This window comes from Phaenicophaeus curvirostris, chromosome 9, assembly GCF_032191515.1.
Source record: "Phaenicophaeus curvirostris isolate KB17595 chromosome 9, BPBGC_Pcur_1.0, whole genome shotgun sequence".
In the NCBI taxonomy this organism is placed as follows: Eukaryota; Metazoa; Chordata; class Aves; order Cuculiformes; family Cuculidae; genus Phaenicophaeus; species Phaenicophaeus curvirostris.
The window spans coordinates 17,097,591-17,241,769 of NC_091400.1; the positions used below are offsets into that span (position 1 = coordinate 17,097,591).

General features: G+C 41.2%; 3 protein-coding genes across 5 annotated transcripts in view; all 3 read left to right on the forward strand.

Annotated features, from left to right (window-relative positions):
- Window positions 1-53,894: 53,894 nt before the first annotated feature.
- On the forward strand, window positions 53,895-104,448 carry ERCC6 (ERCC excision repair 6, chromatin remodeling factor). 3 transcript variants are annotated; one of them, XM_069864320.1, is made up of 21 exons: window positions 53,895-54,167; window positions 54,764-55,197; window positions 57,652-57,772; window positions 60,148-60,256; window positions 61,838-62,561; window positions 71,828-71,953; window positions 75,781-75,939; window positions 80,562-80,697; window positions 87,386-87,556; window positions 88,015-88,191; window positions 89,541-89,657; window positions 91,094-91,189; window positions 93,002-93,220; window positions 93,965-94,075; window positions 94,502-94,621; window positions 95,709-95,803; window positions 97,669-97,814; window positions 97,900-98,622; window positions 100,853-101,054; window positions 101,366-101,444; window positions 101,878-104,448. In XM_069864320.1, the coding sequence occupies exons 2-21, from the start codon at window positions 54,767-54,769 to the stop codon at window positions 102,304-102,306; spliced, it is 4,491 nt and encodes a 1,496-aa protein (XP_069720421.1). In that variant the 5' UTR covers window positions 53,895-54,167; window positions 54,764-54,766; the 3' UTR covers window positions 102,307-104,448. The 3 variants fall into 3 exon arrangements, with proteins under 3 accessions (XP_069720421.1, XP_069720422.1, XP_069720420.1); XM_069864321.1 differs by lacking the exon at window positions 53,895-54,167 and adding an exon at window positions 54,301-54,382; XM_069864319.1 differs by lacking the exon at window positions 53,895-54,167 and having other exon boundaries at window positions 54,701-55,197.
- A 5,418-nt stretch (window positions 104,449-109,866) lies between these two features.
- LOC138724259 (bone morphogenetic protein 2-like) lies at window positions 109,867-115,066 on the forward strand. The gene is made up of 5 exons (XM_069864142.1): window positions 109,867-110,146; window positions 110,666-110,805; window positions 111,388-111,504; window positions 112,322-112,523; window positions 114,211-115,066. The coding sequence occupies exons 1-5, from the start codon at window positions 109,867-109,869 to the stop codon at window positions 114,657-114,659; spliced, it is 1,188 nt and encodes a 395-aa protein (XP_069720243.1). The 3' UTR covers window positions 114,660-115,066.
- A 16,591-nt stretch (window positions 115,067-131,657) lies between these two features.
- The window catches only part of DRGX (dorsal root ganglia homeobox), a 15,250-nt gene continuing 2,728 nt past the window's right edge, over window positions 131,658-144,179 (forward strand). Inside the window, exons 1-5 of the mRNA XM_069863876.1 lie at window positions 131,658-131,752; window positions 133,981-134,078; window positions 134,193-134,294; window positions 136,878-137,050; window positions 137,390-137,502. Of these exons, the coding sequence (XP_069719977.1) occupies window positions 131,719-131,752; window positions 133,981-134,078; window positions 134,193-134,294; window positions 136,878-137,050; window positions 137,390-137,502 (520 nt within the window). The 5' untranslated portion in view covers window positions 131,658-131,718. The remainder of the gene's footprint in view (window positions 131,753-133,980; window positions 134,079-134,192; window positions 134,295-136,877; window positions 137,051-137,389; window positions 137,503-144,179) is intronic.

A 144,179-nucleotide genomic window follows, 5' to 3' on the forward strand; every position in this document is an offset into this window, starting at 1 on the left:
CTTCATCAGTGACACAGACTGTAGGATCAAATGTACGCTTAGCAAGTTTGCAGACAACACCATCCTAAGTGGTGCAGTCCTGAGGGACAGGATGCCATCCAGAGGGACCTGGTCAAGTTTGAAAAGTGGACCCATGTGAACCTCATGAAGTTAAAGAAGGCCCAGGGCAAGGTCCTGCATATGAGACAGAGCAGCCCCTTGTACCAATACAGGATGAAGGATGAAGGGATTGAAAGCAGGTCTGCAGAGAAGGATTTGGAGGAGCTGGTGGATGAAAAGCCAGGCATGAGCTGGCAATGTGCATTTGCAGCCCAGAATGCCACCAGTATCCTGGGATGGATCAAAAAGAAGCTTGGCCAGCTGGTCAAGGGAGGTGATTCTGTCCCTTTATTTTGCTCTGGTGCAACCCCACCTTGAGTACTGCATCCAGCTCTGGAGCAGGAAAGATATGGAGCTTTCCAGCACAGGAAAGATACGGAGCTGTTGGAGCAGGTCCAGAGGAGGGCCACAGGAATGATTGGAGGGGTGGAACACCTCTCCTGTGAAGAGATGCTGAAAGCTGGGGCTGTTCAGCCTGGAGAAAAGAAGGCTCTGGGTAGACCTCATTGCAATCCCCTTTCAGCACTTTAAGGGGACTTAAGAAAGATGGGGACAAATTTTTTGCAGGGCCTGTTGTGACAGGACAAGGGGTAATGGTTTTAAACTAACAAAGGGGAGATATAGACTAGATATAAGGAAGAATTTGTTTATAATGAAGGTGCTGAAACACTGGAACATGTTGTCCAGAATGCTGGTAAAAGCCCCATCACTGGAAACATTCAAGATCGGGTTGGAGGGGACTCTGAGCAACATGATCTAATTGCAGGGATGGTTGAAATAGACATCTTTAAAAGTCCAATCCAAACCATTCTATGATTCTCTGGTTCTAAGCTAATTTAGGAGAACCTTTGTTGCAGTTAGATCTGAATTTTGTGGCTTCCATTTTTCTCCACCATATCTGTTTACGACACTCAGAACAATTGCTTATCTCAGTCTCTGCATCAAAAGATCTACCTGCTGCTCTGGTCCTAAGTGACATTCATCCTTCAGATACCAGTGAGATTGGTTCTTTAATGAAGTCACATGAACGCTTCACAGAGTGAGGTCACATCAGCCCTTCGTAAAAAAATGTGACAGCCAGTGCTCTCGTGATATAACATACCCATCCAGTGTCCTTTCCACTCCTCCCTCCTCTGAGGGTAGCATAGCTGTTCTTGGGAAATACACTGAATGCCTTGGATTTGCAGAATATTAGGAGGACCCTAATGGAATACACGAATAGCCCCCAGTCATAATAAAGGTTCATTTCCATTGCTACCATTATAGCTTGTCAATGACTAAGGCTCAGAAAAAGCAGGAGCTGGACATTCTCCAAATCTGCTGAACAGAGCACCAAGATACTGATTACAAGAGAGAAATCTTCTGATGGCCTCTGCTTCAGCAGGGCAGAGGCATATGTGTGAAGGATCACACAGAAGGGTTTTACAGTCCCAGAACTGGAGGAGTTTGCATTCTGAGGTCCTTTTTCAGGCCCATCAATTACCTTTCATTAGAAGGGTGATGATTCTCTGCAAAATCTGATCTGCCCCTTGGGAAAATCAGAGCTGCAGCAGTTCGCTCCAGAATGCATTCCCACTTTACTGCTACACTTAGCCCTGCAGCACCAAACACATAAAAAAATTGTGTTAGTGAGTTAGCTGGCCCAAGAGCAGGCGACTTGGAGTTTATTCCTGTTCGTGCACCAGTATGAGATTTGTCTATTAAGTTGCAATCAGGAATGAGGAAAACCCACCACAGAAAACTAGGACAAGTGAATATAATCTGTCTATGCTCCTTTTTGCTGGTAAACAATTTGTGCAAGATGTCGGCCAGTTTGACTCTCAGATTCCATCTGGATTGGCAGGATAGGCGGCTGGAAAGGAACCTATTTCCTTCCCAGTAAAGGGAGTGCATAGGACTTTGGCTTTCTGTGCAGCAGTAACCAAGGCATGTTTTCGCTGCCTGCCTTTTGAAAGCAAAACAGCACTAAACCAGCAGATATTCAAGCTAGGGAGCCAGGAACTGAAAGCAGCTCCGCTATCCTACTTATAGCCTGCTGCCTCTCCCAGCTGGAATGGCCATGGAAGACCCTGCAGGAACACCGGCCACCCCACACACAGGGAGCTTGTCACTAAGGGCCAGCCAGTCCCAGGGCCTGCCACTTCTCATGTCATTCCCCAGCTGCATTGAAGAAGGCAGCCTCTGTCTGCTCCTCTGTGCACACTCTATGCTGGGCTGCTGGCAAGTTACCAGTTGAAGTCATGGTGGGAAAGCCTGAAATTCTTCCTTTCCAACCACATTTCACCTTTAGTTTCTCATGCTTTCCAGACAGTCACTCCTACAGCTTTCCTCCCCTCTCACCCTGACCTGCTCAGCACCTCAGCAAGGTGGTGGTGATGGTGCTCTGCCAGACACACTGAACCCGAAAGTATCCCCATCTTGCCCAGCAATCACCCAGGGAGGGAGGCAGCATTTATCACAACTCCATTGGCTGCTGCCAGACACTCTTGCCATTAAGATGTCAAAACAAGTTTCTCTCTGGAAATCCAACAGCCCTGCAGACTTACCCTTGCCGGCAGCAGCCCCAGTTGGACATCTGTTCCCTTTCAACATCACATGTGCACTTAAAATGCCGGTACTGTCCATTTCTTCGGGGGATTAGGCTCCTATTAAAGTTGCCTTCCACATGATTCATTGTTATCTCCTGGTGTTGATCTGATTTATGGATTAGTTTGTGTTAATTAAGGTCATAAAATCGGGAGCGGGAAAAGGCTTCCAGCACTGTGATGCCATTTAACATTGGATTATTTTCCAGCCCCTACATTATTTTGCAGGGGATGGTACATGGTGCAGCTGACAGTCTGTAGTCAGAAATGAGGCTTCACTGAGATGAGCTCTTGCTGCCCTCTCAGCCTCAGGAGAGCAGGCAAATCACCAGGAAGAAACCATCTCTGCTTAGCACTGATTCACAGACATCAACGAATTCATAGTCCAAGCTGTTATTATTCAGATTAGTCTTGTGTCTACAGGCCCAGTTGAGACTGGAGCTCCATTGTGACAGACACTGCAGAAGCATCTTGTAAAGATTATCTCTACCCCATGAAATTTTGCTGTCCAAGCACTCAGAGGAGCAAAATGAGCTCATGGCAGCCGCCTCTGCAACTGCAGCTTATCAGAGACAAGCTTGAGCCCACTTTGGTCAGCTCAGGAACAACCAGCAGTGTAACCCTGGCTGAACCCCACGCCCTGTGGTTTTCTGCTGTCCTCCCAGGGCACACTGAGCTCTAGCTGCTGTGGCAGGTCTGCTACTCCTTCCTGAGCCAAGCTGCTTCAAGCTAGCTCGAGCACCTAAACCAGAACTTAGTGTGTGATGTGATGTCACCAAAGCAGCACCCAGACATGGAGTGACTGGCCAACTTGCCAAAGGTCACACTAGGAGTCCACAGGAAAGCCAGGACCCAAGTGGGTGCAGCCACCATGGTGCTTCAGCCGTTTGAACACTTCACACAAAATCCAGATGTCAGCTGAGTCGCAGTGGTGCTAGCCTGTCATTTCAACATACAATGCTTTTTCACACCTAGCTTTGTTTTTTCAGTTTGAGATTGAGGTTTTGGGTTTGGGGGGTTTTGATGAAAAAAAAGTCTTCAAAGTCGAGAGGCTGCTGTCAAGATGAAAATTACTGATGAGATTCACCTCTGATACAGTAACACAGACTGGTCAATGACCTCTTGTGCTAGCTATGAAATAGGCAGATAAACACACACAAAACCAGTGATACATACTTCTGTTTGTAATATGCTACACCTTCTCTCACTAATTTGTTACAATTTGTGATTTCTTACACTTTCCCAACAGTCTCTTCACTTATTTTGCAACACACTTACATCCATCAGTTTGTGAACCTGACTTCCCCAGAACGGATGAATTTCTTTCTCTGTTCCACTTTTCTCTTCTAGCCAACTTCATGACAAGGTTCTCACTAACTGGCTTGGAAAATCACTTATTGTGGCCTTTATTAATCATGAGGGACTTCATAAGCATACTCTTATTACACTTTTATTTTAACATCAAACTTGACCACTGTAAATCTGCTGTGGCCCCACCATCAGCCACAGCAAAAAAGTTTCCTTGATGTGAGCATGGTGTAGTCATATGTATTTCCAGTGCTAGACAAAAATATTTTGTGTCCCATAACTAAAAATGAAAAAACAGTGCTAAATATTATTATTTGTAATCTGTGAATGTTCAAGTTTTTAAAAAACCAAAACCAACATATAAATAAACTTAGTTATTAAGGGTCTATAGAATTTACCAGAGGGATAGCCAAGCTGGAAAAACTGAACATGTTAAATTCTTTATCACCATATCTTTAACCAAAAAAAATGTACAATTTATAGTCTGGTTGAAGGAATTTCTGGGTGAGCTTCTGTGACCTTTGTTATGCATGAGGTCAGATCGATTATCATAATGGTCCCTTCTGGCCATGAGCTATGAATCTGTTAATTTTAGCTCAATATCCTCTTTCCCTGGGGGCTAAGCTAACTGAAATGATATCACATTTTCCACTTTAGGACTAAAGGCGCACACACAGTCCCTACAGTTGAGCTAGCGTGCACTGCTGTACTAACACACTAACTTCTGTGTATATCTGAGCCTTTATTCAGCTTGTTGATAAGTCACATTGTCCTCCTTGGATCACGAATTATTATGGATACCCCTAATGATCAAAATCAGACTGAGATACCCCTTCTGCTCCACCCTTCAAAAACTAGAACATTTTAAAACAATTAAATATTCGTTCTTTGTGACACAAAGGTTTAAGTTCCTGTTTTGAAGTTCACTTGTATTCTATTTATGTATTATTGTGTATTATTTTTATGTATTTTAAGAGAACTTGAAATTCTTTCAGTTGCCCCGTTCCCATAGGCAGAGCTTTAAAAAAGAGAAATGGTGATACAGAAATGGCGATACTTGGCAGTGCTGCAAAAAGCACTATGACTGCAGGTTATCAGAAGACAGATGGAACAGCTTCGCAATTAAGCACACCAAAATGGATGGCAGCAAGGCTTCTCTGTAGCCAAGCAAAAGCCACAAACTTCATCTCCACATCCAGTTGTTCGTATGATACAATGTTAAAAAAGGTTCTTTTTTTCCACAGAGATAATCCACTGGCACTTAACAGAAAGCATTCTGGAATCCCTAAGCTGAAATCAAAACATTTTGCCTTGGCCAGCCAAGCAGAATCATTCTACTTCAAGTCAGTTTAATGCTCCTTTGTTGTTGCACAAATTGGGCTGCAACACACCTGAATGCTTTGCAGACTGAACCCCTCATCCACTTTGAGATTTTTGATTCCACATTTTTCCTAACAGTACGTTCTGTGGGAAGCCAATGAGTTATTTGGCCTTTTTCTCCTAACTTGGAATGAAAACTAATAATGACATATGAAGATTTCCCTTGAGAGAAAACATCAAATTTTTGCAAAGTGTCTATCCAAGATGCTTGGATAGAGGAAAGCTTTGGTGAAAGTAGAGACGAGGGTTTTAGCCCAGCAAAAATTATATAATGTTTAATCCTGGTCAGTTCCCCAGTCCACTCCTCCACAGGGACGTCAAGACAGCTGTGCTGGTACAAAGAACAGGGATAAGAAAGACGTTTGGGGCAGAAAAGAGTGGCACAAAGCCAGGGCAACTTAATCCAGCTGTCATGAAACCACAGCCTTAGAAAGGGAAGGTCAAAATGGGGTTTACAACAGAAATGCAGACACAACATGATGATGGGGAGACAATCTGCTCTCCATAATATTCTTATTATCCTAAGCAAACAGAAGAAGAGAATGAAAAGTACCACAGGGCTGTTCTGCTATGTTTGTGTAAGAATGACATTTTAATTCACTTTCACCAGGGCCTTTAAGTCAATACATTTTTAAGAGTTACATTCTCATGTGAAATATATGTCCTGGCAATTTGAATCAAGATTGCCCCAGGTCAGACACCTGTAAAGCTGAATTGCAACTGGGAAGAATGGCACTTTTGTATTAATAAGCAAGAGACAATTTAGAGTCATAGTTTTCATGTTGGACCTTCTAGAGAGAGAAAGAAAGACTTGTCATGTGATTACATGGGCACAAGTAGTATTCTGCTCCATCCCAATGCTAAATAGAGAGGAGGGGGAAGCCAGGATGAAGAATTCGATTAATACCTGGCTCCGAGCCTGGTGCGAGGAGAGGGGCTTTGGCTTTTTTGATCATGGGGGGGCTCACGCACCCCCAGGCTTTCTCGCTAAGGGCGGGACACATGGGTCTCCTAGAGGGGCTAAAGCCCTTGCCAGAAACCTAGCCAAGCTCATAAATCGAGCTTTAAACTAGATGTGAAGGGGGAGGGGGTTGAGCCCAGGCTAGACAGGAATGAGCCTGGATGTGGGGAATTGGTGATTGGGAGAGGGTGCGCGGGCGAGGACCACCAGTACCTCACCGCACAAAAAGTGGGGGAGAACACACCTCGGGGTGTTAAGGGAGATGCAGGCACTCTGGTGTCAACTACTCCAGTTACCAGGCAGTTGGGAACGAGCCCTGTTCCCTCTAGGAGGGCTGAAGGCTCGGCAGCTCAGCTGAAGTGCATTTACACCAATGCACGCAGCATGGGAAATAAGAAGGAAGAGCTGGAAGCTGTCGTAGGGCAAGGGGCCTATGATGTCGTTGCCATCACGGAAACGTGGTGGGACGACTCATATAACTGGAGTACGGCTATGGTGGGGTATAAGCTTTTCAGGCGGGACAGGAAGGGTAGGAGAGGAGGTGGGGTAGCCCTCTTTGTAAGGGAGGACTTGGACATCACTGAGATGGATTGTGGAGATGAGGAGGTTGAGTGCCTGTGGGTCAAAATCAGAGGAGCCCACCAGAAGGTAGATTTTGTGATGGGAGTCTGTTACAGACCTCCCAACCAAGGAGAAGCAGCAGATGAGCTCTTCTATAAACAGCTGCGGTCAATCTCTAGATCAATGCCTCTCGTTCTGGTGGGAGACTTCAATCTGCCTGATATCTGCTGGGTGTACAACACAGCAGAAAGGAAGCAGTCTAGGAGGTTCCTGGAGTGCGTGGGAGACAACTTCCTTGCACAACTGGTGAATGAACCAACCAGGGAAGGTGCCCTCCTGGACCTCCTGTTGGCGAACAGAGAAGGCCTTGTAGGGGATGTGGCGGTAGGTGGACGCCTAGGACTAAGCGACCATGAGATTATAAAATTTTCTGTTCTAGGTGAAGTGAAGAGGGTGGTTAGCAAGACGGTTACATTAAATTTCCAGAGGGCAGACTTTGATCTCTTCAGCAGGCTGGTTGGTGAAGTCTCATGGGAGACAGTACTCAAGGGCAAGGGAGCCCAGGAGGGCTGGGAGCTCTTCAAAGGGGTGGTCCTAGCAGCTCAGGAGAAAGCCATCCCCGTGGTCCGGAAAAAAAGCCGGCAGGGGAGAAAGCCAGCTTGGTTGAATAGAGAGATCTTGAGGGATATCAAGAAGAAAAGAAATGTTTATGGCCTCTGGAAGAAGGGACAGGCCTCTTGGGTGGACTACAGGAGGGAAGTGAGATTGTGTAGGGAAAAAATCAGAAGGGCTAAGGCTCAGCTAGAAATTGGATTGGCCAAGTCAGTGAAAGATAACAAAAAATCTTTCTACAAATATATAAATAATAAAAGGCGGACTAGGGAGACCATACAGTCCCTATTGGACACAGAAGGAACAACAGTGACAGGGGATGAGGAAAAGGCTGAGGTACTTAATGCCTTCTTTGCCTCAGTCTTTAGTCGTAAGGAGGGTCGTTCCGTCTGTGTACAAACCCAGGAGCTAGAGGAGCATAATGAGGCTCCCATGATCCAAGAGGAGGTGGTCAGAGACTTGCTAGCCCGACTGGACAGCTACAAGTCTATGGGGCCGGACGGGATTCACCCTAGGGTACTGAAGGAGCTGGCGGATGTGCTGGCCAAACCCCTTTCCATCATCTTCCAACAGTCCTGGAAGACTGGGGAAGTCCCACTGGACTGGAGGCTGGCTGATGTCGTGCCCATCTACAAAAAGGGCCACAGGGAGGACCCAGGAAACTACAGGCCTGTCAGTCTGACCTCAGTGCCAGGGAAAGTCATGGAACAGGTGATCTTGAGTGCTATCATGAAGCATGCAAGAGAACCGGGTGATCAGGCCCAGTCAACATGGGTTCACAAAAGGCAGGTCTTGCCAGACTAACCTGATCGCCTTCTATGACAAAGTGACCCGGCTACTGGATGAGGGAAAGGCTGTGGATGTGGTCTTCCTGGACTTCAGCAAAGCCTTTGACACAGTTTCTCACAGCGTTCTGCTTGAGAAACTGTCAGCCTCTGGCCTGGACAGGCGCACACTCTCCTGGGTGGAAAACTGGTTGGATAGCCGGGCCCAGAGAGTGGTGGTAAATGGTGTGAAATCCAGCTGGAGGCCAGTGACAAGTGGGGTTCCCCAGGGCTCAGTGCTGGGTCCAGCCCTGTTCAATGTCTTCATCAATGATCTGGATGAAGGCATCGAGTGCACCCTTAGCAAGTTTGCAGACGACACTAAGCTGGGTGGAAGTGTCGATCTGCTGGAGGGCAGGGAGGCTCTGCAAAGGGATCTGAACAGGCTGGACTGCTGGGCTGAGTCCAATGGCATGAGGTTTAACAAGGCCAAATGCCGGGTCCTGCACTTGGGGCACAACAACCCTATGCAGTGCTACAGACTAGGAGAAGTCTGTCTAGAAAGCTGCCTGGAGGAGAGGGACCTGGGGGTGTTGGTTGACAGCCGACTGAATATGAGCCAGCAGTGTGCCCAGGTGGCCAAGAAGGCCAATGGCATCTTGGCTTGTATCAGAAACGGCGTGACCGGCAGGTCCAGGGAGGTTATCCTCCCTCTGTACTCGGCACTGGTGAGACCGCTCCTCGAATCCTGTGTTCAGTTCTGGGCCCCTCACCACAAGAAGGATGTTGAGGCTCTGGAGAGAGTCCAGAGAAGAGCAACAAAGCTGGTGAAAGGGCTGGAGAATAGGCCTTATGAGGAGCGGCTGAGAGAGCTGGGGTTGTTTAGCCTGGAGAAGAGGAGGCTGAGGGGTGACCTCATTGCTCTCTACAACTACCTGAAAGGACGTTGTAGAGAGGAGGGTGCTGGCCTCTTCTCCCAAGTGACAGGGGACAGGACAAGAGGGAATGGCCTCAAGCTCCGCCAGGGGAGGTTTAGGCTAGACGTTAGGAAAAAATTCTTTACAGAAAGGGTCATTGGGCACTGGAAGAGGCTGCCCAGGGAGGTGGTTGAGTCACCTTCCCTGGAGGTGTTTAAGGCACGGGTGGACGAGGTGCTGAGGGATATGGTTTAGTGTTTGGTAGGAACGGTTGGACTCGGTGATCCGGTGGGTCTCTTCCAACCTGGTTATTCTGTGATTCTGTGATTCTGTGATTACAAATGTCTGCATCATTATGCAACTTCTCATGAACCTTCCTCCTTCACTCATCCCCATACTCACTTGCAGAGAGGCAACTCATGCAGGAAGATTCCAGGACAATTGGGCATACAACAGATGCATGCAAAATCTGTCTACAAATACTTTTGTAGATTTAGTTCAATTTTAAAGACCCACACTCCAGGTTCTTTGCCTTTCCCAGACTTTGGTCTCCAAGATTTGTCTAGTGAGATTCCTGTGGCTTAGTCACTAAACTCTTAATCACGCAGGGGGTTGGGAGGAGGAGAGAAGAGTCCAGTTATTTGAAGTTTATGCCAATACAGAACTACTGTAGATGTCCTCAACACTAAGTAAAAACTTGGGTTTTATCTCCAACAAACACAGCCAGTGCTTTGACCTAATGGTTCACAATGCACAACATATGTTGTGGGTTCCTAACCACCTTCATCCCAACAAACCAACCAGCCCTTAGAGGACTGTGTTATACATTCTATCAGCCCCTAGATATTTTGACAGCTGAGGTTAAGCATGCAGAAAGTAATCTTAGTGAGATGTCTTTATATCCCCCACTATCCCTGATGCGTGTGGTGAGAGCTAGGAGACCTTACTCACATATAGCAGCAGACGAATCAGGGTGGCTGATTGGGTTACCCTTCCCCACCTTGCCACAACCTCATTCTCTCAGATTGCTGACACTGCAGCATGGGTGGCTTAATTGCTCGTGAAACTGTTCCTGAACTATAATAGTTTACTGCCTGATGTATTAAAGGATTTTCCAGATGTGCTGGTAACAACTTCCAAAGGAAGGATGAGACAAACAGTTGAGGATAGCAATTTCACTACCCATTCCAGCTGCACCCATGAGTCCCTGTGACTCAACACCCTAAATGTCTTCAGCTTTGCTTGGAGGCCAGGGTCTCCTAGGCAGACAGCTCCGCAGTGTTGAGTTCGAAGAACAGCAAGCACTAGCAGACCAAGCCTTGAACATACCACCAGGAAGGGCAACTGATCGCTCAGAGAAGTGCCAGGGACACCCACCTTATCCTGTATCTTCCAGCAAACAGCTAATGCCAACACATTGCAGGAGGAAGCTGCAGGGGAATGAGATATTCCTGCTCTGTACATCCCTGCTGCTGCTGCAGCCTGGAGGGTGTCTTCTCTTGCAACCCTCTGCTAGGATTCTCTAAGTAATTTGGCAATGATTTACAGTACAGCTGCTAATTGCCTGGAAATCCTAAAGAATTATAGATCCTAAGGTAAAAAACATCTATCAACCTTAACTGAAATATAATTGCTGTATATTATTACATAATTTGAAGGCCACTTATTTTCCCAATGCTAAGTGCCTCTTAATTGAAATCCCTGATTTTCTTTTCCAGGCCCCTCTCCAGCCCATCACCCAAGGATTAGGAATGCATGTAGTAGTGTGTTGTTAACATGCAATGATGTGTGGTAGGGATTGCCCACGATTATTTCACCAATTCCCTCTGTGGTCTAGTCGTCTTATTGAAGCAAAAGGGTCTGCCCCTAGACTTAATTGAAGCCAAAATATGGCTTCCCTCCATAAATTACAAATCATATATATGACAGTCAATTTTGCAGCTCATAATCACATTAGCAGTGCCACTGAAGTGAACAGAGCTTCTTGGGTGAGTAAAAGTTACTTCCACAAAACTGTATTTCAAATTTGCTTACAGTCTAGGCTGGACTCACTCCAGATGGAAAGCTTCATATGTCATAGTCTTGCTCATAATTTTGGGGCAAAGTTCATCCTTCTGAAAAGTGATGCCAACTGCACATCAAATGAGTGGGCTTTCTGTTTAAAGAATGAAATACTTCTAACAACCTAATTCTTCTGATGCTTTATGATTACAATCCCAAGCACTGTTTTTGCAGCTGGCAAATTACAAGTGAAATAATATGAAAACATCTCTGTAAGTACAAGTCTTTTAAGCTGCACTGTATGGCATGCATGCACACCTCCATGAGACACAATGAGAGATACACATGCTGAACAGAACAGGACAGAGCCAGTTCTGGCACCAAATACTATTTAATGTCATTCAAGTCCATGAAAATCATTATGTTGGGATGTTCAAGCTGGACAGAAGGATGTGAACCTTATTTCCAGTGCAACTTTCAGATAGCAGCGTATCCTAGGGCTTCAGGTGTAAAGTTGCAAGCAAAGGTTACGTGCTACAGGCAGTACAAAGCCTGTAACATGCTTTGGGTTCGTACAGAGGGGTCATTCACACCATCAGAAGATATGCCACAGCATTTCTCCTGCTAACGGACGTGCTCATCTGCAGTTTGCTGACCCACTGAGCTCCTCTCTTGGGCTTTGACAGGCAGTCCAGCAGCCCATGTTGTCTTCTTGTGCCACAATCTCTGTAAAGTCATGCAAGTAGTGGGTCCTTTGGGAGTTAGCATCTAGTTCCCTTGGGATCCTTTTGTCCATAGGCAATGTTGAAATAACGTCAGCCATTGTGGCCAGTATCAGAGACTGTATTGCTTTCCAGAAACACAATCATAAGGTTTCAGACTGACTTAAGGCACAGAGCTAGTCTACACAATGAATGTCTGCACCACACTTACACTCCATGAGTCAGAACTGAAGGGCCCCTGGAGGGTCGTGAAACACTCCCCTCCTCACACAGATGTTTGATGTTTGGTTGTTCTCTTGGGCTTGATCTGGTTGCTCTCTGAGGGTGAAATCTGGCCCTTGCTCACTGAAGCTGAAACCAGACCCCCAGAGAACGATCTCCCTTTCAGCATGAATTACACATTTTGCTAAACCTCTGGCACCCCTTGGGGCTTTGCGATGCTGACATCTTATGTAAGGTGCCCAGTCTTTCAAAAGAAAAAGTCTTTCCCCACCAAAGAGGTGGCCAGAAAGGCCAGGTGGAGCTTCCAGAAAATCAGGAATGTCCTTCCAAAGCCTGAAATGCTCTCCATAATGCGGCAAACAATAAGTAAAAGTTTGCTTCCTACGAAGGATTTTTGAAAGTCCTTTGGGACTACAGTACAGATCAGGACAATATAAGTCTTAGGGACCACAAGTGCAGGAAACAATGAAACAATGTTCAATTTTTTATTATTTTTAATGAAATGAATTCCATATTGTATTGCAATACTTCTATGGGACTGCTCCTCAGTCACTTGTGGCCCTTAGCACACCCTCTTCACCTTCCCTGGAGGCATCTGGCATTTTTAACATCAGCAAATTTGAACATGATTTACTCACTTTCTTAAATATAGCACTTACCTAGTTATAAAATAGTGCCTCAATTCTTTTATATACAATAACTATTGTGCTTACAATGACTTACGGCATGCACATTATTTTTTAAAAGAATTATATTTACATGGAATGTTTAAGAAAAGAATTTCCCAGATTCCGGAAGAAGAACCTCTTTCAGAACAGGAAGGAAATAGTTAGGTTTTACCTTAAAACACATCAGGTGTAATAGTTTATTACCCAGCAGGAAAACAGTAAGAAAGTTTCTTTTAAGCTTGATGAGGTGAATGTTTATATTAAGAAATTGTTCTGAAACTCTGGTGGCACCAGAAACTGAGTAATGACACTCAGATCATACCTCAAGCTCAAAACATTTGAGGGATTAAGTCAATAATACTTTGGGATAGGGGCCACATCAAGCACAGTGAAAGACATGCACCTGATCAAGATCACTTCAGAGCCCACTTGCAAAGCTGAACATTGAATTCAGGCCTCCAGTCCCTCACTTTTACTGGTCTGACCATGATTCTCTCCTCACTTCTAAAGCCTCAGTCATAAAGACTTTTCCTGTAGTGATTAATTCTGCCTTAACAGACTAGATTTTAGGGAAACACTCTGTCTTACTCTGAGGTTTTAGTATACCCTGCCCTTGGATTTTGAGCTTAATATTAGGAATTTTGAGGAGATTGTCAGTAACTTGTAACCTGACAGCATTTTGGAAATTTCTGTTTAGAAATTAAGAGAAGAGAACGAAAAAGATCTATTGCCCTGCTGCATCAGGACCACTGTGTGTTCACAACTATTAATGTCTCCCAAGTGACTGCATTTCTGGAAACATCCAACATGGATGTACAGGGATTTGAGGAGGGTGATTTAATAGGAAGTGTGTTTTCCCAAATAATTTCTGAATCACTGTTCTTGCAAAGCTTAACTCTCCCAACTCCAACAAAAGTAAAGAGCAAAACCCTATTCCTCATCAGACCTACAGGTTCTAGCCCAACATTACAGGCCTGTCAGTCTGACCTCAGTGCCAGGGAAAGTCATGGAGCAGGTGATCTTGAGTGCTATCATGAAGCACATGCAAGAGAACCGGGTGATCAGGCCCAGTCAACATGGATTCACAAAAGGCAGGTCTTGCCAGACTAACCTGATCGCCTTCTATGACAAAGTGACTCGGCTACTGGATGAGGGAAAGGCTGTGGATGTGGTCTTCCTGGACTTCAGCAAAGCCTTTGACACAGTTTCTCACAGCATTCTGCTTGATAAACTGTCAGCCTCTGGGCTGGACAGGCGCACACTCTCCTGGGTGGAAAACTGGTTGGATGGCCGGGCCCAGAGAGTGGTGGTAAATGGTGTGAAATCCAGCTGGAGGCCAGTGACAAGTGGGGTTCCCCAGGGCTCAGTGCTGGGTCCAGCCCTGTTCAATGTCTTCATCAATGATCTGGATGAAGGCATCGAGTGCACCCTGAGCAAGTTTGCGGGCGACACTAAGCTGGGTGGAAGTGTCGATCTGCTGGAGGGTCGGGAGGCTCTGCAAAGGGATCTGAACAGGCTGGACTGCTGGGCTGAGTCCAATGGCATGAGGTTTAACAAGGCCAAATGCCGGGTCCTGCACTTGGGGCACAACAACCCTATGCAGTGCTACAGACTAGGAGAAGTCTGTCTAGAAAGCTGCCTGGAGGAGAGGGACCTGGGGGTGTTGGTTGACAACCGACTGAATATGAGCCAGCAGTGTGCCCAGGTGGCCAAGAAGGCCAATGGCATCTTGGCTTGTATCAGAAACGGCGTGACCGGCAGGTCCAGGGAGGTTATCCTCCCTCTGTACTCGGCACTGGTGAGACCGCTCCTCGAATCCTGTGTTCAGTTCTGGGCCCCTCACCACAAGAAGGATGTTGAGGCTCTGGAGAGAGTCCAGAGAAGAGCAACAAAGCTGGTGAAGGGGCTGGAGAACAGGCCTTATGAGGAGCGGCTGAGAGAGCTGGGGTTGTTTAGCCTGGAGAAGAGGAGGCTGAGGGGAGACCTCATTGCTCTCTACAACTACCTGAAAGGACGTTGTAGAGGGGAGGGTGCTGGCCTCTTCTCCCAAGTGACAGGGGACAGGACAAGAGGGAATGGTCTCAAGCTCCGCCAGGGGAGGTTTAGGCTAGACGTTAGGAAAAAATTCTTTACAGAAAGGGTCATTAGGCACTGGAACAGGCTGCCCAGGGAGGTGGTTGAGTCACCTTCCCTGGAGGTGTTTAAGGCACGGGTGGATGAGGTGCTGAGGGATATGGTTTAGTGTTTGATAGAAACGGTTGGACTCGATGATCCGGTGGGTCTCTTCCAACCTGGTTGTTCTGTGATTCTGTGATTCTGTGATTAGGAGTCTTGCGCCACTGCAAGTACCTTCTTTTAGCCAATAAAGTCTTCTTTGTGCTATCTGTGATTCTGTGATCGGTGATCTTTTGATATATATGAGTAGCATGTACAAACTGTGATATCCTGGCCACATAATGATCAGGGAAGTGTCCTTCCACATTCCTGTTGGTGACTCAGATCCCTTCTTACCCTGCTTTGCTGCACAGCCTTGGTAATAAATAGGCTGCCATGATGTGTCCCGGAGGTGGGGCTGCATTTCAACAGTAGCAAAAGTAATTCCTGAGGATAATTGTTTTCTTTTATTTCCAAGCTTCAGAGCACTTTGAGATCCCTCAGAAGCTGGGGAGATATGACTCTTTCTATAGAATATTACTTATCCTACAGACATGCATGTATCCCTAGGACCCAAAGGCAAACACAGGAGGGAACTTGAGTCCTGGAGCTAAACTACAGCTGAATTCATCACCTCATCTGTTATTTGATGGACTTTTGCCAATGGGCATTGTCAATGGAGAAAAAAAAGTAACAACTTCCCACCTAGTATTTTAAGGCTGTTAATTTCAACCATTTCCAAGAAACAAGAAATAAAGACATTTTGAGAATTTGTTCTGTCTTCAGTTGGACATGAGGGAAGGTATGCTACTGTATGAATGATCTTCCAGTATGAGCATTGCATTAATCAGTTAGGAGAGCTGGAGCAGAGGGGAGCTGAAGCCCTTTGAACCATATCTTCTCCTTTGGCAAATCCACCCCTTCGAGAGAATACAGCAAAAAGATAACTAGAATGGAAAAAGATTTTAAGAAGTTCCATGCTGGCAGTGACCCAACCCCATGGGACATTTTATGTGCCTCCACTAACACTCATTTACCTCCAACTAGGGAAATGGGCTGCACAGTCCCTGAACCTTAATCTTTACTTTCAGATATTGCTTTTAGAGAAGCCTCCCCCTGCCTTTAAGGGCAAACCCAAACACTTTCCTGAATGCTTGTATTCCCTGAAATAACACCTTCCCAAACTTTTTGATCTCTCACTTAGTCACAGTTTGTCATTTTGTACCACTGAGTGGACTGCTTTGATTCTGGTGATGGGCATGTGTGCGTGCAGGCACAGGCAAGTGCCTGCTTCCTAAACTAGATGAGATCAGAACTGCAGGACAGCCGAATCATGTCCTGACCTTCTGTACTGCAAAAGGCAGCAAATTATTCATGTAGGCTATAAGACCCCGGGATCTGAGCTTCTGGAGCAATACTTTTTATTTTCCTGGTTCCTGTGTGTAGCTGAATCAGGTATTGGAAGCCATAGACTTGCTCCAATTGCTCCTCTGTGGGATTAGCAGTTCTCAGAGCTGGACATCAGCATGCCACAGGCCAGCGCCTGGGTGGCTTAACTAACTTGCACCCTTCATATTTCTAACATCAGTGATTCAGTGTGCATAAGCTTCACCTTCCATAAGAACAGACAGAATTTGCACATTTGCCACTGCTTACTCTTCAGCTTCAAGAAGCAAAGCATCTCCAGCATTTACTCCTCAAAGGATCGGAGTTGCAAATCCTCTTGCAGTGACTCACAGCAACCTCAACCATCTCAGTCTGAAACTCTGCAGAACATTAGGGACAGACATATCAGCGTGTGACTGGACACCAATTCAGAGTTTATGTCTGACCTTATCGTTGGGACTTGAGAAAAGAGGGAAAAGAGGGAAGGGAGAACTGGACTGAAGTCAAAAATATCCTTCTACTTGAAGAATGAGTCCAGAAAACAGAGGCAAGTAAGGTCAAATATACATTAAAGCAGTGAGATATAATAGCCACCATGCAAGCTGAAGTTACAGAGCAGCACATACCTTCATTTTCCCCTCTCCAAAATGAAGAATTCTTGTCTAAACAGAATTAATTTTCTCAGCAGAGACTAATCCATATTTATGATTCTCTGTGCTAAAGTAAAATGAAGCAAGCTGCCAGATGCCAGGTGGAGACAGCTGAAAATGAGCTGCTCCAGGCCTTAGGGGTATCACCACTACTGTGCCACAGCGGTGTTAGAACCGCAGAAACTGCTGCTGCAAGTCCAGTCATCTCTGATCTCCCTGTGATTTGCAGAGCAGCAGAGCAACCTTCTCCACTAGCAAGTGAGATGTCTGGGAGCTCTGAACCACTCTATTGTACTTCAGAGTGGTACTTCAGGAGGTAGTATACTTGTTAAACGGAGTTGGCTCAAAATGAACAATCTTTCCAAAAGCTCTTCCTCACACCTTGTTACTAAATCAAGTAGCCCCTTCTTACACCACTGTGCAGATCTGATTCATCGTGAAACCAGTGGAAAGCGTGTCTGCACTTTCACTGGCAAGTCCTTCAGAAATTACTGGGAAATATACTTTCATAAATACCTGCATTTTTCACAAATCTGGTAGGAATGTCTCCATCTAGTGGTCTGGCCAGGGAAAAGAGATTTCCAGGCTTCATGCTCGTTTGTCCTTCTAGGCTGAGCCAACCCTGCTCTGTTTCAAGTGCTTTGGCTTCTCCAGCTGCACATTGATATAGCAACATTTCCCAAACTTCCAGGGGGTCCTGTTAATGTCAGAAAAAGTCCTGGAGATTCTTGGCTGGACACTCTGCTGTGAGCTACAGCCCAGATTCCACCCACTCAGCTCAGCCAGAGCAAGAAAGGATCAAATTGTCATCTCAACATCTGTTTTGAATCCAGTAACAGAGATGCTGTAGTGCCACATACACACACTGAAATGCTTACAAATATCAGGCTGTGGTGACATCCAAGTAGTTTCAGAAGGTGAAGGTGTGAGTGAGGCAAAATTCTGGCTGTCCATGAACTCCCAACTACTATTTCCTTGGCTTTCCCTAACAGCAAGTACAGCAACTATTAGCAAGCAATATCAAGATTAATGCCTTTATCTCTTCCACATCCCTAAGAGGCAGGGCAGCATTGGCAGCCTCACTTTGCAGCTGGAAAACCAAAGGCTAAGAGTAGCCAAAGTGACATGCAGGCTAGAGGCAGAATGAGGAGGTGAGTGTAGGTCCTCCACCATTCAGCCTAGCACACTTGCTGACTCCACACTTACTGACTTGCTCTGGAGCTTCACAGGGGGTCCAGAGCAAAGCTACAGCCCCGTGTAAATATAGTAATACAGCGTAATTCCCCAGGCTTTGTACAAAGTAGTATCTCAGCCTGGGGACACACTTGGATACCACAACAGGAGAGCTTTGTGCTGTCACCAAGTATGATGATGAATTGCTTACTAGAAGGTAGATTTCATTCTGCATGGCTCATGGGGAACAAGCCATAAAGACAGCTCACAAGAGCATGGAGGGAAGCAAGGCTGAGCCCTCCTGCTGACCAGGCACAACGCATTGCCTGCCCCAGGAGCTTGGTCCCAAACTATGCATTTTTAGGGGTAGCCAAAAGGGGAGAGTGGAAATGGACAGGGCAGTGCAGAAAATGGTAGAGACTTCAGGCAACGTAAGCAGACATGTTTGGGATGGAAAAAGCAGCTATAATCAAATGGAACTCTGAATTTCCCTCTAGACACAGGGTATTAAAAATAATCCCAGCTGAACTTTATCCACCTCTCTCACAGCATCTCCCAGCTGCTTCAAAAATAAACAGCTCTGTCTGGGTGTAGCTGCAGCCATGGATGATTTTGGGCTCCCAACCTGGATGCAGAGATGGTGAACAGAGCTTCCCTAGCCCAGATGTCCGGGTGGGAGTCTGCCACATACAGTTTGTGACTGCAAAGCCAAGTGACCTGAGGACAGGACACAGTGAAATGAAGCACTAGGAAAGGGGCTCAGAGGCCTTAAGCCTGCTCCCACGCTGCAGCCACAAGCTGCTCCTCCCAGACCTGCAGTCGCCCAAGCTCAGAGACTCCCTCCCATCCTGCAGTCACTGGGTTGCCCTACCCCAGCACAGGCTTCATTCCCACCCCACTGCCAGCTGGCCTCATCCCAGCTCCTGTGAACTCTTCATCCCAGTTTGCTCCCACTCAGAAATCCACCACATGCACATGCAGCCCTTGCTCCATTCCCACGCACCAGCCCACCCCATTTTGCACAGCACTTCCAGACAGTCCCCACCCACTTGCCAGCATCCACATATCCCTGCAGTCCTCTACCTTACTCCTCTGTCCTTCCTACATGCACATGTACCCATGAGCAATCCCTGTGCCCCCAGTCTCACCCTTTATTTCCTCCAATATCCACCTCATAACGCTTTGCCCCAAAACGGCAGACCCCCAGCACACCTCTCCTATCTGAGATGTCTGTCCTTCTCTACTCTTCCCAGGCCTGGGCAGCCTGTGCAGGTAGGTTTTGAGGTAGTTCTTACAACACTTCTTACAACAGTGCTGCCAGCAACATTCCCCCACTCCATCCTGCCCTGGCACCCACATAGGGCAGCACCTTGCCAGGTGCTCTACCAAGAAAATATATTAGACCTTCCCCCAGCATGCTAGGATATAAACTCCATGTTACAAGCTGCCAGGAAGCGCACATATACCACATTTTAAGAGGCTTTAGCACAGGTTACATAAATTCCAGTTGCTATGGGATTCTTTTTCCCACAGGCTCTCCAAGCCTGGGACAAAAGTTTCACCAGGAGGGCACAGTTTCCTGGTGGAGTTAGGGCCAGGATGGGGTGCAGGCTCCTTCAAAGGCACAGAGCCTCTCAAAGACCACAGTTAACCACAAACAGTTGTCACAGACTTTGCATCTCTCCTCTGGAGCTGGGCCAGCAGCAAGTCTGGCAGCATGGAAGTTAGGGAACACAAAACTGAGGTTTTATCAGCACCAGGGAAGAAGGGACAGTTTGGGGAGTGAAACAGTTCCTGACTGACTCTTGGGTTTTAAGTGGCTCATGTTGCACTATCTGCTTCTTTAAATTATCTGAGGTTAGTTAGGTATACAAAATTTCCTGCATCAGGCTCTGATGATCTTCAGACACCATAAAGCTTTCCACTTCTGAACAAATTCTCTCCCAGGGACTGCAAGATCTAACAGTACCTGGCAGATGACAAATGAACCCATCCTGGGCTGGAATGCTGCTCTCCATCATTTGTCTTTCTGTCCCCTGCTCAGTCTAAAGACCAGAATCCCTTCCATCCTTGAATACTGCCAACTCCAGACACTGCACAGAAACACCCAGGGGAAGTGGAAACCACTGTCTTCAGCAGACTCTAAGTCTCTAGCAAGTTCCGAATTTTTGAAGGTGTTAACCTTATTTGAAAGGGGAAGCAAGAAACAGGGCTAGTCTGCAGCAGAAATAATCAGATTGTGTGGGAATTACAGCTCCTTTTGGCAGGGCCACACAATCTGCTCCACAACAAACCTTTTGTTAATCTCCCACGTATTTCCTGCTGCAGCATTAATTGCCGGGCGTTACTCAGAGGGAGGCAGAAGGCAGCAGCAGGCTTTCTCTTCCAACCCAGCAAGGGCTACCACTGCCTCATGGTGAGCACACTGTGCCACTTTGGAAAGCTCCTTTCTGAGGCACTTGGCCAAAGGAGTGTTTCCAATTCTGGCCTCTCTATTTCAGGCAAAGCACGTACACCCACCCTGGGCTCTATACGTTGTCGCATGCTTGCCTTTTTTACCTTCCTCAGATTCTGTTCAGGCAAATTTTCATTGACCTCTGTCCTCTGGTATGTCTTTTTCAGAGAGAAACTTACTGGCGCTCTCGGTTGTGCCAAGGGAGGCTACACCCTGCTCAGACGCAGATGATCTCCAAGGAAGCCTCAGTCAGAGATGTAGCCACATGCTCCCACCTGCCTCATCTGCTGTGGGTTCACAGTGGAAGGCTCTCAGCAGAGGAACTCCCAAAAAGTGGATGTAGACACTGTTCCTCCTAGGCTGACCATGGGCTGAGGGAAAAGAAACAAGTCTGGGTACCTTCCTGCTACCAGAAGGGGTTTCCCCAGCATGGACATGGTGAGAAGTCAGCCGGTGCAGCAAAAGTCACCCAGTAGGGATGTGCATAGAAGTGCCAGGCCAGACACAGTTCTCCCTTTGATATTTTTAGAAATGCCTTTCTGGCATGAGTGAGGATTTTTTCATGCAGGACAGACAGGGCATGGGAACAAAACAGGCATGCACATGAGAAAGGCCTCAGACAGCACTTGTGGAGGGATTTAGAGAATGTGACAGAGACTGAAAATCGAATGCTGGTGAGCTCAGAAGCAACAGAAATGAAGCAACAGAAAACCATCACTAACAGTCAGCTCTTTTGAGTCCAAGGCCTCACAGATCCTCCCAAGCCTGTCGCTCCTGCCAGCTGTATTCTAATGTGACAAATACAAATTTTTAAAATACCAGCGTGCTTTCCCCACCTTTCCTATATGGATTGCTCATTGTTCTCTCATTCCTCATGGCAAGTGATTGCTTCTTGCAATGCAGATATTAAAGAGCCACAGGTTTCCTGAAAACTGTAGCACAGGCTGTGAAACATAACAACACGTGCTGTACAATAAGTCATAAAGCACGTGTGAAAAATAGTTGACACAGAAGTTGTCATGGAAACCAGTGCTACCAGAGAGCACGCAGCCACAGAGCTCCCATTAAAGGCTGCAAAGTTGAACACAAACTCTAATCACTAAGGCAGAATATATTAAATTTACCTTCATGCCCCATTCAGTCTTCACAGCAAGTTAGCTGAAAACTGCAGCCATCTCTGCTAGCAGCACTGGATGGTAGTTAGTAGTAATTAAATTACCAGAAACCTTCTCATAGAATAATTCTTCTCATCTTGTGTACCCTAGAAACTGTCCTTATTGACTAGTCACCACTCCTCTCCCAGGGAATAAGTCTGTTTAAAACAGACAATGTGCATTTCCCAGGTCTGGGTTATATTCTCCTGGTTGATTGTCTCCCAGCTCCCTTCAGCAACAACACCCTGTGAGCAAGAAAAGGCCCAGGCTGGAAAAAGAAGCATGGTGAAACCAGATTAGGCTGCTCAGGCAAGATAAAGAGAGACAGACTGAAAGCTACACAATACCCTGCAAGCATTATAGTCTTATCCCATACCATGATCAGACCAGTGGTCCCTAGATATCAGCTGGAAGGAAATAAGTGACCTAAAAATATTTGCATATATAGATACCTTTTGACATCCCACAGGCAGAAAAGGGGTAGAGAAACTTCACCTTCTGTTGCAGCAAAAAAGCCCTAAAGCCTTTCCTCATTCCCCAACCAGGAACATTTCTCAGATGGTCTCGCTGGTTGGGCTTTGGACAAGGGTGTTGCATGTTTTGGTGTGATGTGAACACTTCAGATCACCAGTATCCATCCCTGACTGCAACATTTACAGCTGAGAGTAATACTGAGCTGTCTGGTGTGGTCTGGATGGAGGCACAGGATTCTACGTTTTCCTTTTGCCACTTTCTTTGAAAGATTTTGATGTATCCAAGGGCCAGAGCTGTGCATTTAGCGTATTTTTCGTTCTCTGTCTCAGGGCCTGGTTTTTATCTCGGTGACTTCAGAGAGATTCAGGATTGCACTAGTTCAGGCTATGAGGAAAGCCAGCTTTTTCTGCTGACTCTACAAACATATAACAAGGCTTTTACTGACCTATAAAGGAAGCGCCTAGGCCAGACTTGTCAAAAATAGGGCACCAACAAACTTATTTCACCTTATTTCTAATCCACCTAAATACCATAGGTTGGAAAGTTCATCTAGTTCTCAAATGTTTATAGGGATCTTATTTTGCTCAAGAGGCTATAGAAAGAGATATGGTGGAGGAGAAAATAAAATCTTGATGAAGAAAAATTAGGACTGGTTGAAAAAATTGTCGGAATTCTGGACGGAAGTCAGAACCTTGAGTAAGTGAAAATTTTAGAGTATAGGAAAAATGAGTGGTTTCTGTAGAAAACGGAGTGTTTGTCATAACCTTTTCACTGAAAAGAAAGTAATTCTGCCAGATGCTCCTGGCTGTGTCTTTTTGGTTTATAGGTGAAAAGTTGCCTTGTTTCACAGGGAGCTGCAAGAGGAAGAGGAAGGGTCAGGTAAAGAGGGGTCCAGTTACAGTCCTACAAGAAAAGGTTTTACAAGAAACCAGAGAATGCCCCATTACAAATGTGAAAAGAAGAAGGATCCTGAAAAGGGGCCGAGACAAGAAAGTATAGAATTGAAACACAGGTTCAGATTTAATGAAGTGCATAGAAATGACAAAGTCAATGTTCTTTTAATTTAGGAGTCAGAATAAGGTCTTTGGCCAAGACTAGGGCCTTTACTGCACATTCATTGCCTTCTTTAATGACAAGATCATAACCCAGTTTTTCTACAGTGCTGTTCACTGCACGTACCTTGTTATTATGCACCAGCATATCGAACTACAATACGTACAATTTTTTATGATCCATAAAATGTGCAAGCCTAACTAACACAGATGGCTACATGACAGTCACGATGGGAAAAGGGCAATATTTGCCATTAAACAAAGAGCCTTCAGTACATAAATATTGAAGTGTGACAAAAGATCAAGCTACAGCTCATCAGACTGGGTGCAGCTTTCCCTTAGACTCACTGAAATCCAAAGTTCTGCTGCTGACTCCATGTCAGCCTAGGTTTGTTTCTTCAAATGAAGGATGTGAATGCCAAAGAAGGCATTATCTCTTCACTTGCTCTTTCCCCACATGACAAAATGGGGAGTTTGCTGTATTTCTGACATTTCACATTTAAAATTAAAATATTTCTACTGATGTTGCCAGGACCTATACAGAGCAAATCACGTTAGCCCTACTGATGTCAATACAGTGGGGCAAATTTATGCCACTGGAACTTGTGACCCAAACTGACTTAGACTTCAGTATTTTTTGCTATGAGATACCCCCATGAAATGCCAGTTTTATCTCCCAAGCTTGACAAAAGCAGTTTAAAGTCTTTCCCATCACACTCAAAGTGAGAGCTGATAAGGCTGAAAATCCAGAAATTGCTTACTTTACAACTCTAAGTCCCTTTCAAACTGACCTTCTGCCCTGAAAGCCAACTCCCCCCACCCCCAACAACTATATTTAGGCAACTAAGGAATTGGAACATCTGGGAAAAATAACAGCAGTCTCACTTGGAAATGACATTTATATACCGTTGTCTAGAAAGCATCACCATGCTGCAAAAGCTTTACAAAATCCACTTTGTAGATTTCAGACTGGAAAATTACCCGCTAGACAATATGTGTGGCATCGGGGGTGATGAGTGACAATCATGTGTCAGAACAGTCCAGTTATTTTAAAAAAAAATCTTAAAAGAAGGCTCAGCGATGTTATCTGATTTTTAAAAACTCATCCTCTAAAAACTGAATAAAACTTTCTTCTATCAGAATGTTTTTCACAATCTTTTGAAGCTGTATTTCAACATTGCCCTTCCAGCATTGAAAATGCAAAGCCATCAACAATTGACCGATGCCTGAGAAAGAGGAAATCAAACTGAAGGGTATTTTCACCTCCCAAGCTGGGCAGCATGTGAAAAAACAAACAAGCCACTTTCAGAACCTCACAGCACTCTCTTTTGATTGCTCCCTTTAAAGGGGGCTGCAAAGCTAAATGGAGCTCTTGGTCAATATTACCAGCGTTAGTTGTTTGTCCAGCCTGCTCTTCATCACAGCTTGCCTAGGGCCATGTAAAAGTTTTTGGGGCCAGCTAAAAGTTTTTGTAGATATCCAGAGTTCTGTTGGACCACCCTTTGATCCCTTGAGAATCCCTAAATGCTTTGATAGTGTTGAAACATGACAACTACCAAGACTTCATATAGCCAGAGGAGCAGAAGAAAATGGGGGATCTAGCTTGACCTAACACTGGATGCTCGGGACTGTAAGCTAGATGCAGAAATTACTTATTGGACCTCCAGATGTCCCCATTAAAGACCTCTTTGCCAGACTGTCCTGTACTGGTAGTGATAATTTGCTGAAGCTACTGGCTAAGCTTGCAGTGAAGTGCAAAACCAGCCAGTTATGCTTATGAAGGGCATCGTATTAATTCACTTTCTAATGCAAGGGCATCCTTCCTCACATGAGGGCTAACATCGGTATCTGCATAGACAACTGGGATGACCCAAGCAGTTTCAGTCTGATGGACTAAGCTTAGCAAAAATCTTCATTCTGTGGCCAAGGGTTGAGATACGGCCAAGAGTTGAGATACTGTCAAGAATTCATTTGCACCCAGACACATCAGTACATTGAGTATTTAAAAGCATTTGATTTATCACACTGATACATGAAGATAACCACTACCAGAGTGTGACCTCCATTTGAGGCTAATAGCCTGCTGCCTGTGGCTGATATTCATTCAGATTTATATCTCTGGCTCTGCCTGTTTTTAGTCATAGCAGCTTTATGTGCTAATTAAATGCCTGTTACACCAGTACCAATTCCTGGACTAGTAGGAACTTCCTAAATTTTGCAGCATAGCATCAACACAGCCAACAGACAGTGTAAGACTATGGGACTTATTAGCATTTGCAAAAGTCAACACACAGGCACCTACATACCAGCCTCTACCACAGCTCTAAGTAAAGGCTGGACTCCTAAGTCCAACAGCATGTCTGCCTCCATTACTGAGGTCAATATCAAGGTCGCTGTTAAGCTATGATCTAGTGACCATCTGAGTTGCAAATCCCCTTACTCTTTGTCACCATCATCCAAAGCAGTCAAGAGAATTTTGCTGAATCTCCACATGAAAAGTCAGCACCATCCCAAGTGTTTGTCCTCTCTGCTGGGTATTTGGAATTTAGTCAGGAACGAAGGACATCAGCCCAAGAGGATCCCCTATAACTCTACCTCACTCCCACCCTCCCTGCATCCTATTTCCTGTTCCACCTCCCCATAAGAACAGGCAGCTCACATACTACTTAGGTCGTGGATCCAGATCCACCCAGCAATGCTTGCTCCATCTGTAATATCACACTTTGTCTTCAGCTCACCTCGGTGACTGTGCAGCATCTACGTGCCTGTTACACGCTTGGCAAGTACTGAGGTCAAACTGAATTCCCACTGCCTCTCTGAGTGGAGCTCTAGGCTCACTTAAAACCCCAAAGCTGTATCATATAGCATGCTTTTTTAAATTCTAAAATTAATTTCTGTGGAGACAAAAGGTGAAATAAAGTAGGGCAGTAGGACATGGAAAGGCAAAGGAAATTGCTTTACTGGAACACGTTTTATTAATTTTGGTACTGCCTCTTTTTCAGCTGGCCAAATAATTGTCAAGTCCATTTCAAATCTTGCAGAGGAGTTTGTGGAGACTTGAGTGATATGCACTTGTCACGACTCAGCCAGTCAACTTAACATTCCCAAGCATCAGTCTCTGAGCCAAAGGACATTTCTTGACTCCACTAACAAAACCAATAATTAGACTTACAGAGAGTGACAACTATGAAAAATAAACAGCAACAAAGATTAAAGACTCCAAAGTCACCCAACCAATGGGAGATAAAGTTTATGTACTAACATTTAAAAAGATCTCTTAGAGCTCCTCTGTGGCCTTCTGGCAATTTGGTTTAATTTATTCTGTCCCTCCAACAAATCATTTTTAAATTAAAAAAAAAGGGGAAAAAAAATAAAACAACCCAAACCCTGCAATGTAATTGTCCAGTGTTCAGGCTTGGTTGGTTACAGCTGTCTAGCTTCCAGGAAAACTTGGAAAGCTCTAAAAGCTGATTGACTGTTACTAGATCCATGAGTTCTTCTCTTTTGTAGATGTTCCTCCCTTTACTTACCCCCCTGTAGGGCTCACCACTTCCAGTCACAGTCATCTAGGAGTATTGGAGTCCCCTGTCTCTTTCTGTAGAAACTGACCATAACCATGCAGAAGGAGCATGATCCTGCCTCCAGCACCATTATTGCTTTTAGCATCTGTTACACACAAGTCAGTTAACACTGTTTTCTTCCAGACGTCTTCTTTGGGCACTTGGGCTTGCCTTCCTCTGACAGGAATCATCTGACAGTTTAAAGGAATTATCTTTTTCATTTTTTCCTGTCATCACACATTAAAGAACGAAATTAAGTTCTCCAGACATGTTCTCAACCTGAAGGCTTACACTAGCTTCTATCCATGCAGGCTGGACTGCATGTGAGTGCTTGGTGCCTGCCAGAGTGCTGAGCTCCTTCAGCACCATGAGATGTGCTGGTCTGCAGTTACTCACAGGCAAGATACATGAGCTCAATGCCATCTTTCATTCAATATCACAAACAGCTTTTGAGTTATGGAACTTTCCTCTCAGGTGCTTCCTTCAAGACAGGTGTTGTCAAAGACTCATGCCACACTCCCTGAAGTCAGCAGAAAGGTTAGCAAGCACAGGGACAGACCCCAGCACTGCAGCACTAGCTTTAAATTTTCATGGAGCAAGTTGCACACTCACTTTAATCTGCCTCCCAGGTGTATTTTACAGGCAAATAGTCATCAGTTAGAGCTGAACCAAAATGTTTCATCTATCTGCACTCCTCCACATTCTCCTCCTTTAGCTTTTGAAACATCTATCAGTACACCATCATCCATCAAATATCAAAAAATCCTGATCTATTTTGACAGCAATGTCAAAGAGTACTTGTTCTATTAGTTTGAGAGAAGGGACATCCAGTGCAATGTATCCAAGAAAGGAAATTTAAGACACAAAAGCTCTGAATGATTTATTATGTTCTGAATAGGAACAAATAGAACATTACTATGTTCTAAAAAGGAACAAATAGAACAACAGGGCCAACAGGTTCATATTGCCATCAAAGCAATTTCAGTAGCACAGTGACTGTAGAAGTTTTCTGGGACATTGATTCAAAAAATAAAATATCGCAGTAAACCAAGACCATTTCCTGAAACACCTGTGTTTGCCTGCTTCCTATCCAAGTTTTGGGCATGATTGACTCCTGCTTAGCATTGAGATCTGATGAGATCATAGCCCAAAGCTGTATGTTGAGAATTAAACGGAGGAGTCGACAAACATTATCAGAAGCACTAATTTCTCATTCAAGTTGACGCTGGTGGGCTGCATGCCCTTTGGAAGTAATTACTGTATAGTCATTGGCAAGGAACTTAAGAAATCACCTTTTGTCCTTCTATTAATTTTTATCAGGAAAATAACCAAATGAGGAATGATTTTTCAGTTGTTCCAAGTAACTTATCTTTTTCTTTATTAAAATGGAATGAGAAGTGAAACTTATTTTTGCAGTATTTTGAGGGCTGCTTCAGGCAGCAAAAAACAATGCCAACATTTTGAGTCAATATTACAAGAATCAAGCCCCTTGCTATACTAATGATCTTCAAGTAAGTATCACTTTACATCCTCCTTCATATATCATCTCCCTTGCACCTAATCAATCCCACTGTGATCTCAATGTAATTTGTAGAATCCCTTATTATTTGTCAGTGGGAGGGAAGGGCCATAGTCTTTGGGGACTGCTCCATAAGCCATGAGAATACACATCACTTAGTAACATGCAGGGACTTCTGCAATTATTCTTTACAAATTCCACTCTAATTGCTAGGCTGCCATTTACCATGTTGCATGACAACAGTTCCTCGTTAAGAGGCTTCTTCACATAAGGAGTGAAAGAGATCTGGCAGTAAGTGGTAGGTAGTGTCAGTGGCTTTCCTGAGTAATTTCCTGAGTTCCTACAGAAAATGAACCTGTGAGACAGCTGCCTTAAAGTTCAAGAGGCATAATCAGACACAGATGTGAAACAAGGGCAGCTCTTCAGGTTCAGTGAGAGGAATACATCATTTTGAACACACTCCTCCATTGACGGCTAATTAGTTCCAATAAAATTGGGTGTGCACTGTTTGTCAGGGCTCTGAAAAGTCATTCATTTCCAGACCATAGATAGCAAAACACTCAGCTTGACCCACCTGCGCTGTCATCGAGGTGAGACTGTTCATGTTGAGATTGTATTTTTTTAAAGGTGTCTTATGTATATTTTTAAAGGTGTCTTACATTAGGAAAAAATTCTTCACAGAAAGGGTCATTGGGAACTGGAACAGGCTGCCCAGGGAGGTGGTTGAGTCACCTTCCCTGGAGGTGTTTAAGGCTCGGGTGGACAAGGTGCTAAGGGGCATGGTTTAGTGTTTGATAGGAATGGTTGGACTCGATGATCCGGTGGGTCTCTTCCAACCTGATTATTCTATGATTCTATGATTCTATGATTATCAAAACAACTATTTCATACTCATCTGAAGTATTTCTACCAGCCTTTCTAACTATATCAGTCCCTCTCTGGCAACAAGGTACACCCCTGCTCTGCTCCTGCAACCTGTCTGGATTTGCAAAGGCCAGTTGTAGCTGAGATACGCAAGCGTGAGTCCAGGTTTTCTGAAAAGCTATCTCCATCTTTTCCAGTGATGGAAAATATCAAAGCTAAGTCAAAAAGCCTTGGAAGATGGAGCACCCACTAGTGAGCACCACTGAAAGCCAGGCAATAGTAACCTTCATGCAAGTTGGCTGTTCTCCAATGAAAGCCACCTTGAAGAGTCTCAGACAGACAGAATACACAGTATCATATTTAGAAGACTGCTGTTCTTGGGAAAACTGTTTATGACCTCAGCTGGAGCAAGCAATTTAACTGGCTAAGACAAATAAACCACAGCATTGTGGTTTTGTACCAAGATGACTGATCGTTTTCATTGGGGTGTTTCTTATTTTGCCTATTTGGGTTTTTTTGCCTACCCTCAATTAAAAGGAGCTAAGATTTTCTCTAACCCTTGTTAAATCAAGAGGGAGAATACTATTGACCACAAAGAATGATGCACCGGTCTTTTGGCAAAGACACTTTGTTGGTTTGACATAATCCAACAAAAGTGGCTCTTCTTTACTAGAATAACCATATTGTTGAATTAGTATAGTGAATTTGTATTTGGAGAAGAGGCAGATCTTACATGTGTCATTCAAGGATTACATTTTTCTGCTGCATTCCTCCTCTGTACAAGGAAGCCTGTAAGTCCAGTGGTATTTTTATGCTGGGCTCTCTATTCACCAAGCCAAGACCCTGTTCAAGCCTAGTACCTTGACAGTCTGATATTTTCAATGTAGAGATAAACAAGAACAGAAGCTGCTGGCCTTTTCTTTAATCAAAACTGCACTCCCTAAGGAAGCTAGAAGCCAGCCAGGATCAGAAGAGAGAAGCAGTGGTCACTGCAGGTCATGTCTATATTTGCTTTCTGGCTTTCTTCCACAGAAATACCTTTTCTTGGATCAGAGTTTATTTTCATTCTGAAAATATTCTCAATAACACCATTTCCTTTTTCAAGTTATTTTTTGCATAGCCCTTTGGAGAACACTGTAGCATGTTGGCCAGCTTGTGTGTGTGAGCATGTGCATTCCTGGGTCTCACACCACCACACAGGACAGCCTCAGAGTTTTCCCAACTACTTCTGACCTCTGCAACCTCTATTAAGTCTTGAGTGGTTGCTCAGTGCCAAGGCTTCTGCAAGCATAACTAGCAGCAGTAGAAACAACTACTGGTTTAGTAGACCTAGGCTTAAACTGTGCCTTGCTCCCTGACTCAAAACCATATCTTTTGTTCAAATATCATAAACAGCTCAGCCATGTCAACATCACACTGTGAACTTATACCATGCAGGATACCTATCCTGGTGATTGAAAGAGAATAACCACACCACCAACAGCCTGTTGACATTTAGGCCAGGCCTGTATGGTATTGTTCTATGGTAACAGAGACCACTGGAGGTCAAACTGTAGATACCATGAAAAAAGTTGCAGAGAAGAGCTAAATTCCCATCTAGCATCCTCTGATCTAGGATCTCCAATTCAGTTTTCACAAGTCCACTTATGCTTAAGCCAAAGAAGATCCAGTTTGCATTGCCTCCCTTTCATTTCAAGTTCAGACACTAGATACAGTAAACAATTTCAAATCTTCCATATGACAATAACGTTGGCTCACAGCTGACCCCTTCTCCATTTAGGAAATGAAAGATTAAACAACACTGTGGTTCACCCAGCAACAGAAACATGGGACATTTCCTTCAGCTTCATGCTTTAGTTTCTCAGAGGATGTTTACCCACACTGTGCCAGAGCTCATGATGTACTGCAGGCTGGGGACTTGAGAACCAATGAGGAGTAGATTGCAATTGTGTGGTATTTCTGAAGGTGAAGGATGGCTCAGTGAGTAGGAGGAAAGGGCATTGATTAATCTTACTTAAAAATTACACAGCTTACTTCTCCCTACACAGCTTTTCTTACCAGAAAACAACAGTTTAAAACATATGAGACAACACATTCTGTATTTAAAAATGTCTCTTTATTTCTCTCTCAGTCACCATAGGGCTAGATCAGGCAATGCTTTCTATGGGTGCTGGGCTGAGTGCAAAAAGTTGGGCTGGTAATTTAGCCACTGCCTCCTGAACAATGACCTGTTTCCCTTTCAGAAAAGAAAGAGAAAAGCTGAGACTGAGACAAAACTTTCACAGTGATCCAACCCTGACTCTGGCTTTTGGGTCAAGTAGCAGGGTCAGCAGGGCCACTGTAGTACCTAAACAGTATTCCACTGTCAAAAAATTAAGTTTTCTTGAACTTTAGTTTTCCTGTTGGAAAAAAATGTCAGTAGAATTGACCCTGGGGAGTGGAAGGAAGCATGGAGGGAGTCAAGATGAAACATCTAACTTCAAAAAACTCCTTGTATCAACTCAGTTCCTCATATTCCTATTTCTTCAAATGGACCATGCTAACCTCCCAGCTGTCTCTTAATTTGCTGTAATCAGAGAAGTGTGAGCTGCACCTTCCCTTATTCTTCCCTATAAGTTTGTTGACTTCTGTAATGCAAAGCTAGGAGGCATGATTGAATTTTACTTTACACTTCCTCAGTGGTTTATGTAGATAGCACTAGTCTGGGTTAATTTACAAAAGAAGTAGAGCACAGCCTCCCCCATCAGTTCAGGGCACTGTGTGGTCTCTATGTCTATGTCAGAGACGTCAGTATCAGAGACCTTTCCTTGGACATAACTCAGTCTGCTCTCAAATGCTGTTTGCTTGTGTTTTCCTTCTGTTCTTGACCTTACCTTAAACATGAACTCACATGCAAAATTATTTCTAAACAACTGTGAAGTGCGACTGCAGCAAAGGCTACCAATCGAATAAGCTTGATTTTTTATCTGCTCAGAGTGCCTGAGCCAAGCTAGACCAAAGGAAAAAAGAGCAACAATTTCATTAAATGAACCACACAGATTTATCATACCTCTTTAAGCAAGGTCTTCCTTATCAGAATAGGGAACTCCCACTAACATATTTAATTTCCTACGCCCATGGGCAGCTTCTCAACAATATTGGAAACCTTTCGGTTTTCTTCCCAAAGAGTGGGTGGCTGACGTGGGGAAAATACAATTCCAGGAAACAAAGATTCTGGACCCCTGTAGAATCTGTGATCCATTAAGCTTTCTGAAATGAACCCCTTCCACGGCATATATAATTCAATTGCCATTACACATACACTGCAAAATGTCTTCCCCACCTTGGAAACTTCCCACAGAGAAATGCTGTGTCTCCTTCACTTCCCACCATCCCTGCCTCTGCATCTGCACTGTCCTGCATGGGGAGCAGGGGAATGGCCCACTATGTGAGTGAAAACATCACTCGTGGCCTTGCCTGGAGCAGCTGGGATTTCTCAGGATCAGAGTAACAGTTAATTCCTTCTACTTGATATCAGTTTCTTGAGCCACTGCTTTACCCAAGTGTAAAGTAGAAGGTGGCCTTGCTGTTGTGCTTTGCTTAACAAAGTCCTGACTAATAAGAAGCTTACATAGAGATGTAAACAACAAACTATGTAAACAAACTTGGCAGAGATAACATTCCCTTGAAAGTGCTCTTATATAAACCCTGTTTTCATTCAATATAGCCCTCAAAAAACAGCAATCAACTTCTAGTAGCTCCTAAGAAGCAAAGGAAGGTAATAGACCTCAAAACCAAGGCAAAATTGATAAAGCAACATCAGGAAGGAAAAATGTTATTAAAATTGACTGTGATCTAGTTTTGGTGCGTTCAACAAGAAAAGAAGTTTTGCTATGTAATGCAGTACAGTAGTTTATATTAAATTTATGTAAATTATTTTGAAGGCATCCTCTATAGTGAAGGCACTTAGTTGTGTTAAACAAGCCCTCTGCCTCATTTCACAAGACAAGATAGAAAACTTCATGCAATTAAGTACAGTACACTACAGTATTATTATTACAGTATTACAGTAATGTTATTAATGTATTATTAGTGTATTTCAATAATTATTATTAATTTATGTGAAGTATGTATTATGCTAATGTTAGATTAGGTTAGCTTAGCTTAGTTTAGTTTAAGGTAGTTTACATCAGGTTAGGTGTATGCGTCAACTCACTTAATGACAAAATCAACTAACAATGCTCTGGCTGGAACCAGAGGGAGGCACCACCATACTGTAAAAGTTGCTTTGTCACAGAATTCCTAAAGCTCCTCTGCCTAGACTTATGTTCCTTCTGTTAAATAAATATAATAGCCTGCACCTCTAATGGTGACTAAGCCATCGTTGTTTTGTGGTTCAGTAAAGTTTTTAGCTTGACAAATAGAGATGGTCAGATAGCTGACGTGTACTGGAGAGTAACACAATGTTAAAGGGCTTAATGAGCTGGAAGAAAGCAATCTCTGCTTAACCACTGTTTTTGAAGGCTTGCTAATATCTAGAATTCATCCAAATAATTGGCAAATAGATGATCTATAGCAGCCAAGTAATTCTGGCCATTCCCAGCCGTATAGTAAAAAAACTTGATGATTAAACAAAATGCCTGAATCTGTTGGCGGCCATAAATCTTTCTGTGTTGACACAGGATCTGAGCTAGCAGAGTCCATGTAGACAAGGGACACTCTGTGCTGGCTATATCACACCAGGGCAAACCTTGGGGCTGGCCAGACAAATAGCTACAACATTGCCCTCAGTGAAGAGAAGGTGGCAGAAAATAAAGTGTCAGTCTTAAAACATCTGCTGTTATTGCTTATATACAGCATTCTGGAAGGTATACTAGTGTTGCCTCCTTGGCCTGACTGTGTCAGCCATCATGTGAAGTTCAGTCAAGACTGAGGTTTATGGAAAAACAGATGTGCCCTTACACCTCACAAGTGTCTTCCCATAAGATAAGCTTTTAGATATCGTTGAATAAGAAATGAGAAAGAAGTATGGCAGAGAAAAATAAAACCACGCTGATTTTAGTGAAGCCTCTTTCTTACAACTATCACCCACTCAGTTTCAAAGACATAAATGCTGCAAAGTGGTCACAAAACCTCCAGTACCCAGACACTGATGGGATGCTCTGGGATATATTAAAATTTCTGACAAAGAACAGCAGCACCAGTTAACATGTAAGGTAACAGCAAAAATACACAGGGCTAAGCACTGGTCATATGTACGGCTAAGACAACTAGGGCAGAGGTTCCCTTTCTGGCACCGATCCACCATTTAGAAAAATGCTGCTCTTAGATACAACTCCAAGTCAGCTGTCAACACCATCTAGATTCTGGGCCTACACACTGTTGCTAACATCTTTCTTTGAACGGATTATCTGACCAACCTTGTGCCTCAGATCAATCCACTGCTACAGTTAACAGAGACACAATCTGAAGATTGTGCTAAGAACAGGGTTTGCTATTAGCAAGACTCTATGCTTTAGATTCCTTCAGGACAGGTGATTGATGCTGCCTAACATGTAAATTATAACACAAGCAAGACCTGACACTGTAGAGAATTTCCTTTCTTCCCCTCAGTAAACTTGTATTCTTGGTCATTGAATCATTCCAATTACTTCTAGGATATCACCAGGCAATCAGGTGGATGTGAACCTCTGGGACATCAAAACAAGTAGACAAGCATCTTGAGAAAACAACAAGAGGAAGAATTGGTTTTCGTTGTGATCTATTAATTTTGCAGACAGATGGAAACTAAGGTATAAATCTATGTGCCTCCTCTGAATTTATCAGTAAACATAGACTGTAAGAACCAGAAACAAAGTCTTGCAAAACCCAAGTTAATTTTGATAAGAGTTTTCACAATTGACCATTGAGTTTAAAAAAAAAGCAACAATCTGTACGTATCTGGCAATCCCAAAACAGCCACTGGAGACCCTCCCAGAGTTACAATTGTAGTCCAACGATCGTCATTTGCTCCCACACATGCTGTTCAAAGAAAGGCTTTTCCCTGTTCTCAGCAGCACGTAACAGTGTTTTCACAGTGGAAGGACAAAGCACTATGGACTTGATGTGCACTCTCAACATGTTATTATTTGTTTTGAAGAAAAATGTGCACAAGAAACCTCACACACTTCCTCAATAGATTGCAACTCTGTTCTCTCTGCATCTGGTTTACACTTGCTTTCATTCCAACTTATTTCAAGTTAAGCCTCCTGGTTATTAACTGGAACAAATTGCTCTCATGTTCCCTTCAGCTCAGTAATCAGGGGAAGATTTCATACCCATAAAAACACATTAGGTTGGTGTGATAACACTTTTGGGGGAAGGGGAGTTAATAAGAAACTTCTGCCAGCTTGAACACATTGGATTCTTTCTCACGAGCTAATATAGGAGGATGTGCTCCACACCTCCAGTACAGTCACTCAAGCTAACACTGCCCACATAAACCACCAACAAAGCATAAGGAAATGTCCTGTCGTACTTCCTAGCTTTGCATTAAACAGGTCCTTCTGACAAGGAAGAGTAAAGAAAGGAAGTTGCAGCTCACGTGCTCTTGATTATAAGTAAATCAAGAGACAGCTGGGAAGTTAATCTCATATGTAGCACTTCCAGAGCACTGTCTTTGATGCAACTCATCTCTGCCTTGTGATATACTGCCTTCCTGTAAGCAGCTGTGGGTCCTTTAAAATACTGCTTTCCTAAGGGTGACATATGCAGACAACAGGTAGCTATTTGAAGAACATATTGACACATTTAACACAAAACCTATGCCTGGGCTGTCCATATAAACATGTGCAAAACGGGTGCTTAAGAAACTGCTCTGCAGAATCTGCATCAGGTGAAATTTTGCTGTCAGCTTCAGTGCAAGCAAGAACAGGTTCCTGAAGGTTCTGACTGTGGTTCCCTCAGCAAATTAAACTGATGTCTGGGCTCACCCCTGCTGAGGGTGGAAGTGTCTTGTTGACCCTCTCCATTGACAATTTCCACCTACATTAGTGAACTCAATCAGGTCACAGATGGACCCAACATACAGCAGAGCTGGCAGAAGAAAGGGTGTGAGATGAAACAGCCAGGAGCAAGACCAGGAAACACAAACACACTGCCTGTCAACAAAAGTGTGCTAGCCAAAATACCACCAGAGAGGACTTCATAAAATGAGGTAAAACTGAGGAGCAGTTGCATAGTAAGCCAGTGTAAGCCAGTGCTGATGGAAAAAATAGGAAAGCACAGTAGCGAAATACTCCTGTATTCCTCAGACCAGACAGCTGAGTAGCTGTGGGACAGACTGGACCAGCTTGCTAATCTACATAGTCTGCATTTAGCTGACCCACCTCATCCGATGGCCACAGCACTAGCAGTCCTCACACAGAGAGGATGCAAACACCCAGTCGGCAGAAGCTGGCTACACAACAGCACCCTGTTCATCCACAGCACAGCTGTCAATTAGCTTAAATCAGCTGTGAAACTCCATCTCCAATACAAGCATCCCAAGTGCCAGGAAGGAGCTATTCTGTTCTGACATACCTACCACCTGGCTGTATTAATTTGTCGCAATCTGGTTATTCAAGGCTTCAGGGAGTATAAAAGCATGCTGTGTTCCTAGTTGATGGTACTTTTGAGAACATGCTCTGTTCCTATTTGGTACTAGGGCATCATTGTGTAATTTAAGAGTCATAAATTGTCAGGCCGCCAACAGCACACTGTACATGGGGGACAACAATTTTGTTGTTTAACCATTGTTTAAATAAAATCTTAATTGCAAATGGAAAAAAGTCTGCCTAGTCAATCAGGCCAGGTCTGCTTTGAAGAGACTTTCCAAAGCCTATTCTGAGTTTCATAATTAGGTAGTTCAACCCAGTCCAGAAAAAAATTACTGGAGTTAACAACAACAGGAAAGGACTTGCTTCAAACTGGTTCCAAACACCCGCTGAAGCCAGAAAATCAGCTGGAGAGCACCATCTATTGGCCAGGAAAAAATGCTGTATTGCCATCTTTTTGCCTTCTATAGATATCAAAGCCACAAGCACCTCCATCGCTGCCAAAGGCTGTATCTCCGGCCAGCAGTTCTGCGCAGGTAAGGTATGTCCAGCTGTGATAGAGCCCTGCAGGCAGCAGAAAGGCACTCGAACATATCGCACATCTATAGATCTTGCACAGGGGCAGAGCTTTTATACTTGGAGCAGAGATTTTGGCTTGAACGTATGTGACCCAAGGGCCAGCTCCTGAGGGCAGGGTAGTCCAAGTAGTCCCAGTAGTTCATTTGAATGTAATTTTCCTTCCTGATAGTGACCTCTAGGTTTGGTGACTTCATGGCACAACCAAGCTACTGGTGTTTTCTGATTCTGGCTTTAGGCAACCACTGACCACTCACCCGGAGGTCTATCCCACAGAATGACATCATCCCACATCAGCAAAACTAACATCAAACTGATACCTGCCCATTGTCTCTGTACATACTAAGAAAATTCATCAGCCCCTCCACCTCTTTCTCCTCCCTGCATACAACAGCATTTTCCTTTGTGTCTCAGTACAGAAGGGGCAGGAGAGGACTACCCTACATCAGCATCTGTACTTTCGTGACACTCCATCAGCAGCCCCATAGATAGCTGGCTTGTCCAGAAAGTGTATTTTTGGCCACTGAATTCTGTTTCTGAGGATTCCTACTCCAAGCTGCTCTTACCTTTAGACTATCACTATTCAGATGCCTAAGTTTAGATTTCAAGGGTTGGCCTCTGAATTCTACTTTTACCTGCAAAATATGACTCCCTGGGGAACACTTTTATTATTGCTGGGCAATACTTTTGCCCAGAGAAGCAGGAAAGAAATCCTAAGTAGCTTTTCACTGCTTTTTGCCTAGCTGCAATTTGCATTTATTAGAAACAGCATGAAGGCATAAAAATGAAGTTAATGCTGTCCTTGCACCCTGGGAGGCTGGCCCAGTCTGGGTCCAGCAATGCAAGTCGCCAACATACTCTGCAGCAACAGTGCTGTCTGGAAAGAGATCCCTAGAAGTCAAATAGTTCGAAAGGTTTCATTCAGTGTCCACCTCCAGCAAGGTCAGAGGGACCTGGCTGTGCTACAAACATAAGAGAAGAGCAGAGCCCCACAGTAAAGGCACAGCTGCAAGTGACACCCCTGTTAAGTTTCTCAAAGCAACACCAGCAGTTCAGATCCTGACTGGCCTTGAGGAAGGATCTGAGCAGCCTGAGCAGTGAGCCGCGGAGGGACTATCTCCATTCACATGTACACCTCTGGAGCATTTTAATCTCCAGTAGTTTTCCAGAGATTTTTTTTGTGGAAGCTGTGCAGGGCGAAGTTGGATAAATAAAAGTTATCAGAGATGACTGTAACCTAAACTACCAGTGATATAATTGAATTAAGTACCTAGGCCAGTCTGTGTTTTGATTTGAACCAAAATAAAAGTTTCCTGAGAAACAGAAAAGTTCATCTGGTCAAATGTGAATATCTCATACATATTGTTTCTAGAAAGAAATCGGTTAATGTTTGGGGGCAAGAGGGGACAGTTCATAACTAAATTCTGACTGGATGAAAACATCAGGTTACCAGAACACCTCAGCTCAAATCAAACACTGGCTGAAAAACTAAACTTAACAATGGTATCCCACAACATCTCTGGAATGATCTGCCCACCACTGCAAATTTCCTGATCTAAAAATGCAGGATGAAGCAATATAAATATGACAGAATTTCATGGGAGGAAGAAGGTCCTCTTTTGCCACAGCTCTTCCTCTTGAATTCCATCCAGACAGGCCCAGGACACAATAATTAATGTGGCAGCACAGAAATGGAAAGGAGGGCCATGGTAAACTGCGACAAAAGCTCAAATAAATCAGCAACAAAAAGCTAAGCTCTATGCCAAATATCTGCTTCAGAGAGGAGAGAGGTAAATCAGAAGCAAAAATCATGGCTGATAAATAGATTGATACAATTAGGAGAAAGATAAATCAGCCTGTTAGTTATTCTAGAAGAGGCAGGTGAGGGAATCTCCAGCAGACAGCACCCTGCCTGAGCTGCTTAAGTGGAATTCCCCTGTAAGGCCGGCAGGTCTGAGGTCTCAGAGCCTGGAGCACAAATTGGAAAATAATGAAGCTGGTCTGCTGCGATTGCTAGAGAGGTGACAGCACTGCAAAACAAAGGGATTCTGGAGCCTGAATAAGGGCAGTGGGAGAGATCAGCTTGCACATACGGCAAGGGGTTGGGTTACAAGTAATTGCTCCTGTGAAGCGTGGGTGGTTTGCAAGTGTTATGACAGCTGCAGAACAGAGGATGTCTCTGCTATGAGACAATTCAAAGCTGGACCAGAAAACAGGGAGGCACAAGTTATCAAACTCTCTAACACAGGGCAAGTACTTTGTCCCAAGGCACTTACACTATGCTAGGACTCCAGAAACGGGTAAGTTTATCAGTGCTTAAGCTCAATGCCCTTCCTGCATCCATTCTTTCCATGCAGACAAAGAAAGAAACTGCAGGGTAGGTAACAGGCCCACTCATTGCACAACTCCATGCATATGAGTGGGATCTTATCTTCTTACAGGGCAGGGCTGGGAGACAGTGATTTTTCAGTCTAGGTCTATCATCTTTATGGGGTTTTCATCCTCATCATTTGAAGGCGAAAAAAGCCTGAATTGCATGTTCTTAACATGACATCTTTTCTTGCCAAAATAATCTGCATTCATAAGTTCCTGGAACTGCAAAGCTAACTACAGCATGAATGTAACCTTTAAATTACTGACGCACAACTTCACCTTTAACTCCATCTTCTCATCTTTTATCTAGCAATGCATTTGGCAAGCAGTCCCTCTCATCTGCACTTTCTATTTAAGATACTTAGTATGAATGAGCCAGCAGCAGGATAGATAGCACATTCCTGCACTAACAGGTCCCACGCACACAAGAGCTAGCCGTAAGATTTACTGCTTTTAAAAAGCTCTATATCTGCAGGCTGGTTTGGGTGCAGTGCTCATAATGCCTTCCCTCACATCCAAATAAATTGGGCATTGGTGCCTTGCAAATATTTGCTTGAGGAGCTGGCACACAGCCTGCAGCTGAAACATGAGCAGGTCCCCAGGCTCCAGCAGGCCAGGGCTGCTCAGCCTGCTGGCACTGCCACTACCACCTGCTTATCAATCCCACTGTGCTTTACCCCTGCTCCCTGCCTGGTAGGACCCTGTGGGTGCTGGTTTCTTCCCTACTGGCATCGGCATCCAAAACCCTTTGTAAAAGGATGAGTATGTGGTGCAAGCAGGGCATATTTTTCCCTTCTGATTTTATTCCACTGAGTCCTATTTTGCCTGTGCACTGGTTGATCTCCTAAACTCTATTAGGCTACCACTTGGCTTTCCTGTTTTAGGGAAACCAGCAAGTGAAAAATGGACTTGAAGAAAAGGGGGTGAATGTTGTCCTGAAGAGTAGAACGTTTGTTAGCCTTCCCTCTGCCAGAAAGGAGCAGGACAAGATTTCCAATGTGGAGAGCAAGATGAAACTCCAAATTAACAGCTCAGTTTTGATACTGCAGCAACATATGTTCTTCCACAGTGCTTTCCATATGAAGTCTTGCCATGAAAATGAAATAAGGACTTCTGTCCACCCATCTTGCAAAGGGAGACAAAGCAACGCACACCAAGCCATCACTGTTCAATGTGCAAGAGAAGAGGCACTTCAGCTTTAGGTCACCTCTGCACACACTATGTGGAAAGGGAGGTGCACAGGGGACCTGCAGCCTGGAGCCACAGCTGTACAGTCTTGTGGCCACTTCTGTCCCTCCAGTTCCCTCATTATTTAGTCACACTGTGGTGGCTCACAAAAGCATAGGAAAAGTCTATTTCACCTCACTGAGGAAAAATTCCCTTGCCTCTTTTTTAACAGATCTAGCATTTTCTGCAGACAGAATCAGGGTCTTTGGCCAGTTGCCACTCCCACTTAGCTCAATGACAGTAAAGGAAGAGAAATTCAGCCCTTCCACTGTAGCCCAGGATGTACAAACCATGGGCAGGACCCAGACTAAGAGCCACAAGAGCATTATTACTGATTTTGCTTGGGCCATGATTCCACACTTCATGTTTCATTGAGAGAAGAGAAAGAAGCCACCCCTCCTTCTTTCCCTTCCCCCACTCTCACTAGTGCTTGTACATTCAACAAATCTACAGCACAATTTGCACAGGAGATTTTTTCTTATTTTCCCTTTCCCATAGTAGCACAAATTTAACATGCAACAACCTTAGCTTTTTTGATATCAGATATGACTCATGAGATAGACACTGGCTTTACTGATTAATCTTACTTATGCACATGTCTTATTTCTCCCCTATGACTTGCCGAGAGTATTTATTTCTGCTACACTAGGAACAAAATCTATGTCTCCAGAGCATTACATATTGCAGACTCTGTCTCTTTGGCCCTCTGCATTAATTTTCTTCAAATGACACCAAGGGGCCAATATGTTAAATTAGCACTATTGGTTTGACAAAATTTTGGCTTCTATTTATAATCATTTGTGTAAAAAGCATCAGTCTGGGTTAGCTTACACCTATTGTGAAGGGAATTGCTCTAGCACAGATCATACCAAAATTGCTTTCACTTTCTGTACTTGCTGAGGTCTGTGGTTTTGATGCAGTGTTAATTGTATCAGGGATACTGACAACTCTCTGATGTGCGATGGGATGTGTACGCTGGAAGGCTCTTTTAATCCTAGCTTTGGTCTCCTGTCCTTTTTAAAAGGATTTCTTTATAAAATTAGATATTGACTCTACCCTAGTTATTGGAGTTGATTCACAGCTGCATGACTCCATGGCCTGCTGGCATGAACAGTATAAAATCAGATGAATACTACAAGCAACAATACAAAAATGCAACAAGGGCAACTCCAGTTCTATACTAGGGATGTAGATTTCTGACCCCTCTGTACCTCTGCCCCAGTGTATTACTTTCTTTACCTTCATCATCTAGATACAAGAATCTAAAATTACTGCTTACACAGTATTCTCCCAGTTTTGGGTATATCATAGTTGTATGTCACCCATGCTACAGGGCTTCTGATGTTTCTTTAGACTGACTTAAATGTAATAAATTTAGTTGTAATTATGTTCTTTGATATTTGGTCTAAATTTTGGGGGTTAATATTGTCATTATACTTCAATACAAATAATGTCCCCAGCTACTCTGCAGGGAGAAGGACTGTAAAACTGTATCTTCATCCAAAACGTTCAGAGAACCAAGTTTCCCTAACAGTGTGCTGTCTGGGGTGGATCCCACTTAATCAAAGGAAACAGCCCCTTGTCCCTACATGGCTGTTCATGGATGTGTTGAAAAAATCTTGCAAGGTTCCTTTTGATGCAGGAGCTATGAGCTAGACCAGCCTGCTCATCTTGTGGACTCCTCCAGGACAATTCACTAGGATCACTTCTGGGTGCAGCTTGAAAGCATTACATAGCAAGCATTAAACTTGAGAAATCTAAGTTAAGAACATGAGACTATTCAGTGAAGAATCCTGATCTGAAGTTTTGGCTGTTGATCACTGCGCAACTAACTAAGGAAATAAACTACTGAAGCAACTGATTGATCCATGTTTTGAAAAAAATATTGTGCTGACATGTACAGCAAGAGAACACAGGTAACCAGAACTACACCTTGCAAAAACAGAACAGCATGGACAGAGTCAAGCACCTCATCCCTGCCTCTTTCTAGCTACATCGCAATCATCTTTGGCAGCTTCTGGAATTTAGGAAATCTTACTTTTTATATGCGTGCCTATGAAAACCCCAACAAATTTTCGCATCCTTAACTGTATCTTGCATAATGAAAAGCCTCTTAGCAGAGGCTCTACAGAGCCTGGATCTGCTCCAGTGAAGTCTGTGGAACGTTGCTTATGGATTTCACCTTTTAGGCTCAAATCTATAAAAGATTCATTCACACAAGGAACCTCAGTGAAGCCAAACAACTAGGTTTAGACTAGGCTGCCCTGAGATAGTTTATTACAGATGAAACCAATCCCCTTTGAAGATAAGGGAATGGTTCAGTTGATGGACTCAATTTTGCTTTTGGCCAGATCTATGTAAATCTGGAGTAATGCCACTGACTACCTAAGAAACTCACCCTAGATTTACAATGATGTCACCAAGAGCAGCATACAAGCCCTGGATGATTCAAAATGAGTACCAAATTGTTTAATTGAAACTGAATGATAAAGTAACCAGTGGGAAGATATTTTCTCAATTGCTTTTTTTATTATTTTTAATTTGTAATTAATTATTAATGTAGCCATTTAACTCAAAGAATTCACATCAATCAGCATAATTTATGTGAGGAATTGACCATACCTAATTAACTCCAATTGTTGGTTATTAATTTTTTTTTTGTATGGGTAACCAAGGCCTCTCATGCAATAGGGTGAGCCAGAAAGTCTAGTCTGCTTTGACAATGTATAGATATTTTGGATTTGTAGCTCACATTTTCTTCAGTATAACTTTCCCCAACTCAAACACATCCAAAGTGATATGCAGGGAGAATTACATTTTTTCTTAGCTAGATTCTCAATGTTTTGCTTCCAAAATATTTGAATATTTTACCAAAATAAGCCAAAAATATATAAGGAAAGAGAAAACTTTAGGCACAAAAACTCTATATTCTTCTTCTGTCCTCCTGGGAGAAATGCATTTTTTAGATACCTTTTTTCCCACACTATTCATAATGCTAAAGAATTAAAACAATAGCAAATACATTAGGGTTATGCCATACTTTTAAATGTTGTTTAATGTAACATTAAGAAATCATTTGAGTTCCTGGCAAAGTCTACTCGTTCCCTTATAAATGTTTAAGGCTCAGAGGGACCATTATCTTAACCTAGTCTGATCTTCTGCTAAACAGACAGCCAAGCATTAAGAGAGAATATACTGTGGATATCATTATTAGTGAGGCTTTATACACCCAGTCTGGACATGGAAAACTCCATGGTGCCACTTGGAAGTTGCACTGTTCTAGTCTTAACATATCAGGATAAATTGGTGGAAATTTTCAAGGTAAATTCATTTTCCCAGCCATCTTTAGAAATTACATGATACAGGAGTAGGATTATGCCACAGCATAGCCACTTACCTCATAGACAATCTTCACCTTTTCACCCTACTCTAACTTGTATGCAATACTGACCACCATTAGATCATGGCCTCTAGAGGCTCTTGATGGAGGTATGGTACCTTTTAAACCTCCTAACATATGCAGTTAAACCCCTACATTGACTGAAGTCCCTCACTGACACTTACCTTGGGTCATTATGACACAGAAAACAGGCTGCAGGGGAATTACTATTTCATCAGTGATGTCAGTAGCCAGGACATTCACCCAGATCCTATTTCATCCTCCAACAGGCTCCTTGCCTTAGAAGATGACATAGGGTCAGGAGATCTGCACAAAAGTCCAGAGCTGAGAACACCAGCCTCAGAATGGGTCACAGAGAGGTGGTATCAAACACATCATAGCACAGACAATAACAGGCCGCTGTAAAGCAGCAAGATGGAATATATTTTCCTATTATTTCTACAACTGATGCTCTGTGTCTAAGGTGTAATCCCAAACTTTACAACAGTCTGATCAGCCTACTGGCCTCATCTCTCTAACCCCCAGCTTATGTCCCCTAGATCTATTTAAAACAATCCAGATAGAATTATTTGCTTGGCCTGTTTGACCATGTCACACACACCAAATCTGAGCCAAAGGCAGATCCAATTCAGGCTGCGGTTCAGTTTTGAATGCTTTTAAGAATGCTTGTGCTTTGAGTAGATAGAATATTAAGAAGTAACAACAATGTCATAGCCTGCAATAACAAGTCTACTTTACAAGAATACAGTCACAGATGAGTCAAAAGAAACTAATCCCCTGGGTGATATGGTTCTAGGATTACTAAAGTATGATAACAGTTCAGTCTTCAGAGAGGCATAAACTGATCCAAAATACAGTAGGACAAAAATCAGTTATATGTATTCTTCCATCTTTCCCCTAACTTGCATAAACTGATTTCAACCATTGAAAGAGCAAAACCCATCCAAACTATCAAAGTTTGTGGGTCTCTATTTTTGCAGCTCCAACATTTTTACTAAAACATCTCCTACTTTGTGACATTTTAATTATTCACAGCACCAGTGCTTTGCAAGCGGAACATGCTGTGTATTCTCCACTCACTCATTCATTAGTTTTAATTAAACCCTTTAATTTTATTTATGCTGTCATGGACTGATTAACAATTTACAGCATAAAACAGGAAGTCTTAAACAGCACCTTGAGAAATCTTCCTTGGTCTAAACAGAGATCTGCTATAATAACCACAGATCTGCAGGATTATGTTCTGAAAGGCAAAAAAAAGGAACTACATCAGCAACTTTCCCAACGTAATTTTCTTTTAGCTGTTTAACAAAAGATATCTCAAGGCCTTTGGTGAGAATCACAAATGGTGAGGTGTCCAAGGAATTCAACAGAATTAAACTGTGTACAGACACTGTGAAAGTACCTTTATTAGGAGCAGTGTAAGGCTGAGGTGGTGCAGCATGATGCAATAGGAACAGCGGACCAAGTCCCACTTCAGCAGAGACTCAGGACATTTGAAATGTTGCCAAAAGGATGAAAGGCACTGTCTGGAACTTGCTAAAGGATAAATTTATGGAACAGCTTAAGTGACTTTAAACAGGGTCTTGATTGTTTAACTTACACATTTCCTTATTCTTTTAAATTCCTACCATCCACTCAAATTGTCTGTAAATTGCACCTTCTGACAACAGACCTGCCTCTCAAGACTTCCATCACAGTGATGATCTCAGAGCACCCGGGCCCATCAGCATGTATCCTAACCCTCACTTAAATTCAAAGATTTAAGCCCACTCAAAACAGCCACCTATTTTCCTCTGCACTGCCCTGCTCAGCAATGAATTCTGGTCCCCAGATTTAATAACAGCCCCTTTCTCACTCTTCACATTGGTTCTTTCCTCTCTGATCCCCCTCTAAACATTTCCATATCATATCTGTTTCTCTCCCCATCTGCACATCCCAGCTCTGCTTCTCTTGCTCCTTCAGCAGTCTTTCATCCCTCCTATCTGACTGGAAAAGGCCGCCTCAGAGCACGTTTCTCCCCCTTTCCCTGCTAGGTGTAGCTGTGCCCACCAGCTGAGGCGAGGTAGAAATAAATCTTAAGAGATGAACAAATAAGCATTTCCAGTGACCAGAGCTCATTGAAAATTTGGACAGGATACTCAGAGCTCCTGGGCCTGTTTTCCTACCCCACTTCCTCCCCTTCTTCACGGACCACCTTTACTCCTGACAATAAGGAGTGGAGCAAAGAACACAAAACCATGCTCCCTGCCCCTTTGCTGGAATTAGCTTGCAAGGTTTTCACCTATCTGATCCCTACTTTAGAAATATAACTTCTAACTCTCTGCTCAGTACAACACACACTTTATACAGCTGTAGGTTACTGTCAGCTGCTGTGGAGCCCTCAAATAACTATTCACATTTTCCTATGGTCTTTTTGTTAAAGCCAGCAAAATGTAGTTTATGGACATGGAAGCAGTCCTAGCATGAATGACGGAGCTTTGCATTTTGAGCATTACATGGTACAGAATCCACACTGCAACAGGAGGAGTTAATGGGGCAAAGGGGGAGAAGGAAAGCCTCCTCAGGCACCACAACTATCCCTACATAGCCACTATCATTGAGTCAATCACTATTATTTTGCTTATAGGCTTGCAATTATGGGGGGGAATTAGCTCAAATGGTAGAGCACTCGCTTAGCATGCGAGAGGTAGCGGGATTGATGCCCGCATTCTCCAGAGATATGTTTTGAGATTGTGTAGAGAGAGAAAAAATCAGAAGGGCTAAGGCTCAACTAAAAATCACATTGGCAAAGTCTGTGAAAGATAACAAAAAATCCTTCTATAAATATATAAATAATAAAAGGAGGACTAGGGAGACCATACAGTCCCTATTGGACACAGAAGGAACAACAGTGACAGGGGATGAGGAAAAGGCTGAGGTACTTAATGCTTTCTTTGCCTCCGTCTTTAATTGTAAAGAAAGTTGTTCCCTCTGTGTACAAACCCAGGAGCTAGAGGAGCAAAATGAGGCTCCCAGGATCCAAGAGGAGGTAGTCAGAGCCTTGCTGGCCCAACTAGACTCCCACAAGTCTATGGGGCCAGATGGGATTCATCCAAGGGTATTGAAGGAGCTGGCGGATGTGCTGGCCAAACCCCTTTCCATCATCTTCCAACAGTCCTGGAAGACTAGGGAAGTCCCACTGGACTGGAGGCTGGCTGATGTTGTGCCCACCTACAAGAAGGGTCGCAGGGAGGATCCAGGGAACTACAGGCCTGTCAGTCTGACCTCAGTGCCAGGGAAAGTCATGGAGCAGGTGATCTTGAGTGCTATCATGAAGCACACGCAAGAGAACCTGGTGATCAGGCCCAGTCAACATGGGTTCACAAAAGGCAGGTCTTGCCAAACTAACCTGATCGCCTTCTATGACAAAGTGACTCGGCTGCTGGATGAGGGAAAGGCTGTGGATGTGGTCTTCCTGGACTTCAGTAAAGCCTTTGACACAGTTTCTCACAGCATTCTGCTTCGGAAACTGTCAGCCTCTGGTCTGGACAGGCGCACACTCTCCTGGGTGGAAAACTGGTTGGATGGCCGGGCCCAGAGAGTGGTGGTAAATGGTGTGAAATCCAGCTGGAGGCCAGTGACAAGTGGGGTTCCCCAGGGCTCAGTGCTGGGTCCAGCACTGTTCAATGTCTTTATCAATGACCTGGATGAAGGCATTGAGTGCACCCTTAGCAAGTTTGCGGACGACACTAAGCTGGGTGGAAGTGTTGATCTGCTGGAGGGTAGGGAGGCTCTGCAAAGGGATCTGAACAGGCTGGACCGCTGGGCTGAGTCCAACGGCATGAGGTTTAACAAGGCCAAATGCCGAGTCCTGCACTTGGGGCACAACAACCCTATGCAGTGCTACAGACTAGGAGAAGTCTGTCTAGAAAGCTGCCTGGAGGAGAGGGACCTGGGGGTGTTGGTTGACAGCCGACTGAAGATGAGCCAGCAGTGTGCCCAGGTGGCCAAGAAGGCCAATGGCATCTTGGCTTGTATCAGAAATGGCGTGACCAGCAGGTCCAGGGAGGTTATTCTCCCTCTGTACTCGGCACTGGTGAGACCGCTCCTCGAATCCTGTGTTCAGTTCTGGGCCCCTCACCACAAGAAGGATGTTGAGGCTCTGGAGCAAGTCCAGAGAAGAGCAACAAAGCTGGTGAGGGGGCTGGAGAGCAGGTCTTAAGAGGAGCGGCTGAGAGAGCTGGGGTTGTTTAGCCTGGAGAAGAGGAGGCTGAGGGGAGACCTCATTGCTCTCTACAACTACCTGAAGGGAGATTGTGGAGAGGAGGGAGCTGGCCTCTTCTCCCAAGTGACAGGGGACAGGACAAGAGGGAATGGCCTCAAGCTCCGCCAGGGGAGACTTAGGCTGGACATTAGGAAAAAATTCTTCACAGAAAGGGTCATTGGGCACTGGAACAGGCTGCCCAGGGAGGTGGTTGAATCACCTTCCCTGGAGGTGTTTAAGGCACGGGTGGACGAGGTGCTAAGGGGCATGGTTTAGTGTTTGATAGGAATGGTTGGACTCGATGATCCAGTGGGTCTCTTCCAACCTGGTTATTCTATGATTCTAATTAGGGAGAAATAAACACGGAACAGGGCATTGACATTTCATCTTCTTGGCCTCTGTCTGCTTTGTCTGCTTTTGGTCTGCTTTGGGTGCAGACTAAGGGCAGACAGGGAAATCTGTTTGAGTGTGTCAGTCTAAAGCGAACTACAACACCACCACTCTTAATTCCTTGGCACAGCCTTCAAAATCTGCTCACACAAGAACTGAGCAATGAGCTATTTATAGAGGCTGAACTACATCCAGGCCTTGTGTGCAAGGCTGTCCCAGGAGAGCCCAGCTAAGACAAAGTAGAGCAGCACAGGCTGAATCTGCCTGCCTCATCAAGAAGGTTGAATTTCACTCTGGCCAAGAGCATTCTGGGCAACAAATGAGGCCTCCCATAATGTATTCCAATAAAAACAGAGGCTTTAAAAAGAAATCAGCATTTTGCTCGCTTCCAAGACACATAAATTGTTTTAAATTGCGCTATTTTAGAAGCCTTTATGATTTCTTCTAGGTGATGCCTCCCTCTAGTGTTAAAGCAGGCAGGTGGCGGCTACTGGGTCTGTCTCTGCTTGCCCAGTTTTTGAGGAGGTAGATTTTCCTGTATTTGAATATATATATGCTTCTCTTCCTGGCACCATCTGACAGTTCAAACACTGTCTTAGCATGACTCTGCCAGCGAACTCTAGGAATCATCACACATCCTAGTCACTGCAAGGAGATCTAGCACAGGTTGTCAGCAGGTGAGAAAGCAGCAGCCTATGGCTACCTGGGTATGACAGTAGCAGAAGATCCTGGTTTTGCGATGGTTTTTTTTTGGCCAGAGCCTCATCATAAGCTTCCCACTGAACAGCTCTGAAGAACACAAAATGTGTGAGACTGGGTTGCACAGACTCAATAAACTTCCAGGTTCAACTTTCCTCTTTGCCTGCAGGAGACTGGTGCAACTGACCTCACCAAATCCTACTACATGTTAACTAAGTGCTTAAAACCAATATATATTTGTTTGCTTTTTTCCAAGGCCTTAAAAAAGGGTTGTGTACACACAGCAATAAACGACAGACAGCAAAGACACATGTGAAGCAATGATCTGGCTGCAAGTTCAGGAACCATCCTCTACAAGCTGCAGCACATAAGGCTAGAAAGTCACTTTTTAATTCCAGTGGAGAAACACACATCCCAAATAAGCATACACATGCAGCTTTCCTGAAAAAAAAATGGTATTGTCAAAAACTTCCTTGCATGTGAGCCTTAGTCTAGGAATATTTGTTGGAAACACAAAAGATGAGCAACTTAACCACAGTAAAGTAGTGGGGGAAACTTTCACTTCAGGAATTTGTTCCCATTTGCAATCATGACTTTTAAAGCCTAACTTTTCTACTGCATTAGCAGTAGATTTCTGCATTTAATTTCTTAAATGCACCACAGCAGGGAGAGAGAGGGAAAAAGAAACCCCAGATTTATCTCTTTGCAGTATGAAGAGCAAAAGCTGTTGCTTGCCAACTACACAATTGTTTTTGAAGAGCTTAGCATCTCTCTTAAGTTGATACATTAGCTTTATTACACTGGCATGGCTCCAAGAGATACTTGCCACTCAACTCACTGGTACAAAAAGATACAGATGCATTATTACTCTGGATGGAATTCTCATTTCTGCCAATGCTGCTGGCAGTTCTATGCCCTCCTGAGAAGTAATACAGCCCCTAAATCACTTATTATCTACTTTCATCACAACCTCACAGTTTCAACAGTTTGTTTTAAAAGTATCTGTGTGCCTCAGTGTATAGCATTTTCACCACTAGCACAGAAATCTCCCAGGGTGTTGGCTCAGACCCACAGCTGATACTCCATTAGGAAAGCATTGAAAACTACAGAAGCTAAACTGATACACACTAAAATATGACACTGCCAACTGTTTTTTAACAGAACAGCACTGCCTGTGGGCACTAGGAGACCACACCTGACTAAATGAGCCATGTAGCACAGTGTTGGGATTTTCAGCGTCTAAGCTGGCCTCAGGCAGGAAAAGTGTACACAGCTGATCAGCTCAGCTACAAACACAGTGTTTCTAGGAACAGCCATAGCACATAACTCCTCAGGGAAGTTTTAGGTGGAACCTGAGGTGTCTATCCCACCGCAGACCACTAAGGAGGTATGAGAAATTTTGTTCTGCTGAAATTCAGTCTGAAGATTTTACAAAGCTGAGTTTGAGGCTTCTTCAAAAATTCCACTGGTGTCTTTCCCTCCACGTATAACAGGCCAGACCCTTATTTAAGCAACCGGTCATTTTTTTTAAAGCTGGTGTGTTTCAGGCTACTTGAAACGTGTTTTTTCATAGCATGGGAAATTAGGCCCTAAAACACTCTACCAACTTACATAGGCAATGTTCTACTGATAAAAACCAAAATGTGATGTATTGCTAAGCCATCTGTACTATCTCAGCTCCAAGACACAGGCCTGATGTAGGAATTACTGAGAATTTTTGCTGCGTGTCACAAAGGAGGTCAGAAAAAATGACCTGATAGTCCTGTCTGGCCTTAAGCTCCATGAATCTATGAACAGATGAAAATCTTAGGCCTAAGCACTTTGAGACAAGGAGCATCTTAAAATATTTAGCAAAGCACTGTATCCACTGGGACTGCTCCATAGACAAAAGTAGTAGCCACATGCTTGAGGTTCTATCTCAGGTCACCTTAATGAATGTAAATACTTCTGTGATGAGGGCTCAAAGAAGACGTTCAAATCCTGGTGCCACTTAACTCTGAAAATGTTCAGATTTCTTTTTCCTTAGCCAGTGAGACCCAGCCTTTCTGTGTGGCTGCTATTTTGCAATCAGTCATAGTTCATGTACAGGATTTCCTCAGAACAAAATCCATAAATATGTTCTGTCACAAAGTCCTTCCTTGGCCTTCAGTTTGGCAAGATACATACTAAAATCCGTGGAGGAAAGGTCTAATTGAAAAAGCAAGACTGAAGATTTGGCCAACTGTCAGCAGGACACATTTGGGCCACTAAAGTGCTTGAGAGGATTATCTCCTGCTAAGAACCAGGGACCTACATGTGGCAGGTTATTACTGGGATACACTGGACACATCACTGGGATGTGTTTCCCATATGATTCTGAGGCTATCACTCTCGGGATAACTTTTTAGAGTACAGAACTGAATAAAAATGATGGACAATAAATTAAACCAAAAATTAAAACTGAACTCTTTCCTCCATCATCAGTGACAATGATTTACACAATCTGATTTTTCATTACCAAATTCAGAGTCAGAGAAAGAAAATGCTTCCTTTCCAAGTTGTTGTTCTATTTGTGCTTCTCTGGAAGTCTTTTTGCAGCCCTTCAAAAGCAGCTGCTGTTTTACATACTCTGCCAGGATCCTTCCCAATAATCCCACAAAGATAATAGAAAGGGGAGATGTCCAAAAAATTTAATTTCCAAGTCTTGCTAGTTCAAGGGGGAAAGAACAATTACTGCATGTCAAAAATTCCTACAACCAGCTCCAGCAAGGATTAAGTGTCATCACTAATGTTTGCATACAAGGGAGGTGGAGATAGTGGCTACATTAACAACACCAAAAAAACTTACCAAACAAGCAGAACTTGTCCTGCCCAGAAAGCCATTCCACCAGTGGTTTAGCAGACTCTATGCACTGCAGCTAGCAGTCATCTACACGTAGGAAAAAATCTTTAAAAGAAATTGAAGGTAAATGCAATTAAATACTTCAGTCAAATATAGAGAAACATGCAGGCATGCAAGCTATGTGAAAAAATCAGAACCCAGATGTGTATGTAGACAAAAGCAGAACTGAACTTCCAGTCCATCAGAGGTTAATTTTCTGTGTGAATATGACTGCAGTGAAAATATCACTTCAAAGTCACTGTTTTACAATGTAGATTTTGTACTTTTACAGCCTTTGTAATGGACAGTTCCAGGCAATAACTGAGACTAAGAACATATCAAAACCATAGATCTCACTTGCTTAGGCAAAACTATGTGTTGGGATAGAGGAGTTAAAGAAAGGTATAACATTGCAAATGCATCAAGGATTCAATGCCACAGAACAAGCTTCAAAGGCCTGTAGAATCTATCCTAAGATGACATTAAGAATACATGGAGCAGGACAACTAAAAAGCAGTTGAAGAAAGCAACTCTTGTGGTCAAACTGAATAAAATTCTCCCCTGGAGCCAAGAGTTAAATCCTAGCTGCTTCAGCATTTAGGTAGCAGAACATTTCCAAATATATTCTGCTATGTATTTACCCTCTTACAGCCAGCCCAAGGCTCCAGCTAATGAATCCCATTCTGCTGCTGAAACAAGGTGCATCTGGGTCCAGGACTGTCGGGGCAACGGAGCCAGGAGATGGAAGGAAGAGGAAAGAAAGCAGAGAAAGCTAAGAGTTCTGGAGAAAATCTAGTTGTCCACTTTTGTTGCTACCAAAGCAGGGAGAAAATAGAAAGGAATGAGGAAAAGAGCAGAAAGTCTTGGGGAAAATCTAGCTGTCCGCTTTTGTTGCTACCAAAGCAAGGAGAAAATAGAAAGGAATGAGGAAAAGAGAAGAAAGTCCTGCTACAGAGCCCAGCCGGCAGGAGAACACAGCACCCCTGAAAAGACTGCTTCTCTCCCCAATTGCTCACAAAGCATGTAAGCAACCCTGCTGCTAAATCCCGAACTGGGTAGCATCCTCCCTTTTTCCCCTTGGCGGAACCTCGACGCGATCCAATGACACAACTCGCACAACCGCGCTTTGGGTTTTGAGTCCTGGGCTAATTCTGCAACCACCAGAACGCGCCCACACGAGCCCTCCTATCCAGGGCAAAGCCTCCCATCCCAGGTCCCTCCCCGAGCCCTTCGTCCAGGGCGGAGCAGCCCGTCCCCAGGGCGGGGTTTGCCCCGCACCGCCTCCCGCGTTTGCGCAACCACCGCGCCCGCGGACGCTGCGGAAGTGACGAGGCGGCCGGCGGGCGGCAGGGTGCTTCCTGGTTCTCCCCGTCTTTCTCCTCCTCATCCTCCTCCTCTTCGTCCTTCTGCCGCCGGGACTGGGGCAGCGGCCACCCCCGGAGCCCTTCGCGTTTCTGTCGCGGGGGGTGAAGCGCGGGAGGCCCTCGAGGGAAGCGAGCGGGCGGCTGTCGGGAGGGGCTGCTGCCGAAACCCACCTGCCTGGTGAACGTCTTCCTGCGGGTTAATGATGCGTGTTTCCCGTCGAAGTCGATAAAAAAATAGGTGCGTTCAGAAGACGGTCTCGCCTTGCAGGCTTCGAGCAGCAGCGGCTCCCGGCGTGCCTCGATAAGCGCGGCCTTTGTCAGTTTCGTATCAAGTGAGATGTTTATGTACCGCGTCCAAGCTGAATTGTCAAACTACAGCCTCCGGCTGTTGACATCAATGCGGTCACTGGCAAGTCTTACCCCGTTTTAAACACTTGTGTTTATCACGTTTGGGTATGTTAAGTTGTCTATGTTTTTGTTATTCTTTAGTCTTGTGGAGCGTGGCTGTTTACACACAAGATTGAGGGCGCTCCCTGGCCAGCAGTGTAATTTTTACAGGTTGTTTTATTTGTCTTGACATCAGTGTCTTCAGGGGGTATTCTATATCGATGCCTTTAAGATGTTTTGGCCACTCTTTGATTGTGGACATGGGTTTGGGGAAGTTTTTGGGAGGACTAGTGCAGGAATGGTCTACTAGGTGTTTTGAAACAAGAATATGTTATAAAACAACACGTTCATTGTTTTGCTTGCTTTTATTTGGGCACAGTCTTCATGAGGAGCTTTGAGCGTGTGGACGTTCTTATGATGATGTGGTTCTTTGTTGCTTTTGAGCAGAGGATGCCAACAGACAACAGCCACCTGCCACAGAGTACCCAAGAGCGAGACCCTGTCCATACCGCAAGCAATAATTTCCTGAATAATGCTGAGGAATCTGGAATTGAACAAGAAAATGGCATTTCTAACAGTGACCTGGGTAATAGTATTCCAGGTCCCAGCTCTGCCAGCCAGTTGTCCACTTCCATGGCTGTTCCTTTGGAGGCCCCCAGGAGAGGACAACCCCTTTTACAGATCAACAGGCAGCAGATCCAGTCCATCTCACATAGTGCACAGGCTGCTGAGCTCAAAGGTTTAGGGGTTGATGTCTACGACCAGGATGTATTGGAGCAAGGAGTTCTTCAGCAAGTAGATAATGCAATTAATGAAGCTAATAAGGCAGCAAAAGCAGCTGATGCAGAGAAAGAATATCAGTCAGTGCTGGATGACTTAAGGTAAATCGTATTCTTTCTTACCATTACTTTCTGTTAGTGGCTGTGTAATGAGGCTTGGTGTTTCATGTTTTTAAAAACTGAAAGATGAAAAGATTTTTTGAAAACGCTAGTTCACATGTACTCTTCTGAGTTGCTCATCCTTTAAAAATGGAGAAAATATTTTTCACATCAGAGCAATGCTTCATTGTTCTTATTTGACTAACTCAGTCATGCATCAGAGTACAGTGCATCTCCTTTTCCTGCTTTGGCTCCTGCCTTACCAAGATACATGTTGTGTTTTCTGGGCAGTGGAGGACTGCATTGTACTCTGTTATTCAAAATTATGGTAAAACAAGTGCTAGTTCTTCAGTTCTGTGTGGTTCGTGGGGTTATCTGCTTCTGGTTATGTGCTTTCTATAACTCGGGTGACTTGTTTCATGAGTGTACTACAGCCAAAACAACCTTATCACAAATGCTTGTATGAAGTACTTAATGACACTTGAAAATAATCAAATGCCTATTTAACGTGGTATATTGATAGTAGAAGACTTGGAGGAATAGAAGCCGCAAATCTTTTGGGTTTTGATCTTAGATCTCCCTTTCTGTTTTTAGCCTCATTGTAGAGTTACTATGTGAACTGCTGCAGGTAAATAATTCCATCTGTGCATCATTCACTGTACTGCATTAATGTTGTTTTGTAGTGCTTGAGTGCCGTAGGCCTCCAATGCCTTTGTGAACTCTCACATAGCTCCTGTGTTATACATACACTTGATTTTATGCACTTCATTGATTTTCCAGTTTGGGTGTGGAGATGTGAAATTAAAATTAAGTTTGCAAAGCTGGAACCTGATTTCATATGTTATGTATCAGAAGGAGGTAATGAGTTAGATGGTCATCGAGAGGAATTATGGAGCGGTGTAGCCATCGCAATTAGATTATGTGGTTATTGAAAGAGTTCTGCATTTTCCTGTTTTTCTTCAGGAAGCATGATTGTTCCTACTCCTCTCTTTTCAGCTTCCACTTAAAGTTGTAAACGGAGATTTACATGAGGGGTGCAAATGTTTTATGCAGACCAGCAGAACTTCTGTATGAGATGTAATGTGCAGTCTGAAAGTAGATTTTGGAGAAAACTATACCTGGCTTGTTGAGCAGAGTGATCGGCAAAAGTAAAGGCATATAAGTAGAGCATGATAGAGTTGGTTAAAGTCCTGTAATGCAGTGAATGCATGACCAGAGGTAAAATTGGGCAAGAAGCAGTTTTTGGGTAGTTGGCCTAGAGTTCATGGTAGAAGCTGCATGGCTCTACAAGGTACACACAAATTTTAGCAAAAGAAGGAGAATAAAAAATAGTTGAAGTTAAATCCTGTTTAAATCCCACAGTCCTGTTAAATAAAGCTTTGTGGAAGAGGACCATAGTGGTATATGTTGAGAGACCATAGGGCCACAGAAGGAAGAGCCAAAAGGTAGGAGATGTGAAAGAGGATGATGCACTTCAAAGCAGCGAAACATGACTCAGGGGATGGGATGGTTCAAAAGCATTGAAAGAGAATGGAGAAGTAAAGATGGCAGTGATAGCTGAGGGGCTGGTAGAATGCACCTCCTAGGAGAACAGTAGTAGAGTCCAGATTAGAGCTGAAGAGAAATGTGATTGAACAATTTCCTCCCTGCCAAATGAGGAGACTTATATAGCGCTTTTCTTTGCATGTAAGGGGAATAACGACTACTGTGCAGGTGTTGTAAAGTGTTTTCTTTGACATTTTTCATAGTGCTATGAGTGTCCTTATGAAATAGTCTGCTATTTTTGCTGGATTTGTTGCTTCTGATAGTGGAGCAGTGCCTCCTTTCTTGCCAATAAATTCAACAGCAGAAATGGATGATATTAGGTTATAGTATATAGTTCAACCTGAGTTTCATATTTTATAGGGAAACATGAAAAATAGTATTGCATGCATAAGGAAAATTTAACGCTGATCTACTGTTAACTCTTTGAGCTAGTCTGTCTTCCTGAAACTAGATTTGTATCTTGTGTAAAAGAGGCATTACAAAGGTAAAAGAAATTGGCTTCCTTATCTAATGGCATCAAACTATTAAAACGGTTTTAGAAAATGAAAACATAGGATATGTTTTGCGTTTTGTTTAACTTGAGTAATAAAAGCAACCACTAGCATTTGCTTATCATCATCAGACTTGTAACTTTTGAATGTTATATATTGCAGTGGTTTGTTCCATTTCCTTGCCTTTAGAATTTAAGTAGTAGCAAAACTTTGCTTAAAACTATTTTATTATGTACAACTTTTTAAAATATGCAACGTTTCTGGCGTTGTTTAAATAGAAGGTGTTTATTTAGAAACTTTCTTTTTGACCTTTTAAAATCTAACCTTAAAACTCCTGGAATTTCTAAATTTTCTGAATACAGAATGTGCTATTTTTCTTTTTAGAATTGACTAGTACATTGCAATCTTTTTGTTTTTGCAGATCATGTACAACATCTCTGAAACAAATAAATAAAATTATTGAACAACTTTCACCTCAAGCGGCTGACAACAAAGATATAAACAGAAAACTAGATTCTGTAAAACGGCAAAAATATAACAAGGTGATTGAATTATGTTAATTTCCTGTTGACAATACTTAGCTTGTACTTTGGCTTAAGGTTTAGATTATATAATATAATCCTTGCTTAACTATATAGTTCAGAGTTAGTCTACAGTTGCTGTTTCTTCCCTTCTAAATGGTTTAATTTTCTACCAAAAACCGTAAATAATTTATTGAAGGATGCAAAAGTGAGTGCTGATTTTTTTATTATTTTATTTTTAGTGTAAGTTTTGGAACAAGCTGAAATTCCAGAACCTGCTCAGAAGACTAATTTGCATTAATTTAAATCCCTCCCAGTATTTGGAGAATTAGCAAAACATTATTAGGGCATGATTCAATAACTGACCTAAATCTCAGTTCTTGTCATCTTCGTGCCCTATGTTCCTTTCCTTAGTCCTCTGATTGTCAGGATCTTGCTTGTATCAGTACAAATCATTTCTTTCTGTGAACCGTTTTAAGTCATCGATTTGGCAGAAACTGCTCCACCTTTTTTTCTGCCAGAGTAGTAATGTAAAGGAGTTTTTAGAGCAATCTGACAGGCATCGAGGTGATACAAGCAACAGACCTATACAGCAGCTGTGAATAGGGAGTAAGATATTTGAGAAAAGGAAAATTTATCCTGGTCAGGAATGCAGCACTGATTAGCTCACTTTTTGATGGAAACACACCCTAATAGTTTCTACAGTGAACAAAATGTCTGAAGAACTTACTGTCCTTTGCCCTCAGACACTTCTTCCCAGTCTCAGGCCATTTTCCGTTGACTCCTTCAGTAGTTTGCTTTTTAACCTTGATCGTTTCAGCAACTTGGTCAACACTGTGCTCACAATTTGGCCAATTAACAGAGTGAGGAGGACAGTACTGAGCAGTGGTTAGTACGGGTCTGGGAGTAAGTAGCCTCAAGTAGTGGGAAGTGCATTAAACCAGATATACCTCTAAAGAGCGGTCATGTAATTGGACCATATATTTTGCTTGTTTTCATATTACTTGAAGCAGTTTACACAAGTATTAGTTACATGGGCAGTTCAAACTTTGTTGCAAGTTCATTCTTAGCCATCTGTAACAGGCCTTGAATTATGGGTATAAATCCTTATATGAAACTACAGTCTGTAAAAGTGGTCCTAATAACCTCAGGAGGAGGATGTTTGGAGGAAGGTAGTGTATTTAGAGTTAGTGTTGAACTGCTTTTTACATGGAGAAGTGCCTTTTAGCACTCTGCTCCTTGTAGTATTAAAAAAAGCAATTAAAGAAGACTGAATTCTTCCATTATTGAGAAAAAAGTGAAATTGATGTTTGGTACAAGACAGCTATTTCCTTAGAGCTGTTGTACAGGGCATGCTTTATGATCTGAAGTACTCTGGTAGCAAGCATAATAGTGTATGCGCATGAAATAATGTACTGTACTGTACATCAGTATACTTAGGCTTTGTGGTTTGAGAAATGCTATGTGAAGACATGGACAAACTGGTAAACTCTTCTGCACCAGAAAGCAAAAAAAAAAAAATTGTTTTTTGCAATGAAGGTGATTCTTACTGAAGTATATGCCTCAGTAGGCAAGGAAATACTTTCAAGGGATTGAGTTACAAATGTGGAAAGTTACATTTCCTATATCTTTTTTTTATGGATTCGAATTTCTTGTTTTGTAAATAAAAGTTAACAACACAAAGGAATCATGACGTCACCAGTGAATGTATAGTTGAGGATATTACAAGCAGATAAGAAGTGTAACAGAAGAGCTAGCTATGAATTATTTTTGTAGCAGTAATGAACTACACTTGTAAAGGACATGTAAAGCTGATTTTTTAAGTCATTTCACTTTATAGTTATTGCTGCACTCCTGGATTAACTGTGTACAAACATATTAGGATGATGGACTGATAAACAATTTCAGTTTCTTTCTAACAAAACATTCCGGAACTACTGGGTTGATTAATAAATCTTATTAATATAGTTGGTTTTAGTGGCTTATTAACCATTAGCCCAGTCCTGCAAATCATGAACAAATCTAGTGTTCTCTGTAGTCCAGTTGATGGACTTCCTTGATTAGAATCAACACATTCATAAAATGAGCTCAGAAGATGTACAGAAAAATGCATAATGCACCTGTGGAATTTGTGTGTATAAACGGTCTGATCTCACTGTATGCATATCATAAGATGTTTGTACACACAGAATTGTGTGTGCTTTGTGAGTTGGAGCCCTACAGATATTGTGGTGACACTTTTTGCATTTTTTTTTTCAAGGGCAATACTGCAAACATTTGAATGTGAGATTATAGTGGAAAATACTGCAAGTGTAGTAATTCAAGTCATCTTTAAAAGGGTAGCAAGTTTCTGAGCCAGATTAAAAATTAAATTATGTATCTGCTTGTCATTCCAGGAGCAACAGCTAAAGAAGATCAAAGCAAAGCAAAAACGTCTCCAAGCAATTCTTGGTGGAACAGAGATTCTTGATAAAGTACATGAGATAGAATTTGAGGAAGATGAAGGTATGGGAGAAGGCTGAAAATTCTGTTCTACTTTGATGTAATGCCTTTTTTCATTTGAAGCTAGTTTACAAGATCTTTGCCAATAAGGAAATAAATTTCAGTAGTTTGCTTTCAAAGAGTATAAAGGACACTTATTCTCTGCACCTGCAGAATTGCAGATCTTTGTGTATTCATGTGGGAAGTTTTAAAAAATGGATGTTAATCCGTGTTCAGCTCAGTAGGGATGGCTGAGGCACATTAGAGTATTGGGCTTAATAAATTGGAAATCCTAGCATTTTTTCACAGCTAATTTGATAAAGATGACTAGCATCATGATTGAATTACATTTTATATGCGGGATGCTATCAATCAGCATTAACAAAATTGTTTTTTCTTACTGTTAGGAAGTATCACAGAAGTGGAAGGGGGAAGGCTGTGCCGTGCTTTAAAATAAAAATAAGGCTTCCTCCACATGAAGAGATTGTTCTCTGTGTTTCACTAGGTGTTCTTTCTCACTGCTGTTTGAATACTGAACTTGGATTTTGTAACTCCAGCTTGGTTGTGTCTTGGCCGCAGTCACTAATCAGCAGTATTCTGCAGGGCAAATCTGGACCCCATTGACATCCGTGCATCACCTCTGGGTCATAGCGTTACTTGCAGAGGCGTAAACTCTTTGTGCTACCTGTCCATTGCAGATGTGGCTGGAGTGGATTCTAGATCTCACAGAGCTCATGCTTCTCTCGCAGTTCAACAAAATTTACAGGAGTCAAAAACTCAGTAAACTTCTCTTAGTAAGAAAGCATCTTTAATCCTTTTAATTTGAATGGGTTCACACAGTAAAACTCAAACACCTAGTGTGATGAAACGTAACATAAGTGAATGAAGTCCAAGACAGAAGTCGTAGTCTGAGAAACTGAGGGTGTGGAGATGGAGGAGTTTCAGTTTAAGTGAAGGACTCTCTTATGGTGATATGCTGTGCAGCCAATCTGACTTTTAAAGTCATAATCCTAATACTAGTATTGTAGATTATGAAGATGAGTTTTGTTTTCTTTTTTTTTTCAAGAATGTAGGAAGACAGTATTTTATGTGTCTTTTAAGATTTTTGCCTGTTCTGATACGGCAATGGAAGTGTTAAGTTTCAAGCTTATGAGTAGGACTGATAAATCAGAAATCTAGAATGGATGATGTTTCTGCATATGGGAGCACAATGGTTTCTTGCACTGAACATGGTGACATGAGTTGAATTGATAGCCTAGGTAGCACATTAGCGTTGATCTGGCATGAGGAACTGTAATTTTATGGGGGTATCTTGTTTCAGAAGTATTTGCACTTTGATAGTATGTATAATGTTTCCTTATATAAAGTTTGAGAAGTAGTTTTAAATAAAAGTTAGTGTGATGGTTTTTGACTTCTGCTTTGTTGGGGTTTGCTTTATTTGAACTCCAGTTATGTGTGATGATAATTTGGACTTAAGTTTATATATAGAAACTAAACTGAATGCATATAAAACTTGGGGCAGGAGGGAACAAACCCCTTTGTTCCTGTGTTTGCATTATTCAGAAGGTGCTAAAGGCATGCTGGATGTTCTGATTTATGTTGTAGAACCTGGTCCGTCATCTCTTGGTAGTATGCTTATGCCTGTTCAGGAAACAGAGTGGGAAGAGCTTATTCGTACTGGACAGATGACTCCATTTGGTACTAAAATAGTGCAGAAGCCAGAGAGGAAGACACGACGATTAATGCTAAATGAAGCATCTGATTTTGAGAAGTACTTAGCAGACCAAGCTAAGCTGTCATCTGAAAGAAAGAAGTTATCCCTTCACAAAGGTTCAAAGAAGAAGAAAGTACAAGCCAAAAATGTTCAGTGTGTAGCTCCCACATCTACTACAAAGGAAAAAGCCCTGTCAAAAACAGATAAGCGCTTAAAAAAACACATGAGAAAACTTCAGAAGCATGCCCTTCAGATTCATTCAAAGGCAAAGATTCCAAAAGAAAAGAAATGTGTTGAGGGCAAAAAGTTCAAGCATGAAGAGGAGGATGATAGTGAAGAGTCTGAGCACGTGCCTAATGAAGAGCTCTTCGATCCAGAAGCAGCAGAAGTGGAGGAAGAGCAAGCATCTTCTCATGCTGAGAATGATTCTGATTATGAACTCAAGAATTTGTCTAGAAAAAGAAAATACTTTGGCAAGAGAGATTTTAAAGAAGGGGAAGATGATAGTGACTTCTTTCCAAGCTCTGAGGAGGAAGAAGAGCATACAACAGGGAAGCACAAAGTAAAGAGGTGGAGAGATGATGGAGATGAAGACTATTACAAACAGAGACTAAGGTTAGTCCTAAACATTTTAATTAGTAACATCAACAAATGATGTTGAACGCGCAAAGGGAAATATCTGTAATACACTGCTAGTAATTGAAGGAAGGAAGTTGAGACAGTTAAAATTATTCTTATAGCTTCCAAAAAGAATAAGGCATACCTCTGAATAGCAAGGACTTTGCTGTTGTATTTTTCTTACTGTAATAGCTCCTTTAGTAATAAGCTGTTTGTTTGCAGAACTATGAATATGCCCAAAATCAAGTACATATAAAACATGGTGTTACTTGACAGCTTTCTACTTAAGTACCACTTTTGTCTGTAGATCATAGATCTACCTTTCAAAAAGAAAAAAAGTTGTCTCCCATTTGATAAGCAATGCCCTCTTTCTTCAGAGGATGACACTTCTTTACTGAGAGAGAAATCTTTGGTTTAGGCTAGAGCAAGATGCTTAGTTTTGGGGCTTTAAGTAATTAAATGCTAGTCAAGAAAAAATAATTTGAATTATGATAGTTACATACTATTTTTGTAGAATGTGTTAGTTTATTGAAATCTGAGGCAATTACATATAGTTTATATGGCTAACAGGTTTATCTGAAAATCAATATTAAAAGGATCTTTTGAATTTAAACTTGGAAAAAACTCATACTGGAGAGGACAATATCTGTATTTTTTTTACCATTGGAATGTGATCTCTTGTATAATTCTAACAGAAGACATAAATAATCAAGACTCGACATTAATACTGCTGCTAATCAAGTTTAAAGAGTGCTGCTCTGTTTGGCAGTGATTTTCCTCTCTTTGTTCTTGATGAGAGTAAGGGTAAAAACATCCTTGTACAGAGAGATAGAGACAACGGTGGAAATAGTGGTGTTTTTCTGTTGCTATGATGACCTAAGGCTGTAAACTGAGTAAGGTTTCTAAAGAGAATCAGTGTCTTCTTTGAAATAAACTAGTATGTTAGGTTGGGAAATACAGCTGAGAATGCATTATTTTTTAGAATGGCATCTTAAACACCATGTGCTAATCTGTGATTTATGAAATTTATGTAACCTCTGTGTTAGTGATCTCTCTGTAGCTACAGCTTGTTGTTGAGACATTTTCTCTACCAATACCATAACTTTTGAGCTGCTAGCAGTAAGACTGAGCAATGTTTCTGTTTTCACAACTGCCCAGAAAACATTTTGAAGGGGCAACAAAGTGACATGCAATTTATTAAGCTGTTAATGGTAACTAATTATGTCAGTGGAGTTAAGAGACATGTTTGCACAGTCAAAAGATTAGGATCAGTAAAACAGTTGGTTTGGAGGTTTTTTTATTGTTCTCTGACCACTAACTCTAACCATGTTCTCTCTTTTCTAGTATGTGTTGAGCTTCATATGATGAACTTCAATTTGTTGGTAGCATGCATACTTTTTGGCTACCTTTATTGAATGTCCATCAAGTAGTTTTATAGTCCTGTAGAAAATCATGGATTCCAACTTGAAAGCAGCTGTTCCAAAATGAAAGGAAGAGAAGATATTAGGGCTGCCAGTGAAGGGTGATTGATGTAGTAATGAGGCCTAGCATGGGAACTTGGTTAATGCTTGAGAGTCTGAATTTAAACTTCTATGGAATCTTAGGGATTTAAATGAAGCTGTACTAGAGAAGGCGTACAGAAGTAGAGATATAAATGCCATCACTTCCTGTGATGAGAGCCTGAGCTGCTGTGGAGGAAGAGTCATCTTCTGGTAGCAGAGGTACTCATGATCGTAGAATACTGGTAGTATTCTACGTATCCTACTTCCCCAAGCAGGAAGGGCTCAATTCACTTTAACATCCTAGGTTACAAAGGCAAATCAAGAGCTGGTAGGAAGCAGTAGGTTTGTAATCCCAGAAGCTGCTTTTCAAAGTTAAAGCATAGTTCATTGCTCTTGAATGGAAGATTTCAGCAAGAGGCTAATCTGAACAATGTCCAAAGGGTCAAAAAGTGATGTGTTTTTTATTGGATGCATTAACAAAAATTAATTGTACTTAATTGGTAAAATATTTACTATTACTGAATGAAACTGTACTCCTCACATTTAAATTAGACCAATATTAAATCATTTTTAATTCAGTGTTTTCATCAAGAGTAATTTATTTTGATTGAAAGTTTTAATATGACTCACAATTTAAATTCAAACACGTTTTTTAATAACATTAAGATTGTGACAATTTATCCTTAGCAAAGTCATATCATAGACTACATTTCTTTTGGTTACTAAAGTTACAATACAAGTCTAAATGAATTTTAGAAATATCAATAACTCTAATTGCTACCAAAACACTACATCTCTTAAAAATTTCATAGCTACAGTTATTGTGGCTGTTAAGCTGCAGCTGTCCACGTTGACGTTTTTATGCTGACACCCCCAGGTAATCTTCATTATGGCAAATGCCATGAGAAAATAAAATGTAGTGAATTAAGAAACATATTAAGAATGCTATAGAAATGCTGTCATTTGCTTACATTTATGTCTTGTTTCATGTCAGTTTTACTTTTGAATGCAAATAAATGGGTAAGATTATGGTCTATTTTACCCTAGAGCGAGGCATTGGAAAAGCCTTTAGGATTACTTTAGTCTTCTGAACATTTAGTCTTGTGCTTGGCACTGAATACAGTCCTACACTCTTAGAGATTGAAAATGAGTTTCCTTTACATTAAAACTTTTCAGAGATGGGACTTGAAGATTGGTCTGTGTCAAGGGGAAAATAAAATGATGTTGTTAGAGCATGATAATTAGCTAACTGCAGGACTGCAAAGCATAGAACAGGAGACTGTTTTCAGAACAGGAACTAGTGTCTTCTGCAGTAAACAGGGCAGACAGGAGAGCACCAGACTTTCCTTTCCTTCTAAACACCGCTTGCAGAAGCTGGCCTAGTCACTCAAAGCAAGATGTGATCGTTGGAACATGAAAAAGTATAAGTTAGCTATACAGAGTATAACTCATGCTGTCAGTAATTTCAGTTATTTTCCCTTGCATCAATCCTCCATTGTCTTTCTCTAAAGTTACTGTTATTGGAGCCGTGTTGCTGTGCACCTACTTGGGAGAAGCCCTCTGTTCTGAAAAGGTTAACTTCTAAGGTGAATCATAGCTTGCAAGAATAATGAACAGTAACAAGGAACATCAGGATTATGGACAGTAAGGTAAATAATCAGCATACTGTCAGGCAGCTAAAAGTAAGTTTAAGATTCAGTGAAAAGTAGCATATCGTCATTCCCAGCTGTCCTTCATACTGGCTATTACCAGCTGAACCCAGAGGGTTAGGTAACCAGTCTCTTAAGAGATTTGATACCCAGCAACAGGTATGTAATTGTATGTTTTGATGTACTCCATAGTGACCATCCTGTTCATAATTTGCACTGGTGAAATTTTAATCTGTTTCCTCCTGCCTGGTGAAATGGTCAGGTCATAGCAGAGCCAGTTTCTATGAAAACCATGGAATGAGTGAGAATGCACCTGCTTTCAGCTTCTTTTACCTAGGATCAGAAAATAAAAGTAACCTTGTATGCAGATTAAATGCATAGAAAAAAACCTTTTCTGTGTTCTCAACAAAACCGCTGCATAGTTTTCTTGTATTATTCTCCAGGCTTTGCAGATATGGAAGCTGCAGTTTATCAAGATAACTTTTTTTGCATATTAATCAAACTTTTCCTTTGTATGTATTAAAATGCAAAGCGTAAGTGCATTCAAGTGGTGTTTGCTGCTTGTAACATAGAATTATAGAACAGTTTGTGTTGCAAGGGACCTTAAAGATTGTCTAGTTCCAACCACCCTGCCATGGGAAGGGGCATGTTCCAGTAGACCAGGCTGCCCAAGGCCCCATCCAACCTGGCCTTGAACACCTCCAGGGATGGGGCAGCCACAACTTCCCTGGACAACCTGTGCCAGTGCCTCACTATTCTCATGGTGAAGAAATTCTTCCTAATGTCTAGCCTAAATCTGCCCCTCTCCAGTTTATAGTCATTCCCCTTAGTCCTGTCACTACAAGCCTTTGTAAACAGTCCCTCCCCTGCTTTCTTGTAGCCCCTTCAGGTACTGGAAGGTTACTATAAGGTCTCCTCTGAGCCTTCTCTTCTCCAGGCTGAACAAGCCCAACTCTCTCAGCCTGTCCTCATATGGGAGGTGCTCTGGCCCTCTGATCATCTTTGTAGCCCTTTTCTGGACCCATTCCGACAGTTCCATATCCTTCTTATGCTGAGGATTCCAGAACTGGACACAGTACACCAGGTGAGATCTCATAAGAGAGGAATAGAGGGGCAGAATTGCCTCCCTCAGCCTGCTGGCCACGCTTAACATGAAGTTAAAGTGTTACACTGTTGACATTGCTAATACAGTATCTGCATAAGGGAATGGCTTGGAGTCAAAACAAAAAGTTAGCAGTCTTATGGTCAATATTCTCATCACAGTTGTCAGTATGTCTGCCTGCTGCTGTGAGAAAGGAATTACATTTCATGTTATGGGAGATAAGTGCAGTATCTATGTTTTCTTGTGTATTCTGTATATTTTGTGCAGTACAGTTTTTTGAATAGCTCTTAATTCAATTGTTGCCGAGTGCTCAGAGGCAAGACTAGGAAGGCTGCTTTTTTTCGTGCCTCCCAAGTGACATCCCAGCAGCTGAGTAGCTGGAAGTTGTGGCTGTCAGCATGCTAAGAATCAAACAAAAAAAAATTTGCTTAAAAATAAGTTGTATTTCTGAAATCAGACCAGTTTTCATGTGCTAGCTCTCTTTCAAGTATCTGAGTCACTGGATCTCTTGATGTTTCATAGTTATAAATCAAAAAAGGATTAAATATTACCTTTTCTGAAAGATACTTTCTTAGAGCATCCTAACTGCTCCTTAAAATGACAAAGCAAGACACAAATGAAGATATATTTTGGCTCGCTCGCTGAGTACACCTTTCATTCTAAGCTCAAGTGTGTAATTGTCTACATCAGTCTTAATTTACTTATGGAGGCTTGTGGTACTAACTGCATGTATTTCATCTGTTAGGACGTACCAATTAAATCTGCCCATATAGACCATAAAAAGTTAGATCAGAAAAGTAATGCTGAATGCTTCAATTTAGCAAATTAGAATAATCTGTAAGGGATTCTTATCTGTCTAAAATAGAAAACATATTGTACTTCACAGATGCAGGCTATATTAAACGCTCAGCTTGGTTCCTGACTCTATTTCTTTTAAAAAAATCTAATTGTGCTCATTACTGTTCTGGATGTAGAATTTCTTTCTAGGGTATTGCAATAAGTGGTAAATGGGTTTAGTATCTGAAAACATTCTTATACTAAGAAAGATTTAATTGTATGATATATGGCTTTCATACTGCACTTGCAGGATAAAATTCTATTTATGTCAGTGACCATGGACAACATAGGTGGTTGTCCCACTCTGTTCCATACCTGTGCAGCCCCAGCTTGAGTACCGTGTGCTGTTTTGGGTGCCACGGTATAGGGAGGATATCAAGCTACTGGAAAGTGTCCAGAGAGAGGAGGGCCACAGAGTTGGTGGAGGGTTTAGAGCAGAAGTCATATGAGGAGCAGCTAAAATCACTTGCTTTGTTCAGCCTGGAGAAGAGGAGACTAAGGGGAAACCTCTTCGCAGTTTGCTGCTTCCTTACAAGGGAAGGAGGAGCAGGCACTGTTCTCTTTTCTCTGGTGACCACTGATAGGACTTGAGGGAATGGCAGTAAGATGTGCCAGGGAAGGTTTAGGTTGAACATTAGGAAAAGGGTTTTCATTCAGAGGGTGGTGAGCACTGGAACAGGCTTCCCTGAGGAGCAGTAATGGCGCCAAGGCTGACAATAGTCAAGAAGCACTTGGAGAACACCCTCAGACACATGGTGTGAATGTTTGGGTTGACCTGTGCAGGGACCAGACTTGGACTCGATGATCCTTATGAGTCTACTCCAACTCAAGGACATTCTGTGATTCTCAAGGTCATGCTTTTATTTTCAAGAGGCTGACTGTTAGGCATGCCAATGATGTTTAACTGAGGTGTGTAGGGAATGTATTGGCTGGATGGTCAATATATTACTATGTAGTTAAGTCAAATATGAGCTATTGCTGTTTCTCTGAAGTTTTCTATCTGGAGAAAGGTACAAGACCAGACTGATGAACTGACTGATCTGGTCTAGCAACTAGTGTTTATCCTCCCATTGTTTCAGCCATTTAAATATTTACACTTTTTTTTAAAGAAAATAATGATGTTTTAGTGTAGAATATCTTATAACTATGTCTTACATTAAGTTCACAGCCTCTCAAAAAAACAAATAGCTTCTTCAAACTTTGAAAGTAGTCAGTGATAGCAACAAATTGCTTCTTTTTCTTTAAACTGGTAATTGAGAGCAAAAGAAACTCCAGATCTTCGAAAGAGATGTAATACTACAACATGTGTAATTATGCACTTCAGTAAAGTAATAGATAGAGTGTTTCTAAAATAAACCATTCTTTAGGAAAATTAAGTACAGGATTTATTAGTTAAAGCTCTATAAGTATTTTCTGGGCATCTAATAAATTTAAGATAATCCAACATTAATCACACTTGTTCCAGAAAATATAGTAGTTGTGTTAAGGTGACTTGCTTATATTCCTGGCCGAGCTAATCCCAGAAACGCTTCTTTAGTCCTTTCTGGATCACTTTTTCTAACGCACACTAGAGGGCAATCTGTTTCTTCCCAGGGGAGACTGGATTTGCAGTGCTGGCCAGTGGCGGTTCATATTGGAATATATAAACAGAAACAAACTCTTGGATAAATTAACATCCTGCTTGAGCTTAATATGAATTGTTTAACTAGCTGTCACTTCAGAAGATTTCTAATCTACAGTTGTTTTGATTTTAGTGTGGTAAGTAGGAGTTTTTTTCCTTCGAGTCTTGCCATAACCTGGTCAGATAAAGTAATATAGTTCTGACGTATCTCAGTTCCTGTAATGGCAATGACTGTCAGCGTTTGTCAGTTTCAGTTGTTATCTTTTTCTGGAACTTGGAAGAATAACTGACCACCTATGCCTGTTGGCACAACAATGTAGTACTGAACAAAAATAAAAGCATTTTTATGCTGTGCCTTTAGAATGTATCATATCTGCCTGCTAGACTCAAGAGCATGATTGTTATTTTCCAAAATCAAACATTTAACAGAGTCTAAGACAGAGATTTCCACTCCTGTTTTAGGGTAGATATATAAAAGTGAGGAAAACTCAGACACTAAATATTTTTAGTAATTTCTTTTTTTACTACTTAACTGAATACACAATTTCAAATCATGAGTAAGAACCATCTAATAATAAACATGAGCAACTGATCAGTTTTTAATCAGAAAACTGGAGACTGTCTTTGTCCATCTTGTTTTTTCTCTGCTGCATATAGTTCTTTCATGATTTTTCAGTTCTGAAGACTTCCTGACTTAAGGGAACCTAATATATTCCAGTGAAGCTGGATAGCAGCATGGCTGAACTCTTAAAGACTTGCAGCAATGCTTGAGATGTTTTATAGCATCTTCTAGTTCCTTTGCCTGGTTGGAAGTGCAAAATGTCAGGGGTGGTATTTGTCTTATGGGCAGAAAAATTTTAAGGGTCCTCTGTTTCCCTCCTTTTGGCTGGTTGGATCTGGATATAAATCCAGATAAGGAAACTGTTGAAGTTATGTTGCTGTAGCTGATGTTATTTCAACTTGTTATTTCAACAATGTTTTTATGAGTAAGTTTCTTTTTCCTGACATGGATAAACTTGGGCTACTACGTTTGAAAACATAAGGCATTCAGATCATAAACTTAAAGCGTACTGGATTGTGCATAGCAAAGCTGGAAATAAAATACAGTTTGCATGTTGACCTCTAGATGCAGTTTAACATGAAAAAGCAGTGCAAAGCTTTACAGAAAAAATCAGGATGAATAGCTTTAGATGTAAAAAAAAAAAAGAGGAAAATGTGAATTTTCTCATGCTTTTAAATAGTTTAGAAATAATTTCTTTCACCCTACGAAGTGTGTTTGGGGAGGAGGGGGTAAAGGTTTTGTTTCATTTTTTAGAACTCTGTTAATCCACTATTCTGCCATTATTTTGCTGCTAAAGAAGCAACCAAGGCTAACCAGAAGTCATTTGTGTAATGGATAAATGGTAAAATGTTACCAGGAGGGAAATGGACTATTCACTCGCCTGTATCACCTGTAGTGTTTGTGATTCAGAAACGGGAGGTACACTGAAAAGTTGTTGCATCCTCTTAAGTCCTTCTACATCCAGTTTCTGCAGGACTGTTCTAGAGTGTATTGCCCAGGGTTTCTTCAAGGTACAGTTAAAAGACTGGACAAATGAGTTTTCCAGCAGCTCACTTGGATATTTGTTGCTTAATGCAGTAGATTTTAGTACTGTGTGGCTTAACTTACTTTTTTTTTTTTTGGCCTCAATTTTCCATTTGTTTCTCTTCGTCCCATCACTACTATTAATAGTTCTTTGGGACTTTTGAACGTTTTGGTCTTAGTGTTTTACGTTTCAGATACTTCTGGACTGTCAGTCACCTTCAACCTTTTTTATGGGATGCTTTTGCACTGCATCCAGAACAGTAACATTAGGGATGATTTTCATCTGTTCTGTAGTGAATTTGTCAGTTTATGCACCACATTCAGCGTCTCTTCCATTGGAGAATTCCAGCAAAACTCAAATTGTCAGTGAAGTCCTGTTGATTCACTAGAATAATATTTTCAGAACTGGCTGTAGCATACACTTTACTCCTACAGGTAGGAAGATTTAGAGCACGTCACCCCAAAGATGGTGATGCTTCTGAGTCTTCTGTAAGATTATACACTGCTGCGCTTTTCTCTAGGTGAAGGAGGTTATTCAAGTATTTGGTTAAATTAATAAAATAGCTTTGGAACACTTAAGTTTTATTGATCTAAAAATGATATTTGGTTGTGAAGGTTTAGGAACTTACAGTAGCTGGATCGTGATAGCGTTAACTGTTGATTCCGACATATTAGTATTTCAGTCTGTACAAAATTATGACTAGCTGTAAAACTCTCAAGGCTTATAACTAAATTGACAGGAGTACGTGCAGCTTTTACTATGCCGTGTATTTTGAGCAGGTATTTACTTGCATAATTCTCTGCTCCAAAGAATTACTATTTGAATCATGACATTGGAGAATGCGTTTTGTTGGGTTTTTACCTGACTGAAAATTCAGTGTAGTTTGCATATAGTATCTTGTTGAGAAATGGTTAAACGAAATATTTCTATTCAATAATTGAATGTTGACTCCTTGTGTCACTCTAGGAGGTGGCAAAAAGCACGTTTGAAGGACGAAGAACATCAAACAGTTGAGGATCTTTCTGAAGAAAGTGACACTGAATTTGAAGAAGGTTTCAAAGTACCAGGATTTCTCTTCAAAAAGCTTTTTAAGTATGTGTTGTGTACTTTATTTGAATATTATGCTGCTGTATGCTCTTAATAATATTAGTGGTAACAATCGTGGTGATTTCTGGGTGACTTTTGCTTTTTACTTCACTGAGAGATGCCTCAACTTTTACTTCTGTTGTTTCTGTAGGATTATTTCTTTGAAAAATACTCCAGGATCAAACCTTAAAGAAGCAAATTTATTACAGGCACAAAATGTAGTTACATGAAAATAGAGATGATTGGCTGATGTGAATATTGTGAATGCTTATTAGCTAAGCCATGAATTGAGAAACTCTCCTTATCTGTTTCTAGAAATGCTTTCTTTTATTGATAAGTGCTTTTGTTTCACATATGGAGTGGTAGAATAACTTTACTATGAAGACTAAGGTGTCGGCAAGTTGTGATAAATGAAAACTGGAAATGTAGGAGTTTCTGTGATTCAGTGTAGTGAGTGAAATTTTCTGCCAGCAAAAAGTACAGACAACTTTTTCTTTAAATAACTGCTCAAAGTCTACTCAAAGTAACTACTTATAATACATATTATTAAATAGTCTCAAACATTTTGCCCAGTAAAAATTTGGAGGGTGTATTTTGAACTCCTGTAGTAGATGGGAAACACTCTACAGTTCATTCTTTAGTTATCAAAATCTGTAATCCAGCATTAAATATAACTGCTTTCTGTTTTGCTTTTTTGAGACCGTGGTGCCCAGTAACATTTTCACTTTTCATCTCAAAAAACTGTTTATGGAAAGTCATCCCAAACAAGCAAACTGTTGACAAATTAACTTTATTCGATAGTCTCTCCCTAACTTTCATGCATAAGAGGCTTGAATCCATTTTTGTTGGCACCATTTTTCACTGCAGGAAAAATGTCATCTTTTTCAAAAGCTAACTCTAAAATCTTATAATTAGTGTAATAGAAAGCCCTGGTTTATAACAGGCATGCATGGTATCCCTTCCAACAGGACCATCTAGTCTTAACCTCAAAGAAATTATTACTGTTGTCTTCAGTTCCTCAGAAGAAAAGCACTAGCTCTGAAATGGAATTGAATTAATGACTTGGTTGCCAGGATGGTTACATAGCCAATATGTGGTCTCCAGTTGTTTATGCAAAGGTACTGCAGGAGTAATCATCCTGAGAACGGATGTGTGGTCTGAGCAACCCAAAAGGAATTGCAATAAAGCAGACATCTAAAAATTAATCTTAGTGATATCAGCCTCACTAATGAAGGGTATCCCTGCAACCATGAGTCAGTTGGCAAAACTTCCTAAGTGGTTAGAAAGATCAATTGAGTTGAATGGTTCATCTGCCTTGTAACTTAAATGCTGATATCTCCAATGCAGGAGAGCCCGTAGTCAATAGGCATTAAACTTTGAGTTCTGAGCAAGTTTAGTACAAAGCATGGAAGTATATTGACCCGAGGAGCTGTATAGCAGTGTACTGTGTGTGATCTTTCTGCACCATTGAAATGAATTCCAAAGAAGTTAGGTCGCACCACAAAAAGTAGGCCCTTAAGCTGGTTCTTTGGTAAACCTGTTAAACTGGATAATCTGTTTCTTCCGTTTATACTTGTCTGCTTTGAGGAATATTCTGCAAGAATGCCTTTGGTACTGCTCTGGAACAAAACCAAACATAGTAAGCAAGGCTTACAAACACTGCCTTATACTGTCTGCACTTCTGTACTTAGCCTGAGAGAATGCTGTCTGTATAAACAAGGAACCAGGTTTCTTCAATATTTGCTGTGTGTGATTCAATATTTGTGTGTGATTTCCCTGACTGGTCTGAAATGCAGTTTTGTTTCAGCAACAATGCAACTAAACTCTGCTAGCCACTGTGGTGAATTTGGGAGGATGCATCACAGCAAGATTGCTCATGTGAACATAACTGTTTTGGTAGACCAGGCAACATTTTTATTTTACTTTTACTGTATTTTTGAAGTAAAAAAAAAAAAAAAGCAAACAAAAAACTAACATAAAAGTTGGTGCAGTGAAAGCATATGATTAAGGGTAGCTAATTCCCTGTTTATAACCATAAAAACTGGGGAGGCTGGCCACTTTAAATTTTGCGTAGTTGCAATTATTGTATGTTTATATGATTATACAAAGAAAGCACCTGCTTCTCTTCCATTTTTAGATAAGCTTAGAGCAGCTGTTTGGGTTTGGTTTTTTTTCCACAAACTTAATTCTCTGCTGTGGAAATTTCTCAAGAGAAGGGCAGAGGGGGAGAAAATGCTTCTGAATGCAGCTAGCTTTTAGGTAATGAATGTAATCCTAAGTAATAATACAAAATAACATCAGGAAGTTCTTGAATGGTTGTCTTCTAAAGAGATCTGCTGGACGTTAGTCCAGGGGAGCAGCTTCTTGCTGGAATTAAGTGATCTCTCCAACTCTTCAATATTTCTATCAGAAAATATTCTTTCCTCCATAAAATGTAGTAATAGTAGCCTCTGAACCTAATAACAGCTAATCCTGCAAGCCATTTCGTAGTTGGTTTTAGATTACTGCATTTTTAAGGTGAATTAATTTGTAATAAAACAGGGAGTTTGGGGGCTTCTTGGGGTAATGCATTTAAGACACCAACAGATAGTATGATTTCTGAAACATTAGATTTGTACTTTGATCATCTTTTTCTAACTATTCAAGCTATTTTTCTCTGTTTAGCATTCTCTAAATCCATATAGAACTCTCCATAAATTGATTTTAATAGTACTTCGTAGATACTAATGTCATTAGCTGTCAGTAGTCCTAAGTGTTATTTGTTCAAAGAATGAAACAAGATTTTTAAATGCGCACAAGACCTAAAATGAAGAATCCTTCTTTTACAAAAGAATAAAACCAAGTTTTGCTCTTTACTGTGCTCTGCACTCCAGGAATGCACACCATCAAGAAGAAAATATCAGGAACTTTGTTCTTCGTCTAAGTTACAAGGCACAGAAGTGCTGAAATGTGTATTTTAATTTTTTTATTGTAATTTAAATATTTCTTCATTTCTTTCTGTTCTGTTTTCAATTTAACCCACCCATGTGATGTTCTATTCCTACTGATCTCACTATTTCATATAATTATAAAAAAGCATACCCTAAGGTGATTCTCAGCCCAGCATCTTATCTCCACTTTTTTAGCTTACCATTGTAAGTCTTGCTTTCTAGTCTGCTGCTTTTATTTGGAATGTACTTTACATTGTTGCTTATACAATTTCCAGTGAATGACTGGAAGTAGAAACTGCCCTGACACTCTCACATAATAATACTCTGTTGTAGCCCATTCACTGGAATAGTTTCTATTGTTATGTCTTCCAAAATATTTTGCCTTGTTGGCTTTTTTCTTCATTGAAAGACACTAAATGTTATTAAATGAATTTATGTGAAAAGAAAGCTTGCTTTGGCAGATGTGAGCAGCTTTCATAGTGGGGTATAAAATCTGTACTCCTTGCAAGTCAAGCTTTTCCTTCAGTTCAAGGTATATGTTCCAAATTACATAATTTACTAGACCCTTACACATTTTCTTTTCAGAGAATATAATACTTTGTTAGAGTAGCTTTCCAGGTTGCTTTTAACACTTAAAATATACATGAAATAAAATACCCTCTAATTACCATGACTATCAGTTTAATTAGAAATGTTTTAGTGTTGCATAAAGAATAAAAGTCACATGCAGTGTCTGAGTGCATCAAAAATGTATGACTTGGTAAATACAGCATTCATGTAAAACACCCATCCAGCATGTTACTGTAAATAGTATAAGAACCTTGCCAAATGATTAATTCATGAGTACGTTCTGTTATGATCTGTATTATCAAACATTTGCCATCTTCTTTTTTCTTGTTTTAGGTATCAGCAGACAGGTGTTAGGTGGCTCTGGGAATTGCACTGCCAGCAGGCAGGAGGAATTCTGGGAGATGAGATGGGATTGGGCAAGACCATCCAGATAATTGCCTTCTTGGCAGGTCTGAGCTACAGCAAGATTAGGACTCGTGGTTCAAATTACAGGCAAGTGCTTCTCTGCAGACTGTCAGTCTGTGGAGCTCAATTAATATTTCATCAGATGTATTGCTGGTGGAGGAGGGTCCTGTGAATTATTAATGACATTTCAATTACAATATTCCTTTAATTCTTTTAGTGGGGGACATCAAAGGAAAAATTTTACGAGACAATGGAGCTGTAGGGCAGGAAAAATTAAACATGTAACACTTTTAATGAATTCCAGGCATTGATGCTTCATTTTGCAGATGAGCCACACTAGATATTTTGGGTCAATACAGTGTCTAAGGTTAGCTTCCACAAATGGATTGTTTACAAACTCAATTACATTAATATCAATAGTTTACACAATATGGAATTTTAAATTAGATGTAATACCTTTAGTTCCATTTATTAAATTTTACATTAAAATATTTTTTCTGGCAAGCCACCAGGTGATTACAGGAAGCAGCACGCTCATTTGCAATGAAAGTTAGAGTTTCTGATCGGCAGAAAATATAGTAGTAATAGTAGAAATAGTAACTTATACAGAGGAATTTCAATCCACTATTTTGTTGTTGCTTTTCAAAACTATGTCAGTGTGACTGTTCTTTCTCACAAGATCGTTACGGTTTTTTTGTAACTGAACGGTGCCTTAAAATTCCTTCTTCATAGGTGAAATAACCGGAAAAGATCCTTGTTGGTGTTCTTGGATTTACAAATGCACGCGTGGATAATACTTGATTTTTCTGCTATTGTTGGCCTGTTTATCTGATGTAAATTGCTACATGCAATTAAGCAAATATCATAGTTCTGTATTGAACAAAAATAATTAACTTTACGTAGAGGCATATTTAAATAATGTTCAGCATGTAAATGAATTGTAAAATAGTACTTTAAAAATACAATATTGCTGTCTCTTCTCCATTTAATTCTTACTGTGGCCTTTATATTAAAAACTCCATGTTACACATCACTCAAGCCAGTTGATTTACTTTGATATGGCCATGTGATTTGAGGATGCTACTGCACAGATTTTTTTCTTTTGTGTAGGTATATTTCCTGCCCCAGGTGGAGGAACACTGAGTTTATGGAAATCCTTCAGGAGCATGTCTTGATGTTGTTACAGCTTAAGACCTAAGATATTGCAGTGAAACTACAATAAAACTTTGAAAAGGCCAATATACAGTTGCACACCTAAGTTGCAGTGTTCTTTCTGCATGTAAGGTTGTGTGTTAAGTTTCGGTTTTTTGGCTGGTGCATGTCATTAAGTCCATCATGATAGTAATTCCATGGGAAGAAACATAGTTTAATTTTTTTGTAAGACTCTCTGCCTTACAGGACACAAGCAAAATTAGAGTATAAACAATTTCATCTCTGCATAGCCAAGTACTTTCCCCAGCTGTGCTCTGAACTAGGAAGGCAGTAACACCAGCTAGCTTGCTTCTGTCTGAAAGCCACGTAGGCTAGTAAGTATCAAATGTCCTGGGCAGCCTGACTGAGAAGCAGGCATTCAAGTGGACTTAGTTGTGTTGTCAATGTGTTTCAATGTCTTCCAGCCTAGCTTGTACGTCATTACCGTGGTTTGCAGATGGAGTTAGCGTACTACTGTATGGGTCTGGCACTGCAGGCTTTCCCAGCTCAGCTGGCTTTCTGTAAGATGGGGATAATAATTATGTAATTCCTGTGCAGAATTGCAAAGATTGTCATATTCAGAAGCACTTGAGTGTTAAGACAATAGGGTCACTTTTATTGATATTCAAAATATTCAGCTTTTTTTTTTTTTCTGTCAGAGAAATTTTCTGCAAAAATATTCTTTGAAATAAGGTGACTAGAAATTTCCTTTATTAAACTGCCTCAGATTCCCCTGTCTTTCTGATTTTGAAGAAGCCTGAAGACTAGATGAAGTAAGGACCTATTTGTTACTTGGAGTGAAACTGTTATAAAAATTAAGTGTTGTCTCGCTTCTAACAGTTACTGAGCTATACAACTGGGGAAAGCCAAAGTCATGTGAGGTATCAGTAGAAGCATTACAGCTATGGTGGTGTAAGGGCATAAGGGAAGCTAGATTTATAGAGAGGGAAAGGTCTTTTGTTAGGTAAGCTGTGATAGTTGGAACAAACAACAGCTTTCAGACCAGTGGTCCCTTCACAAGAAAACAAAGCAGCAGCAAATTTCAGGTAACCAATCTCTAACCTGTATCTAGTTTGATATCTCTTGTTGAAAGGTGTTGAAGGACTTGGGGATCCACAGGTTTGCTCCTTTCAAAATACCTTTCACTACACTTTTTTTATTTGAGATATCAGATGAGGAACTCTGCCATAAAGTTTATACACCAATTATATGCTCTTCAAGATACTGAGGTAGAATCATACACATTAAACGTTAAAGCTCAGTCTCTGCTAGAAGTGGCAGAGATTAATTTTCATGGTGCTTATATAAATAAAAATGCATTGCCCCAGGACATTTGTATTGCTCTTGCTGCCCTTTTGTTGTATTTTCACTATGATTTAGTTGTCGTTTCAGTTTCATTGTGAAGGCATAATTTGCCAGTGCTTGGCAATAGAGTTGGTTATAATGCAATGTGTTTTCCTCTGCTAATTCTTTGAGTACATAAAGATTATAAATATAGTGTGACTACAGCTTCCTTTTTCTTGTTAGTAAGTTGCAGGAATAGATGTCATTTACAATTCTAATCACATCCAATTAAATAATAACTAATAAAGGATGCTTGATGTGAATTTGGGTTTTATAAACCAGAGGAAGAAAGATCTGGGTATACCGAACATACATGATATTGAGCATAAGCTGTTAGTACAGTGCAGTTGTGAAAAAGGGACAGAAAGCATCATGACAATTTATTTGGTGTAGGCACAGGGCAGTACAAGGCACCAGTCAGACTTTTTGGTTTGGAATGTTATCAGTGTCACCTTTGTTCAAGGAAAACAAATATAAATCGGATGGGCAGCAGAGCAAGTCTGTTCCAGTGATTAGGAGAAGGAAGGATGCCTTGTAAGTCTAGCAGGCAGAAGTGTGTGAGTTTTTTTTATATTTTTGTGAAACAGCACTGGCTGGAAGAAGCTAGATGACTCCTTATATAAATAAATAAAAGCTCTCAAGAGAAGAGTGAAGTGTTGGCTAGTGGAAGGTGGTTAGAGCCAGACTAGACGCAGAAGAGGTTTAACACAACAAGTTTTAAACAGGTTGGGGGGGAGTGGATTTTCTAAAAATTGACAAAAGGAAGTGTGAACTCTTTGTGTAAGCTGGGGAGGAGAAATGGGGAATCTGGAGAAGTGCAGCATGTGAATTTGTTTGATACAGACCCGAGGAATAAAACAGTAATTTGTTAATACCTGTGAAGAATGAGAAACTAATACATTTTGGGAAAGATGGCTTTTTTGCTATAGATATTTTTAAGAATGGTTATTTGGATTTGTAGCATAGTTGAAGCTAATTTTTGCATCTCAAACTTCTAATTGCCCCTTGGATTGCTGGGAGTTTTTTAATTAGACTATGTAAGCTTGTTATACAATATTTTTTTCATAATGAAAGAAATAAGCAACAACCAGGTTATCATTCTGCATATGTTTAAGCTTTTAATAAAAAATACTATTTAATTCTGTCAGCAGTTTCTGGAGACATTAACAGTTTTTTCTAAAGCAAGGTATTCTTAGTGTCTGGGAAATCCTTCCTTATTGCTATATACATGTGATCTTAAACGTACACAGTAATCTTTTGAATTGTTTATTTATTACCATTTGGATAAGTACATAGTTGGCTAGACACATACCAGTATGTGATAACTGTAGTTGTTGCCTTTGTTTGCAAAGTCACTTTGTTCTGTTTTATAAAGAGCAAATATATTTGATAAATAACTACTAGTAACCACCACTTAGTATATTTCCTAGATGGTTGTTAGTATTTGTTTGCGATGGTAATATTTCTTGTTTGCCTGTTGTATGACAGATTTTTCTTTTCTTAAGGTTAAGAGTAGCTCTGAATTTAATATACAGAAAGACTTTAGTTTCAAATTTCCTCAGTAGTTCTCAGAAGCAATCATATGATTATGAGTAAGAAACTTATGAGACAATTTAAGCCCTGCTCAGACCCCAGCTTCCATGGATGATACATTCTGCTGCTTTACAGTCCTTGTCTTATCTGTAAATTGTGATGATAATTGTACAATGCTTTACCAACATGAAGAAGAACACCTGTGTTTAAGTCCATTTGTGAGACTCTATCTGCATATTCTTTTTAATAGAAGTAATAAAATTTTTAATTTTAGTTGTTTGTTAATGATTTTTCTCTTACAGCGACAACAGTCACTCAGACCTGATTTGTATTGCCACAGGAGGAAGTCCCCTTATGTCTTATTGTTTGGAGCTTTTTTATTTCTGTGTTTATCTTTATAGATGCATCCACTAGCTGTTCAGAGGATAAGTTCTTATGGCAGTACCCCTTTCATCTTTCTTCAAAAAGCAGACTTTCAGAAAAAACAGACTTCCAGAAAAACAAAGTGCCAATTTATTTCCATAGCTCTCATATTGCACTTGAAGTATGTCATTTTCATGTGTGTATTTTAGTGAATCCCTTGACATAGAGTCTTTATTTCATGTTAAAGTTGGGTTTTTTTCTTTAATACTTCATTTTAGGTACCAAGGATTGGGTCCAACAGTGATTGTTTGTCCAGCTACTGTGATGCATCAGTGGGTGAAAGAATTCCACACTTGGTGGCCTCCATTTAGAGTCGCCATTCTCCATGAAACTGGTTCTTACACTGACAAGAAGGTAATTCTTTGTTCCTGAATGTTTCTGTGCAAGTCTGCTCTTTCTGTGACTGAACATTTTATTCTTTTAAAACACTGTCTTGTATATATTTATTAGGAAACTGGACAAAAAGGAGGTAACATGGAGTACATTTATAATATGGACTAGCATGGTCTGAACAAATCAAACCTACTAACAGGTTTCTTGCTTGAGCTTTGTTTGTATTGTAGTCCATGCTAGAAGTTCATGACTAGATTTCATGTACACTAGATATACGCTTCTGGCACTGGTGTATTCTTCCCTTGTGCTTTCGTGCATCGTAATGTCATTGATTTAACATTTAATATGCTTTGCTTACACAGGCCATTTCTCTTCAGTTGATCAGTGTGTTGGATGATACCAGGTAGTCTCATTTTCTTTAATGACGGTGTTACTTTGTTGGTTTTCTTTTTTTCAGGCAGTGCCTTTTCTGCCTCAATTTTCTTGTCCACTCTCTTAAATATGTATGTTCTTATTCTGTTTCTTAAGCGGATAAGCCTGACTTGTCTGAAGTTTCAGTCCTTGGTACCTTGCAGGAACAAAACAAGGAAAACTTAGATTTTTGTTTTCCTTTGGCTTTATTTCAGATTCTTAAATGGATTTCAGGATTCATCAAAGCATTTTTAAATTTCTCTTTAAATATTTATTGAATTTCTTGTAATAACATTAAAATGATATGGTGCTTAATTGCAGTTGATTAAACGTATGCTGAGGTAATTGATACAGTTACAGTACATGGCAAAAAAGGAATAGTACGCTCTAATGTGCTAATAGTTTCCTGTTGTTCAATTAACTTGGTATGCTTTCAAGCCTTAAAAGTCTTTTGACCTCAATAACATGCTCACATGTCTTCCTAAATTAAATTGTGCATGCTTATTTTGTGCTATTTGTTAATTAATGCAATTAACAGAATGGCTCAAATTTTTCCACCTGCAGGAATAGTGGGGTTTTCAGGACTTCATTTTCTCATTGTCCTCCCCAGATGCCTACTCAGCAATTTACTTTTAAGGATTCTGGTTACTATATGATCACTTTGGAAAGGTTCAGTTCTGCAATTCTACCCTAATGCTCATCTTCTGAGAGCTGCCACATGCTTTAAATAAGTGTTTAAACAAGTGTCACTGCTGATGTGGTCTTCACCTCATGCACTTCTTTTTCCAAGATGCCTCTTAATCAGAAAAGAGCAAGCTTGTGAGTAAAGTAAAATTAAAAATTAATTGACAAATAAACAAAACAACAACAAGAAAACAGAAAAAAAACTTTTTCCCATTCTGGTTGTCCTTAGACCTGCAAGAAAAGTTTACTGATAATTTATTGATATAAATAACACTTGAACACTGAAAATTTATTGCAGGAAATTCAGGCCAGGTGATACTCCTGCTTATAATTTCTTTTCAGTATGCATTCTTTCTATGAGTACATTAGTGCTGATCTGATCTCATGGGAATTCCATCTTCTGCATGTGTTAACTTCATAATACTCATCCAGGGACCATTCTAGCCTTATGCTCTGGAATAAGAAATAAATTTAATAAATTCAAAAATGTATTTAAGAAATAAATAAGAAAATTGTGATTAGATTGTGTAAGAACATACATTTGTTCTTTGACTGAGATTAACTTTACACAGCCAAAAGCCAAGTTGCTGTGCACCTGTGGTCTCAATGATGCACAGACCTGTTTGGAATTAAATTGACAATTTCAGGGTTCACCTGTTGTTCTGTTAGTGTATCGTGGTCTATCATTAAGTAAATGAGAAGTGTTTTTTGCTGGACAGCTAAACTTGCAAAGAGGCAGGATTGGGGAACTGAACATTGTTATCTGCTTTGGAGTGAGAAAGGTCACTCCAGCCTTTGGGCTAACAGTTTAGAATCATCTTGACTGGTGGAAGGCCGTAATTTTCACCCAGATTAACTGGACATCAGACAGCGACTATTTCAATGATTTTGAGGAATGCATTATCCTGCAGCAGTTGGCCAACAGGTTGTTCGTGGTAAAGCAGAGTATTGTAGCTTGTTTTGTACAAGCCTGTGAAAGAGGGACAAATGATTTCTAAGGAACAGAGAAAGATTAATCTTAAAAACTAATGAAAGAAAATTTTGGAGGAAGAGAGTTAAGCAATGACAAGTGTCCCATAAAGCAAGACTATTTCTTAGCAGAAAGAGACAACAGCTGAAGTTTCATTTGATAAAACTTAAGTTGATCTTTTAGTTGAGATGCATCTGCATAATTACTGCAACAACATTTTGGGACTTCCTGAAATATTGGCGAATACTAAATCTTTCAGCACTGGTGAAAACGTATGGTTTTTTTTGAATAGGTGTTTTCTGTTGTACCTTCTGAGGTACCCTAGCATCAATGGAAGATCCTGTCTCCCAGTTCTTCAGACTTGCCCACAAAAGTATTTGCTTTACGGAGTGGGAAAGACATCTATCCTGCTTGGTTTATCATAAATTGATATATATACTTTGCACATCTTTTCCATTAGTGATGGTTCTTTAGTGTTACGAAAGGACTTCTGAGCAGTGTGGTAAGTGAAGGGCTCACCAATCATTACCTTGGTGTAGCCTCTCTTCTCAGTCTATTTTGGTTTTCTTTGCAAGCAACTTTAGCTTTTTCCGCAATAATAGTATGAAATAACAGCCTGAATTGTGGGCACCAGATTGGCTGCGGATCTTCTCAGCCTGTTTCAGTTGAGTCACTGAGACATCCTGCAAAGGTCCCTCTGCTGCTGTAGTGTTTGTGTAGGCTTTTAGCATGTGTGATGCTTCAAAAGAGAGACTACTTCATTTCTTTGCTAAAATAAGTGGTAGACAGTTTTGGCAGTAAGGGAGAGAAGTGTATAGTTCCAGTTTCACCCCGTGAAATATGACTAATAGTTTAAAGGCCTTCAGCTATCCACAAGGGAAGGTAGGTTGGTATTTTAGACAATGGAAGAAAGACACAGTAGCAAGTTGGATGCACTTCCAACACTTTGGAGCTAGTTTAAGGTGTTTTGGTGAAATATAAAACTTGCTTTCATATTATTATTATTATTTGTAATCACAGAAGATAATAGTAGTAGTCTACTCCTTGTCAGATTTCAGTTTGAACAAGGTACAGCATTTGTGGCTAAGTATGTCCTGTGGTCCTGTCTTATGCTATTAACCTCCTACTGTGGTTTACACTCAAATCTGATGTAACTCGAAGTGACTTGTAAATATCAAGTGCTCTGAGACCTCTTAAGAATGAGAGAAAATGAAGAAGTAAATTTCATGTAATGTATTATAAATACTGTTCTATTTATGGTAGAGAACAGAAGGTAAGGGGAAGAAAGCTCTGTTAAGTGTAGGAAAAAGATTTCTGTAAACAGAGCTTGTCCTCTTGTTTCAAAACTTATGATGGTACGTGAGCGTTTGTAAGTCATAGAATGTAAGAGGCAACATTGACTTTGGTTATCTTAGTTTAACATATTACATCTGGAAGAAGATCTTTTAAGATCGAGGCTGAACTTTGAATTTCTTGATCTTTAGAAGGGGCATCAGTAAGCTAAACAATGCTTTCTGGTGGTAATCACACACCATTTGTAAAGCCGTAACTTTACATTCCCTTGTTCCGGTCAAATGCTGGACACACTGCATCCCCTCAAAAGTCATCGTCAGTTCATGATGCTTACACCTGTGGAATCATTGGTTTGAAGATGACTTTGGACACTGAAGATTTTAGACCTTTTACCTTCACAGTAAAGTACACAATCTACATGTAAAGAAAATAAGCTGCAGAGGTTACAGCTATTGGTGTGACTACATATGGTGCCTCTGGTCTAGCCAAAGGCTCAATTTCTGAGTTAAGGACCAACCTTATATAAACTTAGTATCAGGCCACAAGAAGTAGTGTTCTTGCTAAATAGACAGTAAGTGCTTTAGCTCTTTTTATTGCAACTTTTACATTATTAAACATTGTAATGTGTTCTTTTTAAGCCTCTTCATGGTGCCATTTAGATTGTTTGGTTGGGGGCAGGGAAATAATAAAGAGGTTTTATAGGTTGAACTTATGGATCTCTGGGCTTAATGGTTGGTTATGAGAATAGCAATAAGCCTGCTGAACGGTGCGTTTTTGATTTGCAGGTGATATGTGACTGTGTAAGTGACTAGATGATATCTCTGTAAATTCACACTTACCTTAAAGATACCTGAATGTTTAGAAAATTTCATAGTTATCACTATTCTACTTCTTTGAGTTCAGTCTTAACACACCCATTTCTGTTTATGAAAATTACCATTTTTAATAGATAATATTAAAGAGTTCAGGTTCTCTACTATTTACGTTAGTAAATATTTTTAAAAGATGACTTTATGCTAAAAAAGATAATACTTATTTTCTGTAAGCATCTGTTAAATAAATTGTTCTGGTTCAGAAACAAACTTATAGCTACAGTGAGATACCAACAGGAAAAAAATATTTACTTAGAGGTGCATCCTTAGAATAAATCTTAAACGTTTTAGCCTTAAGAAATGGTGCCTGCCAAAAATCTTCTGATCTTTGTCCCAGTGAAGACAAGGCAACAGAATCAACTTATCACCCTAAATTAGGAGAAAATACTGTCCTTGAATTGTAAAGACCTGAAATACTGTGCTGTGTAGAAATACATGATCAGAATTACTCTATCTATTCACGTGGTCCTCTATTCATTAGTATCCTTTAAAGGCCAGAGTTCAGAATTTCGAAGCAAGATAACTGCTGTGTTCTTTTGGCATTAGCAGGTTTGTTAATTTGGTTGGTTTTGGTTTGCTTTTTTCTTTTAAGTTTAACAGTGCATGCCCTGAAGCACTTCATTAGATTGTATTTCCTGAGGAGAGGAAAAAACCCATACTTGAATCTAACCAAACGGCAATTGTGAAATAAAGAATACATGATAAAATAGCATAAATTCTGAAATGCCACAGCCTCAAAACAGTGCATATCCAATATTAAATCTGTTAGGTTTTAAAATACTTAAAATTATTCCAAGAGCTGCAACTAAACCTCTAAGAAAGTAACCAATGCAGTAAAATGGGAGTTAATATGTTGTAGTGTGAGTTGATAAAATTGTGTTGCTGTATTTCTTCATTGTCAGCACAAATACTTGTTTATTAAAAATTTAGCTTGAAGGAAACTTTAATTAATTACAGGTTCAGTAAATCCTGACTAGGATTCTGCTGTGGTGTGTTTACAGTGAATGGCCTTCATGTGCCTGTGTTTCACTTCTGTTCTCTCTGCTACCTGACAATGTGATTTATGGCTGTTGTTTTCCGCTAGTCCACTGTTTGCCCTCTAGGAGGGATTGGTCTCCTGAGCCTCCATAATAACAGCAGCACTTTCACAAAACATCTTTTAATGACAACAGTATAGCATTGTGTAAGTCAGGCTAATTGCAGACATACCCTATTAATTGCAAAAACTAGGAGAGGTTACATATTTTACAAGCTTTTAATTTGAAATCGCCCGAGATGATTTGTCTTAAGTGTTTGGGTAAAGATGTCTACAGTATTCTATGAGTGGCCATTGCTGAGCCTCCAGGACACAGTCACAGACTATGGGCAATATACCAAGTAGAATTAAGCTTTGAGTGTCTATACGTGCCCAGAAATCCTACTCCATGATACCAATTGTTCTAAAGATTACATATTCGTTTGCGAATCATGATGTCAACATTAAATAATATGTCACGTTGTTTTCAGGAGATGATAATCAGCTAAACACAGAATTGCATTTGAAATCTCAGGTTATGCTTCCAAGCAAGAAATTTTATAATAAGAGTTTGTGGACTTTTAACATCACCTGAGTCTGAGATGGATTTTTCCCTTTGGTTTTGGTTTGGGGGTGGTGTTTTTGTTTTGTTTTTTTCTTTTCTTAACAGTATTTCTAGTAACAGGAGTTCTTTCTCTCCTTTAGCAGATTAGGTGGTAATTCTACTTTTTTTTCTTTTATATGGAGTTTGTTTCATCCAGAATTGTCTCTCAGCCCATCATCTTCTGTTTAAATCTTCTAGATTTATGTGTAGAGGATAAATGCAAGAAAGATGAGTCTTGAATACTGTGAATGCTGTGCAAAGTGGTGCAGACTGTCCCTGCCCTACATAATTTACAGTTACAAGGGCTAGTAAATATGTAGGGAAAGGATATAACTTAGAAGAGAAGCACAAAATTTGAAGAGTATTAACAAGTATATTAATCCTGTTATTGAGAAAGGTCACATAGAATTTAGGATTAACTAGGCAGATTTTTGTGATTTTTTTTTTTATTTATTTTTCACTTGTTTAATTTCCCTCTAGCATTCTAGGTATTGCATGCAGTACACACCTCGGTTTGTGAGGTGAATATAAGAGAACTTGAAGAAACAAGTTACTTTATTAAAATTCAAAGTTTTATTTTCAGACATTGCCTTCTAAAAAATAAAACAATTTCCTTCTGACCAGGCTTCAGATCAAACTCTGCTCTGTTACACAATGGTATTCAAGTGTTTCATGTTGTTACAGATGAGCCAAGAATCATATAGTCAAAGTCTTGCCTGTCCTTATTTTCTTTGCAAAGTAAATTATATATCTGCTTTTTCAAAACTTTCTGTTCATACTTTGGACAGCAAACCTGTAGTTGACTAGCTCCTGATTTTTCTGTCTCACTGTTACTGACAGCATACATCTTTTTCTTTTAGATGAAACTAATTCGTGAAATTGCTTCATGCCATGGAATTTTAATTACGTCTTATTCATACATTCGACTGATGCAGGATAACATCCACAGCTATGACTGGCATTATGTGATTCTGGATGAGGGTCACAAAATCCGAAACCCAAATGCTGCAGTCACACTTGCATGCAAGCAGGTACTTTACAAAAAATAAATGAACACCTTAAGGCCCAGAGGGGGAGATTGCAAAATCTAGTAGCCTATGTTTATCGTAAAAATACACATTTGACCATTAATAAAGAATAAAAGCATAAATCACAATGGTCTATATTTAAGTATTTGATTTATTTAATATCTTTAAATTTACATTAGTAAATTTCCAGAAGTATTGTGGAGAAAAAAAAATCAAAAATGTTATTTTATGTAGTAATTTACAGCTAGGACTGAATGTCAGATTGCTGGTTTTCTTTTTTTTTTTTTTTCTCCTAACAGTTTATGGAAAATATATTGCAGAAAGATGTTCATTTTAGGTATACGAGGCCACATATTTTAAAAAGAGAATTCATAGATGGTGAATGTGCTCTGAGGCAGCAGGCAGGTTGAACCGTGAACCATGAAAATAATTCTTGTGATTTTGGTTTTTTTTATTAATAGTTCCGAACGCCCCACCGAATCATCTTGTCTGGCTCCCCTATGCAAAATAATCTAAAGGAGCTCTGGTCCCTCTTTGACTTCATATTCCCAGGGAAACTGGGAACACTACCAGTGTTCATGGAGCAGTTTTCTGTTCCAATAACCATGGGAGGGTATTCCAATGCTTCCCCTGTCCAGGTAAACGCATCAAAAATATCACTTTGATGGAAACTGTTATGCTGTTTCAAAACTGACTTTTAAATGTTTCTTGTACTACATGTTCTAGGCAGTAATCCAAAAGAGTTGCATGTGTGGTTTTCTACTGCGTATGTGAAAAGCACTGTTCAACTAAATAGTACCATTTCATTTATACAGGGATGTAACTTATACACAATTTTCTTTTCAAAGGCCCTAAAGTTTAAATTGGAAGTATTCTTTGATATAAAGCAAGTTTGATAAGCAAGTCAGGGTGAAAGGTGACTCATCTCATATTTTGATGTATTTAAGTAGAACTTTCCTGGTTGATATCAGGCTTCAGCAAATTATGCAATAGAGAAATCCTTAAATCCAAATGGAAAACCGTTTTCATTTTAAAGAAGCTAAACTAGATATTGTAAGTCTGAAAGTAGATAAACTGTTTAATTTTGAAAGCAAAAATTTTGGGGGATATTATTTTGAATAAGTATGTCTGTTAATCTTTGTAGTTATGGTTCTCAGTATTTATGACTTCTTAAACATTTTTCAAATTAGATGATAAATTGCATAATAATCTGCAGGCTAAATTTAATGTAAATGCTAGTAAGTGTGTGTCCTTTTAAATATTATTTGTAGTGTTTTGCACACGTGCATTTCTAAAATTTTATTTTCTTTTAGCATTTAAGTACTTCCCTTGTTTAAAGCTTAGTAATTACGAAACTGGACAGCAGTTTTTACATATCAATAATTTATTATATTCTTTGTTTTGCTTTAAGAGAAATGAAGGGGTTTTTAGCCATTATGTACAGTTAATACCCATCTCACACATCCATTACTCATTATAGAACCATATGCTCCATTTAAGGCCAGAGTGACCTTTCATTTCTGTGATCATGGGGATTTTCTTGTACCGATTTTTTTTTTTTTAATAGTCTCAAGCAGACACTAATCTTCACTTATTGTCTAGTAACCACCGTTGCTGCAGGCTTCTTTTTTGATCTTCAGTGTATGTATTAGCAGTTTTCCATCTGAATTGTGGTTCCGTGGAAGTTTATGCTCACTTCTTAAACTAGTTTCTAAAATAAATCTCTCATTTCTAGTATCTTTTATATTTCACAAAATTAGGAAAGATAAATAGTGGTATCCGAAGAAGATTTACTTATTCAAAGTTATTGTTGCTAATATGAATTTTATTACAATTCATGTGTTGAATATGTATCTGTAGATCCACATAAATAATAAACCTTCTCATTTTATTATGATTTTTCTATAGCTTACTATGGAATTTTGCTTATTGCTAAAATTAATAGCAAGAACCAAAATCAAATGTTTGCTTTCTCTTCCTCCTTCAGGTAAAAACTGCATACAAATGTGCCTGTGTGTTACGGGACACCATAAATCCCTACTTGCTGCGAAGAATGAAGGCTGACGTGAAAATGAGCCTTTCACTTCCAGATAAAAATGAACAGGTTTGCTTATCTTTACTATTAGATTTCAGCCCTTTCCCTCCCCAAAATCCAGTCTGTCATGGGCCTTTGGAAATAATTTCTGCTAATAGCAGGTGAAGTGCTATTTTAACAGAAGATAATATGTAGAAATTTCAAGTTGCTTATTCTTTCCACCTGTTTTCTGAGTATTAAAATGGTATTGTCTTTCAGGGTCAACACAAGTATACGCTCATCTAAAAACCAAAGGATATATGAAGTTCACTCAGGTCTACTTAATACTGTCCTCCTAGGTCACAGGTGCATACAGATGAGTTGTCTGTGGGTTATTTCCTATGATGAATCTCTTGGAACATTGTTTCCTGCTGTGAAAAGGTTAATTTGGGTAGCAAATAGTAGAGAAATACTTGATAGCAGTTGTTCATATTGCAAGCTAGCTGAGCCTATACATTCTAATAAATTCCTAATATATAAGCCTTTTGATCTAAAACTTGTTTGCTCTCCAAAGAGATGGGATATTTTTTAGAAAACATTTTGGTTCAAAATAGAGGAGATACAAAAGATTATTTAAACAACTGAAATTTCTACAAATACTCATTTGTAGTAACTATCAGGTTCTTCTGCCACTCAGGCTTCAGTGCTTCAGGCTTTCTTGTCCTCTCCTCACTCTTATCCTTCTTGTCCCTCTTAAGTATACATGCTAGTCTTTGTAAGACAGTGCTGAAAGTTAGATAATAAATCATTAGGCTATACTCAGTTTCTGCTGTGCAGTCTAATTATTTTTTTAATCAAATTTAGGATTTCTATATATTTTACGGAATCTGGGCTATTTACTCTAAAGAATGTAGTCATAAACAGATTTAAGAAATGTGATTTTTTTTTTTCTTGTCAGCCACAGGTCACTACATAAGTTTGACTTACAGAATACAGTTGGGTGCCCTGCAGGATGCAAGGAAGGAATTTTGTTCTATTTTAGCCCATCAAACCATCCAAAAAAACATTACATGCTCATAATTGAAGGCTAATGACAGAACAGGTTTCATATACTAACCTAGTTTTCCAATGAGGTACTAAGAATTTACAGATTGTAAGGGATGTAACAGACACACCACGGAAAGCATTTCCTATAAACGTAGCTTTGAGAGCATGCTAACGTTGCACGGTTACCTCCTTAAAACTGGGAAATGGCAGTGCTTTGTAAACTAAAACAATTTGAGCAGAGAAAATAACTGGGAGAAGGCATAGAAAAACTCAGGAAACTCAGCTTAGTGATTACATTAATTCTCAAAGAATTCTAAGTTTTTTATTTCTGATGATTTCTGTACAATATCTTTTAACTTAGCGTTTCAGCATATCAGACATCTGTGAAGCTTCACTGTAGCACATTGTAAAACTCTAAAATATACTCTATTTGGAGTTTACAGGCTGTGATTGAACAGTTCATTTCTTTGTTTTGGCAGGTCCTCTTTTGCCGTTTGACAGATGAGCAGCGTCAAGTCTATCAAAATTTCATCAGCTCTAAAGAAGTTTACCAGATTCTCAATGGAGACATGCAGGTCAGCATTAGTTAAGTCTAATGGAAGGTGGAGCTTAACGGATAAAGCCATGAACTGACCTTTGCATTCCTCTAGCTGAAGTCTGAGCAGGAAGGGAAGCACACACACCAATTTCAGTTCTGCTTTTGTGGATGTCTGCTTTTTTTTTCTCAGAAATATTCCATGGAATATGTAGAGTTAGTGATCCTGACATGGTTGCATGACCAGATAAAAGTAGGAATGGAATGGGGCTCACAATATGTTTGTAATCTTGGGAAGAAATTATGGTTTGTTGGATGACCTGCTGTAGGTAGTTGTATGCATGCTTTTAACCAATTACAAAAGTAAAGCCAAAGGAAAAGGGTAGTATGTCCTGAGAGTGCAATTCGGGTACAATAACTTTGTGATGTAGCAGCTGATAATTCTTCATATATAGCAGAGCGAAGAGCAAGCATACTTGTTGTTATCTTACCAGTCACTTCAACATCCTTTGCTTTCATCTTTACAACATAAGCACTGAAATTGCTGTGGCCAGAATGGCAGCAGTAATTGAAATACGGTTTCAAATGCCTGTTGTTGCATGTGTAAAAAGTCTGCTATTCCCTGTGACTCCTGCATTGTGCATGTCTGGTCCATTTGACTTCCATATGCATGCACATTTTTCATTCGCATTTTAGCTGCAAGATATAGCTCTATTGTTTGTAAGAGGAGAAGTAATGCTTCTCGATTAAAATACGTAATTCACCCCACATTTCCTTGTGTTGTGAACTGTGAAATCCCTTCTCCCCTTAGCCCCATTGGCTCCATGTAGTTGCATGGTCAGTACAGCCACATATATTGCAGTGCCATACAAAGCAGATGTTGGCCTTACTACTGGTTTTGATTTTTTTATTTTTCCTGATCTTGCACAGGTATAGTGGCCAAGTTTTTTCAAGAGCATGGCAATTTTAGTCATCCCAATGAAAGTTATTTTAAGGAGCTTGTTCTTCAAGAGGTGCCTTGTACAAGACTATCTGCAGAAATTTCTCTACGGTGTTATAGAATGAGCTATCATATTTGCTAGAGTTCTGAAGATTTTGAACAGTAAATGTCAATGCTTTTGTTAGGGGTTTTGTGATGGCAGCAGTGAATCCCAGCTGAAAAAAAGGAAACAGAACCTCATTGTACAAATAATCCATAAATTGTGAGCAGGTTTATCCAATTTACAGTGACAGAAGATTGAGGGATTTCCTGTTTCAAGCTAGTTCATTTTTATGAATGTCCATTATATCAGAAAAAATAAATAATACTTATTGGGTGAATAACTGAGCAGAACCCTTCTTAAAAAAGCAGTAATTTTCAGCTTCGTATGTTTGTTCAAATAAGTTCACGTATTTGTTCTTTGTTACCATGAACTCCAGTGGGTATGCTTGCTATCCACAAGGTCTGTCTTAAGTTATCTGCTAATATAGTGGGGTTTGGTAAGAGAGGCACAACAACTTCAAGTAACAAACTTGGAATTTTTCCTTTTGAGTAGGAAAATATTCACTGTGAAGTACAGCTATAACTGCTAATGTGGAAGCTGTTGCAGAATTCTCTTAACATTGTCACAAGAATAGGCTTACAAGAACATAAAATTTCATTTACCTTCTCTTGTACTGGTTTTTTCCTAAAATTTCCATGACATGAGCTTTAGCATCTATTGGCGTCTCTAAACAGCAAACCGCTATTAAAAAGAAGCTTTTTGATGATGACTGGATTAATCCATTGTTGTTTATCTTTCTCAAGTACAATCCATATAGACATAAGTATTTGTCAAGATAATAAAAATATTTTTTCTCCTGTCTTCTTTAGATTTTCTCAGGACTAGTAGCTTTGAGAAAGATTTGCAACCACCCTGACCTCTTCTCTGGTGGTCCCAAGATTTTGAAAGGTGTACCAGATTCTGAAGTGGAGGAAGCAGATCAGTTTGGGTATTGGAAACGTTCTGGAAAAATGATAGTGGTAGAATCTTTGCTGAAAATATGGCACAAGCAAGGCCACAGAGTGTTGATTTTTAGTCAGTCAAGACAGGTAAGATGAGCTAGTTGTTTTCAGTTTTAGTCTCTGCTGAAACTAAATAAGTGTGTGTGTGTCCCAACAAGACTTGTAATTAAAACACCTTTTGTAGTATCCTTCTCAGAAAATTAACATCTTATTGAAAATAGTACAAGAATGACTCATGTATTTGGAATAATTGGAGAGCAGTTCCCAAGCTCAGTAAGCTTTACCAGAATGACAGAGTCTTGTGGCAGTGTGGCCGGAATTCAATATACTGGCTCAAAGTTTGTATCAGTTTTACCCATATAAGACCAGACTGAAGCACCGGTGATGTATTTATTGTCCCTTCTGTGTAGTGTCAGGATAGAATTGCCAGTCAGTTTGCTTACTCTGTTTCAGGGTTAGATATGCATATGCACTAGAGTATGTACTTTGGGCCAGTAACACAGGTGGTGACCTTCATTTGTTTTCCCTATGTTTTCATAATTTTGTCTTGATTCCATGGAATGCTGCACCATTTACCTGGTTAACTGTCTTGAGACCATGGCTCTGGACTTCCCAAACCAAGCAGAAACATTCCACTTATGCATTCAGGAATCAAATAACTACTTTGGCATTTTTTCCTAGTGACATAAGTTAATGAATTTTCTGTTCATTTGAGATTTGCGAGTTTTTAGTCATCATCTTGTTTGATTGGCGCTGCAGTTAGTACCAGAAATTCTTAATGATTTGATCAGAAAATTGCTGGATTCCACAAATTTTTTTCCATCACAACAGATGCTGCAGATACTTGAAGTCTTTGTGAGAGAGAGAAGCTATTCCTACCTCAGGATGGATGGCACCACAACAATAGCTTCCAGACAGCCCCTTATAACAAGATATAATGAGGTGAGTCGTTGCATCGCAAGCACTAGTGCCTATTAGTGAGTGTGGTTGAGTTCTTTCATTCCTTTTGGTCTGTTCTTAAATACACTGTTTCAGATTTGAGACACAAAACTGCAGAGTTTAGTCAAACGAAATCACTTTCTTTCTGAGAGGGGAAAAAGTAATTATTTTTTTCACACTTGAGTTTTCTGCTCAGAAAAAAAAGCAGTTGAAAAGGGGGAAAAGAAATTTTATTGGACAACAATAAATGAAATTTGGATGAAACTACTTTTGTCAAAAGAGATATCAGGCAAACAACAAAATGTATTTCTCTTGGCTTCCTTAGCATCTTTGCAAATAACACTGATAACAGAAGAATCCAGGAAATAAAGAAAAAAGATATCTTGTACTTTGGAGGTTCTTGCTTTATTAAATTCTCTTCTGTTATAGGACAAATCCATATTTATTTTTCTTCTAACAACTCGTGTTGGTGGCATTGGCGTTAACTTAACTGGTGCTGACCGGGTTATTATTTATGATCCTGACTGGAATCCCAGTACAGACACACAGGTGAGTCTAGTTCATTATGTTCCATTTACCAGCTAAGTTGAAATAAAACTGAAGATGGAATGACGTTTATTCTCCTTGAAGAGTGTAGAATCATTATGTTGCTCTTCCCTGAGTTGCTGTTCCCAGCAATGGTTGCTTAGGGTGCAGTTCCAGATCATGATTACTCCAGTGGCAAAGCCAATTTAAGTGGTTTCCACCCCATCCCCTTCATGCTGTTATACCTTACCACTCTTTTTAATATTGATGACTCGTATAACCTGTCTAGAGTATAGCCAACCAAATGGTTGAAACAGCCTGGTTTTTTCATTGTTTGATTTTTTTTTTTTTTTTAATAAAAAAGCAAATGAACCAGATGTTTCTGAAAGGAGAGTACAGCTGTGCAAGCTTTTGAGTAGGCATGACTGTTCCTGGTTGCAATGCAAAGTAAGGAAAAGAGAAGTAGTGTTGCTTAAATTAGCTTTGTCACTAAATAATTATATGAAGCTGCTGTTAAACCAGTACCTTAAGCGAGTTGTTCTTCACCTGATGTGATGAGGCTCTGGGTTATCAGATCCCTTAACAGCATTTGGGGCTTACATATCTGAGAGGAAGAAAACTCTTTCATGGAAATATTACATAACTCTGAGATCTGCGGGTATGTTGTCTGATCTAGAGTAGTCTGTTTTAGTGGTTGGTTCAAGGTGTTTGTAGGAAAGTGTTCCTTTAAGAAAAAATCAAGGAAGTGTGTATATTTTAAAGCGCTATCATGAAATAAATCCCTTTTGGAATATGTCTGTATAAAATGCATATCCTAGATACATGTTCTGATTTTAACGTCATTTATTTGGGGGTGGGGGGTTGGTTTGCACAGATTTCTTGGTACAATTGGAGGCTTTTTTTTTTTTTTCTTACATATGTAAGCTTTGTAAATTGTTTTCTTCTGCTGCTGAGTTAGCTGTTGTATTTGTACAGCATTAGGGCAACTATGTAACTTCTTGAACTAATTGTTAAATGTCCAAACTAGGTTTGAAACAGTGGTGTTGATAAATTTCTGTCAAGCTCATTTCTAAGAGTCTGGTGTCAGGTAACCAAACCTTTTGTGTTCCAGGCTCGGGAACGTGCTTGGAGAATAGGCCAAAAAAAGCAGGTGACTGTGTATAGGCTCCTCACTGCAGGTACTATTGAAGAGAAGATATACCACAGGTCAGTTAGAGAGATTCCTTGGATACAGCCGTATGCTCAAGCAAATGTTTGTAGCAAACCTGAGGTGGTGTAACAGTGACATACCTGTCCCTGTGTACATGTGGCTTTTAACCCCCAGTCCTGGTCATGATGGGCACATCACAGACATCTCTTTAAAATTTCTGCTGAGAAATGAATGGGCCACTTCCTACTATTAGATTCCCAGTTGTAGGGCTGTGCTGCTGCTTCTCAAGCTCCAAGACCCACGTGCTAAATATACCTCATCAATCTGTTCCAGAGGCTGTGTCCAGCACATCCAGAATTCACTGTAAATGAGTAAGGCATAGACAGGAAAAAAATTTGCCCCTTAGTCAGACTCCACAAGTCTGAAATACAAATTGAAATTAACATGTTCTTTATATCATTCTTAGGATATAAAAAGATGTATATGGTACATGCATCCATTTACTACTCTGCAAACCAAATTCAGTTTTATTCCTAAATCATTCCAAAGTGAGATAATTAAGAACTACCAGTCATATTCACATTGTTTATTCCAAAATGTAGCTGAAGCCTTAAAGTGCTCATATATTGAAATCATTGAAATATTTTTGTTTTGCTTTCCTATTCAGCTTTCTTAGTAGTTAGCTTCACTCACATGAATTCCAAATGGCTGTACATGGGAATCCTCTGTCTAGGCATTACTTGTTAGAACTGGAATATCCTCTTTGAAAGTGCAGATGAATGAAAAGCTCTAAATAATGAAATACCTGCACTTATTGAGTGCCTTTTTTTAATCCGTTTCACCACTTGGTCACAAAGCTTCCTCTGTTGGTTGGCTTGCGTCCCTGTGGCGTATTTGTGTTTGAATAACACTGACCACATCAAGGAAGTGGGCTCTAAGGGTCAGGACAGCCATCAGAAATCAATTTATTTCCAGAACAGTGCAATGACAGTGAGCTTTAAGCAAGTTGTCTTTTCTCTTTGCCTCTATTCTCCTCCCTGCAAATATGTGATCATCCTTACAGGAAGCTATGAAGCTCAGTCAATTCTTAAAAACTTTTAAGTCTTTTGATGAGTGCAGTACAAAACATAGGTTTTGCCAATTGGGTTTTAAAAATAGTTTCACTGCTTAATACCACAGAGCCAAAATGATGATTATAAACAGTTCTTGAGAAAAAAATTACAGCTTTATTTAGGGAGGTATTTTTGTACAGAAAAATAGTGCCTGGAACTTGCAATTAAAAGCTGTGTAGTACAAATATGGCATAGAAGTAGATTTACCAGTACTAGAAGACATTTTGCAGCTTAGTTTTCCCCTAGATTTGTTCCTTTCAGTCCTTTGCAGATGGGCTCTTTTTTTCCCTTCCTCTCAACCCCAAGTCTGATTTCCCTTTTCAGTGGCTGTCATACAGTCATCACAATCAGACTGAGCTACTCTGTTGCTTTTGATTCCTCCAGCCAGCTGAACCATTAAAATGTAATTTTTAACCAGCTCTGTTTTTTTCTTTCAGGAGCTTTCTGATAGTTTTATTGTAATACATGCAAGCTTTTCAATTTTAATGGACAAAAAAAAAGATCTGGCTGTGAAGTTATTTATTGCTTAGTTAAGGGATGCCTCGTAGGACATTTCAGGATGGTGGTTACCTGTTGTGTTATGGGGTTGTTGCAAAACAATAAATCCCTGTGTTTGACAATTTAGTTGGTTGTTTGAAAGTTGCCAATTCAAGATTGTCTTTTGGAAACTAACATAATCTTCCCACTGCTTAATTGTTCTGCAGGGTAATATTTGTGCTTATACAGTTTTCTGTTTAAGTACTGAATACAGTACTTAAACATAGCTAGACATTGTTTCATGCACAAAGTATTTTTTTTTTCTCTTTTAGACAAATCTTCAAACAGTTTTTAACTAACAGAGTGCTGAAAGATCCTAAGCAGAGGCGCTTTTTCAAATCCAATGACCTTTATGAACTTTTTACTCTGAGCAGCCCAGATATGTCTCAGGGAACAGAAACAAGTGCCATTTTTGCAGGTACACATTTTTTTTTTTTATTTGTTTAAATGAAAAACTGTTTGAAGCCCTAGATAAATGAGTACCAATTTCATTCCTCCCTCAGGTACTGGTTCAGATGTTCAACTCACAAAACATCAATTGAAACGGAAACCTGAAAAGCCACCTGATAATGACACTTCTAAAGGTGATCTCCATCTTGCAGAAAGCAGCTCACCAAAGTACAGCAAGTCATCCAGTTCCTGCTCAACCACCCACGTGACAAATAAAGTAATAGACACAAGTGAGGAAACCAAAGGAAATTTTGAACCCTTTTATCAAAATAGCCATGCAAAAGATAATGCACAAGCTGCTACTAATATTAACTTTTTGAATAAAAGCAAGGAGGAAAGCTTGGAAAAAACTGACAAATCTGTGTCCCAGCCATTGCCATGTGATGCAGAGTCTTCAGAGAATGCCAAATGCCTGAATGCTGTGGTGGCTGATGAAGTACATGGAGCAGCTAATGCAAATGTCAAGGGAGATTTTAGCCTTACTTGTGGTGCAGGTGGTTCGTGGGAAGAGCAGGCTACTAAAACTCAAGATGGGCAGTTAGATAACACTCATTATAAATGTACCTCAAAAACAAAGCACAGGGTGGATGTGCTGTCACATGAGAGCCACAAAGCTAAGTCTAAAAAGAAACATCACAAAGACGCCACATTTGAAGGAGAGCGCATCCCTCATCTAGTGAAACAAAAGCAATACAGAAGAGAGAACAGTGAAGAGAAGGAGGAAGACTCAAAAAAAAATGATGATTATGTCTTGGAGAAACTTTTCAAAAAATCAGGTAACCATTTTTATTTGTCTGCTCAACAGTGTCAGACTATTTAAACAGAAGTATATAAGACAACGCAAGTTAGGAAAGGAGCAGTTCTGTTACTCTGGTGGTTAGAGCTGCAATACAAAACATGCTTTATCTGTTCTGTTACTGTGGTGAAACATTTGAAATGTTCATCATTGAAATGCTGCAGTTATAAAGTTGCTAATTACCTTGGCAAAGACATTCCAGAGAGGTCTGCAGCCTTCCAAAAACTGGGTATAGAAGTATGCAGTGTTTCTTCTGGAAATAAGGATGTAGCCAGCCTTCATTTACACAAGGATTTGACTTCTGTCCGCCCTGTCCATAACAATATAAATGATCGATTTATCCACATAATTGCAAAGTCTGTTGTGAATAATGACCTCATCAGCACACCAGAAGTGGTTTGCTTTCAAATTGATTACTTAACTGATAGAAGGGAGTTCTCTTATTGGAAATAACTGTACTGAAGTGCTGAATATAATCAACCTGAAAAAGGAAAAATGTAATCGTGGCATTCCTGCTTGTGGGCAGGAAGGCTCTGCAGAGAAATGTGGACAGTCTGGATCAATTGACTGAGGCCAATTGTATGAGATTCAACAGGGCCAAGTGCTGGCTTTTGCAATTCAGTCACCACAACCCCATGCAATGCTACAGGCTTGGGGAATTGTGGCTGGAAAGCTGGCTGGCGGAGAAGGACCTGAGTGTGTTGGTTGACAGCTGACTGAACATGAGCCAGCAGTGTGCCCAGGTGGCCAAGGAGGCCAGCAGCATCCTGGCTTGTGTCAGAAATAGTGTGGCCAGCAGGACTAAGGAAGTGATCATAGAATCATAGAACAACCAGGTTGGAAGAGACCCACTGGATCATCGAGTCCAACCATTCCTATCAAACTCTAAACCATGCCCCTTAGCACCTCGTCCACCCGTGCCTTAAACACCTCCAGGGAAGGTGAATCAACCACCTCCCTGGGTAGTCTGTTCCAGTGCCCAATGACCCTTTCTGTGAAGAATTTTTTCCTAATGTCCAGCCTAAACCTCCTCTGGCAGAGCTTGAGGCCATTCCCTCTTGTCCTGTCCCCTGTCACTTGGGAGTAGAGGCCAGCAACCTCCTCTCCACAACCTCCCTTCAGGTAGTTGTAGGGAGCAATGAGGTCTCCCCTCAGCCTCCTCTTCTCAAGGCTAAACAACCCCAGCTCTCTCAGCCGTTCCTCATAAGGCCTGTTCTCCAGCCCCCTCACCAGCTTTGTTGCTCTTCTCTGGACTCACTCCAGAGCCTCAACATCCTTCTTGTGGTGAGGGGCCCAGAACTGAACACAGGATTTGAGGAGCGGTCTCACCAGTGCTGAGTACAGAGGGAGAATAACCTCCCTGGACCTGCTGGTCACGCCATTTCTGATACAAGCCAAGATGCCATTGGCCTTCTTGGCCACCTGGGCACACTGCTGGCTCATCTTCAGTCGCTGTCGACCAACACCCCCAGGTCCCTCTCCTCCAGGCAGCTTTCTAGACAGACTTCTCCTAGTCTGTAGCACTGCATAGGGTTGTTGTGCCCCAAGTGCAGGACCCGGCACTTGGCCTTGTTAAACCTCATTCCCCTGTACTCAGCACTGGTGAGGCCACACCTCGAATACTGTGTTCAGTTTTGTGTCCCTCAGTATAGGAGAGACATTGAGCTGCTGGAGCATGTCCAGAGGAGGGTAACAAGGCTGGTGATGGGTCTAGAGAACAAGTCTTATGAGGAGCAGCTGAAGGAACTGGGGTGGTTTAGCCTGGAAAGAGGAGGCTGAGGCAGGGAGACCTTATTGTTCTCTACAGCTACCTGGAAGGAGGTTGTAGCAAGGTGGATGTTGGTCCTCCTTCTCCCAAGTAACAAGTGACAGAATGAGAGTAATTGGCCTCAAGTTGCGACAGGGGAGGTTTAGATTGGATATTAGAAAAAATTTCTTTACCAAACGAGTGGTCAAGCATTGCAACAAGCTGCCTAGGGAATGGAGTCTCGTTCCCTGGACATGTTCAAACAGTGTATAGATGTAATGTAGGAATGTGATTTAGTAGACATGGAGGTGTTGGGCTGATGATTGGACCTTGGATCTGAGAGGTCTTTTCCAACCTTAATGATTCTATGATTCACTTAAATGGTGAATATTTAATTTTACAGATAACCATGTAAATTAACAGATGTCTTCCTTCACCTTTTCTTGTATCTTCTGTTTTTTAGGGGTACACAGTGTTATGAAGCATGATGCCATTATGGAAGCTTCCAGTGCAGATCATGTGCTAGTGGAAGCAGAAGCAAACAGGGTGGCCCAGGATGCCTTAAGAGCTTTAAAAGTCTCTCGACAGCGGTGTTTAGGAGCTACTTCTGGTGTGCCAACCTGGACGGGCATGAGTGGTCTTTCAGGTGCACCATCAGGAATAAAGTAAGTTCAGAAGATCAGTTCTCTCATGAATTTTACCTTTTTTTTGTTCTTTGTACTTTATACTTGCAGTAACATACATCAAAGTGGAGGTTCATGGTTTATATTTAAGAAATATACTAAAGCATATTACAAACCTAGGAAGTTCATTTTGAAGTACAAGGAGAGCTTTATTGTTGCACAGTAAAGGAGAAGGACTTCGGCAGAGGGATGAAGAACCCTAAAGCACAAACACAGTCAGCGTATTTGGCAAAATTATTCTAAGTATTTTGAGAAGGATGTTTCATGGAGTTAATTCCTTTGTGGGTTTTTAGGAGTCGGTTTGGTCAAAAAAGAAACTCTATGCTGCTTGCTTCACATTCCACTTCTGCCTCGGCTGTGAAGAAGTGCAAGGTAAGAGACAAGATGACATTTCTCTTTTAATAGCCAATATACGTGAAATGTTCTGATTTATGCAACAAATCTGACTTATGCAGTGGATGTCCAATACCCATTTGTTGTATGATTATGTAGAATTCTAGAGTTTTTAGTCAACTGTGAATTTGATTTTTCATGTTTTGATATAGCATCTAGATGAACTCTAATTAGATAGAGCAGTCACAAATTGCAGCATGGTTTGGTTATCTCAAGACCAGCAGTCCTTTTTTTTTGCTTCTTAAGTTCTGAAGTTGAGATGGGAATGTATTACCTCTTTATTGTGTATTGCAAATGACTGGCTTCTCAGTCTTCATGTTGTTTGAAGTCTAAACAGTAGGTACCTTTTGTTTAAAAGATTTTGTGGATCTCAAAATCCAATTTTTTCCACAGTCTGTATGTTTATTTGCAGGATGCAGATACCATAAAGAAAGAAAATGTAAAGAAATGCAATTCCAACGGGCACTTTGTTGGTAAATCTGGAGAATCATCAACCAACGCACTAGACTCTTCATCTTTATTAGCTAAGATGAGGGCAAGAAACCACCTTATTTTACCGCAACAAGCAGGGATTGAGGGAGATGAGAATGTCCAGCAAGCACCTGCCCCAGCCCCATGTTCAACAGAATACGATGAATTGCTCGTGGATATGCGTAACTTCATAGCATTCCAGGCCCGCGTGGACGGTGAGGCTAGCACTCAGGAACTTCTGTATGAATTTGAGACCAAACTGCCCAGGGAGCAGTCCTGTGTCTTCAGAGAACTTCTCCGCAATCTCTGTACCTTCCACAGAAGCCCAAATGGTGAAGGTGTCTGGAGGCTGAAGCCAGAATTCCGCTGACCTTTGTCAAGGAAAGGCATCTGTCTGCAGTCAGCTACCACTCTCCTTTCAAAGACTTGCTGTTTGTCTTTTAAAATGAGGAATTATTTCATGTTCATGATTTAATAATTGACTTGAGCAGTTGGTGGTGCAGCGGTTGTTGCAGACTCAGAGCTAACTTAATTTCTGATTTACACTATTTATATGAAAGTGCCATCTACCTCATAGATGAAATGATACAAAACATCAGAACTTTTTCTTTAAAAGAAATCTTAATATAAATGCAATGAAGAACACATACTGACATTTTATTGCAATAAGAACCATGGATGTTGCTGTGGGTTGTAATATTTTTTTGTTTGATTTCTGTGAAATTCTAAGAATTTCTTCCTCAGTTTTCTGTATGTTACTTGAATGGTCATGGGGCATACAGAGTACCATTGAAAAAAAAGGTATAGTAGTCAATGTGAGACTCACTTGTACCAAGAGGTACATCAAAATCATTGCATGACACTTTCATCAGCAGTGAGAGTTTTGGGTTAATGTTAGTACTTTCATTGTTGTCACTTGCATCACTAATTAACTTGGAAAATAATTCTACTGCTGTGGAGGTTTAATCAAAAAAAATTTGAAAGCCTGACATGATATTGATATGACTGACAGTTAATAATTATGGAAAACTTATTATGTTACAGAAAACCCATTTACACCATAATCATCAGTTTGGTTACAGTCCCATACACCACTGATAATTGCTTGGTACAATATTTCTTACCACTGAGATGACAAAAACTATTATGTTTGTCACAGGTTATGGACTGATAATTGAAATCCCATGAAATGTTCATGGGTCTCACTGTAATTGATGTCAAAAACTTTCCAGTTCTCTGTTAGCACTTAAAATTTTATATCTTGACAAAGTCTGAGGTGTTAGTTGTTCAGAAGGGGAATGGTTTTACTCTAATTTACTAAACATAATCACTTTAGGCTAGAGATATAATTGGAGCATATATAGAAGTTACAGGTTAGAGCTATTCTGTAGACAGGGAAATTTTCGGTCTTCCTGACAGTAACACAAGTTCCAATACCTGTTTTCTTCTAGGGAAGGAAGGAAGGATTGGATTATTTGTACCAAACCCGAGTACTACATTAGGCATGTCTTCTTACATAGCACATTAGTGCCTTGGAAATCTTAAGGGATGAGGAGCTGGAACGGATAGATTTTAAAAAGAAAACCACAATCTTGCAGCAACATTAAATTACTGTATGGCTTAAACTAGGAACAGTTAAATATATCCTTCTTATCCCTAAACTATTGAGAATAGTGAAGATTGAGCTACTTTTAGGTTTTTGTTCAGTGCAAGAGTATCTTGCTTCCTTCCAAATGAAAGTACAAATATGGAAAGGTGAATGGTGAAGCCAGAATGCAAACTGTTACTTTGTTCTCATAAAGAAAGTTTATGATACTTCAGTGGCTTTTCCTCTTGTTTTTGCTTAGTGCTAAAGGATCTGTAGAGATTTGCAAAACATGGTGCCTCACTGTATAAATAACTGGTGAATTGGCTTTCCATGGACTGGAGCCTGGGAGGGCAGACAGTCAAAGAATCTGTTTCTTTTCCTCATTAAATTTGAAGATGGGACTGCTGCACCTTTTCCTGTCATCTTTTTCTAATCCCATTTATATTCACCTTCATCCCCTATTTCAGGAGAAAGAAGAAACCAAAAATCAGGTCTGCAATTGCAAAACACTTCAAAAATTGTAGATCTGTTAATATGACTTAAAATGGATCTGTAAAAGAGTAAAAACAAATCGATTTTGCTGCTCTTTCTAAAGCCATAGGGAATTTTTATTTGTTTTGGATGTCATGCTCCCACACATTGCTATGCCCCCGGAATGCTCCAGGAATTCAGCTGTCAGCAAAGCTGCTGTTGTCACCTTAGCTGTCAGTTCTAGTGTCCTGTTTTAAAGACCTAGTTCCTGTGCTAAGGAAAGTGTGCAGCTTCTCGCTGATCTGTTAATGTAAATGAACTTGGATGTACTTTTTATAAATCCTTGGCTTTTATGAACTTATTAAAAAAGCAAAAACCAAAAGTCTATTCTAGAAGTCTTCTTTGGGGCAGGGAGAAGAATGGGGTGAGAGCGCCATCTTTTTCTGTATAGTGTGGTTCCGACTACATGATTCATATTATCTTTAAGTACACTTCCATTTTTTCATGCAACTTCAAATTATGCATCCTAGCAACTAGATTTTTTCCAGTTCTAATTGTTGTTTAAAATGCTTAAAAGACCAAATATTAATATAATACTGGAAAAAAAAAATGTTAAGTATTTCATCTCAAAAGTGCATGTGATTAAAGGTCTACAGGCTGATTTACAGGTAAAAGTTGTTCAGAATGCAATATAAATTGTTGAACATTTTAAAGTAGAAAAAATATTTCAGAATAATCCTACTTTTTTCCCCACAAAGCATGATCTGATTTTTTTTGTTTAGCTTTACCTGTGTAAAATTAATTCCTTTTATATGTTCAAGGAATACCTGAAACAATTCCTGACTAATTATATTGCATAGTCAAACATATTTACCATTTAGCTTATAGATACAAAATGTTTTTAAAAGCTTGTTCTGAGTTTCCAACTATTTTTTCCAAGTGTGCCATACCTCGTAGTTGCTGATTTATTTGTGCATGATTCAGAAAATTATTCATGTCAAATGCTTGTATTTTTATAATTTGTTTTCTTACCACCGTAAAAAGGGGATAAAGAATGGTCAAAATACAGATGCTTTTTTAGTGATCAAGTTGGAAAAAAAAAATCATTAAATCTTATTAAGAGAAAACATTTCAGCATGAAACAGTGAGTATAATCTTTAAATTTTTTTTAAAAAAAAAAGAGGATACCACAAGGAGGAACTTCTTAAAATTTCTTGCCTATAAAGGTGCTAAAAGCTGAGCACTGTGATACTCCTAAAACATCGTGCTAGCATAGGTGACGTGACCTACCAGCCACACAGTTCAGACAAATGCAGTTGAACAAAAGTCTAGAAAGCTAAATAGCAAAAACTTGGTTTGTTCTGTAAGTAGTTGTGGGGACTGTGTACACTCGGTAAAATGTGCTGTACTGACATTTTAACAGCAGAACTTACATCTTGCCAAAAATGTCCCTTCTGGTTTCAAACTGTATTTGTAAAGGGGAAAGTAAAGAAACTTCTTGCTTTGTTTGTTAACAACTTTGTTGTGTGCCATCATCCCCCACCCCATCCTCCTTTTACATTCTTCCAGGTGTTGATTCTCCTGTGTTCATCATTTTGCTGAACACTTAAGTCTTGTATAGCCAACTCAGGCATCTTTGGCATAAGGACTAAATTCTGACCTAGAGAAAAGAGATACTGCAAAAGGTTGCTGATGCTATTCTTAAGAACCTAGCCTTCTGATACTACCCTTCATCAGAGCCAAAAAGCATGTTATTAGGATGCTGCACGTCTGTGATCGAAACAGCTACTGAACATTAGGCTTTCTCCAGTTTCTGTGTGCTTATTTGTACTGCTGTATGGAAAGGACAATCAGAGGTGACTTGTGTTCCTGAAACGGGGTAGCCTGTTGCATGGTTTTTTGGTTGATTTTCACGAAGAATGATCTTGTGGGCTCTGATTTTGGCCAAACTCCACATACAGTTTGAGATGTGCTTTTCAAAAATCATGGAGGTAGGTGATGGTAATGATTTTAGTAGCCATCTGAAGAGAGCTTTGTGTTTTGATTTCCCAGTTAAAGGCATGTATGAAGTAAGTTTGGTTATACTGATGCCTGCAGCTGAATCAGGGCTTTTTTCCTCATCTACCAATTAACCTCATTTGTTAGTGAATAATTGTCAGGACCTGTAATGCCCCATCATTAATATATAAGGGAAAAGCAGGAGAGTGTTTTGTGCTTGCTAAAACTGAGCAGATAGACAAAATCTGTTCAGTAAACAATGATAACTGTGTAACTGTGAAAATGAGAGGAGAATATATCAGATTTAGTGGGAAAGGAGGAAATTTTCCAGTACATTTTAAAATGTTACAAATGTTTGATAAATTTTGAGATCTATCAAAAAAAAAACCCATACAAAAACATCCAATCTGTTATATGTCATGCTTTCTCAATTACAAAAGGTACCCAGGCAGGCATCACATAGCTAGAAAAAGCAGTGTGAGTATTACAGGATGTATCCTTCGGGGAAAGTTGTCACAGGAAGCAGTAATTTAAGCAATTAATTTGACAAAACAGTCTTGGAGAAAACAGTAACTTGACTGATGTTCTTTAGAAATGGCAATACTTTCTCCAACATAAAATTATTTTATTTTTAAAAGAAGGAACTGGATAGATTAATGATAAAATTTGTGGGGTAATACCTGACTTCCATTCTCTTTGCATGCGCCTATGACTCCTATATCAAATCTAGTGATAACAGTTTAAGCAGTTTTCTCTCTTGGAGGGAGGATGTGTTGAGGAACAGCCCTATCTCAGAGATTCTGCAAGGAAGGACAATGCAGTGTCTCTTATGCTGGTGATGCCTCTGCTTTCTCAAACAATACATAAAGACGATGAAAAGATTAGACGTGAAGAGACCCCATAGCTGCTTTATCCAAACTTGGCTTACTCCCAGTGTATGGATCATGAAATCACTTAAGCCATAAGGGAAAAGCTAGGAAGGAATTAACTTAGGTAGCATAGTCACTGAGATGGTTTAAAATGTGGAGTAATCTACCTGTTTGGTCGTCTAGGAACATGGAGATCTGGATTCTCCTGCTATAAGCCTCTAGGTGACTTTGAATGCAGTACTACACACTGATTTTGCCATCCGTTCGATGCAATCTTTGGGGGAAGTCAAGAAATCATTCAAGTCCTTTGGAAATGCTTCAGGAAATGATTGGACAGTACAAAGAAGTTCTGGTTGGAAAAACAGAGGTAATGTATTCTTATCATCTAAATCATTAATTCAGTAACTGTAGTTTACACAAAACTATCATACAAAATTGCTGAGAGTCCAGTTTTTGAAGAGCTTGAGTAGGGCACATGTCTTGGAATCAGGATGTGCTGGCAAGTATGCTCTTGGGAGTTGAGATCTTCTGGGAGAGGTATTTATATATTAGATACATGGTAAAAACACTCTGCAACTTAAGGCCATTTATAATTTCCCTGTTCCAACATTCAAGCTAGAATGCTGAATGTACACTTACTAACTCCGTGGCTCTCTCCATCTGCCCAGCCCTCCAGGGATTGCTATTCTAGGCTCTGGGGTGACGTCAACACTCCTGCTTCACATGGTATCACTGATGTGGTACAGTCCTGTTCCTTCAGCTGAAACTTAGAAGATGAAGCTTTCCTTAGTAATTCTTCACTTTTGTTGGTGACCTTTGTTTTGCTGTCTATGCTATCACTAGAAGTAAAGAAAGAGAAGTCTGACATCTTTCACGCAAAGGTCATTCCTCCTTTCTTTTCCAAATGGGTCTAAGACAGCTGCTATGAACTGAGTGAAGTAACTTGTGTTCTTGCTCTCTGACTGCAGAAGCCATAGTGAAGGCTGCAGCGCATCACTGCTGTGTTCAGGGAGCAGAAAACTACTTTCCCCCCCCCCGAAAGAAGGGATGTCTTGTGACATCCCTAAACTAGGAACTACAGAACCTGCAGAGAAAAGAGAGTGTATGGAGAAGTGTCAGGCAGCTGCCTAGAGAAAGATGCAGCTTCCAGACTGCTCTGTCCGCTAGTTTTTTATTGTCTGTGTTGACATGGAATTAATGGGAGAACAGAAAGTATATTCTGAGCTGAGCTTTTCATTTCTGAATGGCAGGGTTGGACTTGCATTTAAGCCAAAGCTCACTAAGGTTCTGAAATGCACAATAAAGCTCCTGAGTAAATTTTTCTCTGCCCACTAACGATACTGTGAAATAGCCATGTTTTTCCAATATTGCTGTTCCATATTAATTATAATGGCATCAAAGATGATGTAGCAGGCCACATAATAAATCCCACTGTTCTTACCCAGAAGCAATACCTGACAGCTTGATGATTTTGAACACTTCAAACCCTCCAAGCTGTTTATCCAGTCATTTGAAAGAGGGAGAAGGAAAAGCAAAGCCAATTTTGAACTCTTTAGAGAATCCATCTAAAATTTTAAGTTGTTAACTATCATAGTTCCCTACAGATTGCCTGCTTTTCCTAGGCTCCTAAAGCCACACTGCTCACAACACCTAAGTTGAGATAACCTATTTTTATTGTACGGAACAGAAAGGTTGAAGCCTTGCACTAATTGCAAACCAGTACATAGTATCATCAGTGGAGCTATGACCAACTCCTGCATAAGGCTTACATAAGTAGTGAGTCATGCAGTCTTACGGAAGAATGGGGAGTAAGGCTTTCATTATGTTGTTTGCCTAATCAGAAATATGAAAATAAAAGAACACAGCACTCAGTGGGTTACGTTTGGCTAACTGTAGGCTGGAATATCTGCAGTTGCACTACTGTGATTGAGGCATTTCATTGTTTGTGGTCCCAGCTTATATTAAACAGAGAGGATTTTTTCCATAAATCTTTGCCTCTAGGGCAGAGTTAAGGTTGTTTGGGAACCCTAGCTATGTGTTTCCAGACATTAATGTTTGGAAGCAGCACCATGGGAGTAGAAATGGAGGTATATGCCTAGGGGGGATACTAGGAGTAAATGAAGAGGCCCAAGGGCAGGGTAGGGTTTGTGAGGATAAGCATGTAAAGAAGAAGTGGAGTGGAAGCAAAGCTTTCATGATGACTGAAAAAACAGTCTAGTGATGATTTCTCATCTCTTTCCAGTCTCCTTCCATGCTCTCAGGCAGGTAGTAGAACAGATACTGTTTTATCCAGCACTGCTGTTAGCCATGAGCTGAGATACCTACAGCCATTAGAAGACAGCTGAAGAAGTTTGAGGATCAAAGTTGGCCATAGCTTTGTAGGCACCAACAGTGCTCTTTACACTATTCTGATCAAACCCTTCACCGGCTTCGTTGCTCTTCTCTGGACTCGCTCCAGAGCCTCAACATCCTTCTTGTGGTGAGGGGCTCAGAACTGAACACAGGATTCGAGGAGAGGTCTCACCAGTGCCGAGTACAGAGGGAGGATAACCTCCCTGGACCTGCTGGTCACACCGTTTCTGATACAAGCCAAGATGCCATTGGCCTTCTTGGCCACCTGGGCACACTGCTGGCTCATGTTCAGTCGGCTGTCAACCAACACCCCCAGGTCCCTCTCCTCCAGGCAGCTTTCTAGACAGACTTCTCCTAGTCTGTAGCACTGCATAGGGTTGTTGTGCCCCAAGTGCAGGACCCGGCATTTGGCCTTGTTAAACCTCATGCCATTGGACTCTGCCCAGCGGTCCAGCCTGTTCAGATCCCTTTGCAGCGCCTCCATCAGATCCACGCTTCCACCCAGTTTAGTATCATCTGCCAACTTGCTAAGAATGCGCTCAATGGTGCATTCAAGCCCTCGAGGGCTGTTGATGGCCGGGGCGGGGCCGGGCCCCCCTCGCCGCCGCCCTGAGCCTGGCGGGGCCGCGCGGGAGGCAGGGTCCCCGCGGCCATGGTGGCGCTCGGGCCGTGGCTGCCCCTGGCCTGGCTGCTGAGCGCGGCGGGCGCGCTGCCTCGGCCCCAGCCCGGCCCGCGGGACGAGGTTCTGGCCGCGGCCCTGCGGCGCCTGCGGGAGGTGTTCGACATCGAGGAGCTGCCCCCCGACGTCCTGCCCCGCAAGAAGCCGCCGCAGTTCATGGTGGATCTCTTCAACAAGGTGGCTGATGCCAACGGCATCACCCGCGCCCCGGGGCTGCTGCAGGGCGACGTGGTGCGCAGCTTCGAGGACCGAGGTGAGCCCGGGGCACCCTCCTCGGCTTTTCCCGAGCGGGACCGATACGAGATGTGCGATATTTCGAAGCGGAACGGTTTGATATAGGCTGAAGTACGGTTAAGTTTTCGTCTAAACATTTGTGGGCTTTGAAAATCAGAATGTCCCTCTGATAGCGTGTTTTCTTTCTCTTATAGCGTGTTTTCCTTAAAACGGTGTTTTTCAGTCCTTTCTTTGAAAATGCTGACATCTTTTGTGAGGAACGATTGTCTTCTTCTATAATCACCCCTGCATAAGATTTGTGGGGAAAATGTATACATGTACATGTAAATGCGAAATATATTCTGTAACAGCATTTGTCTCGTAGCGCATGTTTCATGGAGATCATTCCCGCATGTCACTCAGGCCTGATAAAGGATGCTTGCTTTCTAAAACTCAAAAATGAGCCTTAAGAGCTTTTATTTGCCTGCATTTTCGGTATCAGGAGGGCGGGGGTCCGGGCAGCGCCGGGGGGTCCTGAGGAAAGGTCGCTCTTTTCCAGTTCACGTGGACCGGTACCACTTCTACTTCGACATCAGCGCGATGGAGAAGGGCGAACAGATGCTGAAAGCCGAGTTCAGGGTGTTCAAGCTGAAGAGGACACGTGTGTCCAGGCCGGCTGACACCAAACACTTTTGCCGAGTAAGTGGGGAAATAGATCTGTCCGTCGAACGCTTACTCGTGCTTTCGTGTAGTTATTGTATTATTGTTATTAAGAGCGCTGAAAATGAGGAGTGCAACTGCTTGCCTCTCCTCTGCAAGGGCTTCCTGAGGACACTCTCAAGCCAGACCGATCTCAAGCCGTGCCGTTCTGTTCTGGGGTCTGAAATGAAATTCAAAATGTGTCCGCTTTTAGTAATCTGGGATCCGTGGGAGAACAGGGCCTGTGAGGACTCTGGTGGTTCTACCTGTTCCTTTGGCAAAAGGGAGGAACAGACTTTTTGCAGAGCCAAAGATGACGATGTGGAGCGTGTTCAAAAGATAAAGAAAAGGGATGGTCAGGATATTTTTCTATAGTATCAAGCAGTACGGTATCCTGCCTCTGAATGTGTCGAGAAGTAGATGTATGTACTGATGCTTTTCTTTTAAACTGTTAAAAAAAATACCTTTTTCCTTGGTTTGGAATGATATGGCAGAAATGTGCATCATTTTCATTCTCCTTGTGTTGCTAGAACAACAATTCGTTTCCACTTACTGTTGTTCTATTGTATTGCTCTCATCAAGGTGGAAGTGTACGAGCTCTTGGAGAGTGGAAGTGAGCCACACAAAAAACATCTCATTGCATCAAGATTATTGTCCCTGTACACAGAAGGCTGGGAAGTTTTCAACGTCACGCAGACAGTAAGGAGAGAATTCTGACTTCACTTTAATTATAAATCTCCATCTAATTTCCTCTGTAGACTTCGTTATTTGTTAGTTTCAAGATTTCTTTTGTATGTAGCCTTAAAAGTAAAAGTATGTGGATGTCTTTCCATAGCGACAACAGGAAAAAAAAACAAAAAAACCCCAAACCAAACACCCAAACATGGCATAAAACGTATGCTTTCTTAGGGTTTAAATCTGTGCTCTGGGACCATGGTGTTCACTGCTGAAGCTTTGTGATCAGTATGCTTGGATGACTGGCTGATTTCCTTCTTAAGTCATGATAGCACTGCTTGATGATGGCCTGGCCTTATCTATTAGTCTGTAATTATAGCAATTAGATAAAGTAAATTTGCTTGATTGCAAGTTATTTTTTTCAAATGCCATGTTTGTTATATTTAAATAGAAAGTCTGGAGAGTTCATATTACTCTGTTATTAACATTGCTATGAAGAATAAATTCCTGGTTAAAGTCAGAGAGGATTTACTTTGGTTTTAATTTAACTCCTAGACTCATCTATTCACTAGTAAATTCCCTGAAATTAATCATCTTCCTGTAAATGCAGCTTTGGGGAATGCATATGATATTTTCTATTTCTAAACATTGAATTACTGGTTTAAATATTAAACTCAATTGAGTCTCAGCTATACAGTTACCTCACTTCTGTCTTTATATATGTTCTTACACTCTTATAGCCTGTTGCATGTTCCCTTTTCCTAATACAACCATTGCCTAATTGTAATGGTGTAATAAGAATGTTGAAACAATGTTTTTTTCTTTTCCCTTTCATTTCTAGGTTTCCAAGTGGGTTGGAAACAGCAGCTCCAACCATGGCTTTTTGATAACCACAACACATGTATTCAACAGTAGAACTGAGCACAACCTGGTTAAGTTTGCCAAGAGCCAGGATGCTTTGCAAGAAAGTAGAAATGCTCTCCTTGTCCTCTTCACCAACAGTAACAAACGGAGGTCTTCCAGTTTTGTACCCTCTTCCACAAGTAAGTTCACACAACAGCAGCAGCAGCTGTTCTGGAACATGAATTCCCTGTTCATCTTGTGTTACCTTCTGCTGCCTCACGTATACCTCATCTCAGGATTTACTTGCAGTGTCGAATGGGTTTGAAGTTCTGCTTTATCACTGACCAATTTTGATAGCTCTTGCTAGAGGGTCACCCAGCATCTTTGTTGCTTCTGCCCTCAAGGAAACGTGTTTGCAGTAAATATTCATAAAGGGTAGGGACAGTCTGGTTTATTTCCTTAGTAAGGGAATGGGAGTTTAGGTGGTGGTTTTGTTCTTTGTTATTTAATTATATGTATTATTTTTTGGGTAGTGAAGTTTGTGTGGCAATTGTATACTTGGTATAAGTTAAAAAAACCTCAGTCACCTAGAAGACTGTGTGAAAATGCTGGTAAAGCAACTGTAAGTAGAGTTATTAAGTGCAGTCTTCAAGAGTGGAAGGGTTTGTTAAATAAGTAATTTAAACCTCTCCATTCTTAGCCTGTTTTTTAAGCACCTGCTTAACTTCAGTGACTAATTGCTATTGGGCTAAAGGCTGCTTTCCAGAAAGACAACACCCTTACCCCTTAAATTGCAAAACAATGGTGTCTTACCTCTCCCACTGGTCTTCCAGTGAAACCAACTAAGTCTGGATTTTAAAGCCTGATCAATGCAAAGAGCAAAAGTTGGGAGGGGGGGCAAAAATTATTCTAGTTGGGTTTGCAGGGTTTTCTGATAAATGATTGCATTGTACCTTAGAAAGAAATATTAGGTGCGTCAATATTAGGTGGTAAACTTAATTAAAGACAAAAATGAGGCTGGCTTGTTTATTCTTGTTTTCCAAAGAGAATTTTTATAGTGAAATCCTAGATCCCAGTTTAATGAGCATCTAGCTCTGTATGGGATACTGTATTAGGATTGAGAAATTGATTCCTATTTCTCAATCAAGAAACTCCCTAAACCTACCAGTTGTTTGTAGTCAGTGAATGTGTGCAGATTGTTCATCTGCCAGCTGGTATATTAGTGGCTTTCAGCCTATGTACACAAATCTTGAGGTTTCCATGGTCATTTATGAAGGATTCTCAGGAGATAGCTTAAGAAAGCAAATAAGTTGGCAGTGAGCTTCATTCTATAGCAGTGTTCTATAAACCTGATGGTAATTTTTTCAGATCCAAAAATTGAAAAATATTTTTTAAAACTCTAGTCTATGGGAATACACTCTGTTTTGCAGGTATGAGTAGAATTCCTGGGAGAATAATACTGGAGAGAGAAGTGGGCCGTGATCTCCACACTCTGTTAACCCTGCTCAATGTGATGTGTGTTGTAGAAGTGGCCATATAAATACTGTTAATACCATTCTGACCGGATATGGCCCTGAAAAAGATCTGTGAAGTTCATGGAATGTATTTAGTATATTGTTAAGTGTTTCCTTTTGTATTTTTGCTGAAATGGGATCTTTCAGGCCACAAAGTGAAACACATTATTTGACAGTTCTTGAAAGATGGTTGAAATGGCAATTGAATACACACCCCTTTTGGTACTTTCACAGTTTTAAGTGTCATTTTAAAATCTACTGTAGATTTTTTATTTTTTTTTAATGTAGGTTTATAGAGTAGACTTTCACATGGAATACTGTACTTAGGAAATTAATTTATTTTGTGAAAGATTAACACACAGCTTCCTTTCAGAACCAGAGATGAACCCTGCTGAAACTGATGCTTCACATGCGCTTCGTGAAACTCAGATCACTGAAAGCAGCAATGAAAGCATGAGCAGGAGACGCCGATCTGCTGCAGTCCCTTCTACTGCAAGCCAGGTAACAACATGTCATCGAAGGGAACTCTACGTTGACTTCCGTGCTATTGGCTGGTCAGGATGGATTATTTACCCAAGCGGATACAATGCGTTTTATTGCAGAGGAACTTGTCTCTTCCCCTTGGGGGAAAATCTAAATGCAACAAACCATGCTACAGTTCAGTCAATAGTCCATACACTTAAACTGTCTCAAGATGTTAGCACGCCCTGCTGTGTGCCAGATGAATTGAAGTCACTCAATCTTCTCTACTTTGATGACAAAGAGAATGTGGTCCTTAAAAATTATAAAGACATGGTGGCAACAAGGTGTGGTTGTCATTAGCAGGGCCTTGATTTTTTCTGCGTATGGTTTGCACCTGGACACAGTTCCCTACTTGCTACTGAAGATACCAATGGAAATTACATTTCACTTTACTGGGCAGGAGAGTCTGAATCTCAGCTATGCTTCAAATCCTTCTCCCTTCGCCATGGCTGTGTGGAAAGATGTTTAAGGCTGGCTTTCAAAGAACCATGGGAGGGGATGCCAACCTGCATGGAGAGCTCCTTGAATACCTCTACACTGGAGGAAACCATTACAAGCAGGAACTTGCTATGTGGAGGAGTTAAAACACATTAAGTTGAGTACTCAAATTAAAGGCTTGGTCTGTATATTGACACTCAGAAGTTCTTAAAATGTAATGGTCATGGCGTCCTACCACAATCCAGGACAGGCATGCAAGTCTTCTAGTAACACAGCCTCATTCAGCTTCAAGCGCATGAGCTTTGACTGCTCCTACATCGAGCTTTCAGGATGGGTATTTGCCTAGACCTAACCTCAGAGCCCTCTACCATCTGCAGTTTATGCATTACCTGGGAATGTGCTGCTTCCCCCTGTTCTGTCTGCAGCTCTATGAAATGCAGAGACCTCCTTGTAAGTCTCCCTGGGACTTGCTAGCCAGTCTGAGGGAACATATGGGTCAGCATTTGTCTGGGAATCCACAAAACTTAGCTTCTGATGCAGGGCTGCACTTCTGTATGTTGAAGAGTCAACCAGTCCACTTCTTCATAAAAATAATTCTCTTCTATCATTTCCTACTGTGGCTGTGTAGCAGCAGAGGTTGCCTTTGTGTATACAGTGGCCGTGCACCACTTCTTCATAAAAATAATTCTCTTCTATCATTTCCTACTGTGGCTGTGTAGCAGCAGAGGTTGCCTTTGTGTATACAGTGGCCGTGCAGTGGGATCCAAAGCTGGAATCAAACCCCTATTACTTAGCAGGAAGACAACCACTAAGCTTTGTAGGTCTGTGAGAACATGCTGGGTGCTGGCCTGGTTCTGTATCTGAGGCAGATCTGATGGAAGGTACTCACTGATTCCCTTCCGTACTTCCTTGAATCATAGGACATAGACTTGGAAGGGCCCCCTGAGATCCTTCAGTATTGATACAATTTAATGCAGGCAACTAGCCCATTGCAGTTTCTCAATCAACTCATTTGATTTGTAACTTAGGCCTGGTTAGATTTCTTGTCTCCATTAATCCTTGAAGGAAGCTGACTGCTCACAGAACATGACATCTCCCATGGGTAGAAACTTCATGGAGATTTTTTTTACTCCAATAGCAGTGAAAAAAAAGGATATTATGTAAATGTTTTTTCCTTCTGTAAATACTGATGTCTGTAATAAATTTATTTTATTTAAAACTCAAACACTTGGAGTATATTAACTTAATCTGTAACATAAAATGTTAACTTTTCAAACAAATCTAATGTAATATTGGTCTGGTTTTTTGTGCTGTAATTGAACCTCCTTCCTAGAGTCATGAACCAAGTACTTTTCCACAAGAGATGACATCCCCGGTGGCTTTAGTGGGTGCTGTATCAAGTCCTCTTACTCCTTGTGAAAGAGTGTAATGGGTAAGTAGAATAGATTTGTTTCCCTTCAGGGAGGATCTAGTTAATTGTTCCTGAAGTGAAACTTGCATTCAAGTTTCTTGTAACTCTCCCTTGAGTCAGGCATAGAGATTAAAACCCTTCAGGGTTGGTCATATGTGGTGTTTGTAACAAAGCCTACCTCATGGAGGTCCTGAACTAAACATGCCTGAGATGGTTTCAGTTTTCTTGGTGTGCAAGGCCTTATTTGCATGTATGTTGTGGTATCTTGGGATGCCTTTGTTAAATTTTCACTAAGTTAGAAAGCCAGGACAAAAGAAATGCTGTTATTCCTAGGTACAATGCAGGAATGAGAAGGCTGTGGCTTGTAAGCATGGGCCAGATGTGCTTATCAGAACTACAGCCTGGAACGGGTGGAGTAGAGGAGCCTGAGTAAAGCAAGAGTTTAGAAAGAAAGAAAGAAAGGCATGCATAGGTCAGTGTGGGGAGGATTTTCTGCCTGGTAATTTCTGTGGAAGGCTACAGATGCTGTTCTGATTACCAGTGGAGCTGTGACACTCCAGTGTGAAAACAGTTTCAAGAGCAGGTCTTAGGCTGGGAGCAGCAGTTAGGGCAAAGGATTTGGTGCTCAGTCTGAGCTGGAAGAGGCAGTGGAGCATTCAGTAAGCTAATTTCTGTTGGGAGCAAAAGGCTTGATTCCCCCAAACGAGGGAAGCAGACTGTGATAGGGCTCCTGTACTTCCATCCAGCAGACCACATGTTGAATTGTGGGGGTGTGAGCAGTACAACACAGGCACAAGGACTCCAGTAGGACTGAAAGTTCCAGACCTGTTGTGTGTGCCCAGCACGGCAGAACAAAAGCGTTGTCCTTTCTGCAGAATATCCCATCATCACCATCCTGACCCACACAGCCTTGTATTCAGAATTCCCAAATAAATTGCCAAAATCCTCTTCTGCCTAGGCAAAACTTAAGCATGTGTGTGTGTGCAGGGTTGGGGGGGTGGGGGGGAAGGATGCACATGTATTTTGATCCTGGAATACAGTCACCTTTGTAAAGTGGAGTAAAAATCTGGTAGCAGGATGGTGCTAACTGCTGCAGTAGCCACACCCAGCCATTGTATTCAGTGCCATTGGCAAAGGGACCTTGGAAAGCCTAAAGGATCCTAATGTCTGGTTTATTTCCTAGGCTGCTGGTTTGCAATTTCCCCTTTTCACTGCAGAAGTATCTGTGGTGATTAAAGTCTGTAGGAAACACCTTGGGAGTAGGAAAATATATCTATAGTCAGATTCTGGACAAGGTAGTTCCTAAATGGCTACTAAAGCTTATGTTATCAATGCTTCTTTTGGTAGGGGCCTGAAGAATTGAACCCAGAAGTTTTCACTAGCAAATAACACTGGGAGAAGGGCTGCATTTGGAATGGACTGGCTGAGGCAGGTTCTGCATCCAACACACTCCAGTCTTCTGTCCATGATATGACAAATGCTTCTAGCACCATCAGCTGTGTATCAGCTGCATCCTTCACTGCTCCATTCAGAGAATTGTCCCTTTTTTCTTAGGTTATCTTAGTGGGTTTCTTCTTGTTTCAGATGCTAGGAAAAAAAAAAAAAGACAAATTTCTATTGAAAAGTAAATATGATTAATAAATAACTTATGGGCACACTGAATATTAGCTAACATAGTGCTGCCATACAATAGACTTGTAGAATGGTTTGGGTTGGAAGGGACCTCAAGGATCATCTAATTCCAACCCCCCTGCCATGGGCAGGGACACCTCCCACCAGACCAGGCTACTCAAGGCCCCATCCAACCTGCCCTTGAACACTTCTAGAGATGGGGCATCCACAACTTCCTTGTGCACCCTCATCATGAAAAGTTTCTTCTTAATGTCTAATTTAAATCTTCCCCCTTCCAATTTAAAGACATTCCCTTCTGTCCTATCACTTCATGCCTTTGTAAAAAGTCCCTCCCCAGCTGTCTTATATGCCTCTTTCAGGTACCGGACGGCTGCTCTAAGGTATCCCTAGAGCCTTCTCTTCAGGCTGAACAACCCAAATTGTCTCAGCCTGTTTTCATAGCAGAGGTGCTCCAGCCCTCTAATCATCTTCATAGCCCTCCTCTGGACCTGTTCTAACAGTGCCATATCCTTTTTATGTTGGAGATTCCAGAACTGGACGTAGTATTCCAGGTGAGTTCTCATGAGAGTGGAGTAGAGGGGCAGAATCACCTCCCTTGACCTGCTGGCCACGCTTCTTTTGATGCAGCCAGGGATACATTTAGCCGGGGCTGCAAGTGCACACTTTGCCAGCTGGTGTGGAGCTTCTCATCAATCAGCACCCCCAAGTCCTTCTCTGCAGGACTGCTCTCAATCCTGTATTGAAACTGGATTCCCTGGACCCAGGTGTTAAACCTTGCACCCGGCCTTGTTGAACATCACAAGGTTCACATAGACCCACTTCTCCAGCTTGTCCAGGTCCCTCTGGATGACATCTCGTCCTTCTGGTGAAATATGCACAGTCAAGCTAGGAGCACTCAGTAGTTTTGCACCCATTAATTTATTTTTTTCTGCACCACTCAACATAGTCTCATTATGCCCCATTAAACCCTGATAATTAAAACAAAATATATTGGAATTGTTTATCCTGGACTTTGTAAGGAAATGAGGTTCATAATAATGCCAAGGGAAAAAATTTACACTACACCAGGACTTGTAATTAGAATAACAATTAAGAACAATTATGTTCCTTTTTTTTCCTAGAATAAAAGTACGCTTTCTTGTTACTCGTTAAATGAAATAAGAAAGAATTCCAAAATAAGACATGCTACACTTTAGTTTAATCAGAATATCATATATATAGGTGGCATACCAAAAAGCAACAGGTCGGGTTTTGGAGGGAATAGGTGACTCGGGTTGTGCATTGTCATACCATGTTGCATCACAACAGCAGCAAGAGAAAGCAAGTCTGGTAGCAAACCCTGCTGTGATAAACACTGTACCAATGAGGAGCACATCTGGCCCTGAAGAGCTGTCATTGTAAAAAGCAGAAACAAAAAGGAATGACTGCACATTTTATATGCTGGATGCTACCAAGAGCATCAGCACCCTGGAGACTGACATTCGGCTGTATACAAGAGGAAAAGCTCCACGCTGAAGGACTGAGAGAGGCCTGAGCCCCTACCTCCAGCTCCAAGCCTTACCGAAGGCACAGTTACAGCGTGTGGGGCTGTCTGAGCCGGCTCAGCTGGTGGCTGGAAGCAGAGTGCCCCATTAGCCCCGTGGTGGACAGATGTACAGTTCTCAGCTCTGCAGCTCGAGGTCTGTTGGCTTAGATCTGTGACAGCTTGCGGGTCTCTGCATCTTCTCCATAGCATGAGGTCAGCATAATTCTCTTTTGGTAAATTACATAACTTGCATTTTATACCCACGGGCATATGGAAAGCAGGATTTCAGGGGCAGAAAGGCTCAGATAATGCCCAGGAAGAGAATCCAACCCCATGGTAAAGCTATAGTGTTATGTTCAACTCCATGATAATGAGCTTGGCTTGGGTTTGGAAATGGAGAGGTTCAGGTATGTGAGGTATGTGCAGTCACACTTACTGCATAAGGTGGGGACAGCACTAAACCTGGCCTGGAGAACTCTGCAGTGGGATGGTAGTGGGATCTGAGTATGACACGAGAGAGAGTGGTAAAGAACACGAATCCGCAAATGGTGTCCTGTTTGTAGAAATGTTTGTTTTAAGGGATTTCAGTAGTGCTCTGTAAACAAGGTAGAAATTATGGGTAAGGTGCATCGTGTCACTGAAGCAGGGGGAGCCATATGTTGGACATATCCTGGGATGGGTAAGGTAGAAGGGATTTGCTTGGGGAAATTGGTCTTGGATGGTTTCCTGTGTGAGGAGGAGATAAGTTAAATGTGCCTGCCCGGAGGAGGCTGGAGTGCAGCAGTACTGTAAAGCATCTGAAAAGCCTCTGCTCTATTCTGTCTGCTCTGCAGGCTTGAAAATGATGTTCAGTATGAGGTATCCAGTTAGGAATGCTCTGAGTTGTTTCCAGACTGCCTGAGGTAGTTACTGTGGTTCCTGTTTTCCGTTTAGGAAATGGGGCGTTTATGTGCTTTACTTCAAAGACTCTCAGAGGATGGTATTTGATTCACAGCACTGGAGCTTGTCTTCTGAAAAGAGAGGAGAGACGCTGATTGCCTATCGTGTGTTCCAGGGCTTTCCCACGGATACCGAATCCTCCAGATCGTCTCCAGTCCCTTTAAAATCACACATGAAAATATGTACGTGCATGTATACGTTCGAGTCCTTCTTTTCAATGTACACCCACAGGAGCATGATTCCATGCTCAGAGGCAGCTGCCTCTCTCCTGGCTTATACCAAACTTACTTCCCAAAGGATGGTGCTGCTTATCCGTAACCGAGGCGGAGTGCTTGGGGCTAATTTGAGAACATTGTCACATCCAAACGCTGCATCTCAATGGCTTTGTGCAAAAATGTGTCACACCTAGGCCACTTCTCCCCTTCTGGCTTGGAGAGCGGCTCTCCTCCGAGGAGAGTAGTTAGCAGGTGTGAATTGACCTTTGGCGAATGAGACAACTGTGCCTCAAAACAGCTAATTAAATGTTTTCTTTCTTCTTACTGGGTTTATTGCTAAAAGCTATTCACAGAATATGATGGACTGCTAACTTTTTCTGTTGTCTCGAAGGATACATGTGACTGTAGATTCACGCAGATACTAACTGCCCTAATTCAGAGCTAGATCACAACCTGTCTGGATTCTTGAAAACAAAAGCTGGAAGTTTTACCTGTAAGTGGGAAAATGACCTGTCGCTGAGAAGTGAGAACTGAAACCATGATTTGCTGATGCTGTAAATATAGGCCTTATGACATACAGCAACTTTATGGCATAAATCCCAGTACACTGTTTCAAATCTACTTGCAAATATCTTGTATGTTTAACTGTCAGGTTAAACGGAGTTGATAGGCAGCATAAAACCAGTATGTGTACTTAAAAAAATCAGTATAGATCCTGTACTGTGATCCACATAGGAATCAACTGTCCATCTCAATTTTATTTTTTTTTTTGCTGAAGGTGCTTAGCCAGTGTTGGTGGACAGGGAACAGAAAAAAAAGAAAATAAAAAGAAAAAAAGTATAATTCACCCAGAACATGTCTAAAATTGTCTGGGGTTAAATCAAGCTAAGCATTGGGCTAGGTTTCCTGACAGGAAAAGCCCTCTACGACAAAGTGCCGCTGGGAATGAATAATCACAATTTTCAGCATAAGCAGTGAGTTCTGGGTCTTCATAGCTACTCCTGGGATACCCATTTTACTGCTGGAGTTTAGGCTGTAAGTGGACATTCTCAAGGTTTTAGTGGTTCAAAATCAGTTTTAGAGCAGATGATGATGCAAGAAAAAGAACTGAGCAGTAGGGGATGAAACTGATTTCTTGACTGGAGAGACAGACATTTGCTGTTGGAGCTAAGACATCATCTCTGTTTAAAAAAAAAACAACCAAAGGTAAGCATGTTAGATACCCCACTCATTATCTAACTTAACTACATCAACCAGTAACTTTTGAGAATTGTTTCAGTTTATTTACTAAAATTTATGCTTTCTGTACCACAAAAACAAGAGGGCTATGCACTGTGTTTGGGGAATGGAAGAAGTTATTTAGTTTGCCATTTGTAAAATACTCCTGTGGTTGATTTATCAAAACTACACAAGAAAATAGTCACAGAAAAAATAGGCTGGAAGGGGCCAACTTTCTGGTCAAAGCAGGGTTTACTTCAAAGTCAGAGCAGGGCGCTCAGGACCCAGTCCAGGTGAGTTGTGTGTATTATCTCAAAAGATGAAGATCTGACCTCTCTTGGCCCCTGCCTCAACACACACCTACTCTCATGCTGAGAGTAACCCTTCACCTCGTGACTATGCTGTTGCTAATGCAATCCAAAATGGGGTTAGGGGGTAGCATTCAGCACTGCACTGGTGTACCAAAGGCATGTGATCAAGTCCTTATCTGAAAGCATCATCGATAATCTAAGGAGTCAGCCCCTGACCTGTGCCAATATATGTGGTTGTTCTCTTCCAGGAGCAAGACATGGCATTTGATGAACTCTACATGTTCTTGTTGCTTCCTAGCCTGAATAACTTTCTGTTTCCTAAATGTGGTATTTAGTTTTAGCACTAGGTTTTGACAGAGATTTTCTGCTTCTTTTGTCACAAAGATTTTGTTTTGATAAAAAAATATTATGACAATGCAAAAGCATTTCTAAATTCTCTGATGTTTCTCTGGAAATTCACAGTTCCTGAGTGAACCTGTTTACATTTGCACATTACCCTGGAAAGTTCACACAGTTGACTCAATAATTGCATTGATTCAAAATTAAAGCAGTTTGTTCATTTTTACATGATATTGTAAAACTATGCAAAACTTCACTTTCTAGTTTTCAGTTGGAAAATGTGTCAACAGGTAACTAACACATACTTATCATGTCTTGAGAATTCCTAGGAGTATTTCTCCTAGATTATAAGAAGCTCTTGTTTCCAAATATAATTTATAACTATTGCAGTGACAGAGTTTCTGATTCACAAGGGTTCGTTGTCACGTGCTGCATTTTCAGACATTTTACAGGCTCAAGCTAACTGTAGCTAGTGACTTCTACCAAGATGAGATTTTGACCCGGATGTTGATTGCTTCTTGTGTGCATGGACTGGCCAGCAGCTGAGACCTAGAGAAAACAGGGCTGGGATTCACTTCACCCAACTTCAGATACCTGCAACACAGACACCAATCTGTGATCAAATTAATCCCACCCTGAGTGACATACCTGAAGTCCTACCAGAGCCTGGTAGTCTTAGAGCTGGACCACAAGACTAATTTCCTACTGACAGAACCTTGATGACAGTCACTAAGTGACATTTTCAAACTGGTCTGAGAGATTTGGGAGCCAAAAATTACTGTACAGGTGGATGGGAGTCAAAGGCTGCAGCATACTTTTTCCAGCTGCCCAACAGCTCCCTCCCCTGGAGACTGCTGCCGCTGCTGATGTGCTGCGCTTGATGTGGTCCCACAGCCACCAAAGTCACTGCTTGGATCTTCATATTGCTTTATAAATGTGACAACACAGAAGCTCTTTCAAAGCCAGCAGTCTTTGGTAAATGGACAGGGCAGACCATGGTCACACACCAGGACATCAACTGCCTCTGTAGCTCAACACATTTCAGCCTCACTGCTTTCTGGCAACAGGTGCTGCACAGGAATGGGCAGAAATATTTTTTTCCCCATTTCATGGGAATGTTCAGAGTCAAGTAGTCAAATCAACCTTCAAATTTTTGTATGCCAAAAAGCTAAAAGAAAGGTCTTACTAAAAAAAAAGTCAAAGTTCCATAATATTTTGTTCTGGTTTCAACAACAGAATTTAAAATTTGTAATTTGAAGTTATTTTAGGGTTTTCTTCATTACAAGTGCCTTTTGAATATTTTGAAAACAAAATGTCAAAAGAGCAGCTTTTTTTTTTTCTGTGAACAGGTTCAATATTCTAAGGTCGACATTTAAGTATTTAAAGGAAAATAGTTAAAATATTCTGAAGAGGTTCATTCTCATTCTGGGCAGCAAGAAACGTGTTCTGAGATTTGTGATTGCAACTCAAATGCACATATAAAGTGGGAATATAAACTCTGAAAGCGTAAATGTAACTTGCCTAAGGACAGACTAAGAAAATAAACCTAACTAAGAAAGAAAAAAAAAAAAGATTTGAATGTTGCAAACCCTAAATAAATTCCAGTGAATGCCAGCAGGGTTGTTTGCTCCCAGCCAGGCAGCATAAACAAGCTAACTAATACCATGACCATTCCTTTTCTCCTGTTGTTTTTTTTTTTATGACACATCATGAATATATCTTTTGCTTCTTGATCAAGGCCAACCTTAGGAACAAGAAGTCCATCGGCTGCCCAGAGCTCTGTGCTCGTCAAGGCCCCACAATTTTTCCTTCTTCACCACACACCACTGTGAGGTCAGCACTTCGTGCTAACTGCTCTGTACTGATTTCCTCTCTGTACAGAAGCCCCCAAGGCAGTTTATACCTCTTTCATTGACAGGTAAGTGACTTTACAAGTTCCATGGTATGTGATAATCTGTTCCTGTTCAAAGTCCTATCTCGAGCTTTCTCAATTTATTTCACCAAATGCTCCAAGGTGCCTGAGACAGGGATAGGATTTCCATTTTAAGGTAAGAAAATGGGACAAAGGGAAAGACTGGAGGGAGAGCTTTGTGGTCCTGGTTTAATATGTTGGGAGAGATAAGATTCAGTAAGCTGGAGATGGAAAGCTGAAAAGCAATACCTGTAGTCTCTCAAGCTGAATATTTTTCAGAATGTTTTAGGACCCTGCCCTAAATTTTTCATGATCCTGTATTGCCTTGTTCTTAATCCCAAAGAATGAATTGCCATTTCCTCCTTTTCTTCATTCATGTAATGTTTAGCTTGTTTAAATTGTTCCATCTGAATCCACAAATCTCTTACCATCAGTGAACACCATTATCAATGTTTCGGTAATGCCTTTCATTAGAAATACTATAGCACAGAACATCCAGATCCTTGGAAATAACTCCAGAAGGATTTGGATGGAGAAAGATCTAGTCCTATTTTCTCACTGAACCAAGTATTAAGAGGTGGAGCAGGAACAAGCTTGAACTGAAGGATGGGCTGAAGAATTGAGTAGGTCTTAAACTGTCTTCCATCAATCATGAGAAGAAGAAAAAGAAGGACAGGAAGTTTTTAATGATTTCTTTGTGCTGTTTCACAGAATAAGCACAATGGTTTACATTCTTGATAGCAAGATAAAGATGTGGCTTTATCCTGCCTGGCAAAGAACAAGAGATGACAGCATCAAAATACTTATCCAACTAGCATACACATGGTGTGGGACCATCTCTGTGCTCAGATAGAGATGCAAGACAAATTTATTCTTCCAGAAAGTCAATTACCCTGACTTGCTAACACAAGGACTCATAGAGACGTCAAGAGACCATGTGTCTGGAAAGGGTGAGCTTTTTTCAGGATTTCTAAAGCCCCAGACAACAGTCAACATCTTTGAAAAGCAGATCATTGTATTAGGGGCTCTACATGGATCAGGAACCTCAAACTAGGTGACTGCATTTGACAATATTAGGTTGTTCCCAAATACACTTCTTCAGAACAGAGCAAGAAACAACAGTACAAATGATGTATATTTCAAGGGCCAATTCCTGCACACTTTCAAACATCTGAAAAATTTCAAATAAACTGGGAAGTCCATGGGAGAATAAGGACCACCCAAAGAAAGCACAAATCTAAATCTGAGCTGTCATGTGTCTTCCAAATTTTAATTTCGACCTTCACAGCTCTCAATTTTCTAGTAGCTCTGGATATCTTCTAAGCAATAAGAAATCACTTTTCTGCCTTTGACCATGGTAAATAACAGCAACAATCTTCCACATTTATGTGAGATCTGTTCAATATTCAAAAACATTAGATTCTGGTAAGCCAGAGCAGCTGCTTCTGGAAAAAAAAAACCTCTCCAAAGACAAGGTCAAATGCTTAAGATGTTAACTTACACACTCTGGGTTTACTGCTCTCATCCGTGGTAGTTGTCCATTATGGACAAATTCAGTAAATCAGTCTTTCAGTATCTCATTTACCTTCAAGTAATGCTACTACTTTTTCTCACTCTTATAGCTGCTCCCTTGGAAATCTTTTCTCGGAAATCTTAGTTAGAAGACTCATTTTGGTGGGAAAAAGCACATCTGGGAAGAAGCATCTTTATAAGACATCTTCATTAAAAAAAAAACAAAGCAGACAATGCCTCTGGAAACCAATGTTGTTTTGCCTCATCAAACACATGCATAGTCCCAGCCTGCACTTTGAGTCACTTTAAATGGTAAGGGACCAGGTGTAGGTATGGTAAAGTCATCGCTCCTATTAGAGAACTGTTGGTACTGAATAAGCCTCTTGGCAGAATAATCCTCTGTGTCACTGGAGTTGCCACAGGGTACTTTCTTCTGCTCCATGAAGAGGGAAAGAAAAGTATGGTTTATGTGCTGCCTTCTGCATGTTCATCAGTTCTGACTGTCACCATTGTCAGCTCTGAAAGGAAACACATAGTTCTCTTGGACACAACACTGTATGGCAGATGGGGAAGAAGATATATGTTTATCTACTTGAAGTTTGGCATGACCTAGGTTGAATGAACATAATACTAGCCAGGACATAAACCTAAGGGATCATGGAATCAGGCCTGGCACACTGCATGACTTCTCAGTGGTATGTAATTTAAGCTAACATCCTTCTCCTCCCAAGCGCTTCCTCTGTCATGTCCTTAAATTTCTGTCCAAATCCATTGGTTGCTCTGCCTTTGATTAGAGTCTTTCCTCTTCTGTGTTGCGTGTTTCTATATCTAAGGATCACGTAATTTCAGTCCAGGCAGCAGCTCTCAAATGAGAAAAGATATATCCAAAGTATCTGCAGTTCCCGTTAGAGGAAAAAAATAAAAAAGAAGGCTAAGAAGGCTTACTTTCATTATAAGTCAGACCAGGAATGTAAAAGTTCAATTACCAGAATGCATTTGCTTTGTACATTTTAAACCTGCTGTAGCTAGTATAACTGGCACATGCAGTTGGATTTAATTGCTGCTTTCCAACTTGGCCTAATTGATGCTCTGATTTGCAGTCACCTACATCTATGCACCCATGTTTCATTACATTTTACCCTTTCTCCTGAAATCCTAAAATTCCCATGGGGAAAAATAGATTACAGCAATCTAGAGCTTTTGTGTGTGAACTGACAGTTCTTTCTGCCCTATACTTTTCTCCATCTACATGTGAACAATGAAAATACAGTAGGTTGACCAAGAAATGTATTAGTTACCCTCAAAACCTCATTATTTAGACAGGCATAACTCCTTTTGAACTCATTAGGAGTTTTACTTATACTCTGAATGAAAATTGCAGTGGTATAAAATCGGCTTAGAGAGATTTTTCATAACATAATTGGGAAGTTTATATTACAGACTGTGTTATTCTCAGTCCCTGCTTGTAATTACAAAGAAAAAGTTCTTTTCTGAAGGAAGTATCAGAATTTTTCATGGAAAATGATTTAAAGGAAAGCTTTTGAAAAATGGAAACCTTATGGTTTTAGCTTTAAATAAGTATTTCAGTCATCATCATAAAAAACCACAACCCTCTAATGTCTCCTGCAGCTTTGATTTCAAACACGTCACATTCTTCATTAAAGCAATCATTGTTAAAACAGAGGGACATAAAGCAACATAGGATTTATTCCTTCATTAAACTGATGATCCGTATATGAAGCCAATTAACATTATGAGTCTGGTGAACATCAAGTGTAAAGAGGTTGCAGAAAATTAAAAGCAGTCACCTTGGTCTTTAGATAAAGAAAGAACACTTTTACATTATAAATTATAAGAGTGTCCAAGCGGGACAAATCGGCAAATTTGGTTAATTGGAAAATACATTTTACTGCACATGAATTAGGGTAAAATAACCTTTTAGCTGCTAGCCTTTTTTTTTTTTTTTTGTGGTCAGGTATTGGGAATCATGGGAAAGGAAGTGTTTAGCCATGGAAAGGCAAGAAAGCCATTTCATCAAACTTGAGCCATTCAGACTTTCTTCCGTTTTACAAATGATCCCCTCAAAGCTGAGTGCTCTGAAGGAAAATGTCCATTCAGTGATTTTGCTCAGTTCATTCCTAGGTTTTATTGTCATGGGAGAAAAATAAGAGGCGTGTTTGTATCTGCTCCACAGGAACAGTTCTGCTTTAAGACAGACACAATCAGCAAAATATCTGTCCATTTACTTGGACTTTATCTTGCAGATGCAGTAACTAATACTGATGTAGTATTTGTAGTAATAACAGTAATAATGATGAGCATATGTGAGAGTGACCTTAAGAACTTTACATACAAAGGGTTTTTTTGCTGAACTATTGTAGCTCATCTCTGCATGTTATTTCACACTTCCAATTGCTTTTAATGCTTGCCTTTGGTAACTAGCTGAGAACTACCAGAGAAATACTAGCAATTTTTTTTTTCTTGTTTGGTTATTTGGTTGGGTGTCTTTTTCCTGTGGTCCCAGCTTCACAGAAAGCATCTATAGAAGAGGGGCATGCAGAGAGGCGAACGTGCCCCGGCAAAGCCGGGTTGGGGACCAGCCCCGAGCTGCGCGGGGCTGCGCGGGGCGGGGGGGGCGCGGAGCGCGGGCGCTCTCCGTGGTGCTGAAACCCGCCGCGCCGCGCCCGAGAGCGGCCGCCGAGACGGCGAAGCGCTAACTTTTAATTATGTTCCCCCCCCTCCCCTCATGTTTCGTGCATTGAAATTGAACAGGCACCGAACTGGAGAAAGGTGGGGGAATTATATATAGATTCGTTATCTCCTTGTTTTGCAGCTGCTGCTTCTTGGGAGAAAGTTCTGTTTCACCCGGCTCAGGGTCCTTCTGCTCCTATTTAAAAAGCAGCGACTTGGAGGGCTTCCCCGTGCTCCATTTCTCCCTCTCTGCCTCCTGCCATACGCTGAACTTGCAGGCTTCAAACCGCTGGAGAAAGTGAGTCTTGGAGCCAAAACGGCAATGCAGCCCCCTGACTAGAGCAAGGCCTGAGAGCGCCATAATGAAGTTATTATTATTTTATTAGAGGTTCTTACGATAAAACACTCTCTCTCACTCCTCTCTTCCCGATGTCAGAGAACAAGGCAAAGACACAACTGCCTCTGTGCAAAGGGATCCTCTAATACTGGTCCTGCGTGGATTTTAAAGCTCGGGATGGAGAGAATGACAAGGGAGATCCAAACAGCAGCTCTGGGTTGCATTCATTTTTTTTAAAGCTTGTACTGCTGTTTTAAGGAGTGTAGCCAGATTCGGAACATTGTTCTTGTGTCTTGCACGGTACTATAAAAGCCATCTCAATTCATAATATACTTTGCTGTTCAGAGACTTGCCTGGATGGTAAATCGATATCTGTTGTCAAGCAGCGATGTCCCTAAGAGCACTTTATGTATACGTATACATGTAAATCTATACGTATGTGTGTATGTGTGAAAACATATTTGAACGCAGTTTTCTAAATCTATCACTAGTATGCTAAAATTATAGGTGAATGGATAAGACATGATCAAATCAAATTGGATCTTGGGTGCAACTATTTTCTGCCTTGCTTTGCTAAATAATACTTTACAGGACTGAAACACGACTTCAGCTTGAATGTACTTTAAGGGAATTTCCACATCTATGCCTAGTGTGAAATGCAGATAGACCAGGTGATATTTCTAAGGCTTACTGATGTTTATTTATTGAGATCATATATGCAAAGTAACTTTCCAAAGACATCATCTCTTCAAAATCTCTATCTCTTTGAGCACCTGTATCATCTGTATGCATCTCTTTAGCTCTGGCATGAACATGCTATGTCTTTAAACTCCCATCAGATCTAAGAGAGCCTGCGTAGATTTGCTCGCCCTTCCTGCACAGAACATTACAATGTTTATAAAATATTAAATTTGTGTAGTCTGCCGGAGAAGCAATTGTTCCAAAATAAAATCAGCAGTCTAGACGAAACATAGACACCAGAACTTATCAACAGTTGTCTGACTTACATCTTCTGATGCATCTTGAGTGGGTCATAATACCAACTTTATTTTCAGTGGTGCATAAATTAATTACACGCATTTAATAACCAAAATATCATTATATTCCCCCTTTAATATCATAAAGGCTTTACGCCAGGGAAGCACTTAATGTGCAGGGGGCCATAACAGGCTATTATCCTTGTGTAATGCTATTACAGAACCAATTATGCGCCATTATACTTGCTTTTTTTGCAGTTTATGTGATTTGATCCAATCCCGCGTCCCTGACTTGAAAATTTCATCTGGGTACTTTAAAGTCTATTTTCACCCGGGCTGAGGCAAGGGCCATCTCTCTCCGCTGAGCCCGCGTCTCGGATGCATTTTAAAAGTAATTGCAAAGGGTCCCGCCGCATATCATTTGCAGACGGGAAGCGAGCATAAATCCAGAGACCCCTCGCTGCGAACAAAATCAAACTTTGCCGCGCTACGATCGCTTGGAAAGGCGAAGCGTGTGCAGAGCGGCCCCCCAAAACCCATCCGGCGGCAATTAGCGGGGGCTCTGTCAGCGCCGGGGGGTGCGGGCGGTGGTGGTGGGGGGAGGGCTGGCAGGGGGCACCCCAGCGTTTGGTGCTGGGGGGAGCCCCGGAACGCCAGCGCTCAGAAAATGATGGGATTGTGTTGCTGCTCTTCTCATTCCTGGTGTTCGCTGAGAAATGACGGTTTTTTTCTTTTCATCTTTCCCCCCACCCCCCCCAACTCCCTCCCCTCCGCCTCCCTGCTCTGTGCACCACGTGGGCCATTTGTAGGGCCCAATAGACCTATCCAAGTTACTCACTGTAGACAGCGCTGGAAATAATCAGATTAAGGCCAATTATGCGTGAGATTATAAAGGCAAGTGCTGAGAGGCAGAGCATGCTGTAGACAGATATAAAGACATCTGGCCACTTCAAGAACTCCACAGAGCCCTTCTGTCTCTGCAGCCAACAACTCACAGTGCCTTATTCCAGTGCAAAATACCCCCAAACCTTATTGGCAATTTTTACTTCTGTTCGGTTTAGGTATGGAATGCTATTTTTATTTGCCTTCTGGATTTTTTTTCTATGACTGCATATAAATTTGAATAGTTCTCTTTTTTTTTCTTGCCGAGGACATTGATTTCCAACCTGAACACAGCTCCCAGAGTGCTGGATGCTTTAAAAAGAAGACTGCTTTTAGGTTTTATTGCTGTTTCATTAATATTTTTAAAGGGTTCGTTTTTAGCTATAAGCGCTTTTTTTCTTTATTTAATTATTCACTCTGGAAGGGAATATCGAGATAACCGGATAGATAGATGATAGATAGATAGATAGATAGATAGATAGATAGATAGATAGATAGATAGATAGAGAAATAGGTGGGTGGGTGGGTGGATGGATGGATGGATGGATAGATAGATAGACAGACAGACAGACAGATAGATGAGTGAATGTATAGATGGATGGATAGACAGATAAAAGAATGAACAATAGATAATCTGCTGTTGGAGGGGAAGAAAAAAGAAAAAGAGAAGCAACAAAGTTTTACTGAACCCGGTTACTGTGCACCTACCATGGAGTTCTCTGCTTTTGTTTTTTTCCAGTTCTTTGCACAGTGTTAGACGCTACTTTCTCTGCTTCCTCTAGGACGGGATCTGGGATTATCAATGAGTTTCTCTGGATGCTTTCTTCTGGTCCTTCACCTCTGTTGTTCTTTCCCCTCTCTCTGTCTCCAGGTCGGCGGGAGGCCCCTCGGCGGTGCCCGGCCGGGAGCCGCTGCGGCTGCGGGGGGTGCGGGGCAGCGCCGGGGCTGGTCCCGGTCCCCGTCCCGGTCCCCACCGGGCTCGCAGCGACGGGCAGCGGGCGCCTCCCCAGCCGCAGGGACATGTTCTACTTCCACTGCCCCCCGCAGCTCGAGGGTGAGTGTTGTCGCACGGAGACGTGTAAGTACAAGAGTTGAACTTGGAGGCGTGTGCGGGGCTGCGCTGGGGGACGGAGGGAGAACTGCGGTCTCACCGTCGCTTCTGACTGTTGGGGCACAGATATGCGCTGAGGGAAGATGCGGATCTATGGACAGCTAAATATAGAAAGGCGTCATCTTTTTCTCTGGCAAAATACAACCGTATCGCCCCCTCCCCGCACCTAGCTTTCCCCTCTTGTCACAGGATGGAAAGAAGGATTGCGTGATGGTTTGGTTTGGTTTGTTTTTTCTTTTAATTTGATTCCTATTGGAAAGGCCTTGTTTTTACACCCCCACCCCCGTCATTTTGCCACCTGCCTCCCCTCTGTGGATAGCCATCCCGCAGTCGCGCCTCAGGCTATGAAAGAGATGCTTTTCTCCCCTCCCAGCACAGATGTTGGTGTCATGGCTGTAATCGGGACACTTTCAGGACGTGGTCACGCCTCCTCCCTCCAGCCAAAGGGACCACATAAATCTTTAATGCTATTTTGCAAACATTTTGCGGGAGGATGGGGAAGGAGGAGGTACGAGTTTAAAAAAAAAAAAAAAAGTGGAAAACAAATATTTGGGAGTATTCTTTTTCTTTGTGTTATTGATCAGAGGTTTTTGTTTATTTATCTGTTTCCTTTAAAAAAACCAAACAAACCCCCACACTGGCGGCCTTCGCGATTTCCTCGTGTCAGCCCCGCGTACGCCCAGGGTCTCTGCCCCCGCTCCAGCGCATCTCCCCGCAGCTCCAGCTGCGCATCCCGCAAAATCCCCCTGCCCGCCGCCTTCCGTGGGCATCACCCGGCGGGCGAGGGGCTTTCCCCACTGCGGCAGAGGCCCAGCGGTCTCATCCTTCTCTGGGGAAGGGTCAGCCCCCGCTTTAAGCACGGCTGCCCCAGGGCCAGCGGACCCGAGCCGCTTTGCGCACCGCTGACTGGAAAAATTCTCTCCCCGGAGTTGTTCCCCGATCACCTGGAGGAGTCGAACAGGGCCGGGCAGCACCGGGGGTCCCTCCCCCGCCGGTGCCACGGGGCAGCTTTGTTCGTTAGCTTTTGGCAAACAGCATAGAAACGTGCTTTTGTTTGTTTGCTTGCTTGCTTGTTTGTTTCTCTGGTGGGAGTTCGGGTCCGGTGCCCTGGTTCGGGTCCCCGAGGGCTGGTGAGAGCCGCCCCCAGCCCCTCGCTCTGCCCGCTCTGCCCTGCTGGAGGGTGAAACCACCCAGTGCGCAGCCTTCCAAATAAAGACAGAAAACATTCGCTCTCCCCGGCGAAAAAAACAAAACAAAAAAAATACACCCGAAAGCCGAAAAAGCTACAACAGAAAAGCCCTTTTCGGCCGGGGAGGCCCGGCGGTGCCGGAGGGGAGTGACCGGGCATCACCGGGACACTGTTTTCTTTCTCTGATGAGCATCTCCCAGGGCCGCAGCGAGCCGTCCGTCTGGGTGAGGAGGGGGCTGGGGTCCGTGTTTCCCTTCCAAATGATGCTGCAAGTTGAGCGGCGACCTCCAGCCCCTGCGCCCCGAGGCGGGGCTGGTCCAGCCGGGGCACTCCCCCGGGCAGGGTCCTGCAACGCCGCTCTGTGCTTGGGTACTTTGCTGTTCCGTGCTTTATTTGTTGTTTTGATTTTGTTTTGGGGTTTTATTTGTTTGTTTGTTTTGTTTTGATATTTCCTTTAACTGTACTCTGTGAGCAAACAGAAAGGGAGGGAAGCAGTTCAACCAAGGCACCAGTGATGTGCGCTTTGGGGAGCCGCGACGGTCGGGGTCCGCCTCAGGAAGGCTGCCTGCCTTCTCCCAGCCTCCTAGCAGGAGCAAATTCCCAGTGCCCCATCTCTCTCTCGGGCCCCTCAAACCCCCGTCGGGGAAGGGCAGAGGCTCCTTCCTCCAGCCCTTCTGCCGAGCCCCGGCCGCTCAGCCCCAGCCGAGCCCCACGGGGGCTGCACGAAGCCCCGTCGCCTGTTTTCCGCCTCCGGGGCCGGCGCCGAGGGCTCGGGGGATGCCCGGGGGATGCCCGGGGGATGCCCGGGGAGATCTGGGCCCGCGGCCTCAGCGCCGCCCTGCAGGCAAGCAGGTCTCCTAAGCTGCCGTCACCGTGTCTCGGTCCTTTTAAAACCCAAACGGCCCGAGAAAGCCCGTTTCCCGGGTCGGGCTGCTCAGGGCTCCGCCGCCCCGCGGTCCCTAACACGTCTCTCCGCCCGCAGGCGCCGCTCCCTTCGGCGGCCACTCCGCCGGCGACTTCGACGACGGGTTCCTGCGAAGGAAGCAGCGCCGCAACCGCACCACCTTCACCCTGCAGCAGGTACGAGCCGCCCCTCGTTCCCCCCGCGCCTAAACCCCGCGGGGCAGGCGGCTCCCCGGGGCGCTCACCCCGGGCTCTGCCCCTGACAGATGTTCGCTCTCCTCCCTCCACCAGCTCGAGGCACTGGAAGCCGTTTTTGCTCAAACTCATTACCCCGATGTTTTCACCAGGGAAGAGCTGGCTATGAAAATCAACCTCACGGAAGCCAGGGTGCAGGTAAACATTCTGGGGAGTTATTTAACCCTCGGGTATTCAAACCGGAAAACTTTTTTTTTTTAAATTTTTTTTTTTGACATCATGACTGCAGAGTGCACATTTGGCCAAAGAACGCAAATGAAGACGATCTGTCATTTTCATGATGCACTTTAATAACATCAACATAATGTGGAATATTAGATTAGGTTGATTAATCGGTCATTCATAATTAACTAGTGATAATGTTCTACACTAATTTGTCCGCGTCTCCAAGGTACTAAATTACATCAATGCACATCCATTTCCTTGCTTTTGGAGGGGGGTGCGTGTGGAGAAAAGAGCTGAGACGTGATTCTCCAAAGCAACTATGACCACTGTCGAGCAGTGGGGTTAGCCGACTGCAGGGAACCCAGCTGCCAGGAAGAAATCTTCTGCATCTCTTCAACTTTTCTCCCTTTCGTCTTCTTTCTAAACACTTGATTTAGATAGTTAAAGAGGCTGCAGAGCAATTCCCACAACTTTAATATGATCCAATAAATACCGTTAGCCACAATTATTCTCCTTCCACTCCCTCTCTTCATCACCCCTACCTTTCTTCCTTCTTTCGTTCTCTCCACTTTTGTTCTCCCTTTTTTTTTTGATCCAGGTGTTTGTTTGTACCCAGGGATTTACTTTGTGCCTCTCCACTCTTTCCTAAGAACAGCAGTCCCGCAGTTGTCAGAGATGGATCCCTATAACTGCAGGCATCCACCACAGAGTTGCAAACCATTTTTTTTTGAACATAATTATGTATTCATTGTATTTATGAGGCTTTTCTGCACACTGTTTTTGTATTTTTTTTTTATTTAGGTGCTCAGGGTTAAGACTATGCAAAGATCTAATTGTAGGGAATATAATAGCTTGCCTTTTGTTCCCTAGGGTCATGTTAGTATCTCTTAAAACCCAGTGGCTGAAGAGAGATAATGGAATTCACCACAGTAAATTGAGGATTGTAAACAAATTATTTCTCCTATAATCAGATTATGTGATCCTGATTATTAAATCTGAACATGAATCATTGGTCATATGTGGGCAAATTAAACTGATTATTATTTGGAAATGAAAATCTCCTTTTGCCACTGCATTGTAGGTACTGGGTTAAAAAAATAATAAAAAAATGCCATTTTGGCTATTGGTGCCTAAAGACTGAACTGCAAATTGAGATAAATGGGACAATTATTGAGCATTCAGAAGTGGAAGATCATAACTTCTTCCTGAAAGGTGCAGGGGTGAGATAGGGGTGGTGACAATTAGATTGCTGAGGACTGGTGTTTAGCCTTGTTGTTGGCTATTATGCAAACAGACAATAGATGCAAGCATTTGTTTAGCCTGCTTTCATGCAGGGACATGGGGAAACAGAGGATGTGAGATATGTTTACATTTATACCCCTTGCTCATTCAAATATGATTAATGTGCTATAAAGCAGAGTCTTAATCGAAGATGATGTTGTCAAACAATAACTAAATAGGGAAATAAACGACTTCATCATGCTCTTTCCTCAGAAGCAGGCGAACTGTCAGTGCAAAGTCATTAAAATATGATAATGAAAAATAGCTCAATTAAATGTTGTTATAGCTGTGACCTTCATTCAATTAAGACGCAAGAAAGTGTCTGCATTTTGCTTTGCATTTAACTGCTCTAAATTTAGAATATAGATAAAATCATTATTCAACGTTTGCTGATACATGCAATTAAAAGGCAACTAACTAAAATGGAGTTGGAGGAGGAGAATAATAATAATAATAGCAATCTTGCCTATACTTGAAGTCATGTATTAAATTGTGGATTTTCTGACCTCAAGAGAAGCTTGGCATTTTCCACCTCAAATAAGGTGCATCAGAACATGTGCTTCAAGGTAAATGGAAAAAAAAAAAGTGTATGGACTAAAAGTTGGAGATTAAAACTCAGATCATGAATAACAGGGAAAAAATAAGATTTGGAAAATGGTGTGTATTAAACTGTAGAATGATCTTCCAAAATTAGTATCTTACCACCTTTTGAGTCCTCTAAATGCAGACTGGATATCAGAGGAGTAACAGCAAGTCCTCTCCAGGAAATGGGCTGGATAGGATGGCCCAAGATTTAACTTTTAATTTCTGACCTCACTGATTCTAGCAGTAGCTCACTTAAATGTTAGATGTGATTAATATATGATTTTGTCAATATGCTTACATATTTATTTAAGTCCATTCCTGTACAGAAGTCTTTTAGATGTGTTAAAACATAGAAATCAGTGAGAATTAAATGTGTGCCTAAAGGCAAGCACATATTTAAATGGTTTGCTACCTGGCACAGTTATATCAAAACTACTTTTTTTTTTATTTTTGATTTTTAACATGCCTTTCATATGTCTTTAGACATTCCTGGCTTGTTTCCAGACACACAAATATTCCAAATACAAATGTAATTCTAAGGTTCAGCTAGAATAGCAGCGGGGACAAAATATAAGAGGAAGTTTTAGCCAAGCCTCTAAATAACTGATTTTGCTAGAGTAAAACTTGCAGTTTCTTTGCATTGCATTTGGATAAACATGATATTGAGCCTGGATTACTCTTCTGGTCCAGGTGTGGTTCCAAAATCGAAGAGCTAAATGGCGGAAAACAGAGAGGGGTGCTTCGGACCAAGAGGGCTCTAAGGAAACCATGGCTGAGGTGGCACCTCCTGCGAGGAATTTAAATTCTCCTTCTCCAGCAGACCAAAGCAGGAATAAAAAAGAGGGTCTGGAGATCCAGCAGAGGTAAGAGTAATACATGTTATCAATTGCCTCTCTTTGGAGCAAACATGCATCATACATATGTGCATACAGACAGACTTAGCTGCTGCTAAGACTTAACCTACACAGTATCATCTACAGGTACAGCCCAAACCATTAGAAGTTGGGCTGTTGCTCATGTAACTCACTGCTCTCTGTGGAGATGCCAAGAAGCTGGTGACCGTGGGAGGTTAATATTATCCAGGCTTGGTCCTGTCTTGTTGGACATTGAGACACCAAGATGTTTGTGTATGTGCACAAATGCTGTCTTTGGAATCAGCTAATTCTGGTTGTGTAAAAAAGTTGTTTTCTCTTCTCCATCAGCCTGAGTCGAGCAGTGGGTCCGACAGGACCTTTCTTTCCTTCCTGCCTACCGGGAACTCTTCTCAACACAGCCACCTACGCACAAGCTTTATCTCATGTCGCCTCTCTAAAGGGTAAGTGACTGTTTAACTTCTGGGATAAGCTCGAAGGGCAGCTCTTTAGAGCTAAGTAGCCCACTTAAGGCAGTGGAGAAGCCTTTGGGAAATGATGGATCCTCCTTTCTGTAGAGGTTGTCAGCAAATGCTCTGCAGGTACATATGTGAGTCTCCTGCTGTAAACTGTAGCATAGTTTGTGGCAAAGCTCCTTCATTTTACTCAGACAATTTTAGTGATGTCAGGGTTTGCCTCAAGGAGCAAGACGTAGGGTGTGCTCCTTTAGAGTTTTCTTTGCATGTACTTTTTTCAAAAAATCAAATTTATACTAATAAATTACTTATACACATCCTTTTGCATTATACATTACCTGGCACCGTTACTGATGCCTCATCTGCTCTTTGCATGCGGTTTCCTTTGCAGTGCATCTCTGCACAATGCCAGCCCTTTCTCTCTCCTCTGAGAACTTGAATAAAGTGTGTGTGTGAGGACAGGGGAGAATACAATTCCTCATTACTTGTGATCCAGGTTTCAGGAAGGGTACATCCAGTGTCCATATCCTTTCTGTTCCCAAAAAGTAGTACTATGCATCTTTTAAAAATAAATCACCGGCTGATCCATTAGCTGTTCCTAGTCTAACAATTTAGAGACTAAGGCCGTAAGCAGGATGAATTCAATTTATAGATTTATAGGATGTAAAGCCTCATAGCAGTGCCAAGCACAAAGTGGTGCATATGTTTACTCTGTGCCTCGATGTGGTACAGTTATCTGTGAGGAAAGTTTCCTAGTTTAAGACTCTCAGCTACAAATGCAAATGTCCTCTAATACCTCTCACTATGTTTTCTGGCTTACCTCATGTTTTTCATTAGTATTTCCAGTTAAATCAGCATTACCAATGTATATTCCTGAAGAAAATGCTTGGAACTCAGCTAAATTGTGCTGCCAATGCTCCTCTTGCTTCCCCTTCCCTCCGTTGTTTTTAAAAAAAGCTGAAGCTACACGCTATACAGCTAGTGCCATTTTGGTAAATGAGGGACCTGTGATTTTGAATCAAGAAAAGCCACACAGATGTGACCAGAACCCTAAAACTTAAAGGTTGACTGTCAGCCTAAACCCTGCAAGAGAGCAGTAGCTGTTGAAGTGCCAGAGTCCTCTTCTCTGCCCTGTGACTGCGAGGTCTCAGGGCAGAGACTTTTGGCTTCTTCCATTGGGCAGGAACAGCCTCTCTGGAGTAGATGTGAGTGAAATTCTTCAGGCAAAAATATTGTTCATTGATAAATGTAGTCCTGGGCAGGTTGAAAGTTCTGGAAATGGTGTTTAGCGAAAAATTTCAGATGGAAGTAAGGGACTTTTCTTTACTTAAATTTTACATTCAAACATGTTCAAAATTGAATGCATCAATATGTTGTTCACGCTTGTTTCATGTCTAAATATAGCTAAATTTTAAGAAAAAATAACCTAAATAAACAAAAACCAAGCAAAGCGGAACAAAAAATGAATGAAAAATAAAAACTATCATGATGTTTTTTTTAGTTTTATTTACTTGGAAGACTTCCAGATATTCTTTCCTATGATTCTACAGTTCAGCCAATAAATTGAGAAATTCATAAGCTGTTCCCTTTTGCTTGATAGCAGTTTTACAACCTAGGGGCAGGAAAAATCCTATCCCTGAATCTCTTGCAGAGATACTTATCAGACAGTCAGTTGTCCAGGCTCAGAGGCAGTGTCCCTGAAAAATTAATCCCAAATGTAAATATAGATTTTTTTAAAATAATTTGTATAGGGATGCTTAGTTATCAGACGCATGCATATTCTCTTGATGAACATTGTCAGCTACACATGCAATTCACTGCCGAGATGCTTAGTTTGTATTTACTGCCTGGCACTAGAAATCTCCAGGTACACACATAGGAACTGGAACAATGTAGTATATTTTGATTTTAAGAAAGCTATTTACAGATTTGCATATCTACCTACTAGGAGCTTTTTGGAGCTGCCTGTGGCTGTCAGCATATTGTTATACTTGGAAGGAACAGGTAGACTGAGCTGCTGCTTTGAGGGGAGATCTTTTTCTTCTGCAGCTTGATCTCAGTAATGTCAAATTTTGTCTTTGAAGATAAGAGTGAAGATTTTGTTGTTCTATTCAGGTGGCAAATTTGATTTGTACAAGCAAAGAATATTGTAGCACCTTCCTTGTGGTATTTATATATAGAATATTCTCTCCTCTTTCCTTGGGTGCCCTCTGCAAGCTTGTCTTTCCCTGTTACTCCAAGAGCAATTCACCTCAGCTAGAGTAGGGGCTTGTGCATGGCAGACGTTGAGCTTCAGTCTTGTTAATCAGCAGTAATGAACAGGACGTTCTCTAAAGGTTCTGAGCAGGTCAAAGATGTCAGAGGCCTGATTTGCGTACTGTTTTTCTTTGGTATTGCAACACTAGGTGAATAATGGTTCATCTAAACCAATGTATTTGAGAGCACAGCTAAGCTCACATGTCTGTCTGAGGAAGACATAATGATTGTGGGAAGGAAGGAAAGGACAGGGAGAGATACAGTGTTCACAAAACCTTTATGTGACCTTCTTCATCTTGCTCAGTTCAGTTTGTTTGTCCCTTCTAATTTCCCCCTTTGAGCTAGGAGCTGATTTGTACACTTCAGGCCTGTCAAATGAGAACTAACCCTACATTTAAGCAGGAATAGGTCTGTGTCCTTATATGTCTTAATGAAGTGACCTAAGCATCTCCCTTGAGCATCTAGTCACATTTTGTAGCAGAAATTCTGAGATGACTCTGCCACAGTGATTCTGAGGGCATAGGACTTTATGCCACATGAAATTCCGTCAAACCCAGCACAGGGCATAAGATTCTGAGCTGTTTGGGTTTTGGGTTGCTTGGCTAAGGAGAAATTCAGCAAGTAGGAAGTTCTTTCAAGATTTTGCAAGTTTTATTGACGAGTGAAGAATGCTCTTCCAGGTATCTCTCTTGTGCTGACCATGCTTTGCAACTAACAGGAATTCGTTGCCTTTTTGAAAACAAAATAGTTGCTCCAGAACCAAAGCACCATTTCACTACCAGTGGATGCATAACCCCATGTTGTTCTATGCAAAATGTCAAATTACATGCAGCTCCTCTATGCAGCCAACACTTTGTTGGTGTCAGTGAGTAATATTTGACTGATGCTTTAGGAAACAAAATCAATACAGTAAATAACAAGTGTTGATTGTGATGGTAACTAATTAATAATTGTTTTATGCTCCCAAAGACTGTTTTGGTTCTGCCACCTGAGCGTTCTCTGTCGTCTGTGAAGAAAATAATACCTCTCTTTCTCCTCTGTCTTTGATTGCTTCACTCCAGACCTAGATTTCCAAGATTACCTAAAGTATCTAAGGGCACATGGTTTCATTTGTAGTATGGGGTTATAATAATTGATGATTAAGTTGCTGTAGTGGAGACAAGAAATCTCAGGACGGACTAGCATGGGGCAGGGACTGAGCCTGCAGCTTTGTTTGTGGAAAGACTGTGCAGTGCACTGTAGACTTGCCTCATCCTTTTGTGGCTCTGCAACTCTTGAACAGGCAGCACACATCTGAACCCCACATGCCACTTCTAGGTATGGACATTGCTGGAGCATGGACTAAGTCGCTCTGGTGAATGACAAGAGGACTATTCTCTCTAAACAATGGGTAATAAAACCCCGTGAAACCTGCTATCTCTGAAACAGATGGGATTTTGCCTCAAAGGGATGGTATTACTACTGCAGGATGTGCAGTGAAGAAAGCAGAACGCCTATGCAATAATAATCAGAACTGTAAGTCAGAGTGTAGACCATTCCAGAGAGGAGTGTGTTACCACTGGACAGTTTGTCTTGGTTTCTATCTAGTATTCTCTATTCAGTAATACAACAGACCTTTTTCTTTCCTTTGATGAGTTCTCTCCCTTTCTGAAGTTTAGCACATCAGAGGCTGTACTCAGTAGGAAGCATCTGTTAACTACCATATTACCTCAATACATACTATTCTTTCAGGAAATGTGATTTCTTATCTGAAAAATTAACATAAGATGATAATTTTTGTGGTATACAGGGTCTCCTACTTCAGGGTTTTAAGTTCTCTACTGTTCATAGGCAGGAAGAAGGCTGGCTCACAGAGATGAAATTTCTTGTGTTCATTACTTCGTGAAATTGTTCTAATTTGACAACTACGCTACTTCATTGTGGCAACTTTGACATTTCCATGATCTTCCAAGATTAATCTCTTACTGTAAACTGTGCATCTGCAGTCCATTTAGATTTAATTGCAGACCTCAAAAATGAAGGGAAAATACTTGTTGTATTTATGGGCTGTATAACAATAGAGTCATCAGGAGAAGCTTGTGTTCTGTGCAGAGAGAGACCTCAAAGTACCTTCTTAATGGATGACAGCATGAATGCAATTCATTAATGTAGAAGATGTTATTAATGGGTGTAAACAAGAATCTGTTTTTTAGCGGAAGTGTTCAAGCATTCTGGTGACTGAGGCCAAGAGTGTGTCTGTTACATTCCACTGAAATTTCCCCAGACCCCATGATGAGTGCAGTATATGAGGAGAGAAATAATTACACTTGCCAGGGAATTACTTTCATAATTCACCCACAACTCTGCTCTGTGCATGTTATAGATGAGTTAGTTTTCGCGGCACCTCCATAACAGTCATAGAAGAGCAGGATTGCATTATGCACATCAAAGTGGGTATTCCAGGGCAACATTGATTAGGCTGTTTTATGGTTTGTTGCTGCTGTGGTTGCTGTTGTTCATATTAGGGAGGCTTAATGGCAGTACCAAGGAAAAAAAACACAGCTAGGACTGCCCATCCATTAGATTTCAGTTTCTATTACAGAAAAATGAAGAGAATTTTCCCAATTCCATTGGTCAGTCCCCATTGCCAAGGCTGAGAAAGAAGTGTGTAAGGACCTGACTTATCCTTAAACTAGTATTTACCAAACTGAAGCACCACTGCTTGCTATAAGACTTGTTTTTGATGTGGCAGGGAAGAGTGATTAATGGTTGCTGAGTTGACCTATATACATGGGGCATATAGGGTTTGCAAGCCAAGGGGATGTGAAATTATAACTTTCGTGCTCTGCTGTCAGCTCTGAAGTAGTCTTCCAGCCTCCGTGCAGCAAAAGGTGCCTTCCATGCTTAACCACTTCTGGCGTTCGAAGGAGGAACTATCTAGCACAACATAAGCGGTCTTGAGGCTACCCCAAATTATATTGGGAGCATCTGGTGCCTCTCTGTTTCAGATTTTAGGTTCATGCCTTTCTTGGTCTTCTGAACCTCCTGATTCAGAGCTCAAGAAGGTCTGAATAAAGCTACTTTTGTTATTCCTGATTGAGCCTCAGGCTTTAATAGACAGTGTTGTCATCAGGTAAGAAAGGCAAGAGGGACCTCCCTTTGAATCAGCTCTCACTGCTAAAATGACACTATGAACTCAAGGTTATTGTTGACCTTCCAACCCTCGCAAAGTGATTTTAGAGTTTATAAGGATTTAGAGCTCAAGCAAACCAATGTGACTACTGTCAGAAGAAAACAATACTTAAATCTAGCATAATATTTTCTCTGAAAACTAAGCATCATGCATTGATGAGTGAGGATTTTACATGGGAATTTTTCCTCTCTTCCCTCCCTGCCAGGTTGCTGTTCAGCTCTCCACATCAAATGCTGGTATGCACAACTACTGAAAGTTGAAAGGAAATGGGTTTTGCCTTTTGGACAGGCTACCTATGAATGTCTTCAAACTGTTGAGTTGAAATACAAAATATATATTTTAAATACATATTTATCAATATGGGTCTTGCTCTTACCGCACTCTTCTCAGCTGAAACTGAACCTTGGAACAGCATGAAAGGGTCCACAACTAAAATTGTAGATCAAATATTGTTACAATTGAAATGTGATGTTGGCAGAGACAAGACAGAACTAATTTAATTTTTCCTGTCAGTCTCTGTAGTAGATCAATTAAACTGCCAAGTGGATCAAATATTTCAGACTGTATTTATTACATTAAGTATTTATGTTCAGGCTGAGCATTTAAAGTATGATCTCATATAGGAATACAGGGAGGCTGAGATCAATTCAGCAGAATTTGCTCTAAGTTAATGGAAATCTAATTGTGTATTTTAATTTTGTGTACAGGAGGCAGTAAGTTCCTGAAAGAAAGAAAACAGTACCCTGTCTGTATTGTAGCAACTTGATCCAAAACCCATTAAAGTAATATTAGACCGTCATAGATATTAGTGGAAGGTGAATCAGGTTCTAGGGATAACGGCTTAACCGTCACTGATTTTGACGGGAGCTAGGTGCCTAAGCTCCTCTGAGGATCCTAAATAAGGAGGAGCAATTCTTCCTTCCTCATTGTGGACTCAGGGTTACTGGAATAAGATGCAAAACCCCACATTGATATCTGTCATATGAGGATGCCTCTTCCTTGGGGAAAGTCACATTCCTGTCCATCATGGGCTGACTGGGACCTGTAGGTGGAGACCTGGGGCTCCTGAGTCTTCTGCCATTTGTCTTGCCTTTTGTGCCAGTGAAGTCCAATGGATTTCACTAGACTTACTACCTACAGACACAGGCAATTGTAAGGTAGATTCAACCTTCCTTACAAACTATATTAAAAAGAAACAGGGCTAAATCCTACTCTCCTGTATTCTAACTGGACCCTG

Excerpts from the sequence above, each read along its gene's own strand:
- ERCC6 (XM_069864319.1), top strand. The coding sequence starts at position 54,701 with ATGAGGAGCTTTGAGCGTGTGGACGTTCTTATGATGATGTGGTTCTTT. Across the intron at positions 71,954-75,780 it reads CTCTTCAAAAAGCTTTTTAA|GTATCAGCAGACAGGTGTTA; the intron begins GTATGTGTTGTG and ends TTCTTGTTTTAG. Across the intron at positions 101,445-101,877 it reads CGGCTGTGAAGAAGTGCAAG|GATGCAGATACCATAAAGAA; the intron begins GTAAGAGACAAG and ends GTTTATTTGCAG.
- LOC138724259 (XM_069864142.1), top strand. The coding sequence starts at position 109,867 with ATGGTGGCGCTCGGGCCGTGGCTGCCCCTGGCCTGGCTGCTGAGCGCG. Across the intron at positions 110,147-110,665 it reads GCGCAGCTTCGAGGACCGAG|TTCACGTGGACCGGTACCAC; the intron begins GTGAGCCCGGGG and ends GCTCTTTTCCAG. Across the intron at positions 110,806-111,387 it reads ACACCAAACACTTTTGCCGA|GTGGAAGTGTACGAGCTCTT; the intron begins GTAAGTGGGGAA and ends GCTCTCATCAAG.